Below are 144,179 nucleotides of genomic sequence, written 5' to 3'. Positions count from 1 at the left end.
CCAGTCATGAGGTTCCCTACTGGCATAATTATCTGGCCCAAGTTTAGAAGCCACTGACATCAAGACAAAGCATCTAATTTAAAACCAAAAATGTCTAGCTGCTGAAAATGTCCAGCTAACCCTAACCTGTATCCATATCCCCAACTCCAAACCTAGCCCTAACCCTAACCTGTAACCCTATCCTCGACCTCAAACCTAGCCCTAACCCTAACCTGTAACCCTATCCTCGACCTCAAACCTAGCCCTAACCCTAACCTGTAACCCTATTCTCGACCTCAAACCTAGCCCTAACCCTAACCTGTAACCCTATTCTCGACCTCAAACCTAGCCCTAACCCTAACCTGTATCCATATCCCAACTCCAAACCTAGCCCTAACCCTAACCTGTAACCCTTTCCCTGACCCCAAACCTAGCCCTAACCCTAACCTGTAACCCTTTCCCTGACCCCAAACCTAGCCCTAACCCTAACCTGTAACCCTATCCCTGACCCCAAACCTAGCCCTAACCCTAACCTGTAACCCTATCCCCAACCCCAAACCTAGCCCTAACCCTAACCTGTAACCCTATCCCTGACCCCAAACCTAGCCCTAACCCTAACCTGTAACCCTATCCCCAACCCCAAACCTAGCCCTAACCCTAACCTGTATCCATATCCCAACTCCAAACCTAGCCCTAACCCTAACCTGTAACCCTTTCCCTGACCCCAAACCTAGCCCTAACCCTAACCTGTAACCCTATCCCTGACCCCAAACCTAGCCCTAACCCTAACCTGTAACCCTATCCCCAACCCCAAACCTAACCCTAACCCTAACCTGTAACCCTATCCCTGACCCCAAACCTAGCCCTAACCCTAACCTGTAACCCTATCCCTGACCCCAAACCTAGCCCTAACCCTAACCTTAACTAATCTAAGTTAGCACACCACAAACTTAAAACAAACACAACATAAGAATAAATCACAACCTATAAACTCCACTAAATAAAAAAAAATCATAACTTAAAAAATCCATGAAAAATAATCACTGATAACAGAATAACAAGTTGGTTTTCCTCCCTATAACATCTACATTCAAATAATATCCAGTCTGCTGTGGTCATGGGTGTGATGCAGGGGCTTTGTACTGTGTACTGCTCTGTTCTGTTGTTTACTTGTTTTCCACATGGGCCTTCCAGTTTGGACTATAGCTTTGACTGAATTTTGCCTTTAAATAAAGCACAAAGCAATTTCTTTAAGCATGTGTTTTTAAAACAACAAATTACACATTTTATTCTTAAAATAAAATGCAGACAATTTATTTTGTAATTTTGAAATACTGCCCATCCTAACCCTAACCCTTACCTAAGCCTAAGCCTAACCCTTTATACTGTGATAAAGTTATAGGAGTCCATCTTCACAGAAACCTCAAGCAGTGTATAAACCTTCAGCCCTGGTCAAAGTGTCCAGTCAAACACCTAAACAAATACCCAACCTTCACAAACACCTAGCCTACACAAATACTCAGTCTACAAAAACACGCAGCCTACACAAACGCCCAGTCTACACAAATGCAGGTATGTATGTTCCCCTGGTCCTCTTATCTGCGGATCTGCCAGCTGGATTTGAATAGACTGGAACCACATGACTACTTCCGTCTTCAAATTATGCATCCTTGTGATTCCTTCACTGACCTTATGATCGTTAATTGTGTATTAGTGCTTGGCCAGCAGCCGGTAAACACAGCTCGAGGTCAGGGGTTCCATCAAAGCTGATGTTTTCATCCAGCTTTTATGAAGCTCTTAAGATGTTAGTGTAGTTCTGGAGTACAACTGGGCTGAGGAGACCTGCTTTTAGCCTGAAGTGTCAGCAGAATATAAATGTTAAGCATAAATGTATTCAGCAGCATAAAACCATGTTTGTGCTGTCCCTTTAAACCTGAGGACAGGTGGGTGCTTAGGAGCAGTGCTTTTACCTTTGACCTGTGCACCTGAGCTGGATTTCCTTTCCCAGCATGCCTTGCTCCACTAAGACAGGCGCAGCATAACATATAAAGATCTTTATGTGTGTGTGTGTGGTACAGTATATACCTGAATATACCTGCATAAACATTTTAAATGTTTATCTGAGCTAACCAGGCAGCTGACAAGATGCATTTGCAGAGGTGAGGCAGTGCTATTAATTTTATTCCTAATTTTATTCCTAATAAAATTAATATTAATATTTTCAATATTGTCATTTAAATCTTCAATATAAAATAAGCAATACAGTATCTTTGTCAATTCCATTGTCAGGTAAATGTTAACTAGTTCACTATCTTAAAGATCTTCAATCTAGTCCTCTAGGGTTAGGGTTAGTTTAGGCCCCTTCTAGCTAATGTTAGCTTCTCCACCACTGAAGTGATAATGCCTATAATTTGATAAAACAAAAAAATCTAGTTAATCTGTTCATCATTTTTAGAGACATAAATATCCTGTGATGCAAGCTCAAACATATATGGCTGGATGAAGAAGTGGTTCTCCTCTCACGGTTAGCTACAAACTGATTTTAACCCACTTATTTTGTGTAATCCCGTTGATCATCATGGTGCCTCACAGTAAACTAGCCAATCAAAGCAGTCCTCATCATTTATTTAAAAAACCCCAAAAAGGGGTTGTAAAAAAAAGAAAACACTTACTTGATGCTTTTATCCAAAGCAGCTTACAATTACAACTAAGCACAACTTGAGTTGTTGAGGGGTGGGGTTTGAACCAGCAACCTTTGGCTTGCAAGTTAAGTACCTTAACCACTGAGCTACCACTACTGGATGCTTTCAGATGTAAATAGGTTACATTCTTCTATAGAGTCACATTCTTCTATAGAGACATCAGAGAGCAATTTAAAAACACTGAATAAATGCATTCTAAGGCACCTTTAAACTCTCATGTGAACTAGGCTTCATTCTTCTCACAATTACTCTCTCAGTCCCAAGCTTTTATACTTTACCACACAAACTCTTATTCTTTGTTATAGGGGTGTGTGTGTGTGTGTGTGTGTGTGTGTGTGTGTGTGTGTGTGTGTGTGTGAGAGCGTGTGACACACACACAGAGAGGGGGAGGTACAGAAGTGCATACATGGGAGTTTAATGAGATATGATGAGTTTAATGAGTAGCAGTATGATGGTGTATAATGGCTTTAAAATGACAGTTTGATAGTGCTTGTGGGACACTATGATAATGTATACATGGCAGTTTGAGAGAGTGTGTGAAACAGTAAGATATTATGTGAAAGAGTTTTGTGAGAGAAATATGATACATGTGTGTATGATTTTTTGAAGTTTGTGAGAGGTCAGGTATAAATAACTCTCATTTATTCATGTTTGTAGGTATGACCGCTATGTATATATGTGTATATACATATATATATGTATATATATATATATATATATATATATATATATATATATGTTTTAATGACAAGCAGGAACACTGATTATTTGGGTGAAACCTCAGGAACAATTTGAAAGTGCAGCTGTAATAAGCTTATAAGAACCCTCACACAAACCCTAACCCAGTTGTAATAACTTTTTCAATTTTATCATGAAGATAAATGAAGTAACATAATATTTAATGCAAAGCTGCATGCAGTGAAATTTGTTGACTATATGAATATAGTATAAAAAGGACAAATCTGTCCATTAGTCCTTCCACAAATGTACGCCGAAATCTCAGTTTACTTTTTAAGGAAAGAGAACCAAGTGAATTATGAGAACTTGGAAAATGTAGGTCTCATATGAAGATCACGACTGATCCAGTTTAGATCATGTAGGGTTCATGTCTTTTTCAAATACAAACACAACATCCAACACCAGTAGTCAAAGCTAAACATTTGCCAACCGTTATCTCTTACTTCTTAACTTATTGTGCACTGTGTTCTATACAGGACTTTCAAGTAACTGAGCATCCTCTGACATAAATAGGCAGAAACATCATGGCATCTTACATATTCTTCTAATTAATTTTTGTTAAGGCCTAGCGAGAAAACTATGACTAGAAAAAGATCCATCACATTGAAGTCATGTAGCAATGTGATATTAAACATTCCTTGTTTACAATCTTATTTATTTATACCCATATTTCCAGTCTGGATCCTAAAGTGTCACTCTGTTAAAGTTTTATGTTCCCATGGGTTCTAGCACACACGATTCAACTTACAAGATTAACCAACACTCCTGTATCTTAAATAGCCGTGCTAGATCAGGAAATAACTACACTGTTTTGGACTGCGAAAGCCCATAACGCAGCATTGACTGTGCACAAAGATCAAACAGGACTAAAAAGAACAAAAATGACATTAACATTAATATACTAAATAAAATAACATTAACAAATCAGTCAATCAGTCTAAATCACAGAATAAGGCACGTAACATGTAACAGTGATTTAGGAGAACTTCTTTAAACTCCTCCTTCACAGAGCAGAAACATCACTGCACTTCCATCTGCAAACGTAACCCAAGACTGCATCTCTGAGGGCGAACACAAAATCCGAGCTGTGACGTGGGTGGCACAGAGGATGCGAGAGGCGAGGCTGTGAGGAATTGCTCGTTATTATCCATAGTAAGCAAAGACCAAAAGCACTGACGAAATAAAAAAAAAACAGTCTAGCTCTCTAGGTAACATCCTAACGTCCTGTGGAGCCTTGTAGCTCTGTAGTCTGCTCATGTGCAGTGCTACCTTTTGAGACCCGTGGGTTTAAATTGGGGCGAAAGGAAATAAGGAGCAGGGGAATATAATTAATAGATAGGTGATTGGGAGCGGGGCAGGTATGTGGTGTGATCCCTAGCAGGAGTGGGCATGTCCCTCTTGCTGGATGACCAGCCAACCGTAGCAGAACAACCCCTTCCCCAAAGAAGACCCCGCCAGCCTCCTAGAGCGACGTGGAGCAGGCTTCAGCGGCTATTCCCTGTGAAAGGAGGAGGTGAGGTCGGAGTTTAATACTTGGGAGGACCGTATCCAGCAATGCTCCTCCGGGTCGTACGCCTCCCAGTCCATGAGATACTGCAACTGTGTGCCTCTTCTCTGGGAATCGAGCAAAGTATGCACCTTGTAAGCTGGTCCTCCCTCTACCTCTAGGGTCCCAGAGGGATTACCTTCTTCCGCGAGGGGACCCTCTACCACAGGTTTCAGGGCCGATACGTGGAATGCCCAGGATGCCTGGCTGCTTCCAGGCAAACCTATCCTATAGGTTATGTCATTGATCTGGCTGGTTATTGTGTATGGACCCTCGTATTTGGCCACAAGTTTGCGTATAGAGCCTGCCCGGCCGTCCCTTGTAGCCACCCATACTTTCTGACCTAGCACATATTGCAAAGTGTCCCCACATCTCCTATCTGCCTTTCTCTTTAGGCTGTGCGTAATCGCTGGTGAGTCTCCTCCCAGACCTGCTCACTGCGTCGGCACCATGTTTCTACCGCCGGCTGGTTGGACGTAAGGGGGTTCCAGGGGTAGAGCGGTGGTTGGTTACCTTAGAACACATTCAAAAGGGGTTAGTCCCATCCCTGCATGGCGTAGAGAATTCTGTGTATACTCTGCCTAGGAGAGGTATGTGCTCCATGTCTCAGGATGCTGCTGACTATACAAACGCAGGAACTTGCACAGCTCCTGATTCACTCTTTCTACCTGACCGTAAGCCTGGGGGTGGTAACCAGATGTCAGGCTGACAGTGATGTTTAGCTTCCCAAGTAATTCTTTCCATACCCTTGACATAAACTGAGGCCCCCTGCCTGACACAATGTCCTCCAGTAAACCGAACTGCCTAAATACATGGTGGAAGAGCAGGTCCGCTGTCTCTAACGCTGTAGGTAAACCTTTCAAAGGAATGAACTGTACCATCTTTGAGAATCTATCTACTATTACCAGGATGACAGTGTTTTCCTGGGAGACAGGCAGGTCCGTAACGAAATCTACAGTGATGTGAGACCATGAGCGCAGAGGAATGGGTAGGGGAAGCAGTTTACCTGCAGGTGTGGATGGGGATTCACTGCCTCAAAATCCCATCTCAACATAGCCAAGAAGCAGGAAGGGGAGAGAACTGGGCTCCAGCATTGTGTTGCCGAGAGAGCGCGTCCGCCCTTATATTCTTCTCTCCCGGTCTGTAGGTGACGCGGGAAAACAAACCAAGAGAAGAAGAGTGACCACCGGGCCTGCCTGGAATTCCAGCTCTTGATGGTTTGGAGGCGCTCCAGGTTTTTATGGTTGGTGATCACCGTAAAGGGATGCCACACTCCCTTTCATCGCTAGAAGTCCGTGTTCCCAACCCCGTAATTCCTCACCGGCGGGCTTAGCTTCTTGGAAAAATAAGATATGGGCTTTAGCTGTCCTGACTTTCCCTGTTTTGGGGCAATACAGTGCTTACTCTCACATCCGACACGTCTACCTCCACCCTTCACTGGGTCCAGTTGCTGCAACACCGGAGTGGTAGAGAAGGCGATTTTAAGGTTTTTGAAGGACTTCTCCACCTCAGCAGTCAATCTAATCTGCTTGGCCTGTCCTCGAATCAGATTTCTGAGGGGCCTGGCCGGAGTGCTGAAGGACTTAATAAACCGTCTGTAAAAATTTGTGAACCCTAAGAAACGCTGTAATTCCCTACGCATCTGTGGTCATAGCCAGCCCATGCATCTACCTTGCATGTGTACACTGCCCTCCCGGATGACGTACCCTAAGAAACTCACCTCTCTGCGATGGATAGGCCTCAAACCCCCATCCCTCTTCTTAATGAAGAATACGCCAGCAGAGGCTGGAGAGGTGGAGGGACAAATGTAACCCTGTGCTACTGCCTCCTCGATGTATTGTTCTATCGTCCACTCCTCCTCCTTTGAGAGTGGATAAATTCTACACTTGGGTGGAACAGCTCCTTCCTTCAGAGTGATGGCACAGTCTTAGTCATGATGGGGGGGAAGCTGTATTGTCTTAGCGGAACTGAACGCCTCTGCAAGGTCTCTGTACTTCTGGGGAATGGTGAGGTGTTTGTCAGCGTCGGGGCTCTCTATTGACGTTGACCGGAGAGGTACAGCCTGCGTGGGAAGGCATTGCCTGTCGCAGGAGGGTGCCCACTCAAGGATGTGATTCTCGGTCCACAGCAGGTGAGGGTTCTGTAAACGTAACCATGGTAAACGTAACCATGGTAAACCTAACGTAAGGGGGTGAGAAAGAGAGGAAAGGAGATAAAAGGAAATGTGCTTTATGTGCTCGTCGTTTGTTTCAAGGAGGACACGAGGAGTGATATGAGTGATGTACCCTGAACCCACAGGTCCTCCGTCAAGCGCTTGCACTCTTAAAGGAGAAGGCTGGAAAATCGCTTTTATCCCCAACTTTCTTGCGAAGTACCAGTCCATCACATTCCACGCTGCTCTGGAGTCGACAAGTGTTGCGGCAGAAACAAGACGGCCCTTCTGCGATACCTTGACCGGTATTTTAAACATCAAGAGGGCTGGGGAGCAACTCACCTCGCCGTACTTCCTCCGCTCCCCGGCCATGCCCAATTGCATAGGTTCCTCGGGAGCCTCATCATTTCCCGTCGACTGGGTTCCGTCCCAATACGGAAAACCTTAGTGGAGATGACAGCGTTGCTCCTGCAGGAGGCGGTTGTAAGTGATGGCAAGACGAACGACTTCGTTCAGCATAGCTGCCTCCTGCTAATTCTGCCTGCAGCTCTGCCTTCAGGCTGCCTAGGAACACATCCGCTAGCCGGGTTGCTCCAGTGTGATCCTGCTGCGAGCGTCCGGAACTCCATGGCGTATTCTAGTGTGGAACTTGGTCCATACCTTAGGTGCAGCAAGGCTTGCCTGCAGAGTCTCCTCTGATGGGGATGATAGAACATGGCTTTTAGTTCTTGCATGAAACCACGATAGTTGTTCACCAGCATGGAGGAACTGGCCACTAGAGCGGTTCCCCAGGCATGGGCCTTCCCGGTGAGTCTGGAGATCACTAACGAAACCTTGGCCAAGCACACCAGGTTGATACCCAAAAATAAGTTCACATTGTACCATGAACCCCTTGCAGCTTTCTGGGTCTCCCCTGTAAGCCTCTGGGGTGGTGATTAAACACCTTATCCCTTCAGGGACAGGTGGAGTAGCAGGAGAGGCCGCTCAACTCTCAGGGCTCGTGGTACGATTATTTATGCATTGCCCGAGACTCTGCACTAAAGAGCCAATCTCGCCGAGCTCCTGCTTCTGCTGTTCCGGTGCCATCTGAACAGTAAGCAGGTGTGTCCAGTCAGGGCTACTAGCATCTTAAAACCCTGGCATCTTAAATCCTAGCTTCTTACTCCCATGTCACACTATTCCAGAGTGACACTATTCAGCTTTTCCACCAAGGCACATTCACAGGCCTGAACAGGGTGAGGTGTCAGAAGTGAGTGAAATAAAGTACCTGAACAGAGGCACAACAGAGCTGTAGATCTGCTCCCTAATTATTCCCAATTATAGAGGTAAAGGTGAAGACTGAGGTAATGATAAAGGTAATGATAGCGGTAATGACATGTAAAGATAGAGGTAATGACAGAGGTAAAGCTTGAGGTAAAGGTGAAGACTGAGGTAATGATAGCAGTAATGATAGAGGTAATGATAGAGGCTCATGGATATGAGAGTCACTGTGCTGAGACCATTTGGCGCTGATCAGGGGGAGAAGAACTCACCCAGACACAGGAGTTTCCATGCTTCTTGTAAACATCCCTCATAAATACAATCTACACATAGTTACAGTGGTGTAATAGCTATTGATCAGTACCATGTGTGAAATAGATGGCTGCATTTTATACACAATAGCACTAGAGGGCTTACTGTCCTAAATCATAATTCTCTACTGCATACATTTATCACAGAAATTATATGAAATGAAGCATAGACCAAGAATTACAAAACTGTATTTGCCCTTATAATGGCATGTCAATATTGTATTAATTAAGCCATTCTGCTGCAGTTATGATCAAAAGTGAACAGTTCGCTCTCTTCCTTTTTTAGTTCTGTCATCGGAGCTAATCTGCCCTCTAGTGGACAATCCTATACTATCGACATCAAGATTGAGGCAGCAGGCAACACACAAAAATGACAATTTTATTTTAAAAAGAAATTATTTGAAAGGGATGACAGTCACTTAAGTACATATATTCACCATCCATGTTCTTTGTGTGTAATTGAGGCAGTTTTGCTTGAGTATTAGAGGTCCCCAAGCTCTAACCAAGCTGAAGACAGATCACACCTTTTCTTTGAGATACTTTCCACAATTCCAGCTGTATATACACACACAGATGTCTGGTGCTTCAAATGGGCAAACAAGGAGTCACGTAAAAAAAAAAAAAAAAAAAAAAAAAAAAAACCCACACAAGACCAAAACAAAAACAAGGACTTACAAAATAAAGACAAATGATGCAGTCTGTTTTCCACCATGAAAACAGACAGACAGCGTTATATGTAGAAACCCACATGCAGAGAGGCAGGAGGCTCACCAGACCTTATTACACCAAGTCCTTCACTGTCAAACTAGGATGAGTCTCAGCAGGAACGAAAGGTTTGTGCTGCATTAGGATGGTCCAGACGGTCTCCTGCTGGACCTGCAGTCCAGTTGGTTCTGGTTCTGTAGAGATCGTAGCAGCAGCAGCAGCAGAGTGTGCCATCAGTCCAGCACAACTCCTTCCGGAAGCTCCACCACCACCGGTGCACACTCCTCCAGATCCACGTCGAAATCCCAGCGGAATTTCTTGGTCAGGTGCACTTTGAACTTCTCGGCTTTTTTGCGAAGAGTCGAGTCCACACCAGGCCCACAAGCAAACTGAAAGAAGTCCTGAAAAGGACAGCAGTGAAGTGAAAAGTGAAAAGATGAGATCATAAATGTGACTGAACACATCTTCACAAAGACACACTTCATTACGCTGCAAAAAACACACCAAAGAGTCAAGCCATTATTAAACTACAAATATCATAAAATTCATATCAAAGAGGAGAAAAAACTTTGACATGAGTAGCTGCTCCATATTAAGTTAGCCCAAACTAGTTACACCATAATTATGAACAGTTCACACATTTCAGGAACATTAGGTTATGTTTCTTTTTTGTGGTATCTGCACACTGGATCTTCTACCCAAACCCAGAGGCTCTACCTGCAACGTGGACGTAAGGAAGTTGTTCTGAGACACAATATCCACAAAGAAGTCTGGCGGGATCTCTCCGAGCTGGTGGTACAGCACACTGATGAGTCCCAGGTAGAGATCCTTCCTCTCCTGCATGGCCTCCTCGCTACGGCAAAGCACAGCCAGAAGCTCCTTCCAGTGTTCAAACGCTTCGTACACGTTCCCAATGAGGAAACACACAAAGGCAAACTGCAGCTCCCCTAAAGGACAGAGACAGAAATTTGCCATAACAAGATACTTGCATTAGCATAAATGATAGATATTCTGTTTGTGTGCACATCAAAGATTGACCAAATAAAACTAGGCTGTGTTAATAAACCTGCTGCATTCTTATACACCGTTACTGGCTACCAGGCTATTATTATCAGCTGAATGCAGGGATTAACACAAACATAAAGCGACTGCCTGAAGCCTGACCCAGTACGTTGAGCGGCTGTTCCTTATGGTGCTTCTCCAGCAGACAGTTCAGGGTGTAGCTGAGGTCCAGACTGCACTGGGTGATCTGGGCTGGTGTGGCGCCAGCCGGGAACATCTGCCTTGGAATGTGGGAGAAACGCAGCTCCGTCCCTTCCCTCGGCTTCATCCGTGGCAACCTTTCCAGTCCCTCCCTCATGCTCTGGCACTGCACATCGTTGCGAGGTAGATTCTGCTCTAGCCGATCCTTAGTGTAGGGCAGCTGGAGCTCAGGAACTACGTCGCTGAAGGCACACACCCTCCCGCTGAGAGGCTGCAGAGCGGAGACCACCTCAGGCTGGAGCTTGTCCGTCAGAGACACCCATTTCCTGAGAGTGTCATAAGGATACGGCCCCAGGTAGGGATCCAGCTCAGGAAGACCAGCCTTCACCCGAGAAACCTCATCGGGGGTTTGAGAGGCCGAGAAGTCCAAGTCCTCCTCTGTTGCGTCCCAGTGGGCCAGAACAATCTCCCGGGGCTTCAGGCAGAGGAAAAGGCCTTTTCTGGGTCCAATCTCTCCACCGCTGCTCTTAATGTTAGCAGCGCTGCAGTGGAGGAAGTGAATCCCAGGGGGAATCATTTTGACCCCACGGAAACGGGGTCCCACCTGCCAGATCTTGTAGTCTATACCCAACTCTGTCCCTTCCGGCACACCAAGCAGGATCAAGATGGCACCCTCTTCAAATAATCCTAGTGCCACCTCAGGGTCCATATCTATTCCTGCCATTTCTGGTGAAACATGCACATTCAAGCATTTATTAAGCCTGTTTCACAAAGCAGAGCATTGCAACAGTATACTAGATTCTTACATGACAAACTGTAGCACGATCCAAAATTTCTTCATGAAAAGTCTTGGGTGTTTCGGGTACACCTAGATGAGCCCGTTTCGTCGACTGTTTGTCAAAATAATATATGTGGGGTCGTAGAGTAGCGTCTGCCTGTACGCCAATATGTTTTTATGGACAGTCAACATCTCAGCATAAGAAATTCTAGCTAGCTAACAGAGTAACAAGCCCTAAAGCTATATGATAAAGGTGGGAAAAGTGAACAAATTGATTACACAAAATTTCGAACGAATTATGCAAAGTATAAACGCAATCCAAATAACAATAAAATATTAATACCACTACTTACCAAAATAATTCGTAGGCACAAGGCTGAAGCGTCACGTTTGCAGTTTATAAACGCAATATTACCGTAAACTTCCGGTTTAAAGTGTCATGCGCAGGAATTAAACACCAGGAAACTCTCCGTGTAGTGGGTTTTGTCTCTAAAAAGACCTGTTAGCAGTAAATAATAATGCATATCGATTAGTTTCATATAAATTACATATAAAGTGTGTAATATAAACTACTTGCATCAGTTCTGCTGGGTAGCTGGGTAGGTTCGATTTTTTTTTTAGGGTAGATGTTTTAGCGTATGCAAACCTAGCAAATCGGAGCCCAAAAGAAACTATTATAGCTAACCTACGTTGCTTCGGTTTCTGTATTGTATAATACTTTAACACAAATTCAAAATAGTAAACTTATCTCAGATCGAAATGATCGATTTAGAAAAGTAAACAGGTAATACTTTCTTTGTATCGCTCTTTTTAGAAGACTCTTATAGTAGAAAGGCGGATTGTAGCTAGCTTCGTTGGAATAAGACTTTTATTGTAAAAAGTGATTGTAGCTGTCTTCACTGTGTTTGTCAGGGTCACTTCCGTTTGCTCGCAGTAGCTGCTACACGACAAGAAAGTGCTCCTCTACTCTGAGTAAACTTAGAGATTTATTTTTCTTTTTCGTGCAGGCCTTTGACAAGTGCATCGATTTTTGCGAGAATACTGTAACAGCAATGGGTTTTCGAAAGAAGAACAAAAGTCCGCCGGTTTTGAGCCACGAGTTTGTGATCCAGAATCATGCGGATATGGTTTCGTGTGTGGCCATGATAATCCTGCTGGGGCTGATGTTCGAGGTACGGAAACATGAATAATGTTTACACGGAAATATTAATAATGTTTAATGTCTAAACATGTAATATCTGATGTTCGAGGTACGGAAACATGAATAATGTTTACACGGAAATATTAATAATGTTTAATGTCTAAACATGTAATATCTGATGTTTGAGGTATGGAAACATGACTAATGTGTGAGGAAACTATAGTTTACACGGACAAATGTCTGTTTGAGGTAACTAATGTTTGCACGGAAACGTAATATCTGATGTATGATTATATAGAAACATGTCTAATGTTTGAGGTATGATTACACGGAAACATGTCTAATGTTTGAGGTATGATTACACGGAAACGTCTAATGTTTGAGGTATGATTACACGGAAACGTCTAATGTTTGAGGTATGATTACACGGAAACATGTCTAATGTTTGAGGTATGATTACACGGAAACATGTCTAATGTTTGAGGTATGATTACACGGAAACATGTCTAATGTTTGAGGTATGATTACACGGAAACATGTCTAATGTTTGAGGTATGATTACACGGAAACATGTCTAATGTTTGAGGTATGATTACACGGAAACATGTCTAATGTTTGAGGTATGATTACACGGAAACATGTCTAATGTTTGAGGTATGATTACACGGAAACATGTCTAATGTTTGAGGTATGATTACACGGAAACATGTCTAATGTTTGAGGTATGATTACACGGAAACATGTCTGGAATAGCGGATACCATTTTAAACTGCACGACAGTATCAGGACACGGATGTGTAAATTTATTTTGACACGGAAATCTGATGGATCACAGAGATGCTAACGCTAGCAACATTAACAGTTAGCATTTCATTAGCCGGAGGTAATTGGCCTAGCTCTAGGTAGCACTATTTAATTAATTAAACTTTGTAGTGTTGGAACTGTATCTAGTTAGTGAGCAATAACATTTGTCACGTTTGTAGCGTTAAAAACTTGTTAGCCATGCTGCCTTAACCGCTGCTTGTGTTTACTTGGCTAGCTGAGCTACCTAACAAAACACCCAGCTAGTAATTAGCTATGCAACACCCACAGGATGAAATACCCCACCAGTGTGATGAGACAGGTGAAATTGAAGCAGATCTGCTTCATTATTTTGGAGGAAAATATTATGATCAGTTTGCAGCGACTGTGCTGAATAGTTATCTCTTGTGTATGTGTTTTAATATAAACAGGTGTGACTACGTTATCTCAAAATATATACGCTGCCTGTATTTCAGCTTGTGTTCTGTGACTGTACTGGAACCTTCTGGTTAGTGGTGGTACTTATCTTGATTATCTTGATTACAGGTCACAGCAAAGTTTGCCATAATGTTCATCACTGTCCAGTATAACGTTACACAAACATCAGGTATGTTCTTTACCGGTAACATGTTTTAGTACTTATAGCTCCTTAAGCTGGGTGATGTGTGTGTAAATGTAATATTTCACATTATTAATCACTTTTTTTGCATTTCCGTTCATTCTTCAGAAGACAAGTCAGAACCTGTGAACTTTTATCACTATGGTCCCAAGGACATTGCAACAGTCTTCTTCTATATGCTCATTGCCATAATACTTCATGCCTTGATCCAGGAGTACATCCTTGATGTAAGTAAAGTTCATGTTCTTGAGGAGAAACCATGTGGAAGGTTTGTTTCTGGGCTGAGGTTTACAGTACTTCAGGGTTTCTCTACTCATGTTCGCAATGTCTGATAGTGCATGTTAGGGTTAGTGCATACTAACCCTAGTGCATACTAGAAGCTCCTGTTCTATTGCGCCTTTACAGGGTGTCCATCCCTGAGGTATGTATCTGGTCACATTGTTTCAGCTTCTCCCTGTGTGTAGGGACTGAATCTCGTTTCTATAACAAATTAGGCAAATCTTTGTCTAAACTGCAGGTGATTTCATGTGAGGTGTTCTGTTTACACCCCCTCCAAACACAAACACAGTTTTTTCCAAAAGCTGAGTCTCAACTGATGTAGGCTGAGTTTATTGAAGCTTGGAATATATCGCTGCATTCCAGGCATAAGTCGAACCACAGGAAACACGTGTGATCACACCGTTCCACTCACACACCTCCACATGTCCTGTCCTTCAGCTCATAAGAACTTTACCTTGTTGTTGTTATTATTGTTGATGATGATGATGATGATGATGTTGTTATTCCGTTGTCCATTGTTGTTGTTTATTTATATTACCATAGAACATTTCTGTGTGAAATCTGTGGCAGTAACTTTGGTCCCACTTCTTTCAGAAAATCAATCGCCGCCTGCACTTGTCCAAGACGAAGCACAGTAAGTTTAACGAGTCGGGCCAACTGGCTGTGTTCTACCTGCTCTCCTTCACCTGGGGCTGCAGCATTCTTACTGCGGTGAGGAACCGCTACTGTCTACGGTCTCTGGGCAAATATCCATGCCTTCTGTATGTGGGATGGACTGAGTGTGTGAGTGAGAGATTGTTTGTTTTGTTTAGGAGGATTTTGTGACAAATCCCATGTTCCTGTGGGAAGGCTACCCTCATAACCACATGGCGTAAGTGCTGCCACCTAGTGTTTGGTTTTATTTTTGCTCACTGTCTTTGAAAAGCTTGATGTGTTGACAGTTAGTTTCTAATCATGTAGGAATGGCTGCGGTTGTCCTGTGCGCCCTCACCAACGCAAACATGCAGTGTAATTCTGTGATTTGCTGTTTGACCTCTATAGCACTGTAGTGGCAGCCATTTATACGGCAATACAGGCTGAGACGGGGAGCCGCTGGGCAGATGTCTGGCCATCCCTTTCCCTGCCTCAAGACATCATACTGAATATATCCTGTCTTTTAAAATGTCCAGTCTTTGTGCCTATATCAATAACAGTCATTTTTCTGAAAAATGAACAAAGTAGATGATTTTTAAGAGTAAATAATATGACCTAGTGACCAGTGCAGTTAAAACCTGTAGGAATCACTGAATGGGGAAGGCTTAGAGTTGGGGTTACCTAAACCCTAACACTGAATGGGGAAGGCTTAGAGTTGGGGTTACCTAAACCCTAACACTGAATGGGGAAGGTTTAGAGTTGGGGTTACCTAAACCCTAACACTGAATGGGGGAGGCTTAGAGTTGGGGTTACCTAAACCCTAACACTGAATGGGGATGGCTTAGAGTTGGGGTTACCTAAACCCTAACACTGAATGGGGAAGGCTTAGAGTTGGGGTTACCTAAACCCTAACACTGAATGGGGAAGGCTTAGAGTTGGGGTTACCTAAACCCTAACACTGAATGGGGATGGCTTAGAGTTGGGGTTACCTAAACCCTAACACTGAATGGGGAAGGCTTAGAGTTGGGGTTACCTAAACCCTAACACTGAATGGGGAAGGCTTAGAGTTGGGGTTACCTAAACCCTAACACTGAATGGGGAAGGCTTAGAGTTGGGGTTACCTAAACCCTAACACTGAATGGGGATGACTGCCCCATTTCTGGCCACTAGGTGTTTTTGTGAGTAACAAAGCAAGTTAAGGTCATGTCAACACTTATTTACCACTAAATGGCATTTAATGTAACACATGGAAATATTAGCTGTCATAGCTTTAATACTGTAGTTATTTTATTCGTCATTTTCATTTTGCTTACGATAAATGAGAGGTATTGTTTTACCCTGTGTCTCAGATTTCAGGTGAAGTTCTTCTATGTCTGTCAAATGGCCTACTGGCTCCATGCCCTTCCAGAGTTATATTTTCAGAAAGTCCGAAAGGTAAGCAAGATCACCTTTTATGTTAGGGTCAGAGTTGATATTTTAATATGCACAGGCATAAATAATGTAAACAAAGGCGTCTATGATGAAATATTTATTTATTTATAAATATAGGAAACAAACTGATATTGATGATTGTTTCATTTGCTATTAATTTATTTCTAGGAAGATATTCCTCGCCAGCTCTACTACATTTGCCTTTACATTTTCCACATCACTGGTGCCTATGTTCTCAAGTAAGTGGTCCACCGTCTAGTTTGCTTTAACGTAGTGAGTGTTCAGTGGAAACAGTAGATACATTTAAGTGTGGTTTGATTGAGAAGTGTGTTGTGCTTTCTGACTGGGTCTGTGTGTGTGTGCGCGTGTGCGTGCGCGTTTGTGCGTTCCTCAGTCTCCACCGTCTGGGCCTACTGCTGCTCGTCCCTCACTACCTGGTGGAGCTGCTGTTCCACGCATCGCGTCTCTTCTACTTCAGCAATGAAAACAAACAGAAAGGGTAACGCACCCCCAAGACACTTCAGTAGTGACAGCGCTTCAGTAGTGCAGGCAGTTCACTAGTGATGGCTGTGTGATGTTCTGGTAAAGCTCATCATGTGATGGAAGCATGCAGTTGATGACTTGACCGCGCTTGGCCACAGATATCAGACTTGGCACAGTTGTGGTTGTTTCTGATTATTAACTTTATTAAATTTCTCTATTTTAAATGTTCTCATTAATAAGGGTAGGATATTTTTCTATATGTATAAACTTCTTTTCAGTTTGGTAACTTTGATGCAGAGTGAAATAAATAAATGCAGTAGTTTCTTCCCTGTGTAGTAGTGTAGCCAAACAATCCAAATCCAAACAAGACATACAACGGAAGAAGTCATTACATTTTCAAAAATAGCTTTGTAGAACTGTATGAAACATTTGCTGATGGCTTTATAGATCTATATGAGGAGCTGTTTGTGATGGCTAGGTTTAGGGTAGGGTTTAGGGTTAGAGTTAGAGTTTAAGGTTCAGATTTAGCGTTAGGTTGGAAGTTGCTGGTCACTTGTACAATGCATAGCTTCTTAAGCTGTCTCAAGAAATTCATGCTCTTGTGTGTTTTCTTTGTTACCGCTCTGCTATGATAAAAGCCTGTTTCCTGTTTTTTGTTACCGCTCCCCTCAGGTTCACACTGTGGGCTCTCCTTTTTGTCTTCACCCGCCTCCTGACCCTAACGCTCTCTGTGTTGACGTTTGGGTTTGGGCTCTCCCGTACGGACAAGCAGGGATTTTCTTTGGCCGAGGGAAACTTCAACGTGCTCACTGTTAGGTAATGTATGCCTGCTGTCCTCTACTGAGAAGATAAATGCTTTTTCACTGGTCAAGTTGAAGTATCTGGTTTTAGTGGTATTGCTGAATGGCTGTGCCCTGTTCTCAGGCTACAGTAAGGTTTAGTGGTATTGCTGAATGGCTGTGCCCTGTTCTCAGGCTACAGTAGGGTTTAGTGGTATTGCTGAATGGCTATGCCCTGTTCTCAGGCTACAGTAGGGTTTAGTGGTATTGCAGAATGGCTGTGCCCTGTTCTCAGGCTACAGTAGGGTTTTAGTGGTATTGCTGAATGGCTGTGCCCTGTTCTCAGGCTACAGTAGGGTTTTAGTGGTATTGCTGAATGGCTGTGCCCTGTTCTCAGGCTACAGTAAGGTTTAGTGGTATTGCTGAATGGCTGTGCCCTGTTCTCAGGCTACAGTAAGGTTTAGTGGTATTGCAGAATGGCTATGCCCTTTTCTCAGGCTACAGTAAGGTTTAGTGGTATTGCTGAATGGCTGTGCCCTGTTCTCAGGCTACAGTAAGGTTTAGTGGTATTGCTGAATGGCTGTGCCCTGTTCTCAGGCTACAGTAGGGTTTAGTGGTATTGCTGAATGGCTGTGCCCTGTTCTCAGGCTACAGTAGGGTTTAGTGGTATTGCTGAATGGCTGTGCCCTGTTCTCAGGCTACAGTAGGGTTTAGTGGTATTGCTGAATGGCTGTGCCCTGTTCTCAGGCTACAGTAGGGTTTAACTTAATAACTTCAGTCACTTTCTTTTTTTTTGTTTGTTTGTTTTTGTTTGTTTTTGAGAACTGCATTTAGAAGAAGGATTTTTGTGGGTTTTTATCTCCATACTGCTTTATAGAAGGTTTATAAAAGGACTTTTCTGTGTGTCTTACTGGGCCTGTTATTTCAGGCACTTCATAGTAAACACCAGCAACACAGATTACTGGAGAAAGTAGTTTATTACCACGCACAAACAGAGAGAACAGCAGTTTGGGAATGAACACATTAGGGCAGAAATGAACTAACATTGTTTTTCTGTGTGCACCTGTGTGTGTGTGTGTGTGTGTACGTGATTCCAACGTGCTCAGGATGACTTGTCTGTCAGCCATTTGTCTGACTCAGGCCTGGATGATGTGGAAGTTCATCAACTTCCAGCTGAAGAAGTGGCGTGAACAGACGCAGCTCCAGGCCAGTAAGAAGAAGGCCGTCAGTCCAAAGAGCAGAGCAAGCAAGAAGGACTCCTCTCGGGGTGAGGCCAGACGTCTGGGAGACTGAATTACCTGCCTGTGATTTTTGGTTATAGATAATATTTTCAGTTAATTAGAACAAAATCTTTGTTTAGTTTTGGTTTGTTTGTTTCCTGTTTCTTATACTTTAGGTGGTTCTGCCAATGGAGTAATGAAACCAGAAGACAAAACATCACCACGGGCCCGAAAACCTAAAGCATCGTAGAGGGAGGGTGTTCTGGAAGTCTGACTCTCTCTTTCTCTCTCTTAACTCCAGCTGTAGAAAAGAAAAAAGGCTCACTTATTGTCTCATGACAGAATCACTGAATTACACAGACACCTTAACTGAAACACATCGGACTGAGTGAGCATCTTTTCATTGTATTGTTTTGCCCAGGGGTGAAATGTAGTTACCACCAGTAATCATCAGTGGAGTCTCTCACGTGCTCTCTCTCTCTCTCTCTCTCTCTCTCTCTCTCTCTCTCTCTCTCTCTCTCTCTCTCTCTCTCTCTCTCTCTCTCTCTCTCTCTCTCTCTCTCTCTCTCTCTCAGCATCATTCACTGTGTCTCTGATGAAACACGCTGTGTGGATAGAGGCTTTTTAAAGTGCCCTTTTTGTTATTTTTTTATTTAACTTGGCCCCCCTCACCACGCAGCTGTTTGAAGCGTAAAGTTCAGTTGGAGAATGGGAGAGAGAGGAGCTCGTAAACTGAAGCGTTACAGGAGGGATGGAACTTTCCTCATTCTGTCAGGGCTTATCTTCCTTTTTAATGACCTCAGCTGTGTAACATAGAATGTTTTATTTTTGTAAAGAAGGGCAAAAATCATCTCATAAGTGATGATGTCCATGATTACAGAAGCACTCTGCTACACTTGGGCTTGTTCTTCACAACAGTGGTTTTAACAGATGTTGCAGATATGAGCTCCCCTGCTGTCTTGGAGAACATGCACATATCTATGTGAATAGGAAGGGTTAGACAAGTATAGCGTTAAGAGTTATTGTCCATGTTGTCTTACTTGGACTGTGGTCTCCAAAAATCATGGTAGTGTTAAGGCATACCAGACTCGTACAGAATGAGAGCCCCCATTCTGCAGAGGTCTTTGTGCTGTGAATGACCAGGAAGAGGGGCTTCCTGTGGCCAATATCAGCCATCACCTGTACTGTAACCTGGTTATTTGGTACGTTATAAGCCTGAGAAATATGTTTTCTTTTTTTTGTTTGTTTTTTTGCTGAGCCATTTTGTTTTGTATAGGTATTACCAGTCTGGGACAGTGGTAGAAAAGCTTTTTGTTCATGAAGTTATTTTGTTTTGGCTTTTTTTTGGGGGGGGGATTCTGGAAACTGTGGATCTTAAGGTGTAAGGGGGAGTTCTGAAGCTTTGAATCACTAAAAGCTGCATAAGGAATTGGTGTGTGTTGGGGGTCAGGGTTAGTCTAGCCTGCTCTACCTCCGGGCTTTCAGAGTGGGAGTTTGAGCTACAGTACTTTTGCCTTTTAGATTAAATGCCCCCGTTCTGCCAAGATGGGCCCTCAGCATGGCCTGACCTGCTTTGGAAGTGTGTGGGGTTGATTCAGATGATACAATCTTTAATCCAAGTGTCCTTATGGTAGCATCAGCGTACGCTATGGCTGGCTGAGTTCTTGATCACACACTGTCTCTTCATTTGAAAGGTTTTTGCTTTGTTCAGTGTGAATGTCATAGTGTGTAATCTTTACTAATGCCTTTTCTCTTCAGCGTGTAGTGCTGGTGCCGGAGACTGCACATGCTAGGGTCAGGGTTATCCTTATCTCTACGGTTAGGCTTTAACTCTAGGTTATGTGGTTAAAGGAAACTCTGTAAAGGCCGTGGATGCCAGTTTTGTACCAAATCATTGTGTGTGTGAGAGGTGAGCGTCTGTGTGTGTAGTTTCCCCTTCGTTCTGTGCAGTTTTTCCTCTGCGTGTAAACACATGCACTTCGGCCTGATACTGTACAGGAATTAATGCCAAATGGTGTGAAGCGGCACTCCTGCCATCTCTCCCCGATCACCTCACATTGTTCACACATCAAATGCTAAAATCTTATTCAGAAAGCTAAGTTCATCTAAAGCGTTTTGACGCTGCGTTGATGTGGGCGCTTTACACATGTGGGTCCCCAACCCCGAAAGTGCTTTTTTTCCTTCTTCCATTTTAAATAGCGTGTTTGGTGTACTACACATGGAGATCAGACAGTGGCTATTGAATGTTCAGAGTTCTGTTTCCTTGTCCAGATTTTGTTTTGTTTTTTGCCATTTTTCCTTTAAAAAAATGTTAATACTATTAATGGCAGGTTTGAGGTTGGGTTAGATTAAAAAATTTTTTTTAACGCAGACCATGTTAAAATGAGCTGTGTGTGTGTGTGTGAGATGTTGACTCTTTCCCTTGTGTTGAGTAATAGTAGCTTCACATCTGTATCTGTCACTGGTGGATGAAATAAAGGTTTCTGGGGGGGGTGGAAATCTCCAAACATATTGTGACATTTTTTTCAAACCCAAAAATGAACCTGTTTTTTGCTGGTTAAATCAGCGGCCCCGGTGAGATGTGTCTGAGGGGCTACACACTTGAATCTGTGTGAATTAGCTTTGTCTGATTCTTGGTGATGGGACACATTTGTTTTATTATAATTGTAAATTGGGCTCTCAGTACAACAAAATGTGGTTGGCTGGTTGTTTGCTTATTTGCATGATACTACAATATCCTGAAAGCATATTACAGACATTTTGGTATTTTCAAGTGAAGTGCTCCTTACCTTTTAGAGCAGGATGGTCACTCTCCTCTTCCAGATCAGGACAGAGAAGGGCCATCCATGGATGTGACGTCTTCATGAAACCAGTGTCCGGACAGACTGGCTAGTAAGCGTGTGTTAGAGTTGTGTTCCTCTTCAGTCTCAACATGGCAACAGCAGTCAGAACGTTCTCTCCGTTTTATTTATGATTTTACTCTCCACCTCTCGCAGTCTGATGGCGAACACCAGTGTTTATGTGAATATACTGGGACACTGATTTCTTGTTAGATTTTTAAACTATTTTTATAGAGTTGAAACAACTGTAGAAAGATTAACGTTATTTGGCACGCTATTTTTTTATGCTTCATTTTATGAGTTTTATTTTTCTACTCTGCTAGAGAGCTTTCTGTCCTGGAGGGGCGTGTCCTGAGCGAGTTGGCATCCCTAATCAGTTGGGTATGAGAGGGAGGGGCATGGTTAGATTGTCAGGAGGACTTTAGGGTGTGTTATGGAACAGAAGTAATGGAGAAATCCTTCAGTATCTACTGGCAGGTAATAAAGCTTTTGTTGATTTAACTTAATGTGCATTTATGTTGTCGTCTGTTTTGTGGTCATTAGTCAAAAAAGTCAAAATCGGTGTATTATTTTATTCCTGTCTGTTTTACCCCTCACCCTCTCTGCTCCTTATGTTTTTATTCCTCGATTTGTTTGTTCATCATTATTATGCAACAGGTGCTAAAATGTGATTTTGGTGTGACTTAACAGGGTTAACCTTGACCCTGACCCTTAACCCTGGCCCTGGATATGTCATGGTTTAATTGTTGTATATGAGACTCTTTGCCTGTAGTTGTCAAACTTGCAGAATACTTCAGTTTACCCGTAAGAAATGTGCGTGTATGTGGAACATCTCAGAACAAAGAGCACTGATCTGGGTTCAGTTGCTGTTCTCTAGGATTATATTGATTAGAGCGTGAAAGTGAAAATAACTAACCCCAGGATCAGATGTCTGAAAGGTTTGAGCAATGTTGAAACACATGGATAAAATAGATGCACCAAAGCTTTCTCAAGATGTTACAAGTTGACAAACCTTAAATTATTTCACTCTGCTTTTGCATATGCACTGTTCTTTTTCAGATGCTTGTCTACATGTTGAAATGTATTGCTTTTATATAAAAAAAAGTTATTAATCTATGTATTTATGCAAATCTTTGTGATTTGGTTGGTTTATTTTTCGATTAAACCTTTTGCTTAACTGTAGTGTGGCTGTACTTTCCACTGGACAGAGAGATTAAAGAACAAACAGTTAATGTTCTACTTCACTACTTCATCACAGCTGTTGTATCCAGTTTGCTGGTATCTTACTGTTCGAGGGCATTGCAGTTTTGAGAAGGCCACAGTGATCCACTAGATGGCGACATTGAGCATTTTAAACGGCTTTACCGTGTCCAGCTGCTGCATTAATGAATCATTAGATCTCCAGGCCTGTGTGCACAGACTGACTGAGATATCAGCAGAGAGAGAGTGGTGAATGTCCTGGGTGGGAGGTGTGACCACCTTCTCCCTGTTTGCTTTCTTGCAGACACCCTGGTCACTGGGTCTAAGAACAGGTGTTGTAGTTATTAGTTATACTTTACTACAGTGTGTAATTGTCAACTCAACCATATTTCTGACGGTCGCCGCACCCATGCGACCAGTGGGCTTCATGCCAATGTGTCAATGGACTCAGTAAAGAGTGTGATGTTAACTTCACGTGTCACAAAAATGAGACTCAAATTTATGCTCACTGTCTAGAGAAAAAAGTCGTCCTTTTTCAGTCTTCTTGCTCTGATTTCTTCAGCTACAACCAGTGAGAATAAATCTGGCTTTGAATGGTGTGGATTACGCTCAATTTCCATATAAATGAGCTTCATTAATAAGGGAACACGCTCAAATTTAAAGGGGCTCATTTTCAATTCTGTGTTTAATAAGATGTCTAATTTCTAGTGGTGGAGAGTAATAGCTCACAATTAACAAGACCAAAATAATCGCTATGAGTGGGGGGTCAAACGGCAGGCCAGTAATCGCCACCTATGGCAGTTGTGCGCCCTCTGCCCCACCCTACACCTCTTTACCCTCTGCCCACGCCTCTCTGCCCCACCCTACACCTCTTTACCCTCTGCCCACGCCTCTCTGCCCCACCCTACACCTCTTTACCCTCTGCCCACGCCTCTCTGCCCCACCCTACACCTCTTTACCCTCTGCCCACGCCTCTCTGCCCCACCCTACACCTCTTTACCCTCTGCCCACGCCTCTCTGCCCCACCCTACACCTCTTTACCCTCTGCCCACGCCTCTCTGCCCTACCCTAAGCCTCTTTACCCTCTGCCCACGACTCTCTGCCCCACCCTACGCCTCTTTACCCTCTGCCCACGCCTCTCTGCCCCCCCTACACCTCTTTACCCTCTGCCCACGCCTCTCTGCCCCACCCTACGCCTCTTTACCCTCTGCCCACGCCTCTCTGCCCCACCCTACACCTCTTTACCCTCTGCTCATACCTCTCTGCCCCACCCTACACCTCTTTACCCTCTGCTCATACCTCTCTGCCCTACCCTATGCCTCTTTACCTCCTGCTCACTATTCTTTGCCCCACCCTACACTCTCTTACCCCATTTTGCTCCTTATGCTCTCAAGCCTTTTCTCCCTTTCACCTCCCTGCTTTGGGCTCCTGCTCTGTACACAGTTAACTCTAACCCTGTACGTAACCCTAACCCCGTAGTTAACCAACCATAACTCTATATTTAAGCCTGACTCTGTAGTTACCCTTATAAAACACATTCAAGGTTCTTTTTGAATTAAGACAAACTAACAAAGAGATTTTCATCCAAAAGGTTTTGTCTAAGCCAAAGGCATTGGTCAGTATTACTGTAATTATTACAGTAATAAACAATGAACAAACTGCAGAGTAGTTGTAGGTATCCTGCACTTTAGTGCTATAGGTTCATATAATTTGGCCAGATCCAGTTAACCTGTACTGCCCGTACCCTGAAATATCTTTAAAACTTATCTTTGTCCAAGAATGGGCAGGCAGGACTCATTATGAAGTTATAGTTGGTAAGAGCACAGAGTGATACCAGGCTGGAGGAGAGATTTATTCAGGGTGTGGCTCAACACAAGATATCGGCAGAAGATAAACTTATTGTGGGATGTGAAAGCAGGAATGTTTTTAATTAGTACCTGTCATAAAAGATCAAATGATGGGGATGTTGGTCAGGGGTGATCTAACTGCATCTAGTCTGACATTGGGATTACATAGTGATAAAGTAGGGTTAGGGTTCAAACAGCTGTTTGGAGTATAGCTGTGAAGTGAAAGTGGGTTTAACTGAAGTACCAAAGTCAAATATTTCTCTGTTTACTCTATCATTCAAATACTCACACGTTCACAGGAACTTAATGCAAGGCATGGGATGTTAGAATCAACAAGCACCCTCTCTACTCACTCTCCTTTTTTCTATAATTATATGATACAGTACAATACTGCTGATTAATTCTGCAGTAGGCACCATGTGGACAGTGTGTGCATGTTGCCTGGGGACAGTGAGTTACCCAATAGGCTGACTCTCAGTAGGGTCAGAAAAACAGAGTAGGTGCTGAAAAACAGAGAGAAGGGGAGGAGGAGAAAAAGCATGACAGAGAGAAACAGTAGAGCAGAGAATCCAGGGCATGACACTCCAGAGCTGCTTCAGATTCGTCACTCCTCACTGCCCCCACGTGTGTGTGTGTGTATTTACTTAAATGTTATTGCTAAGGTGGTCATTGATGCGTATCTAGGTAGTCATGGTAGTGCACTCAAGCTCAGCATCTCCTACTTCCCTGTGTGCAGTGCCAAATTGCAGCTCTAAGAATTCCCTGTGTGCAGTGACATATTGCAGCTCTAAGAATTCCCTGTGTGTAGTGCCGTATTGCAGCTCTAAGACTTCCCTGTGTGCAGTGCTGTAGTGCAGATCTGCCTGTATGGGAGGATGAGTTAGAAAATGGTAGTCAAACACAAGTGTTTGTTCAATCCTAGCCAGTACAGTAGGTTAGAGTTCAATATACCATTAAACTAGAATGCTGTTGAAATACAGATCAATGCTGAAGTGCAAAACATATATTAGCTCTATAACAGACAACAATCTGTGCAATAAACAAAAGTACTAGAGTTTCAGTTAGTCAACATAGGAACAAGATCAGTGGTCATTTAAATATTCCAGAAATGGATGGGTCTTCAGTCTGTGTTTGAAGACTACATGGGACTCTTCTGTCCGGACAGCCAGTGGAAGTTCGTTCCAGAGTTCCTGAAACTGTGAGGTCAGCGTAAGAGCTGGCAGTTCCTGGGAACAGAAGCTAGGTTTTACTGGGGTTGAGCTTCAAGCGGTGGGCTGTCATCCATGATGCAATGCCAGTCAAGTATGCTGAGATACATCTGTAAACCTGTATGTTGGAGCATGGGCAAGATAGAAATAGGTGTCATCAGCATTGCAGTGGTAGGAGAAGTCATGAGAAGATATCATATCACCAAAAGAATGACTATACAAGAGAAGAGAAGAGGGCCTAATCCTCAGCCCTGGGGGACACCGGTGAAGAGTCTACATGTTACCTGATAGGACCGTCCCTCCAGATAGGACTGAAACCATTTTCATGCAGGGCCAGTCACACCAAGGCTGGAGAAAACAGATTGGAGAATGGCAGCTTTGGCAGCATGAAGTTTTTCCGTCACTGCTATGAGGGCTGTTTCTGTTGAATGTTCCGGTTTGTAGCCAGACTGATTGGGATCATGAAGCTGGTTCTGGGTGAGGAAAAGAGATAATTGATTGGAAACTGCTTGTTCAAGGGAGGAAAGAGAGAAGTGATACCAGTCTGTAATTGGTTATGACAAGTATGGTCTTCTTTAAGATTGGTACCACCCTGGCATTTTTGAATGCAGTTAGTACATGTCCAGAGATTAAGGAGTTGATGTTGACAGATGAAAGGAAGCAGATAACTTGAGATTGTTTGGAGCAGAGTGGCAGGAATGAGATCCAGTGGACATGTAGTCAGATTGCTGGAAGTCAGGAGTTGAAGGATTTTGTCTGAAGAGAGAGGAGAAACAGAAGCCAGATTTTTGGATGTAGGGGAATGAACACTGGAGGGGAGAGTGGGAGCAGTGGAAAAGGACTGGCGGATTGCTGCAACCTTCTCCTCAAAGAAGGTGATGAAAACCTCAGGAGTAAGAGATGAGGGAGGAGGGGAAGGGGGAAGGTTAAGGAGATAAAAAGATACAGAAGAGCTTGCATGGATCAGATCCTGATGATTCAAATTGTCCTCTGTAGTAGGATGACTTTGCAGATGTTACTTCGAGTTAGAACTTGGAAAGGAGAGACTGGTATGAGCTGAGGTCTGATTCTAGGTGAGCTTTCCTCCACCACCTCTGCAGTCTTTAGTTCTCTCCTGTGGTAATGCAGTGTTTCTGTTAGCCAGGGGCAGGTGGGAAAGATCTAGCAGCTGTAGAGGAGAGAGGGCACAGAATATTAATTGATGAGGAGATTGTAGAAATGAATGTATTAGTAACTGAATCCAGAGAGAAAGAAGACAGAGAGTCAGGCTGAGGAAAGGTGGACAAAATAGTAGAAGTAAGGGAGGAGGGAGTGATGGAGTGCAGATGGTGATGCAAGGAGGAAGAACACATAAGGGAGGTATGGAGGGAGAAAGAAGGATAGAAAGTGATGGTCTGAGAGGTGGAGGTGGAAATCAGGTCCAGAACATTGCCCGCTCTGTGAGTCGTTGGTTGAGGGTGAGATCCAATGACAACAGCAGAAGGATGCAGGAGGAATGTAACTTGTCTGATGGAAGGTTGAAGTCACCAAGGAGAATGAGTGAGTTTCCTTCAATGGGGAATTGACTCAAGAGGGTGTCAAGCTCATCAATGAAATTATCTAGGGAACCTGGAAGGTGGTAGGTGACAATGATATTTGGTGGGGAATTGGAACAGAATCTAAGGAAAATGTAATTAAACTCAGAGCCTACCTTAACCAACCACAGGATGATCCCAGAGAAAAACCACAGATACACAAAAACAAAGAAGAACAGAAACATAACACTAAGAACCTCAGCCCTGTGAAGGTTAGTTTCAGCTGCTGTTTACATCAGGTTAAGTATCATTCCCTCTCTACACTCTATTGATTTAATAGTGTTAGTAGCACTAATGCCGATATTTCTGACTACACTGTAATGATTCTTTATTGTTATTAGTTGTACTTATCCAGTGCATATAGTACCTTTCTCATACCCAATGATGTTTTATATCCAATCAACACACTACTGAGAAGTAGATACTCTGAACCAGAAACCCCAGCCCCCTGGGGGACAGAGCACTATGCATCACTGGTCATGCAGACACACACACACACACACACACACACACACACACACACATCAGGACAAAGCACCATCCATCACTGGTCATGCAGACGCATAGTAATTCACACACACATCAGGACCAATTGACCTAACCTCCATGTTTTGGACGATGGGAGGAAACCCACGAAGTCACAGGGAAAACATGGAAACTCCACCCAGATATAGACACAAACCCGAGACCCTAGTGCTGACACGCAAATGTGCTAAATCACGGTGCTGCTATAGTATTTATAACACTAATCCCAATAATTAATCTCTATTATTATTATTATTTTTATTATTATTAATTATATTTATATAGTGCTTTAGGACACTTTACAGGATGCTTTACAGGCAGAAATCATACAGAAACCTGCATTTAATCTTCAACCATTTCTAGCTAGCACTAAATACACTAAGTACACATTTGTGATTTCTATTCACTAAATACTGTAGGGCAATACTGCTGCAGAAAACAATATCCATTATATATGACAATGTAAATGGTCAGAGAGAAACTGCTCATGGTCCACAGAGAGATCTTGTTCTCGCAGGAAAAGCTCTGACACACCCCTCCTCTTCAGGACCAATACTGCATTTTGTGTCCTAGTTTGGAAATAAATAAAGTGGCAAAACACTTCTGGCTGTTTTCCTTTTTTCAGCACTTTAATTTAAAATTAATATAGTGCAACTCAGTCTTAAAGTCTTGGACATTTGGACATTCTTACACACCTGATTCCACCCTAATGTGTCTAAGTCAAACCCTCCCTGGAACAGGCACATTAGCACAATACACACATGGTAAACATTTACTGTCATGTTTAATGTACAATTTAATATGAACTGTTTGTGAATATTTAAACAAATCCCATACATATATATGAAATGCACATAATGGGTGTGGTTATGCAAATAGGGGCGGGGGGGGGGGCAGGTGTCTTAATGAGGGCATCTACTGTTCTCAGAGGAAGTTATCACCATGACAACAGTGGCACATTTTCTCTTCCTGCCTCCCTCACTCCCCAACCCTCTCTCTCTCCCCATCCCTCCATCTTTCTCCCAATCCCTTCTCTCTCTCATTCTTCCCTCTCTTTTATCCTTCCTTTTCTCTCCATCTCTCTATCGGTCACAGCTGTCTCTCGCTGTTTCTCTCCTGTTACTCCCTTTCTCCATCTACACTGATAACAAGATCAATAAAGCGCTACTGAATGTACTAGACCAGATCATGTGTGCTCAACATTATAAATTAAATGCTTCAGTGTGTTCAAGATTGAGATTAGGGTTGAGTTAGGGTGGGATTAGGGTTGAGTTAGGGTTGAGTTAGGGTTGGATTAGGGTTGTGTTAGGGTTGGATTAGGGTTGTGTTAGGGTGGGATTAGGGTTGAGTTAGGGTTGGATTAGGGTTGAGTTAGGGTTGAGTTAGGGTTGAGTTAGGGTGGGATTAGGGTTGAGTTAGGGTGGGATTAGGGTTGAGTTAGGGTTGAGTTAGGGTTGAGTTAGGGTGGGATTAGGGTTGAGTTAGGGTTATGGTTAGGTTAAGTTAGGAATAGCATTACACTATTAGTCTTTCCTCCAGCTTTGATTGTTCTCTCACTTTTTCTTCAGCAGGCATTCTGTCTATCCACCCATACTTAATTGTTTTTGGCTCTCTCCATCCATGAACCCCAAACCCCAAAATTTCACTGGTTGTTTTCCCAGTTCTCACACTTACACTCTCTTCACTCCTTATCTTTCTCTCACTTCTCCATTCTTACTTGTTCTTTCAGATTTATTTTCTCCCTCTCTTCCTCTCTCTGTCTGTCTGTCTCTCTCTCTCTCTCTCTCTCACTGGGGTGTTTGAAGGCAGACTTGGCTCACCTTGTTGGCTCTATCAAGCCGTGTGTGTGTGTGTGTGTGTGTGTGTGTGTGTGCTGGTTAATTACACCACTACAGGTGGAGAGGGAAGGAGGGAGTCACGAGGGGGCGGCAGAGGGTGTCTGAAACATCTTCCTTCATTACTTTCCCCAGTACTGTGTCAAACAGAGAGGTTTTTTGTGTGTGTGTGTGTATGGGCACACCTGCACTTGCATACGTGTGTGTGTGTGTGTACATGCTGGTAAATGTGTGGATGGATGGCTGGCATGCAACTGATGGAAATAAAAGTCAACACACATACACACACAAAAGGACGTCCAGCTGCAGAAACAGTGCTGTGGGGTCACAGTTAGTAGTGATTTCTATTCCTGATCCATCAGTGTCTAACTGCATTCTCTTTGCACCAGATTGTCTCAGTGCCTCGTTTCTCTTTCTTCTCCTTATCTTTTCCCTCTCTCACTCTCTTGCTCTCTCTTGCTCTCTCGCTCTCTCTCTCTCTCTCTGAGTTGAGTATCTTTTTGTCTTCTCTTTTTCTCACTGCTGTGCGTAGCTTCTCTCTCCCTCTCTCTCCCTCCCTCTCTCTCTCCCTCTCTCTAACTCTCTCTCCCTCTCTCTCTCTCCCTCTCTCTCCCTCTCTCTAACTCTCTCCCTCTCTCTTTCTGTGGTGTGGCTGTGTTCACCTGCATGGAGTAGTTTTCCACTCTCCTGTGGTAGCAGCTCCAGGATTCTGATACCTGCTCTGAATATTAAACAGTATCTGTACCCTCTTCTCTACCTCTCCTCCTTTCCCCTCCTCCTCTTTGTCCATCGCTCTATCCATTCATCTCTTGTTCATCGCATTGTCTCAATACCAGTATTGTTCCTTCACTCATTCATTTACCTCTCATCACTTCTCACTGCTGGTCACATTTATAATCAATTACATATTGATGGTAGAAATGCCATTTACAGTTTGTATGATTGTTCATATTGTTTGTCAGTTCAATAAAACAAAAGATATCCATAACCCTCATCTAGATTCTGTCCACTGTGAAGGTGTCTTCTCCACACATACTACCATGAGACTCTGTTTCACATAATCATGCACAAGTGTGTGTTGCAACCATTATTATCCAGGTCTCTGCTCCAACCAAGCTCCTAAAGATCAGCCACCACACAGTGCATAGATCCAACCCTGCATCTTTACAGCAATATAGGGAACTAGATCTCCAGGAGCAGAGCTGGGCAGACAGACGTAACCAGAAATCACTTTTAAACTAGGATGTAATACATGCTTCCCGCTCACACGTGCTGAAAGCTTTATTGGCAAGATTGACAAAATTCCATTGTGAAAAGACACAATCTAATTAGGATACTAATGATTACAATAAAGGGAATGACTGAATAAGTGTCCAGTGTAATATTGGGATATAATCAGAATTATTGAATAAGCATTCATTATAATAATCTGGTAACAGGCTCATCACAGCAATGACAAAAGCAATAATTATAATGTGGTAACAATATTGCTAATTATTTTTACATTTTTTTGAATAACTTTACTCTGTAAGGGTTTATTCTTTTTGTCTCATATGCTAAAGTACAATTTGTTGATATATATCTACTTACATCCTAAAATCTAGATGATTGTCCTAAGGTTTCACAAAACCTACAACGGAAGTCTTCAATGTGTTTTGACTCCGATAAAAATGATCTTGAGAAACAAAAAATCACTGCAGACAGTGAGTTACTCTGTCTACAATAAAACACCCACAGCAGTTTCAGATATGCTCAGAAATGTTACTTTTACAGTTAACATTTTATTGTTGTTTAACCAAATTCCTCACCTTGGTTCTTGTTTCTCTATTTGTGTAAAACAGGTATTGGTTTGTTTTGCAGAATGTCATTTTAATTAAGTGCTATCTGCTTTTTCTTCTGTATATTGATATATCTGATATGTCTGATATATCTAATAGGTTTGATATATCTGATATGTGTGATATATCTGATATATCTTATCAGGTCTGATATATCTGATAGTTCCTTTTTTCTCACAGATATGCAGACAATTAGGAAGCAGACCTCCAAAGCAGGTCATGTTTTTGCTCAGAACTTTGTTTCTCAAAATTTGTATCATATCCTGTTTGTTTGTTGTTGCTTTTCGTGTATGTTCCCACATTTGAAAGTCACACAGATTTTTACTTTCATACTGTGTCCATAGTTCTCAGGCTTCACTTCAGCAAAAGTGCTTTTACAAACCATTTTACTCAAAATAAAATGCTGATCAGTAATCATTTTTCTTTTAATTTTCTGTCCTTTAAACATTCATATAATAACAACAAGTATTTTCTTGTTTTATTTTGTGTAATATATATTTCACACATTCCATAAAACACTTTAATTTCTATCTCTCCATCCCTTTCCCTTTATGGTTCCTAATTCAGTTTGCTTTTATTTTACAGGCCCTCTCTTTCTCTCTCCTCTTTTGTTTAGTTCTTTCTTTCTTCATTTTCTCTGGTGATTCACAGCCCCCCTCTCTCTGTGTATTCCTTCTTCCCCTTTCTCCAGTGCTTTGGCCCAACACTATAGCACTGTGCCAGTGTCTGCCTACAGTCACCATGGCAACGAATTTGGTGCCATCCGCTCTGGTGCTGGCGGCTGGATGAAGGGGCCAGGGCACCTGCAGTGTCCAGCCTGGGACACAGTCTAACCCTGACAGTACCAGCAGTGCCCAGCCTGGGACACAGTCTACTCTGGCAGTACCAGCAGTGCCCAGCCTGGGACACAGTCTAACCCTGACAGTACCAGCAGTGCCCAGCCTGGGACACAGTCTAACCCTGACAGTACCAGCAGTGTCTAGCCTGGGACACAGTCTACTCTGGCAGTACCAGCAGTGCCCAGCCTGGGACACAGTCTAACCCTGACAGTACCAGCAGTGCCCAGCCTGGGACACAGTCTAACCCTGACAGTACCAGCAGTGCCCAGCCTGGGACACAGTCTAACCCTGACAGTACCAGCAGTGCCCAGCCTGAGACACAGTCTACTCTGGCAGTACCAGCAGTGCCCAGCCTGGGACACAGTCTACTCTGGCAGTACCAGCAGTGCCTAGCCTGGGACACAGTCTAACCCTGACAGTACCAGCAGTGCCCAGCCTGGGACACAGTCTACTCTGGCAGTACCAGCAGTGCCCAGCCTGGGACACAGTCTACTCTGGCAGTACCAGCAGTGCCCAGCCTGGGACACAGTCTACTCTGGCAGTACCAGCAGTGCCTAGCCTGGGACACAGTCTACTCTGGCAGTACCAGCAGTGCCTAGCCTGGGACACAGTCTAACCCTGACAGTACCAGCAGTGCCCAGCCTGGGACACAGTCTAACCCTGACAGTACCAGCAGTGCCCAGCCTGGGACACAGTCTAACCCTGACAGTACCAGCAGTGCCCAGCCTGGGACACAGTCTAACCCTGACAGTACCAGCAGTGCCCAGCCTGGGACACAGTCTAACCCTGACAGTACCAGCAGTGCCCAGCCTGGGACACAGTCTAACCCTGACAGTACCAGCAGTGCCCAGCCTGGGACACAGTCTAACCCTGACAGTACCAGCAGTGCCCAGCCTGGGACACAGTCTAACCCTGACAGTACCAGCAGTGCCCAGCCTGGGACACAGTCTAACCCTGACAGTACCAGCAGTGCCCAGCCTGGGACACAGTCTAACCCTGACAGTACCAGCAGTGCCCAGCCTGGGACACAGTCTACTCTGGCAGTACCAGCAGTGCCTAGCCTGGGACACAGTCTACTCTGGCAGTACCAGCAGTGCCTAGCCTGAGACACAGTCTAACCTTGACAGTACAAGCAGTGTCCAGCCTGAGATAGAGTGCACCCTGCCAGCCTGGCTTACAGTCTGACCCTGGCCTCCACACCCATATGGAGCTCGCATATGGGCCTGCTGCCCTGACTAGCACACCCTCAGTCCAACACAAAGCTAAGTCCCACTTTTCTATGAAAAAATGTCTCTTTCACAAACTTATATAGTCCACTGTGCTGTGGTCCTATCTATACTGTAGAGCCTGTTGTGAGGAAATTTCTAATTTCTAATCATTTCATTACAAATTGAAAATTCAGAATTCCCACCTGATTTCATAATTCCCTCATTTTAGCATTAAAAATACTGTCCTCATGATATTTAAGTATTTTTTTTTGGAAATTGGATATTTAAAATCAGACCTGATGACTTGTTGGTTTTGAGATGATTCGGTCATAAATATTTTTACCCACTTCTGAAAAGCTCTTTAATTGATCTTGAATAAACACAGAGTGAATCAGTTATTTTTCTTGGTGTTTCAAACAAACAGAGTGAATCAGTTATTTTCTTATTGTCACATTGGCTGCTACCCAGCCAGTCTCATATCCCTGTCAATCACCGTCCTCGGCCACGCCCTTGCTCTGTCACAGAATGTGAAGCCAGAAGAAAGGAGCGCAGAGAGTGAGGTTTCCAGCCAAGGCTCTTAGCCTCCAGAGCACCGTGATAGGTCAGCGGCAACAGATGTTGGCTGACCAAGGTCAGGAGCTTCACCACCTTCTCTCCAGCCTGGATTAACTGTCCAGCGATGTGCAGGCTCTCTCACTGGTTCCTTGGCAGTGGCTGGGGGCCCGTATCCTCCTCTTCAGGATCTCCGTCCTACCACATCACTACACCTGAGGTTTATGGCAGATACCTGGAGAACTGCGAGGCTTTCAGTGTGAGCTGTATTTTGTCTAGCAGCCCCTTATGCCTGATCATGCCAAGGTGGGATCTGTTATTAGTACATTCACGGGGAGAGTTTTCACTCAAGCAGGGCTCCCACTCAGTGGTGGACTATACCTTGGAGCTCTACACTCTGGCTGCTGCTACTTGATGGAATGAAGAGTCATTGGTGGACATGATTTGTGGAGGGCCTGCCAGGGGACCTCCAGGCAGAGCTAGCCTGTAGGGAGATGGCTGTTACCCTGGACACAGTTGTGGACCATGCTGTTCTCTATGAACAACTCCGGGAGAAGAAACATCTCACCCTTCATAACCACCTCACATGTCCACCACACCAGCATGTAAACCATCATCCCAGGCTGAGCCCATGCAACTGGGAGGCACCTACCTGTCCCCCAGTGAGAAAAGGCAATATGCATGGCGGTGCCTTAGCCTTTACTGTGGAAGTTCAGATCACGAGCTCCTTGCCTGCACTATTTGCCTGTACCTACAAGAGAGGCAAAGAAACCCAACTGCGAGGTGAGCAGCGTCCCTTCTGCTTTGTTCACTTTCGCCTGTTTCAGCTCCTGGTGGACTCTTGATCAGGAGGTGGTTCAACACCTGGATCTGTAGCGGTGGAGAACCTTATCAACCAGGGGGAGGTTTGCACATGTCAACAACATATGCCAGGTCCTCTGCACTTTGAGTCCATCAATTGAGAGCACTTTTATAGCCCTCAAGGAGGCCCCAGTCCTACAATATCCGGATCCCTCTGAATCCTTCACTGTGGAGGTAGACACCTATCTAATATAGGTGTGGGAGCAGTACTGTCCCAGCATTTTAGATCTAGCCCCAAACTCAAGCTGGTGGCCTATTATTCCAAGAAACTGTCCCTTACAGAGCAGAACTACGGCATAGGGGACAGAGCTGTTGGCCATAAAACTGGATTTTGAGGAATAGAAACAATGGCTGGAGAAATGTTTAAATTGACGTAACAGTGAATTGTTAACTACAATTGACTGACTTCATATCACCACTGGACCTCAGGTCAGGCAGCTGAGAGATGAAAATCATTTCAATTTCAATTTCTATTCACTGTATACGCTCTGTGGACTTTAAGTGCAATCAGTGAAATTATACAATTTAAACCACAGTGTTAACCCAGTGTTTAGACACAGACTTGGCCAACCCAGTGTTTTCATTTACATTTACAGCAGTTAGCAGATGCTCTTAACCACAGTGCTTTGTCATAGAATACATCCTAGCCAGTACAGTAGGTTAGAGTCCAAGATACCAATGAACTAGAATACTGTTGAAATACAGGGATCAATGCTGATGCTTAGAAGTGCAAAATGCATATAAGTCTATAACAGACATCAATCAGTGTAACAAACAATAAGTACTAGAGTTTCAGTTAGTCAAAAAGGGGCAGAAGTGTTTAGACACACATTTGACCAACCTGGAGATTAGATACAGAGGCCACTTCACTGTGTTCTAGAGCCAAGAATGTTGTTCAATGCAACTCAGCTTTCCATATAATTTTCCAATCACAAATTTCTTGAATGTTTTGTCCAGTACACCAAAGTACTTGTAATAACCCATAGCTGAGTCCAGTCACTGTAAGCTCCCCACATGTTAGCCATACCACTGTAGCACTGAGCTCTCAGGTAATAGATATCAAACTCAAGACTCACTATTAGAGGCTTTAAGGGCAAAACGAGCCATTGTTCGTTAGATCAGTCAGATCAGTTAGATCAGTCCAACTGCTTTGTACACAAGATCTTTGTCAACATATCTTACCACCACTGCAACCTACTCGTGCCTGCTAATGTCTTGTGTTTCATCTGCAATGAGGGAAAAAAAACATCAGCTTCATGCACTTGCTAGGTAATGTGGTTTTTAACTTGACTGGACATAACGGCAATCAGTTTATTCTGGTGTTTGCTGTGAATATAGCTATATGATCTCTCGTGTGAAAAGCTGGCCGAGTACGGGGTTGTCAGTAGCTCTTAATTCCATCAACTCTTAAAAAAAGAAAAAAAAGAAAAAAATAAAAAAAAAATCCATAATTTTCTGCCTCATGCATTTCATTGTGACCACAAAGGACAATGCACGCACGGCAACAAAAGAGCAAAGTATCTTCACATACTGTCTGTTTTCAGCAGCTTTCTTTGCATGTTCACAGCAGATCTGAGAGCCAATTTTTCCAGTTTTATGTGACTGTTAATGTTCTTTCATCTTTAACACTGCAGAAATGTGTGCACCACTCTTCTGGTGTTCTTTGAATCTTTTGATAGCTTTTTTCCGGTTGCCAAGTCCAGTCGTTTGAAACATAATGACTTGCTCTTCCAAATGTACAACAGAGAAAAAAACAAAAAGCCCGATCCACTGCAGGGCTATATTGGAGCCAGTCATAAATTTCATACCATTCTTTTTTAAACTTTCTACCATCTTTTACTAGAAATGATGTTAATGTTTGATATGGCCCACTCACAATAAAGTTCATACAATTTAGTCGTCAAGTGTATCAGGTTGTTTAGCCATTTCTGGCCATTGACCAATGCACCTTCACCATATAACTAATTTCTAGAGAGAAACATTACAAGCACTGCCAATCTGCAGAATGTTATCACTACCCGGTGGCCCCTAGCATTGTGGAGGTCAGTCTCTATTTAAAGTAGACAGTTTTGACAAATGTTAATATTCCATAATTAAAGCAAGTTGACGGGCATCCCTCCGTATATATTCTCACTGATCCTGTATGTACATTAACTGTATATAGATCCCACACCACTTCTTAAAGTCTGTTCCTCTTCAACACACTCTCACTTTGAAAACTGCCAAATTCAAATAACCTCTTGGAATCAAATAACCTCTTTGAATCTTTTCAGTTGGCTTTTCACTCTCATCAGAGTACAGAATCCATCACTGATTAAGCACCTAAAACTCATCTCTGATAATGACATATTTAGAAGATATTTCCAAGATAATATCACTCACCACTGTTCCATATAACTTTCACAGAGGTCACTCACACTACAAGAATTGACATTCATTGCTGAGAATTTCAGATGTTTGAAAATATTGATGGGTCTGCGACAGTTCACAGAGTGGGAACATCACATTTACATTTACATTTATGGCATTTAGCAGATGCTCTTATTCAGAGCAACTTACAAAAGTGCTTTGTCATTTCCTTATAGAATACATCCTAGCCAGTACAGTAGGTTAGTGTCCAAGATACCAATGAACTAGAATTCTGTAGAAATTCAGGGATCAATGCTGATGCCTAGATGTGCAAAATATATATAAGCTCCATCTTAGACAATGATAAGTGCAATAAACAATAAGTACTAGAGTTTCTTAGTCAATGTCAGTGTAATAAACAATACTCTACAATAAATACAAGTTTCAGTTAGTCAATATAGGAGCAAGGCCAGTGGTCATATAAATATTTCATGAATAAATGGGTCTTCAGTCTGGCAAGGGACTCTGCTGTCCGGACAGCAAGAGGAAGTTCATTCCACCATCTAGGAGGCAGGACAGAGAATAGTCTCGATGCTTGTCTTCCATGAGACTTGAAGCATGGTATTTAAGCAGAGATGCACTTGAGGTTCAAAGTACTTGAGGTATGGATCGGGCTTTGAACTTTGACATCATATAAGGAGGGGCTGGCCCATTTTTGGTTTTCTAGGCAAGTATCAAGGTTTGAAATCAGCTACTGGAAGCCAATGAAGGCAGTGCAGCAGTGGAGTGACGTGTGAACTTCAGTAGCTTGAGGACCAGTTGTGCTGCTGCATTCTGGACAAGTTGTAGAGATCTGATGGCTGGAAGACCAGCAAGTAGCAAGCTAATGTACAAGCACCTAGGCAGCTTCCTGTGAGAGATGATACAAAGGAAACATCTGCAAGACCAGGTCGGATGTGAAACATGATTTGAAAAGGAGAACTGGTTGTCCAAATTATGCTCAGGCTACAAGCAGCTTCAGATGGTGATACCAGGGAGATACTGAAGAAAAATGTGAGGTCATGATAAGGGCTGGGAGTTCCTGGGAACAGAAGCTAGGTTTTACTGGGGTTGAGTTTCAAGTGGTGGGCTGTCATCCATGACGCAATGCCAGTCAAGTATGCTGAGATACATCTGTAAACCTGCGTGTCGGACAGTAGGAAAGAAAGAAATGGGCGTCATCAGCATTGCAATGGTAGGAGAAGCCATGAGCCAAGATATTACATCACCAAAACAATGACTATACAAGAGAAGAGAGGAGGGCCTAATCCTGAGCCCTGAGGGACACCGGTGGAGAGTCTACATGGATTGGATGTGGATTCTCTCCATGTTACCTGATATTACCATCCCTCCAGATAGGACTGAATCCATCTCCATGCAAAGCCAGTCACATGCAAAGCCAGGCTGGGGAGAACAGAGAGGAGAATGTTGTCACATCTCAGAACCATTCAAGCTACTCAAGCATCGTCATGGGCACAGGAAGTGATTTGTTCCCAATGTGGTGGATTTTATTGCCAACCCCAAAACTTTGTGTGACAGCAAACCAGTGCACAAATCATGCAGTGTGCACCTGGTTTTACACTAACCCTCTCCACTAATGCTGAACTCTCAGCATCCTTCTTAAACCCACACTTTCTGTTCAGCCACACCTTAGTTCTGTTTCCTGAACATTAGTTTTGTTTCAACCTTCTTCATTACATTATATATTTCAACCTAGTTCTGTTTTCAACCTTCTTCGTTATATTGCCCAGCTCTATGCGTCTCTTAACTTTCATGATGTTGAAATTCATTTTTTCATTACGTCACATGTTGATACTCACTCAGTTCTCCCCTGATGACCTACTCACTTACAGTAGGAAATCTGCACATCTCTGGCCTCATTCCGCTGTCTCACAGGCTTCCAGTTACAACATGTCTCCAAAATAATATTTACAGTTGGCATCTTTTTTGTCACTCTAACCAAACTCTGGAATACGTTACCTCAACACCTCCCAGTTTGTACCAGTCTTGCAGTTTCAGTGTTTAAACAGGCACAGAGTTTAAACAGCAGAGCAACTTGGCTTTGTGTTAATGAGCTCACCTGGATTGTTCTAACATGATTGTAGATCTGGTCTTAACTAAAAATAAAGTGATGTGTCTGAGCCTGGGGAAATCGAGATGATAATATACGTGTTTATTGGTAAAGAGCAATATCGAGAGCTCGCCTTCAAAGAAGAGAAAAAATTTCCAGTGTGAGCCAATTTTAAGAAGATCGAAACAAAGCTGGCTTGAACAAGCATGAATACATTAAAAACATCATTTCAGCCATTCAAACCATGTCAGTTGATGAAATGGTTTCAGTTTAGATAAACTAGACCCAGATGTTGAGTCTCGCGTGCTGATAATTTTGGTTGATTATCCCAGCTTGTCATCCTTGCTGAATTCATCTAGAATTACTAAGTTTCGTCCACAGTATAACAAGAGGGAATCGATCACCTTTGTTTCAGGCCGCCCGACCTTTCAAGCTTGCTTGAAAGTAATTCAGTGAATCTGTTGCCGCAGTAACGTTGAAAAGACGTTCGTTTAGATTCTACCATTACTTGGATTAATTCAGTTAAGAAATATGATTTTCAGCTGTTTGCTGGTAACTGTCCATGTGGTGCTGAATGAAGAAAGAAACTGAAAGAGATGACAAAGCCCCTCTTTGAGGTCTAACCTTTTTGCAGGAAAATCAGAGTGAGAAGGAAGTTCTGCTGATCTAGGTATTTAAAACACCTGCCTGCCATGTGCTTTTAGACACACCCTCTTTCTACCATTTGACACTAGCTTGCTCTATGCATTGCTGATGGTGCTGCCACCTGCTGGATTGGGATGGTACCTACAATAGCCTACCACCACCTGATATTAATATTAATTTCTACACATGAGAATAGCAATATCTACATACATGCAATAATTTAGAAATTTGAACCATGCATATATATTTGTTCTACATTTTGTAAATAGATTCTGCAATTGTGGCCTTCTAAAAGTCATTAATTAGAGGTGAGCGTATTTGTGTCTATGTGTTTCTCCTAGTTCCTGATTCCCTCCTTCTGAAAGCCAAAGTTATTGATGCCAGTTTCCCCTAGACACTAAAGTTTGTGCACACACAATGTCCATATGACCAGTCTGACATTAAAAGCTGATGCTAACTGCAATGTCCAACGAAACATTTTTCCCCAGAGTGGATCCTGGGCCAGTAGAGAGGTTTTATTGGCCACTTTTATATTTTTACGGGCCCAGGAAACTGTCAATTTATTAATAATATATACTTGCACAAGTTGTAGTGAACATTATGTAGTTGTAGGAAATCCTATGAGAAATGCCTTACAGTAGCCTAAGCCTAACACCTTAGAATTGTCTAAACCTTAGTATTACAGCAGTCGAGTTTTTGCAGTGCCTCACCACCTCCTACCACTGCCCACCATATGACGGTGGTGACAGTGTACATGGCTGTTTGGTTTTGTTGCACATGGTCTATGTTTTGGTTCTTTGCCACAACTCCCTCAGCTGGTGCGTGTTGTGCCTCATTCGTCCCACCACATGGGGGTTATGGTGAACCTTTTATAAGCTGTTTGTGTTTCTTTGACTGTCAGTCATTATTGGCACGTTGGCTTTTTTGTTCCAGTTAGCGCATTATAATGTATGGTTTCATTTTCTGTTTATTTCATTAAACTCTTCAGTTGAAGACTTGCATTTGAGTCCCTTATTTTCCATATGTTCTATGTGACACAAGGAAAGAAAAACAAATCGAAAGTATGGATCAGTTTCTTAGCATCCTGCAGATGGAGTTGTGGTCTCATGTTGTATTGCTTAAATGATAAACTGCATATGCAGTTTAGCAGTTAAATCAGTATATAGACATGACATTCAAACTTATAACACTTATGCAGTCAGGTTGAAATATTTGATTTTCCTTGATGAAATTGAAGAAAAAAATGTCAGATACTTTTGTGGACAGCACATTGTTAAATGTCAGAGTGCATCACTTTTTTTATTGTAACTTTCAAAACATAATTTAATTTTATGCATTTTTGACTGCTCTGCATAAAAAGCAAACCAAAACAAGTCATTTCTGTTTTACATCCTACTGTAAATATTTCTCACCAGTATACTGTATGCTGTCGAGGAATAAACCATTTAAAGCAGGCATCAAGTCATCAGCATCAGCTGAGAAGAGACTTTGTCTTGAAGCTGCATTAGCACCATTGACATTAGTGTCCAGAGGACATGTTTGGCAGTTGTTGTGAAGATTGTTAGATTTAGGAAGTGGTAGATGGGTTAAAATATTTGAAACTGTTGGCATGTGTTATGAACAAGGAGCAACAGATAAATGAAAAGGTATATTGTAATTGATCTGATTATTTACCAAAATCACAGTAATAATGAGAGCGAGGATCAAAACTAGAGTAGACAGATTACTGAACCAAGGATCTAACCCCAACAAGCACAAAGTGAAAAAAAAATTTGTCCAGGTCAAAAACCAGCAAAAACAATCAGGCAAACACACCCAACAAGAGAAAAACAGAGTTGTTACCATAAACCTCAGCAGAACCCTTCATGTACACTACAGCAAGGTGGTAATACATCACAAAGGACACAAACTTATATAGGCAGGGGATAATTGATTACAGGTGTGATCAGTAATCTGGTGATTGTATGAGTGTGTCATGATCAGGTGATGCTTCTTTGATTATGTTCTCAGGATTCTGGGAGTTGTACTTTAGTTCATGAGTATGCAAGAAGGGCTGTGTGACAAATACTTCCATTTATTTCCAAGATCCTGGAAAAAGATGTAGCTCAGCAGCTGAACTCATACTTGAATCAGAACCAGATAGATAAAGTATTTCACACAGGGTTTAGGCCTCATCCTAGTACAGAGACAGAGCTGATTAAAGTAGTTAATGACCTGTTGTTGGCTTCTAACTAGGGTTTTATCTTTTTTCCTGAAAGTGCTTGTTCTGAATTTGACATCATAGCTCACAACATTTTACTAGATAGACTCAAAAATGTCTATTAGGGGATTAGGGGAATAGCACTTTCCTGGTTTCAATTTTATCTAGCCAGTCGCTACCAGTTTGTCAACATAAATGCAGACCTTTCAGCATACAACAAGGTTAGCTATGGTGTCCCACAAGGATCTGTTCTGCCCCTTTTTCTTTATATATGCTACCTCTAGGTGACATTATATATATCATCTTAGCATTATTGTGGAATGCATAAAGGACGTCCAACACTGAGATGTTGAGGAATTTTCTCTCACTTAATCCTGAAAAACAGAAGTGCTTCTATTAAACCCAGAAACAGCTAGGCCCTCACTCTCTAATTACTTAATGAACCTCAATGGTCTCCCACTCACTTTTTCTTCAAAAGTCCTAGATCTTGGAGTCATTATGGATCCTATGGAATAAACCTCCTGTAAATGGTCAAGGTTCAGACACAGTTTCAATATTTAAGGCTAGGCTGAAAACCTGTATAGTCAGGCATTTTATTAACTACTTCCCATCTTAGGTAAAGGTGTAAATATGGGGGTCCGTGGGCATTGAGAGTTGTGGTAAACTGGGATGTTATCAATGCTGTCAATTCACCTCTCTTTTGTCACTCAAGTTTGTTGACTGAGAGTGGTGGAGTGTTGATGTTCCAGGGTGCCCTCATCCCTGTGTTTCCTTCTGGCTCTTTCTTTTTATCTGTGCTGCTATAGCTAGATCTGCTGGAGTCCATCACTGCACATTATAGTTCCCTAATTTACACACCCTTGTACCTGGACATGCCTAATCTAGTCTCTCTTTCTGCCGAGGTCCACCTACACCTGATGTCATGTTGTTACTGAGCCTCGTCTCAGCTGCCATGGCTCCTCCCACCACCCCCTGATGTCCCGTGCTGTAGCCCACAATACCTCCACCCCAGCCAACTACTTCTCTGTTGCCCTTCACAGATGTTCTCATGGAAGATGGGGTTTCAGACACACGCACACTGTCGAAACCAGACTAGGACTTGAAGAAAACCGAAATAGATATCGATTGCTTATATATTTTTATTATTTTGTCTCTCACTACTTATTTGACTCTGTATTGTTTATATTGTTACTATTGTGGTGTCCGTTGTTGGCCAGAGGAGGATGCCCCCCCCCTTCAAGTCTTGGTTCCTCTTAAGGTTTCTTCCTCATGCTCTAGGGAGTTTTTCCTTGCCACTGTCGCCCTTGGCTTGCTCACTGGGGGCTTGGACTCAAACATTTGTAAAGCTGCTTTGTGACAACTCCCATAGATATCTACTATTGCTCTGAAAAGGACGCACACATGGAATATAATAAAATTTGGATAACGGTTTGTACGATTGTGTACACACCAACCAGAAATCTGTATTTTGTCTAACACCAGAACATTTTTAAACTGGCTCTGCTGCTAACATATGTCAGAATGCTATGCTTCAGTGCCAAAATGTGTGCACATCATTGTGATATCATCTTAGTTTACAAACTTTGAAAGAGTCTATTTGTGAGATAGTGAGGCTACATCCAATGTTGCATATACTAAATAGAATGTTAAAATAGTACTCAAGGGATGGTCAGTGAGAAGAAGATGTAACTGATAATGGCTTGCCTCTACACTACGGGTTTTGTGCTTCAATCCACCAATGAACATTCTTCTAATTATGTCTCTCGAAGGTGAATATGGCCATTTTTGTGTTTTTTGTACACAAGTAAACAACATAAATGGTTATTATTAACATTGATTATCTTAATGGTCAGTAGTCTTATTATTTGACTACAGTTAGACAGCATGTTCACTGGGTAGCACTCTAAGACCACAACTGGTCTTAAATTTTGACTCCAATAACTGCTTATAGATAACTGCTTCTATGTACTTATTAAACCAAATTAACAGTATGAACATAGCATGCCACATTGTATAATTAGCATACAATTGTGGAAGAACATGTTATGCTGACACAATAATATGGATTATACATGTTAGCTAGCTCTCAGTTAGGAGGACATCTAAAGTCACTTGTTAAACGTGACCATGCTGACGGGTTTAACAAAACATGTCTTGGTATATCATCAAAACTTAATCTATCCATATTAATAACATTAAATCTCACTCTCAATCACTATCCAATTTTCAGCATTTTATAAATTAACACTTAATGGACACACTAACAGAGGAGATCTTGAACACATTGTCTTTGAACTTCACGACTTCCATTTTCATGTTAAGCTAAAGTTATTATTCTTGACATGAGCTCAGCACCTGGAACAAACCACTGACAGGTGCAGCAGAACAGTCCAATCAATACTGGCCTTTTTAACAGTTAGTGTGTCCCATACACTAACCGGTGCATTGTATCACTCCTATACACCAGTACGTCATATCACTCCCAATGTGAAGTTCACTGGATCACTAATGACAAACATCTTAAATAATGATTTTATGGTCATATGTATTCAGAACACAGGGTATTAAAAATATATAATTCTACTCTTATTACTCTCGTATCACTGCCTTAAACTGGTCCATCATATCACTGCCATACACTGATCCATTGTCTTAATGCCATACACCAGTCCATCGTTTCACTCCTATACGCCGGTCCATTATATCACTCCCATACACCAGTCCGTCATATTTCAGGACCAATCTAGACTGGGTTGTAACAATCCAGGTAGCCAGCTAACCTGGGTGGAAAAGTGTTTCGCTAGCTAGCTAGCTGACCCACTAGCTAGCTGACATGAAAAAACAGATCGCTTGGTTAATAACATTCTGAACATTGACCTTTGTGATTTCAAAAAAGAAAAATAAGGATGAAGGAATACGGTTCTCACTAGTAGCCAGCTTTATTGACTGGTGCAATTTCTATACTTTAACATCTCTGGCATAATTGTATAATATCTGCAGTTCACTTTTTGTATGTGTAATAATTCCCTCCCCCAATAACCCATGTGTACATTCATTTATTCAATAACCCCTGTGTACATTTATTTATCCATTTACCCTTGTGTACATTTATTTATCCTTATAGTTTTATATCATATAAGTGAGCATGCTCACCCTAACAGCACAAGACTAAGAAGAGTAGAATTATATATTTTAATGCCCTGTGCTCTGAATACATATGACCATAAAATCATTAAGATGTTTGTCATTAGCGATCCAGTGAACTTCACATTGGATTTTACAGTCTGCTTTAATGGTTTAAACAGAATAATAACATGCAATAAACAGAGCAATAATGATGCACTAACACGTGTATATATAAGATGTGTTTTCATCAAAGCTTCTTTATCATATAGTTTTATACTGGTGATACATTAATGACATTTTAAAAACTTCACATGAATCAAATCTAATGCACTTTACTGTATGAAGTCATATAATGATGCACTACCGTTTGTACCTTTAATATGTTTCAAACAAAGGGGGGAAATAGCACAATGTGTTTTGTCACATTATTAACTGTATTGGCAAATAACATGACTATGTTTGGATGTGTGGTGAATCCAATAATATGCATTTTTGTAATTATATATATATCTCCATACACACACACACACAGAGTATATGTACAATGGGTTGTTAAACGAACGACACACACCGTGTGTGCAGGTCATTGTTTGCTTTCAGGGTGCCTATCAGGTTAACAGGACTATAAATAAATACCGTGGCATGTTGCACTCATGTCATCGTGCCAGCTGTCTACATTGGACTACAAGTTGCACCTCCTGTGCATACATGTATATGTAGTCCATTGTCACGAGGCCCACGTTGAAAAGTGTTGCCGGTTAAGACAGAAGTGACTTCATTACCCAGAAATCCTCACCGTCGGCTACAAGCGGGCTGACCACTCTCGGGGAGTGTTTCCCATTTAAACAAACACAGTACCGAAGATGGCGGAGAGAGAATTGTTAAAAAATAAATAAATAAAAAGGAAGCACAATAATATTAATAATAATTAAGACGAATAAGACGAAAGAAAAAAAACCCGTAGAAGAAGTAGAAGAAATATATGCTGTCCTCGGGATAGTAATAAATAGGTAAGTTAGGTGCGCTACTTTTTTAGTGAACCTTTGTCTTATGCGATCCGCCAGTTAGTATCACGCGCGGCAACATTGTGCTGGTGTTGATATCACGGAAACGCTCGCGCTTCGCTCGCAGACGTTCTTGGTGACTTGCACGCGAAACAGCCTTTACGCCGCACGTGCTGGTTTATTTGGACGGTAAGCCAGTTTCAGTCCCATGTAATGCTCTGAGAGATTTAAGTTCGCTTGCTTCAAGTGTACCCAATCGTTTAATTGTTTCTGGTTTTTGGTTATATTGTTGTGTTTCTGAAATTGTTAAAGTTTTAGGCGAGGTACTGGTAACTTATTAAACGGCACGCATCACACGCAAATAAAGGATGTCCAAGGCAAGACAAGGCAAACCGTTTTTGTCCAAGTTTCACCGTTAATCTTAACGGGTTGCGACTTATTCCGTAGATTTCAAATATTCTACATGTTGCGTTTATTGTAGAGGTTGTAGCAGCGATTGGCGAAGACTAATTTTAAATGTCCCCAATTCAGTTCACACAGTCAGCTAGCTAGACAGATTCTGTTTTCCTGTACATACATTTTTTCCCGTATGCCATTCGCTGCACATGCCAGAGAGACCATAAACACAGATGCACGATTAGGCAAATCTTAGTTTCTGTACATGTCGTTGGGGCTATCCAAATAAAAATGCTTTTGCCGACAACGAAGATTGTGGTTCGAAACGGAACCGGGGTCGTTTAGATTTAATGTTCCAAAATCATGTTTCTGTTTTAAATACTTACAAGTAATTTGTAATGCAAGTATTATACAAATGCAAAATCTCTTAGACTTTTTTGATGGACTAGTTTTACGCGCTGTATTGGATGGAGTATTATGTGATGTGGGAGGGTATACGAGAGCACGCTGTCCAACCAGGTGTCATTGGGCATAAATATTACAGCAACAATCTGGATACGGCCAGGGGCGTCCACGATAATCGAAATTACACAAGCCAGGTGTTCGCTACACACGCGAACTTATTTTTATAACATACATTTAGGAATCATTCTACTTATATGGGAACACATCTCACATAGAAAGGTTTGACAGAAGAGTAGCAAAATGCCTTCTAAACAAGTGCTAATAAATTAGTCATCTACGTTCATCTAAGATTTGTTGTAAACCAGCAAAAAGTTACTTGTCAGCTGTATATACTTGGTGTTGAATGCATATCAAGAAATATCAGTTTTCCAGAATTGTCTGTGTTAAAAAACCTTAACGGGCAGATATAGACACTGTCACCATGTTTTGTTCTGACGACTCTGTACAGTCGAGGTAAGTGTAGTGAAAAGCACATAACGGTGTTTCTGTGCTGTATGCAACACACTGTATTTCATTTGTATGACCAGACTTGCTTGTGCTTGTTTATTATTGTTGATTTATAAATTGAAACATTATATTTGTTTGTTTAAAAGAAACTTAGCTTCTATGGTTATATATAGCACAAATATAATAGGAATAGCTAGCTAACCAGCCTTAACTAGCCTTCTGCTTTGTGGCAACTGCAGATGCCCATTTCGGAAACATAAATAAGTTTAACCAAGAACTCAGTCTGATCACACAGACTGGCTTCAGTATATGGAGCACAACTATGTGCTACTGTGTTTCCAGCTCCTGTTTGGTCCTGGGTAATGTGAGGTGGCAAATCAAATTGCATTGCTCATTTGTAAATTTTGATGATTTCCATCCAGTTATTCCACAGTTATAAAACCTATTGTCCTTCTTGGCCAGAATTTTTGGTTGGTTGTTATATGCAGGTAAGGTCTAGACTGGGATGGGCAATTTTATATGCAAACGGACAGTGTGATTGCTTGTCTTATTCCAACCCAGCAGGAGCTTACCTTTTTAATCAGTTGAGACCAATTGAGACCAGTTGTGACCCAACTGAGACCAGTTGAGACCAAATGATTAAATAGGTGGAATCAGGTGCAGCTATTGCTTGGCAGTTCCATCCCTGTGGTGGATGAGATGTATGTTGTGGCAATAGAACAATCTGAATGAAGAGCCTCCAAACACTGCCTCCTGCAGGCAGTGACAGAGATTGTTTCTCTGCAGAACATTAGTTATCTTTGTCAACAATCTCTCTGAGGTTAAGGACAGATATTAATGAAGTGTTAACCACTCACTCCTTGCATTTCCACTTTATTAGTGAGCTGCCTAACACTTGTCTGAATGTGGAAGGAGTAAACAATCTCAGCTTTATTTAACACAGTGTTCATGTTAAACTGCTTGCTGCTTGACCTGCACGAAGAACTGCAGCAACTGGGGAAGTTTATAGAAGAGCCTTATTGGTCTTACTGGAGCCTTTGAGCATGATGATAAATGCAATATCACAGACCTCTGTCATACTACTGATAGATTCTACTGAAAGAGCATCCCTTTCTTGACAGATTTTACAGATATATAGGTCTTGAGTTCTCTCTTACCACTTTTTCAACCTCAGTGCTGGTGCCAGTGCCACCGACAAACATGGTTCCCAGGATGAAGTAAATTTTACGAGAACTTTACAAAACTGGGCTGCCCTTCCACTGGCTGGAGAACTGGATGATTACATATCTGATGGTCATACCTCAGTCTGGAAACAGAAGTCAACAGATGACATCAAAACAATATTGATCGCATTGTTTGCTTGCAAGTTTTAGTTCTTGCTTTGAGAGCATATAGTCAATAAATAATTATTTTAGCATCTCAACCTGACATAGAGGAATTGTCATAGAGGACAAGTATGTGTAAGATGATGAGCGCTATGTGTATTTTTATGTTGTGATTGTTTATAGCTGTTAGGTGGCAGATAAAATATCAGATTATATGAACTGTAGAGAAGTGATGGAAAATGAAGACTGAATAACTTTACAAGTGACGGCAAGACCACACCCTTGCACCACCTGTGTCACAGGTTCATTGGCTCCAGACCTTCAGGTTTTATGGCACCAGACTGGCACTAACTTTGGTGGTTGAGAACCAGTCCTTTGGTGGTAGAAAAAGCACAGATTAGTTAAAAGTTCTGACATTGGCACAGCCACCATGTAGGTGGAAAAGTGTCTGAGGACAGCAGGATAAGGAGAGATATGAGCAGTGACTCATGGGTTTAGAGAGATTCCGAAGAGAACACCATGTATGGTACGTTCCCTGGTCTTGTCCATTCTCTGCCTCTCACTTTCAACACCTTACCTGGCCTACCTGGGTCCACTGGATACTTGCTATTACATTATCTCCATGCTTTCTAAAAGAATGGCTGAAACAGAGATCACTGACCCAGAAATGGGGCTCCAGCAGACACTGGAGCACTGGAGAAAAGATGATGAGAAACATGTGGAGATACTGTTCGCTGCTGTCCATAAGGGCTTTACACTAGATGGAGCAAAAAGCCAGCCTGTTCAGTTTGGCTGACAAGCCTTGAGTTTCAACCGGAACAACATTTTAGCTTTGACTCTACAATGCAACACAGGAGGCACGTACCCTTAATTGTAAATATGTAATAATGTAAGTAGGATTAATTGCTACATGTAAACTGTTAGATGAACAAATCCATGGAAAAAGTAGTTTTTCCTTAAAGATGCGTTAAATATATTTGAAAGAAGAAAGAGCCCCTTAGGTCCCCCTAGCGACTTACAGAGGGCATCTAACCACTGGTGAACTGGGTGGCCGGACACCGCCACACTGCCTTGCCTGTGACAAACCACGTGAGGCTCGATGGCATGACCGAGGTGACAGTGATGGATGGTGTCTGCCAAACAAAGAGGGGGGAGATGAAGGCAGCAAGGAGGTGCTGACTGGCTCATGCGCAGGAGCACATGGTGGCTGGGAGCTGAAGGCAGTTAGGGCAAACTACGCAGAGGAGAAGAGTGAAAACATGGAACGATTACCTGCTTTTGGAAGGACAGTTAGTTTTCTCTCATTACATTTTCTGTTTGCTATTTAATTACATCTCTTGCCATAATTGTCTCTGTCTCACCTACTCGCCTTTTATGTTTTATTGTTGTACATCAGTTGATGTTTTCTTCACTCCTGCCTTCATTTTTCTCTCTCTTGTCTTCTGCTCTTTGACCCATGGCCTCTCTCTGGATGCTCTCCGTTCTCTCTCTTGTCTTCTGCTCTTTGACCCATGGCCTCTCTCTGGATGCCCTCCGTTCTCTCTCTTGGTGGGGCTCGGGCCAAGTGCCACGTTTGGTACCACGTTTTGTCCTTTTCACTGGCGAACATGGCCTCCTCTCGAACATGTCAGCATATATTATAGATAAATGAATCTTTCTGCACATTTTCATTCCACCTCAAAACATTGAAAGAAGGAGAGGATTCCTCCAGTCACTCTTTTTTATTGTAGTTGTCAATGCTTTACCTCCCTTTTGTCGTTTAAAGAAAGCTGGATACCTTCTACTGTACTGTATTGTACAAAAAGGCAAGCAATCTGGAGATGGGGTCTCTTTGTGCTCATTTGAAGACCCGAATGAAAGATAATGAATTGAATAACAAATGTAGTCATTTTAAACATGGTGTAAGCCACCCAAACATGATGGGTTTGTGTATGACTTTATATACAGTTCAGATCTCCCACAACATTCCTTACAAGCCCTGCTTCGTTAACCCAGGCTGCTATGACTGAACTGCTACTGCTGTGTTTGAACAGCACATATCTGAAGAATGTGTCAGGCTTGTAACACAGATCTAGCCAGTCCTAACTGCAGTTACAAAAGCTTTGATTACAGACACCATGCCTCATGTTTGCAGGAGCACTGACTTTTCTTCATATGTCACCTTTGCAGGCAGTGGCATATTGCTGGTATTGGGGAAAATCAATCAAGTGAATTATAACTGATGACTAACTTAGAAGACTGGGCTAGTGCTGAAGCTGAGTTAGGGGTGGGTTAGAGCACGGTGGTGCTGAGTTAGGGGTGGGTTAGAGCACGGTGGTGCTGAGTTAGGGGTGGGTTAGAGCACGGTGGTGCTGAGTTAGGGGTGGGTTAGAGCACGGTGGTGCTGAGTTAGGGGTGGGTTAGAGCACGGTGGTGCTGAGTTAGGGTGAGTTAGAGCACGGTGGTGCTGAGTTAGGGGTGGGTTAGAGCACGGTGGTGCTGAGTTAGGGGTGGGTTAGAGCACGGTGGTGCTGAGTTAGGGGTGGGTTAGAGCACGGTGGTGCTGAGTTAGGGGTGGGTTAGAGCACGGTGGTGCTGAGTTAGGGGTGGGTTAGAGCACGGTGGTGCTGAGTTAGGGGTGGGTTAGAGCACGGTGGTGCTGAGTTAGGGGTGGGCTAGAGCACGGTGGTGCTGAGTTAGGGGTGGGTTAGAGCACGGTGGTGCTGAGTTAGGGGTGGGCTAGAGCACGGTGGTGCTGAGTTAGGGGTGGGTTAGAGCACGGTGGTGCTGAGTTAGGGGTGGGTTAGAGCACGGTGGTGCTGAGTTAGGGGGGGGTTAGAGCACGGTGGTGCTGAGTTAGGGGTGGGCTAGAGCACGGTGGTGCTGAGTTAGGGGTGGGTTAGAGCACGGTGGTGCTGAGTTAGGGGTGGGTTAGAGCACGGTGGTGCTGAGTTAGGGGTGGGCTAGAGCACGGTGGTGCTGAGTTAGGGGTGGGCTAGAGCACCATGGCCTCTCTCTGGATGCCCTCCGTTCTCTCTCTTGGTGGGGCTCGGGCCAAGTGCCACGTTTGGTACCACGTTTTGTCCTTTTCACTGGCGAACATGGCCTCCTCTCGAACATGTCAGCATATATTATAGATAAATGAATCTTTCTGCACATTTTCATTCCACCTCAAAACATTGAAAGAAGGAGAGGATTCCTCCAGTCACTCTTTTTTATTGTAGTTGTCAATGCTTTACCTCCCTTTTGTCGTTTAAAGAAAGCTGGATACCTTCTACTGTACTGTATTGTACAAAAAGGCAAGCAATCTGGAGATGGGGTCTCTTTGTGCTCATTTGAAGACCCGAATGAAAGATAATGAATTGAATAACAAATGTAGTCATTTTAAACATGGTGTAAGCCACCCAAACATGATGGGTTTGTGTATGACTTTATATACAGTTCAGATCTCCCACAACATTCCTTACAAGCCCTGCTTCGTTAACCCAGGCTGCTATGACTGAACTGCTACTGCTGTGTTTGAACAGCACATATCTGAAGAATGTGTCAGGCTTGTAACACAGATCTAGCCAGTCCTAACTGCAGTTACAAAAGCTTTGATTACAGACACCATGCCTCATGTTTGCAGGAGCACTGACTTTTCTTCATATGTCACCTTTGCAGGCAGTGGCATATTGCTGGTATTGGGGAAAATCAATCAAGTGAATTATAAATGATGACTAACTTAGAAGACTGGGCTAGTGCTGAAGCTGAGTTAGGGGTGGGTTAGAGCACGGTGGTGCTGAGTTAGGGGTGGGTTAGAGCACGGTGGTGCTGAGTTAGGGGTGGGTTAGAGCACGGTGGTGCTGAGTTAGGGGTGGGTTAGAGCACGGTGGTGCTGAGTTAGGGGTGGGTTAGAGCACGGTGGTGCTGAGTTAGGGGTGAGTTAGAGCACGGTGGTGCTGAGTTAGGGGTGGGTTAGAGCACGGTGGTGCTGAGTTAGGGGTGGGCTAGAGCACGGTGGTGCTGAGTTAGGGGTGGGTTAGAGCACGGTGGTGCTGAGTTAGGGGTGGGTTAGAGCACGGTGGTGCTGAGTTAGGGGTGGGCTAGAGCACGGTGGTGCTGAGTTAGGGGTGGGCTAGAGCACGGTGGTGCTGAGTTAGGGGTGGGCTAGAGCACGGTGGTGCTGAGTTAGGGGTGGGCTAGAGCACGGTGGTGCTGAGTTAGGGGTGGGTTAGAGCACGGTGGTGCTGAGTTAGGGGTGGGTTAGAGCACGGTGGTGCTGAGTTAGGGGTGGGTTAGAGCACGGTGGTGCTGAGTTAGGGGTGGGTTAGAGCACGGTGGTGCTGAGTTAGGGGTGGGTTAGAGCACGGTGGTGCTGAGTTAGGAGTAAGTTTTTTGAATTCCTGTGCTTTTTTGTTTACTTGTCTGTTTGTGGGTCTGTGTTGTATTAAATTCACATTGTGACACACATGTCAGATTAATTTAGGTATTCAGAGCCAGACATTTGTGAAATGGTTTCCAGATGGAACTTGTTTCATTTGCTCTTGTTACGTTTATTCTTGTCTTACATTTACTCTTGTGTTACTCATGTGTTACATTTACTCTGATTTGATATGGAAGTAATGATAAGCTTTTGAGTGTCACCAGTTTGTTTTCTTTATTATTCAGGTATGACTTCCACAGCTTCTTATGCCTTCAGGCATCTGAGGAAGCTCCTTCAAGTGGTGTTTATTAATATTAATGAAATAAACATGACAGCCTAATGTGAATACACTCCAATTAGCCATTTGACGTTGATAATAAGACTCACTAGTTTTTAGATTTTTGCTGTTTGTTGTTATTTGGGCAAAGGTCTAAAAAAATCTTAATGTTGGTGTCAGTATGACCAAAAGGTTAGTATAGGTGAACAAAGACAACTGTCTCCTGCTTTTCACCCTGCTGTGGTGAATCCTTCTGAAATTCTGGGAGTGTGTTGCATCCAGCTGTTACTGGTTGTGTGAAGCACCGTTGCCATGGTAACACACTCCTGCATGCTGGCTCAAGGTCATTCGTTCCCGTAATGCTGTGAATCTGGGTGTGCTCAATACACTACACACACAGCCAGGACAGGAGACAGGCAGGCTGTTGGGTGAAGAGATATGAAGACAGAGTGAGAGAGAGAGAGAGAGAGAGAGAGAGAGAGAGAGAGACAGTGTGTGAGAGGAGGAAAAGGGGAAAAAGAAAGACAAATGGAAAGAACGATATAAAATTGACATCAAAGTGAACTCTATTCCTGAGCAGTCCATGAGGGATTACTGTTATAACTCTATTCCTGAGCAGTCCATGAGGGATTACTGTTATAACTCTATTCCTGAGCAGTCCATGAGGGATTACTCTGTTATAACTCTATTCCTGAGCAGTCCATGAGGGATTACTCTATTATAACTCTATTCCTGAGCATTCCATGAGGGATTGCTCTGTGCTCTGGGCTTCTGTGTCTGCTGAACCAGTGTAGGTTGCTCTCGGTCTGCTGAACCTCATAGCACCTGGGAGGGGGTCTACCTACTTTACTGATGGAGTTTTTTTCTGTCAGTTACATGGCGGAGGGTCTTTGGAGCTCCAAAGTGTTGCATTCCAGGGAGGAAAGCATCGTTCTGATTTCATTTGCTCTTACATTGAAAAGAAAGTTAAGGATTTTTACCATTTTTATCCATTCTCTCTGTCTCTGTCTCTCTCTCTCTCTCTCTCTCTCTCTCTCTCTCTTGCGCTAAGAACTTTAGCAGTAAATGTTCCCAGATGTGGCTTCAACTCTGTCTGAACTCTTCTGCTGTTGTAAGAGCACATCAGGCTGCTGGCCCCCTCTGCTACCACTCATGTGTCGACAAGTTTTGAGGCGCTGACTACAATGTTTTAAAGGTGCCATCTACCATAGCATTAACCTCAGAGCTTGCTTTTCATTTGTTGCTGCAATTCTCTAAATTTATTATAGCTTATTATAATGTGGCATTTTATACATTTCTTCTGGAGAGAAACTGAACAGCAAATTATAGTGCTGCTGTCTTAATAATTTTTTTTGTTGCTACCCTTTACATTGTAGGATACAGTTAACAGATTAATGGGTAAGTCAGAATATAGTATAACAGCTTCAGAACACAAAGTGCTCAGGTTGTTGGAAACATACATGGTGGGTGGTTGAATTGCAAGTTTGTGGCAGTGTTTCAGGACAGAGGCTCTCACACAGTGTGTTACATCTGCGGGCTGATGGAATGGTCAGGCCCCATAGGACTGTGCAGACTGTGCTCTCCTTAACTCAACATGCAGGTGCATGATTAGTGACTGAGAGTAGGAATCATCTCGCTACTTCCAAGGTATCTGCTGTCTACCATGTGTTTGTGTCCTCGGAGAGGCTCATCTGAGATTGTGGGTGGCATGTCGCTGAACAGTTATTTGACACCCGAACCCCTACGCAGTATCATGGCTGTTGACACAACAGATATTTGGAAGTATCAGTTTTGACATTTGAGCTTTATTGTTCAACTCATGCATAGCAGGGTAAGTTTCCCCTCTAGGACCACACAGGGCAGCTTGAGCTAAGGCACAGTGGGGATTAACCTCATGGATTGCTATAAATAAATACTTCTCTTTGAGTGTAAAGAAAACTGGAAACCTGATGTCCATGGAAAGATAGAACAACTGCATTAATAATTCACAGAACGTCTGACCTTCCTACCTGGGACGCACTGGGGCTGTGAAGTGGCACTTGTGTCTGGACAGCAGAAGTTCTCAAACATGAGCATGAAGATCTCAGGAAGCAGAGGTGTTGAGCTGGACGGAGTTGAAATTATTTTAAATGGAGTTTTTGTATTCCCACTTGTTTTGTGTAGTCTTGGTCATTGTCCCCACCTTTTTTGAATTTGTTTTTTTTAATTAAAAATGTTTAATGGTTTTCCTACTAATCATTGCATATGCTGGAGTGACAGGTTTCTGGTTAATTATATTCTGGATTGCTAGGCTGCTCGATTATTAGGTTGCCAGATTGCTGTTGGCATCCTTTTCCCATGAACACTTGAGGAAGACAATTAGATGGGAGATGGAGGATGTTCCCACTCCTAAAGCTTTGCTGGTTTTCCTAACTTTGTTTTCGCCAAAGACCCTCCCTCTTTGCTTCCTGCCTGGCTTTAGCACAGAAGATAAAGGCATTTCTGACCTTTTATTTCCTTCTTATTAACATGCTTCTGCAGTATTTGTCCAGAGTGCTTAGCAACACTTTTTCTATCAAACACAGATCTTCACAGGACAACATGTCAGTGTTAGGAATATCATCAGGCTAAAGCCCTGGTTAAAACAGAACAAAAGACAGTGTTAGTGGGCAGTGGTAGCTCAGTGGTTAAGGTACTTAACTTGCAATTGGAAGTTTGACAGTTCAAGCCACACCACTGCCAAGTTGCCACTGTTGGGCCCCTGAGCAAGACCCTTAACCCTCAATTGCCCAGGTTATACTCAGTCATAATTGTAAGTTGCTTTGGATAAAAGCATCAGCCGTAAAAAAATGCAAAGATTACTTTTGTCCATATTTAAATGCTCAATGACTTGGTGAAGAGGTAAACGTTCATTCTTTATTTGAAGACAAACATTTCAGCTGTATGGATTGCCAGGGGAAGGACACTCCACCACCTGGGAGCCAGCGCAGAGTCTTGATGCATCTTTTCTTTGCGCCTTGAGGGATGGTGGTTCAAGTCACTCTGTATTAGTGGCTCAAAGGCAGCGTGGTGCAGAATGGACTTTGATTAGTGCTTTTAGGTACGTGACAGCTGAGCCAGTTTTAACTTGAATTTGAAGTGAGCTGACACAGGGAGCTAGTGAAGGGAATGCAGCATGGGATGGATATGGGAGAGCTTTGGTATGAACTTTGGGAGGTTGAAAACAAGCCATGAAGCTGCATTCTGGATCAGTTCCAGTAGTTTGATGGCATTGCCAGGAATGAATGCAGTCTCGAGATGACAAAGGACCGAGTGAGATACAAGCGGAAACCTGAGCGTTGGAAGATGGAAAGGAGAAAATCAGTTGAGTATAACCAGCACAGATGTGTAATGAGAAACCATGTAAGGATGTGGCCTCACTAAGAGAGCAGGGATACAGGGAGAACAGAAGAGGTCCAAGCACTGAGCCTTGTGGGACACCGGTAGAGAGCCAATGTGGATCCCGTCCATGTCTCTTGATGTGACCATCTCTCAAGGTTTGAAGCAAGCCATCTCCAAGCTGTGCAGTACTCCCACATCTTGTGGGGCTAGAGAAGAGGAACTTGTGGTGGACTTTGTCAAAGGCTGCTGAGAGATCAAGAAGCATCTGTGACAGCTCGGCCGATCGAGCATCCTGTAGCTTCTCAGGAATTGCTACAAGTTCGATTGTTAAAATAGTTATATAAGTTTGTTTGGACTATTTTATTTGATGGTTTTAATGTGTGCAATATGTATAATAATAAATTTTTTTCAAGATCGTGTTCACTCTTATTTGGTTGTGATGCAGAAATGTGCTAACAACACCACTCGGTGGAATTAGATCTTACTTTTTGTCCGTCAGTGCACTCACAAGCCTATTTTCAGCTTAATTCTCTATGATTGCTGTGCAGGATATCCAACAACCAAGCAGCTGGGCAAGAAGACTTCCTTTAGACTAGTGGTTGAAGCGTGGGGATGGTGGGGGATGGTTGAAGCGCAGGGATGGTGGGGGTTGGTTCCAGCTGGTTGTAGGTGTAATTGGTTAAGGTAAACTGTTCTTCACCAGGCAATTAACTCTGTTACAGGTGCAGTAGAAGTAGAAGTTGGAACCCCTGGTCGCCCCTCAGCAGCTCCTAAGAGCTTGGGCTCAGTGCTCTGGATCTCCAAAGCTTGATAACATAAGATTAGGGAGCTCTGGATCTGGTTCTTTACTGCCCTTCTCAATTATTGTTTGTTTATTAGTAGTCCTGTTAGTAGTCCTGCATGGAATTCTAATGCGATTATATGAAAACTAAACATTAACACTCCTTTCTTTTTGCCTTAATGCAGTGGCATTCCCATCGTATTGTAATTTGCTTTCATTTCTAAGCATATTTACAAACTGTGCAAGTATATTTACAAACTGTGCAAGCAGGAATCTCAGAATCAGGCTCCAGTACTCATGGTACAACATCCAGCCAAACATCCCAGTGATGAGAGATTATGTGGAATTTTGCAAACACACACACACGCACACACAGACAGACAGACACACACAGACACTGACAGAAAGACAGGCTGGACATGCATTTACTGCCTGGACTTCTGAGGAAATTGGTGCATAGTAGCCAGTGAACTAAAACTGTGTTTAGTGTGTAAATGTGATTGTTTTTTAAGCGGTCTCTCTCTCTTCCTCTCTCTGCTTTTCTATCGCACAGTGGAGCTGATTCCTCTGTAATCAATGATTCATTTAACTCCTCCCTTTTCAGTGCAGGATGTGTATGCATATGGGGGGTTGAGGGGGCTGAGTGCAGTGGAGAGGATATTGATTAACGACTAGGATTGTGTTCACTGAGCATTTCTCATACATAATGACAATACAATGCAGATAAATGTAGATTGGGATCGTGCAGTCTTTTCTCAAGGGAATTGTTTGTTTTTTGGCTTCACCCCTCCCTAACACTGCCTGTCGCAGTCTCTCCCTCCCTCCCTCTCTCTCTCTCTCTCTCTTTCTCTCTCTCTTGCTCTCGCTCTGTCTGTCTGTCCCCAACACTCTCTTCTCTCTCTCTGTCTGTCTGTCTCTCCCCATCGCTCATTTTTTTTATAAACATACATCCGTCTGTCCCCAAAACGGTCTCTCTGTCTCTCCCCATCGCTCATTTTTTATAAACATGGAGAATAAACAGATTTAAACACCAAAGTAAAGAGATACAGTTCTGACACCATTTTTGGCCATTTGCCAAATGAATTGCTGCAAAAGATGAGTGAAGAAAAATATATGACATGAGAAAGGGTTCATGGGGGGGGGGGGTTGAGAAAAGCAGGCGAAACAGAAAGACTAGCTGCAGAGCTTTGTCATCTAATTTGCAAGTAGGGTAAAGTTCGCCTGTAGCCGTTGCCGTGCTCTGATTGGCTGTAGAAAGGTGAAATTAAAACCACGGTAAACTTTTGACCCCGCAGGAGGAGGGAGGGGCGAAGCTGAAACGCCCATCTGTGGCCTTGCGCTACACACTGCTACACACTGCTCTCATCCTCCAGTGTCAGGGTGGTGTGCAGCACTGTATGAAGAGAGAGAGTGCCAGAGAAAGAGGAGCAAATGGAAGAAAGGAGTGAGGGGCTGAGATGTGCAGGAAGATATAGAGAGGGGATGGGAGGAGACTAGTAGAGAGATGGAGAAACAGAGGCAGGCTGAGGAGGAAAGAAGGATTTTTTTTGAAGAGGAACATTTTTTTTTCCCCCCAACAAGTTGCCATAATTACTTGCTCTCCTGTAGAGGAAAAAAAGAGTGAGAGAAAAGGAGTCTTGGGGAAAGAATAAACACACAAAGCAGATCCATAAATTAAGTCTCGTCCCCATGTACTGGAGTGTGCCATTTCGTTTGTGATCAAACATGATGAGCCAATGCACAGATTGTCAATTTACCGGAACCCTGTCCCTTTGACTCCCCCTCTGACGTTTTTATTCTCTCCTCTATGACTGCTCCTGCTAGGCAGTGAGGAAGGGAGAGAGAAAGAGGAGGAGAGAGAGGGAGAGAGTTATATAGAGATAGGGAAGTGGAGAGAGGGAGGAAAAGAGGTAGAGACAGCACATGAAAGTCCTCTATTATTTGCATAATGTCACAGTCTTGCTTCTAGACAGCTCTGTCTGGGCTTCGTTATCGGCCCCCATCAGCTCACTGTCAACACACACAGTACCATTACGGTAAATAGGGGGAAAGAATTGGTTGGCTGAATACAGTTTGCAGTGAGACGGTCTTAAAAGCTTTGTAGAGTCATCGGAGGCCAAGGTCGTTCTTGCTGCTGCATTTTTGGAGTGTTGAATGAGCAAGGACAACAGTGGATGTAAATGTGGGTACATGAGGAAATGGTGAACCAGGCTTGGTGATAGAATATACCCAGTGCTGATGGAAAGCCCTAACCCTAATATACCCAGTGCTGATGGAAAGCCCTAACCCTAATATACCCAGTGCTGATGGAAGCCCTAACCCTAATATACCCAGTGCTGATGGAAAGCCCTAATCCTAATATACCCAGTGCTGATGGAAAGCCCTAACCCTAATATACCCAGTGCTGATGGAAGCCCTAACCGTAATATACCCAGTGCTGATGGAAAACCCTAACCGTAATATACCCACTGCTGATGGAAAGCCCTAACCCTAATATACCCAGTGCTGATGGAAAGCCCTAACCCTAATATACCCAGTGCTGATGGAAGCCCTAACCCTAATATACCCAGTGCTGATGGAAAGCCCTAACCCTAATATACCCAGTGCTGATGGAAAGCCCTAACCCTAATATACCCAGTGCTGATGGAAAGCCCTAACCCTAATATACCCAGTGCTGATGGAAAGCCCTAACCCTAATATACCCAGTGCTGATGGAAAGCCCTAACCCTAATATACCCAGTGCTGATGGAAAGCCCTAACCCTAATATACCCAGTGCTGATGGAAAGCCCTAACCCTAATATACCCAGTGCTGATGGAAAGCCCTAACCCTAATATACCCAGTGCTGATGGAAGCCCTAACCCTAATATACCCAGTGCTGATGGAAAGCCCTAATCCTAATATACCCAGTGCTGATGGAAAGCCCTAACCCTAATATACCCAGTGCTGATGGAAGCCCTAACCGTAATATACCCAGTGCTGATGGAAAACCCTAACCGTAATATACCCACTGCTGATGGAAAGCCCTAACCCTAATATACCCAGTGCTGATGGAAAGCCCTAACCCTAATATACCCAGTGCTGATGGAAGCCCTAACCCTAATATACCCAGTGCTGATGGAAAGCCCTAACCCTAATATACCCAGTGCTGATGGAAAGCCCTAACCCTAATATACCCAGTGCTGATGGAAAGCCCTAACCCTAATATACCCAGTGCTGATGGAAAGCCCTAACCCTAATATACCCAGTGCTGATGGAAAGCCCTAACCCTAATATACCCAGTGCTGATGGAAAGCCCTAACCCTAATATACCCAGTGCTGATGGAAAGCCCTAACCCTAATATACCCAGTGCTGATGGAAAGCCCTAACCCTAATATACCCAGTGCTGATGGAAAGCCCTAACCCTAATATACCCAGTGCTGATGGAAAGCCCTAACCCTAATATACCCAGTGCTGATGGAAAGCCCTAACCCTAATATACCCAGTGCTGATGGAAAGCCCTAACCCTAATATACCCAGTGCTGATGGAAAGCCCTAACCCTAATATACCCAGTGCTGATGGAAAGCCCTAACCCTAATATACCCAGTGCTGATGGAAAGCCCTAACCCTAATATACCCAGTGCTGATGGAAGCCCTAACCCTAATATACCCAGTGCTGATGGAAGCCCTAACCCTAATATACCCAGTGCTGATGGAAAGCCCTAACCCTAATATACCCAGTGCTGATGGAAGCCCTAACCCTAATATACCCAGTGCTGATGGAAGCCCTAACCCTAATATACCCAGTGCTGATGGAAAGCCCTAACCCTAATATACCCAGTGCTGATGGAAAGCCCTAACCCTAATATACCCAGTGCTGATGGAAAGCCCTAACCCTAATATACCCAGTGCTGATGGAAAGCCCTAACCCTAATATACCCAGTGCTGATGGAAAGCCCTAACCCTAATATACCCAGTGCTGGTGGAAAGCCCTAACCCTAATATACCCAGTGCTGATGGAAAGCCCTAACCCTAATATACCCAGTGCTGATGGAAAGCCCTAACCCTAATATACCCAGTGCTGATGGAAGCCCTAACCCTAATATACCCAGTGCTGATGGAAAGCCCTAACCCTAATATACCCAGTGCTGATGGAAAGCCCTAACCCTAATATACCCAGTGCTGATGGAAAGCCCTAACCCTAATATACCCAGTGCTGATGGAAGCCCTAACCCTAATATACCCAGTGCTGATGGAAAGCCCTAATCCTAATATACCCAGTGCTGATGGAAAGCCCTAACCCTAATATACCCAGTGCTGATGGAAGCCCTAACCCTAATATACCCAGTGCTGATGGAAAGCCCTAACCCTAATATACCCAGTGCTGATGGAAAGCCCTAACCCTAATATACCCAGTGCTGATGGAAAGCCCTAACCCTAATATACCCAGTGCTGATGGAAAGCCCTAACCCTAATATACCCAGTGCTGATGGAAAGTCCTAACCCTAATATACCCAGTGCTGATGGAAAGCCCTAACCCTAATATACCCAGTGCTGATGGAAAGCCCTAACCCTAATATACCCAGTGCTGATGGAAAGCCCTAACCCTAATATACCCAGTGCTGATGGAAAGCCCTAACCCTAATATACCCAGTGCTGATGGAAAGCCCTAACCCTAATATACCCAGTGCTGATGGAAAGCCCTAACCCTAATATACCCAGTGCTGATGGAAAGCCCTAACCCTAATATACCCAGTGCTGATGGAAAGCCCTAACCCTAATATACCCAGTGCTGATGGAAGCCCTAACCCTAATATACCCAGTGCTGATGGAAGCCCTAACCCTAATATACCCAGTGCTGATGGAAAACCCTAACCCTAATATACCCAGTGCTGGTAGAAATCCCTAAACTTGACCCTATTGTACCCCATGCTGCTTTCTTTCCAACTTATAGCCGTCAGTCCAGCAGGTGCCAATGGTGTTTTCACCTTCTTATACAAACCAGTGCCCAACCCACAAAAACTACCATCTGTGGTCACTGGGAGCACGAGGAGAATCTCAAAGTAGAGTTTTAAAGGAAATAGTGAAATGAACAGGAATAACCTATGGTTCGTTCTTTCTTTCTTTCTTTCTCTCTCTCTCTCTCTCTCTCCTTCCCTTTCTTCCTCATTCCCCTCTCTCTCCCTTCTTCTTTCCCTCCCTCCATCCCCCTCTGTCTGTTTTATTTCTCTTTCCTCTCGGCCAGTCTTGTGGTGTATAGCATAAACCATAAGACAGTGGAAATACATGGATTCCACATCAGTTTCTGTGGCCAAACATTTTTCTTCTCCAACCCAATTACTTTACCCTGAACAGACAAGGCCATTAGATAGCAGCAGTTCTGGCCCCCAGCGAGAGAAGTGCAAGTCAGACACTCAGAAAAGAAAACCAGACACGGGAGATAATACAGCCCTGTCTGTCATGGAATATGAACATATACTACCAAATGTGTGCAGTTCCACTGGAATAATGAATTCTGAGATGGACAGTTGTAATGAAGTTAATCTTCGGTAGGACTTGATTTATTAAGACAATCAAAGCAATTAATGTCCTTTAAGTTAAACTTTTATGTTTACATCTTTTATTGTACTCACGTAAGCAGTGTTTATTGGTTGGGGTTGCGTGTGTAAGAGAAGTAAAGAAATAGAACGAACAACAGAGTGCGTAATGGAAGGGACAGAGAGTGGAAAAAAGAGGGAGGGACAGAGAGTGAAGGAGAGAAAGAGGTACAGAGACAGAGGGTGTGGAGTGTGAGAGAGGGTGGAGTATGAGAGGGTGGAGTGTGAGTGTTGCCATGCAGTTTTCTGTCATTCCACTCTGTGCCTTTGTGTGCAGGAATGATGGATGATGGTCAGTGAGGAAATGTGATTTGGATGCTCCACAAGGACCGTATGTGTGTGTGCGCGCGTGTGTGTGTGTGTGTGTGTGTGTGTGTGTGTGTGTGTGTGTGTGTGTGTGTGTATGCAGGCGTCCATGCACACATAAGCACCGTGAATGCTCATGTTGGTGTGAGAGCGTGTGTGTGTGTATTCTTTTAATACTGTGAATGTGATTTGAATACTTCAGCAGGTGTGGGTGTGTGTATGTGTATGTATGTGTGTGTGGGTGTGTGAGATTGATGTACGGTGGTTTACCACTCTGTTGTGCTTTTCTCAGTTCCTACCACCTTATTTTCTTTGTATTGTATGGTATTTTTCTCATCTCTTTTGAAGTGATAGTATGAGGTAACAGTGTGAGGATTATGGGAAAAGTATGTAGATTATGGAGACAGTGTGAGGACTGTGGGAACAGTATGAGGATTGTGGGAACAATGTGAGGATTGTGGAAACAGTGTACCCAGAATCCTTTCTGTTATTTCTGTGTCTATAGAATATTGGCAGGTATTCATGGGTAACCAAAATAGCTGTGTGTGTGTGTGTGTGTGTGTGTGTGTGTGTGTGTGTGTGTGTGTGTGTGTGTGTGTGTGATGAACTCATTGAACCCTCTTTTTGTCTGTGTGTATGTATTCTCATCTGTTCTACTGGAGGTCTCTTTAATGCTGTCTTAAAATAGAACTGATTTACTCTGGCCAAATCTCTCTCTCCCCCTGCATTTCTGTCTCAGTGTCACTCTCTCTGTTGATCTCTCCGTCTGCCCCTCTGACTATTTCACTCTTTTCTCTCTCTTTCTTGCTGTATCTCTCTCTCTCTCTCTCTCTCTTGCTGTCTCTCTCTCTCTCTTGCTGTATCTCTCTCTCTCTCTTGCTGTATCATTCTCTCGCTGTATCTCTCTCTCTCTCTCACTGTATCTCTCTCTCTCTTGCTGTATCTCTCTCTCTTTCTTGCTGTATCTCTCTCTCTCTCTCACTCTGCCTTTCACTTTTGCTCCTCTATTTTCTCATCCTGCCACCTGCACTTCTTTATGGAGTGATTCAAATGATAAATCCCAGTTATTGATGTGTTTACATGTGCATGTGCGTGTATGTCTGCATGCATTTGTGTGTGTGTGTGTGTGTGTGTGTGTGTGTGTGTGAGAGAGAGTAGCATTTGACTGGCTCTCTGTTTCTCTCCATACGGCCTGGTGCTCTGTTACTCTAGGAGAACAGCTAATGAGATGAGGGCAACACATTCTGCAGCTCCTGCCATAGGGTGCCTAGCAAGATGATGATTCAACCATTAATATTAGTCTGGTGGATAAATACCATTAACAGAGGTTTAGGTTCATGATGGAAAAGGTTTTTGAGAAGTTATGGTGATTTTGCACTGCTAACTCTACTGAGGAGAAATGGGGAGGTTTGTCTGAAGTGTCCTGTATTTTGGAGGATGGAGGATCTGGGCAGAGTCCTGTGGTTAGCTGGATGATGCAAGCTGAGGTCAGTTACTCTACACAAGGTGTTCCCAGCATCCTGCTTTGCTGCTAATTCCAATGGTAACATTTTCAGTCAGTGTTTCCTGAAGTCCCTTAATAGCTAAGTAATGTTATATATTCGAATGATTTGCTGCTTGCTAATAAATGTGGATGCACCGATAACTGTTTGACCACAGTTCCTGACAATCCTGTGTTCGTGGGGGATGGGCATGGAAAATCTTACCCAGTAGAAAAATACTCACATGAAACAGATGTGTTCTTTGATATGTTAGAGGAGGTTACAGGTTTCCCTGAGCTTTCCATTCTGGAGATGGTGTCTGTACATGTGTGTGGGTAATTAACAATGTAGATGTGTTACTGCAGGTTGTTCTCTCATGTTGCCCATTCATCTCATGTCTCTTCCTCTTGAGGTGCCTCTTTTGCTGAAGTCCTCTTCTGCTGTTTGTCCATCACTACTATGTCCGGTTGGTTAGCCATTACCGTCTGTCTGTATCTGGAAGTCCCACAGGACTGGTCATTCTCCACCACCTTTGGTGTTGTATCTCAGTTCCAGCCCGTACTCGGCACAGATGTTTCTGTACACTATACCAGCCACTTGGTTATGGCGTTCCATGTACGCTCTGCCTGCTAGCATCTTGCATCCCCACTGTTATGTGCTGGATTGTTTCAGGGGCATCTGCACAGACTGCATCTGTGGTCCTGCCCGGTGTGGTAGATCCCAGTCTCTACTGATCTCATGTTTAGTGCTTGTTCCTGTGCTGCCATGATTAGTGCCTCTGTGCTGTCTTTCACTCCAAACTTTTCCAGCCATCAGTAAGATTTCTCCATATCAGCCACTTTCACTATCTGCTGGTGGTACTTAACATGCAGAGGTTTTTCCTCTTATGATGGTTCCTGTTCCTCCTCGCTTCCATCCTCCTCGGGTTTTTGCTGTCTGAGGTACTCACTAAGCACTTGGGGCTGTCATCCTGGATCTTGGCTGTTTCATCCTGGATAGTGGCTCTGACGCTAACTAGTCCTTGGCCCCCTTCCTTCTGCTTGGTGTACAGTCACAGAGTGCTGGATTTGGGGTGAAGCCCTCTGTGCATTGTGAGAAGTTTCCTTGTCTTGATGTCAGTGGCTTCTTTCTCCTCTTTAGACCATCTTATTATGCTATCGGGGAACCTGATGACTGGCAGGGTGCAGGTTTTCTTGTTTTTCCCATTCAGCTGACTACTCAGGACTTTTCTCACTTTTTGTAGGTATTTGGCTGTAGCTGTTTTCCTTGTGGCCTCTTCATGATTCCCATTTGCGTGTAGGATTCCAAGGTACAAGGGGTTCCAAGGGACGTTATACAGTCTCAAGCATTCCAGGATCCATGTGTGGGGCATTGAATCATACTTCAGTCAATCCAGGTGGTGCTCAGGTTGGTCTGTCTGGTCTTACAGTCTCGAGTGACTGTTTTATCCACCAATAGCTGGTATTTGGCTCCTCTGGTGTTCTTGCCAATGCCCTTCTGGGCTCCACTCCTGTTGAGCAACGTGCTTACTCATCTTAGCCACAATGGTGCCCGACACCTTTTCTTGCTTGAGGCCTTTTCTTGGGCTGCTAGTGTGACGGTTACTGGATCCTGTTCAGGGAGATTGCTGTGGTCAGTTCTCAGGTTTTCTAACCATATAAAATCCCATGTGCCTTTCCAGTATTGTTCAGTGTCTGGCTTTGGTGGATCTGCTCTTATGCTGTTGATCTGCCCCTGTACACGGCTCATGGGAGAACATACTGTTTATTCTCTTGGCTTCTGCTTCACATGTTTATCTCTTCAGGTGGGCAGCCAGAGCTGTTAATCTTTACTTGGCAGTTTTCAAGGCTTTATGCACAGTTCCCACATCCTCTGCATATACCCCCTCACATTGGGGCTGTTTGTGTAGTAGCATTCCAACAGTCCTTTGTCCTCCACTCTTGTCCATGAGGGTCTTGTATTTGTTCCAGTAGCCCACTTTTTATCAGACTGTCCTGGTCCCTCAGCATCTGATGCAGACCTCGTTGACCCAGGTGCTGTCTGAGCCAGTGTGATTCTCTTATTCTCATCTCTCATTATTAATGAGGTAGATGGTGTTGAGGACCTTAACTAAGGGACCTAAAGGAACCAATTTTAACTTCATTTTCAACCCTTAAGTGCAACTACAATTTTAAGATCATATTAGAACGATTTGTACTTGTTCACTTTAACACTAGTTATTGTAACGCGTGGTGGCCCGAGTGTCATAGGGCGAGGGGCAGGAAGTACAGACTCCAGCGACTGGGACGTACATTTATTGACATATAAGCATAAGACAATAATGGCCCTCACAAGAATTACACACGATGAATATGAACATGAAATGGTTAACATTAAACACGGGCAGTAAACACAAATACGATTAACATCAACAAAGGGAACATTACATCAAGACATTTACGACGTTACATCCACAATGACCAACACTCTACACATTTCGACATGGGTTTAAATACATATAGACAAACAAGGTGCAGGTGTGGCCACAAACAGATCCTCCCACTACACGTGGCTGGCCAAACCACATGACACGCAGGAGGCGAGCGTTCTGTGAGTTATCTGAAATTGTACATATAGCAGAATGACCATTCAGGATTGAAGTGGGCGGAGAGATTCATTCAAATCCAGGCTCATTTCCATCATTTAGGTTCCATTTGAGCTCATCTAATACAGAAGAAAATGTAAAAGACAAAAAAGCAAAAAACAAAAAAAAAAAAAAAAAACCATTTATTTTATGTGTATTTGGATGCTGGAGATTCATTTTGAGTCATGCTACATTTCCTGATTAACAAGCGTCTTGTCAAATAAAGTGAACAATTTAGGGCATATACATGAAACTACTCAAGAGCTACACAATATTTTCCACTAGGTGCCCTAGACACCTCCAAAGTGCCAAAGAACCTCTATAAATACACACAGAGTCATCAGTTGCTATCCATTGAGTGAGCAAGATTTTTTTTGCTAAAACATCACAAAGTTCGACAACTTACTATTAGTTTCATTGCTATTATGCTAAAAGGGTATGATGGTGAAAATACTGTAATACTGTAAGTGCTCTAATAGTGTAAAAAGAAACTATGCTTTCTTTAATGCACAATCATTTTCATTTATGATTTATAGCAGAAATATGAATTTTTCCAGCAGTGAATGGAAACATCCAGTGATTTGCGATACAAACATCTTAGTCCATGCTAGAAGCCAATAAACCATCTCTCAGCTTCCAGCTCATAACTGCATCCAACTAACTCCACATAAACTTCAGCTAAAGTCAGCCTCTTCCTTTCCATGATGTCCAAAAGTATTGGCGATCAAATTATTCACTAAAAACATCCATAACTGCATTAGTTTCGCCAAACCGTGTCGCACACATGCGCTACACTTTATCTGATTACAACACACAAGCATTGTGTTGCTGTACGCATGGCTCTCACTCACATAGTGGGTAACCATATAAGGCAAGTGTCTACATTTTCATCTAAGTGACCTCCATTATTTGAAACAGCTGTGAATCATGCCGATTGCACCTGGAAAACAATTGTGAAGTAATTTGATAGCCTAGTTTCTCCTTCCCCCATAACACCTTGGTACCCATAGGGGTGAACGAGTGTCACTCAAAGAAAGTATCGCTTTATGGCTCAATAGCAACCATGGAATTTAAGAGAGGATGGTCTTATCATTCTATTCAGGAACACCGTTACATGAGTAATATGCATATTTTGTGTTAGGTTACAAAAGAAAGGAACGCTTGTTTTTGTACAAATATATGATCAAGCAAATAAAGAGCTTTACTTGCATTCTATAATCTATATGTCCTTTTGAACATCAGTCAACTTGCGTCCTTTGCCCTCTACTACAACTGACTGGTGTGCTCGCTTATTTAAACGTGCAGCAAACCCTGTCATGTGACATCCTGAGCTAAGTTTATTACAAACCAGGAGTGGCCGTAATATTTGTAATATGATTGCAAATTTTGTCCTCCCCCACACATTCTATACTCCTTATATATTTCTCTTATATTCTCCCCATTGACATATATTTATATTCCTCATGTTTATTACACTCTTATTCCTGCACTCTGTTCTGTGATTGGACAATGATACTGTTTGCACTCTTCTGTAATGGCACTATGCTACTGTTTGCAGTTCTGGTAGATGCTGGCTGCATTTCGCTGCATCTATCTATGAATCTGTCTGACTAAGGCAGTCCTTCATCGGCCTCCTTCGGACTCCAGGGCATCTGGGAGAAGGAGTGAGATAAAAATATTTTTATATACACACTGTATTCTGTTCTCTTCTTTCACTGTATAATGTTGTTCTCAATGCGTACTGTTCCGCTCTCTCATTCTGTTCTCTTGTGTACTTTAGGGAGCAGGACAGCTCAGCTCAGCTCAACTCTGAGGAGTTGCTAGGCCTCCATTACTCCACTTTCCAATACAATTCTTCCTGGTTGCGTGCACACATGCCACTCATGCATGTGCACACACAAGCATACACACAGTTTCTCAGAGGTTGTTTTTATACTGTTACCTCTTTTAGGCTTGTGATTTCAGGCTGAGTGCATCCAGATTCTACAAAAACACAGTTCCTGCTTCACCCTCTTATGTTTGTATGATTATTAGTTATTATGGCTTTTTATTTAAAAAATCACACAAACCCAATGCAAGCAACTCTCAGAGACATCTGCCTCCTTTTTCCAATCATCCCCATGTTTTATAGCTCTGAAGTTCTCCAATAGACACCAGTAGACTGAAATGTTGTAGGAAGGTTCTGGAACATTCTTTATGGACTTCTAATTTATCACTTCTGTTAAATGCCAAAGTTATGTAGCCAACTACAATGCCAGGGTCATGGAGCCAACTACAATAATGTGCTAATTACTATACTAAGTGTTCCAGTGGATGAATTGGTGATTCAATAAATAATGGCTTAGCAGGAAAAAAATAAATGAGCCTGACTTTTTCTTCATTATATATGGTTTGTATTAGTGACTTTTTTCTTTTTTTTTTTTTAACCGGCGTGTTTTTCTTTAGAGAGATTTTTATCTGGGTGTATTTATTAAGGAGTATTATAGCAGGGTGTATTTTTAGGAAGTATTTATCAGGGTGTAGTGTCTGTTCAGTATCTCCTCTCTTTACCTGCCCTGTTTACCTGCTCTCTGTTCACCTGTCCTCTGTTCACCTTACCTTTGTTTTGACTGAATTGCATTGATTGTCTCATGGCAGACTTGTCCATGGCAGCATCAACATACCGTAAGGGTCGAGCTTGATTGCCTTATCACTGACATGTTTCTGGCTAACAAGAAGAACTAAGTGCTTTAATCATAATATATTTAAAGGCAAAATCAACCAAATTTAAAGTTTTACTTTCTGTGACTGTTTGCAGCACTGCAGCAGGCTGCTGGTGGAGTTGATCAGCAGGGCTGTAGCAGGACCCTCAGTGATCAGCAGGGCTGTAGCAGGACCCTCAGTGATCAGCAGGGCTGTAGCAGGACCCTCAGTGATCAGCAGGGCTGTAGCAGGACCCTCAGTGATCAGCAGGGCTTTAGCAGGACTCTCCTAAGCTACAAGATGTCTTTGATCAAAAAATGGGAAATGAATGATACTTTTTCCATAATGCTTAACTGCCACAAAGATGGTCCCATAGAAGAGTGCTATTTTATTTACTAGGTTCCAGTTTTTCTTTTTAGACAGTTGTTTTTCTGTGAATTAAACCTCAGCCTTCACAAGCTTTCCACAGTAAACTGATATTTCACATGGAGAGTATACACACGTTAATATCTTAACGCAATACGCCTCCTCCATGGGACTGAGCAGCAAAATATTTACAACACAGCTGCATTTAAGGAAAACATGAAAACCGGAATAAAAGGCAGTTGGGCTCAACAGTGAGCCAACCAAATTACCAATAGAATCATTGATCCATGGACATTGGCATATGGCCAGGAATCAGATTTCCTGACATTTCTATTTAGCCTACCTGATTTTGATGCCGGGACATTTAGTACCACTATTAATATTACCATCATTATTAAAATTAATCACACATGTAATTAAACCAAAAAACTAAACAAATTATATTATTACATTTTATTTTAATCTCACTTAACAAATATGTCTAAAGCAGACGGAGTCTCTTTCCCTCTCTCTTTCTCTCTCTTCCATCACTTTCCTCCCTTTGTGGCAGGTTATTAGCAGGCGGGTGTCTTCATCAGTCCCTGAGAAGGCTTTACATAATTTGTCATTTTTAATTTTCTTTTACTGTATTCCTTTTGTAGTATCACACCTAAACATAAAATTATTCTTCAGGCTAAGCCGAGCTCACACTTTAGCAGGGAAGCTAGATAATGCTAGCAAAATAAGCTGCATGTCAGTTAAACAGCACTGGCTACTGTAAGATCTGAGTCTTTATTAGTGAACAATGTCATCGATTTCTCGTTGAGTTTATATATTAAGTTATAATTTCTATTAAACCTAAAACAGTAATGCTACAGCCTTATATTCTACCTCATTTACAAATATGGATGAGTTAAACTGAGCTGTCATTAGCTAGCTAGCTGGCTGGCGAATCGGCTACCTATCTTAAACACTACTACAGGGTTAAACACTACTACAGCAGAGCTGCTTGTTAACCTAAAGTAACATGCATTTCATTGCATTATAGGACAATAGTGTCCATTCAAACCATACTCAAAACTGACCAGTTCTAAGTATTCACCTTGGATTTTTGAGTGTACTCAAATTAACGACACTGCGTACTACATGCTCCAAAACAGTAGTCTAGCTTTGAGATTACAAGTGAGTACACAAGCACCTGGACAGCAAAAGAAAGGGCCAAATTCTTTGTATGTTACAAAGGAGAAATCTGCAAGACTAGGTCAGATTTGAAACATGAGCAACTTGTCCAAAGTTCTGCCCAGGCTACGGGCATCTTCAGATTTCAGATTCTGAGGATGAAAGCCCTACATCTGACGAGGGAGGAGGAGTGGATCTGGAGCTCTGCTTCTCCTTACGACTAAACAACAGGAAGTCACATAGGAGAACCCACTTCCTGTTGCAGTCCTGTTATGGTGCACACATCAGTGGAGCATGATTAAAGGAACTGTGTTTGTGTGTGTGTGTGTGTTTGTTTGTGTTTGCGCTTTTTTGTGTGTTTGTATGGGTGGATGTGTGTACGTGTGCACGTGTGCTTGCGTTGGCGTGTGCGTGTGTTTAAAATGCACTCCAAATTTTTGGATATGATGTTGTTGCTTTACAACAACAGAGGAACTAAATCTCCAGACCAAACTGTGCCATTATTGGACATTAGAATGCATTATGGATCATGACAGATTTACATTTCCATTTATATTTACGGCAGACGCTCTTATCCAGAGTGACTTAGAAAATTGCTTTGTCATTTACTCATATAATACATCATATTCAGTGCAAGAGGTTAGAGTAAAATGTACCAATGATCTAGAATACTGTAGAAATACAGGGATCACTGCTGATGCCTAGAAGTACAAAATACATAAGGTCTATCTTAAACAATAAGTGTAATAAACAATAAGTACTAGTTTGTTAGACAACATCAGTGTAATAAACAATACCTTACAATAAGTACTAAATTAGTTAGTCAATATAGGAGCACGGTCAGTTGTCATTTAAATATTCCATGAATAGATGGGTCTTCAGTCTGCGTTTGAAGACTGCAAGGAACTCTGCTGTCCAGACAGCAAGTGGAAGTTGATTCCACCATCTGGGGGCCAGGACAGAAAATAGTCTCGACACTTGTCCTCCATGTGACTTGAAGCATGGTATTTCAAGCTGAGCTGTACTTGAGATTCGAAGTACTCGAGTTATGGATTGGGCTTTGACCACTGACCTCATGTATGTAGGGGCTGGTCCATTTTTCGCTTTGTAGGCAAGCATCAAGATTTTAAATCTGATGTGTGCAGCTACTGGAAGCCAATGAAGGGAGCGCAGCAGTGGAGTGACGTGTGTGAACTTCGGAAGGTTGAGGACCATTCATGCTGCTACATTCTGGACAAGTTGTATAGGTTTGATGGCTCTTAGAGGAATACCAGCAAGTAGTGAGTTGCAATAGTCTAGCTTTGAGCTCACAAGAGACTGCACAAGCACCTGGGTAGCTTCCTGTGAGAGAAAGGGCCAAATCCTTCATATGTTAAAAAGGAGAAATCTGGAAGACCGATGAGTAGAGCAGTAGATCTTCCCTGGCCTGTAACCCACAAGCACATTCAGAACCCTGCTTCTGCCCCATCATTTTGCTCCACCCACAAGACTGGTGGTGGACTGTTTTTTTTTCTCTGAGCCTTTTTTCCTGAGTGGTCTTCATTTGCTTTTGGACATTTATCTCCATACTTGAAAGTCCATTTCGCATACTCCTTCTCTTCTTCTCTTTGTTTGTCTTTCTGTCCTTTTCTGGCTGGTGTCTGACTACTTTGTATATGCCTGTGGTCTTCACTCTTGTTTTTCTTTAACTTCTGGATTTTGCTGAAGTCACCAAGAGCATCCATCCCTGTGTGTGTATGTGTGTGTGCTTGTGAACATATGAATGTGTGTGTGTGTGCGTGCACATAAGTGTATTTGAGTATGTACATGTGCATGAATGCTTGTATTTGTGTGCGTGCATATATGTGCCTACATGTGTTTTGCGTGTGTGTGCATGCTTTTGCATGTGTGCGTGTGTGTGTGCGCACAAGCAGGGCAGTGGTAGCTCACTGGTTAAGGTACTTGGCTAGTAATCCAAAGGTTGCTGTTTCAAATCCCACCACAGCCAGGTTGTTGTTGTTGGGCCCCTGAGCAAGGCCCTTAACTCTCAGTTGCTCAGGTTGTGTTTAGTCAGAATTGTAAGTGGCAGGTAAATGTAAAATGTGGGAAGATCACCTCAATTTAGTTATTGTGTTGATATGAGGAATCACTGTGCGACACAGATACACTTTTATTCATGGGGTGGAGCTCATGACGATGTATATTAATGTCCTCTCAAACTTCTGTAATAATAACAGGAATCCCATCAGGACTGAACCACTCTATCTCCTTCACTCAATACATACACATCCAGCCTGCACATGACACAGCTGGGATTCAAACCCAAATGCTGCCAACATCCAACAACATGCACGTTACAATCCTGCATGTTCTGTTTGTTGATATCTTTTTACATTGGCTTGTATTTTATAAGTGCCCACATTGACAGTGTGTCAACAAGTAGGTTTTTCACCAGGTTTTTCTCAGAAGATTATTAGAGCAACTGTGGAAACGCAATAAAGCCAGGCTGATTTTTTTATCTTGGTAAGTGTTTATTTCAAACACATTGGCAGCATTTGCAGCTGTAAGAACAGTCTTTGCTTAGAGAAGAAACGAAGTGGACTGTTCTGGGTTTTTACTCAGTTTAATGGTAAAAGTTTTCTTTTTGTCGCAAGCCATGCTCAAGTCACCTTCATATATTACCAAAACTAGAACACTGGTGATGCACATCATACACATAAATTACATGAATCACAATCTGGAGATCATTTGCAGGGTTTTTTTTTTTGTATTTTCTTAACATTTATCATGTCTGTGTAACTAGGATACTTGCATCAAAAATTGAGATACATTTTTTTGCTCACTTTGATCATGTCACATGTAATAAATATCATGGGGAGAGGTTTGCCATTTTCCAGGTTGATGTTTGATTATACTACTCTGACTACATGAAGATGTAGCATTGAAACCTTTTTAAATGAGCTTTCTGAAGTACTAGGGCAGGGTTAGGGTTAGCCTTAAATTATCTTTCTTTAGTACTAGGGCAGGGTTAGGGTTAGCCTTAAATGATCTTTCTTTAGTACTAGGGCAGGGTTAGGGTTAGGATTAAATGAGCTTTCTGAAGTACTAGGGCAGGATTAGGGTTAGGATTAAATGAGTTTTCTGAAGTACTAGGGCAAGATTAGGGTTAGGATTAAATGAGTTTTCTGAAGTACTAGGGCAGGGTTAGGATTAGGCTTAAATGAGCTTTCTGAAGTACTAGGGCAAGATTAGGGTTAGGATTAAATGAGCTTTCTGAAGTACTAGGGCAGGATTAGGGTTAGGATTAAATGAGCTTTCTGAAGTACTAGCGCAAGATTAGGGTTAGGATTAAATGAGCTTTCTGAAGTACTAGCGCAAGATTAGGGTTAGGCTTAAATGAGCTTTCTGAAGTACTAGCGCAAGATTAGGGTTAGGCTTAAATGAGCTTTCTGAAGTACTAGCGCAAGATTAGGGTTAGGCTTAAATGATCTTTCTGAAGTACTAGCGCAAGATTAGGGTTAGGCTTAAATGAGCTTTCTGAAGTACTAGCGCAAGATTAGGGTTAGGCTTAAATGGGCTTTCTGAAGTACTAGCGCAAGATTAGGGTTAGGCTTAAATGGGCTTTCTGAAGTACTAGGGATCCGTTTCTTTTTGTTTCTATGTGTGCTTATATGGCTTCCAGTGCAAAGAAGGTGAGTTGCCATCTTCCCCGCTCTGTGCACTAACATGGCCCATGGTTCAGTGGTAAGGGTGTGTGGAATGGATCATTGAGAGACCTTCATGGGGGGAGACTCTTGGGTCTGAGGTCACTTGCTGAGCCAAATGTAAGCAGAGGCACTTCATGTGAGAAAGCAAAGACCATGCTAGTGCAATAACCGTTGTAGTACAATAGCCATTCTAGTACAAAAACCATTATTTTTCTTGATTAAATGTTAACATAGATGTGTTTTGTTGTACTGAAATATACAAAATAATGTATTAAAAAAATGATTCTCTGTATTCTTAGGTGCAGTTTGTAAATTCTTCCCCATGTAACCAGATTGACAGATCTATGTGTTTGCACAGATCTATGTGTTTGTGTGTGTAATCACATCAAATGAACAACTTTATTAATAAATCTGAACAATTGCCCTCCTGTGTCCTATCATTAACCCCCTGTGTTTAACCCTCCATCGTTAACCCCTGTTTAACCCTCCATGTTTTAACTCCCTGTGTTTATCTCTGTTTTTCTATCTCTGAAACCTCTTGGCATTTTTTCTGTTCTTGTGTATTTTCTTAAATTCACTTTAGAGATTAGTAATCTTAGAGGGAGTGAGAGGAAATGTGACTAATAATGTGACTTTATATTAGATATCAAGACTCATAGAATATCAAAATATCAAGCTTCATGTGTGCAGGTGAGAAATGAACATTACAACAACTATAATCAAAATATGATTCGAAGTGTCAGCAGTACAGGACAGTATTCGTCTATATTATACTGTCTTAATTTCACACAACAAAATTAACAAACGTACTAATGGACAGTCAATTTTATCAAAGTCATGACTATTGTATTACAATTATGACATGACTATTGTATTACAACAAATTTAAAAGTGACTACATATCTAAGTCCACTATTATTTTTAAAAAATAACATTTAGCAATTGATTTACTTTGTATTGCTTTTCATCAAAGGAATCAACACCCTCAGGCGTTGCAACTTCAACAGCTGTAAACCTTTTGCATTTTAACTAGTTACATGTTGATTGAACTAGGAAGGAAATGTTTATCCTTAGTGACTTCATGATTGTTTATTGGTTAGTTTCAGGCAAATTGATACACATTCACCAATCACACATGGTTATTAGATGGAGAAGACCTGAGTGACACACAAACACACAAATCACATGACTTGTATGTTAATGACATGTATGTTAACCTATATCTCTAACCTCTCATAGGCTCTTAACTCTTACTATCAACAAAATTGAAGGGGCAGATTCTACAGATTCAGGAAATATTTTAACCATATTTGTATGCTGCATTATTGCAAACATATTAATAAAAACATTGAGAAACATGGAAGCAGATGATTGCAACAGCACTAACATGTTGATTTCACTTCCTGTGTTGTCATTAAGATTAATGATTAATGCCATTGGCTGTTCAGCTGTAAGATATTAATAATGAACATTTGGTGTTAAACAGAAGTGCTTATTATTATTCTCTCCTTCTTTATCTCTGTCTCTCTGCCTGTCTCCCACCCCTTATCTGTTTCTCTGTCCCTGTAGCGAAGGACGGCGCTTGCTGTTCAGGCTTCTGGGTGAGAGTTGGACATACCCCCTGCTGTGGAGGACTGGAGAACTTTTTCTCCGCTCCGTCACAAGGTTGGCTTTTCCTCATCTAATGCACTGGTTGGCACGGCAACGGCCAGGCAGAAGAGCAGTTTAAAAAAAAAACATCCTGCGTTTTGTCTGTGAGGGGTTGTGCATGGCAGTAATATGAGAACTGGCACAATAATACATCAGAATCCAAGCTGCTGTAGGCGATGGTTCATGGAATTCTATGTTCCCTCTGATGTGGAGACCAGAACAACCACACCAGTCAGCAAAGTACCGCTCTGGAGTGAATGTGATGGCAGTCATTTGCATCTGTACCTGCTGTAGATGTTTTAAGACAGTGGTACAGGCAGAGGATGATGTGGACGAGCAGAAAGGATGAGGGAGATGGAGAAAAAAAGGATGGGAGACACGGAGAGAGGGAGCATGAGAGAGTGAGAACGAGAGAGGGAGAGCAGGAGACACAGGTAGGGTAGAGTGAGAGAGAGATGGAGGGAAGGGTAAATATGAATAGGAAGGGATGTTCCTTTCAGGGAGGCAATTGCAGAAAACCTGTCTTGGTGTGGACACCGAAACAAATCATTAATCCATCTTCTCATTTAGAGTGATGGAGAGGTCGAGTGGTGGAATGGAGGAGAGGTGGACTGATGGAGTGGTGGAGTAGTGGAGAGGTGGATTGATGGAGTGGTGGAGTCATGTGGAGGTTCACATGGGTCAGAGGGAGGCACTCTGCATGGCGGTGTGCTTAGATTGATGTCTCTTCTCCTCTTTTACACTTGTCTGTATTTCATTTAGTTCATTTCATCTGATTTGCATCTTAATTCAGTTAATGAAACGCTGAATTGCAGTGCTGCAGTAGGTGCTTGTGGTTATGTCTGCTATAGAGATCATGTGCCATGCTACTGATTTTTTGGGGAGGCAGGTCACTCCCTGCATAAGCTGTCTATGAAGGATTTCTTTGCTTTTGTGTGTAGGAGAAAATTTCAGCACTGCCAGATACATGGGATCAGTCACATCCTCAGGGGTGTGTGTGTGTGTGTGTGTGTGTGTGTGTGTGTGTGTGTGTGTGTGTGTGTGTGTATATATATATATATATATATATATATATATATATATATATAAAGTAAACTCAGTGGGTTGAGTACTGACTTCAGTACAGGAGGTTGGGGGTTTGAATCCTGACCAGGGTGTCTCTAATGTGGTCCCTTAGGTGAGGTCCTTAACACTGTCTACCTTAACAATTTGAGAGTTTTAAACAAGAGAGTAACACTGGCTCAGACAGCACCCGGATCAACAAGGTCTGTGTCAGATGCTGAGGGACCAGGACAGTCTGATGAAAAGTGGGCTACTGGAACAAATATAAGATGTTCATGGACAAGAGTGGAGGACTGTTGGAATGCTACAACTGAAGCAATCCCAGTGCGAAAGGATATGAGATGCTTCGAAACCCAACATCTAGATTAAGACTGAAGCAAATAGTATATCAGTGTTCCAACATCTGCAAGCAGCAACTGCTGTTACAACTTGAGATTGATGATGTACAACACAAATGCTATGGCAAGGGGGAACCAGGACAACATGTCACCAAGGCACCAGAGCTACTTTCCTGAGATTGGTCACCAGTCCAAGCAGACTACCAAGACCAAGTGAAGTACCTGAAGATGTGCTGGAAGCATTGTGAACAATCTCTACTGTGAATCTACTGGTCCATGCCTACACAGCTCCCTGGCATAAAGCCAATTACATTCCATGAATGCCTTGGCTGAGGACTAGAGATCAACAAGGTGATGGAAAGGGAGAGCCAAAATGACAGGTCAGAGGGGAGATATCATTATCATCCCCACACCTTGAAACTGGGAACTAAGACCCAGTGAAGCCATGCACCAAGATCAGTAGCAGAGGTGCTGACCTGAGATTGACTATCATGGCTAAACTGGGCACCAGTCATAGTAGACTACCAGAACCAAATGAAATACCTGAAAGGCTGCTGGAAGATGTGAATGCAGAACTACAGATGACCATCACTGAGACCAAACAGATAGTGGTACTTGAAATGGTTGGCTACAAGATGAACATTGACAAGGAGCATTATTCTCCATGGAGAATGAGGTTGGAGGCCCAGATAAAGGCCACACAGAGAGAAGTCAGCCAGCTATCAGAAATGCATAAAGGCGTGATGAAGGTACCTGACAAGTACAACAAGCTGTCCATACCTGACGTCTTGGAAACTGATGAGCAAAGATTTCAGGCAGGTAGCAAGAGCTGATAGAGATACACATGAGAAATAGAAGCATGGAGAATTAAGGATGTTCTCCTATGAGCCGTCCAAAGTGTACTCTCAGTGACAGGGTAACAGAATGAGAATAGACCCACCAAAGCCGGAGAGTGAGCAATACTGGAAAAGCATATGGAAGAAGGAACCATCACAACAACAATGTCCAGTGGTTATTGAACTTGAGAGCTGACCACAACAACCTTCCTGAACAGGATCCTGTAATCATCACGGTAGCATACATCCAAAAAAAGGGTGTCAAGTATGAAGAGCTGTACAGATCCAGGCCCTGACATGGGCCACACCTACTGGATGAAGAAGCTGACTGAACGCCATGAACACCTGGTAGCACAAATGAACCAGCTGCTAACAGATGGAACCCACCCAGAACTGAAGGTCAGACAGTCCTGATCCTGATGGACTCCAGAAACGGGCAGTTCCATCCAACTACTGGCTGATAACCTGCCTCTGTACAACATGGAAGATCCTGTCAGGCATCGCTGTGGCTAAGATGAGTAAGCACATGACTCAATACATGAGCAGGGCCCAGAAAGGCATTGGCAAGAACACCAGAGGAGCCAAGCACCAGCTACTGGTGGATAATCAATCACTCGAGACAGTAAGACCAGACCAGCCAACTTCTGCACTGCCTGAATTGACTACAAGAAAACCTATGATTCAGTGCCCCACACATGGATCCTGGAATGCTTGAGGCTGTATAACATCAACGGACTCTAAGAGCCTCCATCGAGCACTCAGTGGAGCTGTGGAAGACGACCCTGGAGGCGAACCTCAGACCAACAGCACGAGTCACCATCAAGGATTTACCAAGGAGATGCCCTGTTATCACTAAGTGTGGCTAAGGATACCGGCTATGGAATGGAGCAACCATCAGCCACCTCTTCTGCATGGATGACATCATGCCGCAGGCCAGAAGTGATCGATACATCAACTCACTAGTCCATATCAGCAGGATATACAGCAGTGACATCGGAATATCATTTGGACTTGATAAGAATGGTAGGATGCTTGCAAGGAGATGTAAGGAAGCTAGAACTCATAGCATCGCACTGCCGGGAAGGTAACATGACAGATGTTGAGGGCAGCTACAAGGACCTTGGAATCCCAGACAAAAATGGGAATCATGAAGAGGCCACAAGGAAAGCAGCTACAGGCAAATACCTACAAGTGAAAAGAGTGAAAAGACTGCCCGGAAGAGGGACAGTGGGGAATTTACATATATTCTGTGTAAAAGTATTCAATCCCTTCAATTGTTAGATTAATTGAGATTACAAATTACTCATGCATGGATTATGAAGTGATGGTGTCTTCACACCATCAGCCTCCATCAAGGGGTGGCAGCCATGAGCCTGTTTGTTTACATTGTTAGTTCATTGTTACTACATTGTCTGTTTTGGTTTATTGCCATGCCCCACACAGGTGGTGTGCTTCTTACTTCATTGTCTATACCACACCTGTGTGTTATGCCTTATTTAAGCCATTTCTATTTTTGTGCCCATTGTCAGTCATTTATGTTACATTGATTTATTTTGTTCTAATTAGTGCACTTTGGTTTCATTTTCGCTCATTTCATTGTATACTTCAGTTGGATACTTGTGTTTTCTTTCTCCTTTTTCCTGTATGTTCTTTGCCTGTGACAGGTTGTTCTAATATTTTAATTGTGAATGCAAATTTGCTTTTAAACTAAATTCTCAAATTCGTAATTATTTGTAATCAAAAATGTATAATGCGGCTTGCATAAATATTATACTCCTTCACACTAGTACTTTTGCTGCAGTAATGACACTCTTTGAAAGTTTTACCTTGCACACTGTTTGAAAGTATTTTCGCCTGTTCCTGGCAGATTTTCAGGGTGGTTTTGCGACGCTTGTGTGCTGCGATTTTCAAACAGTGCCACGGGATTTTGACTGGATTGAGATCTGGAACCTGGAATTTAGAACCTTCATGTTTTTGTTGTTCAGTCACTCCTGTGTTACTTTTGCCTTCTGCTTAGGATCACTGTCCTGCAGAAGGATTAGTAATTTTAATTTTTAATCTGTTTTAATAATTTCATATCTGGAGATCCACAACCTGTGTTTCCATGTGAAGGACTGATGCTGACTTGGGTCAGAGTTATCTCTGTGCTATCAGAGATGTTATCAGTGCAGTAATATCACAGGTTATGAGTGTTATGCTTGCCTTGTGTTTCACCTGCAACTTCATCAGACAAGAGTTCCTGAATTAGCTAACATAATCTGAAACAGCGGTGTGTATTTAGCTAACCCTCTTTTAAATAGCAGTGACAGCAGTGTGTGTTAAGTAATGTCCTCTAAAGCAGCACTGTGTGTTAAGTAATTCCCTCTCAAACAGTAGTGGTGTTAAGTAGTGTCCTCTGAAGACGTATTGTGTGTTTAGTAAATTGAGTGTAGGATTCTGACTCACTGTCTGTGAAGTGTCAGTCAGTATTGACTGACCAAACGGTGGGAGCAAGTGCGTGCCACTTGACTACAAGCACACAAGTGCGCGCACACACACACACACACACACACGCACACACACAAACAAACAAACAAACAAACAAACAAAAAAAACAAAAAACCAAACACATGCAGAATCTTACCAGCAAACAGGCTCAACCCAATCACCCACGCAGTCACTCAAAATATAGACAACGCCAACAGGATCAGACAGGAACCCCAAACTGCTTGTATGTCTCCATTTGTGTCAGTCAAACCAGAATGGTTTCATAAGTATGACCTGTGTGAACTCATCTTGCTTGTGTAACTCGTGCTGCTTCCCTCCGTCTCTCCTCCTTCTCTCTTTCTTGAAGTGCTTACATACTACCGTACACTCAAACACTGTCATACAATTAAAAGTTGAATTTAAATCCTGCAATCTCTGGAAATGATTCCTTGCTCCAGAATTGTATCTCTGTGCCCATGAGAGTCACATTTCAAAGTTCAAAGAGGTTTTATTGTCATTTCAAAAAACGAGACAGTGTTCCTCCAGGACCGTGGTGCAACACAAAACAACAGTGCAACAGACAACATGCTACACAAGTCACATTTCTTGACCCTGGTGGGAGAGTCTTACTGTCTGGCCTGTGCCCAACCCCATCAGACCATCTTATCTGTGGTTGGTGTTTCCTGGCAACCACTATGGCTTGGAGGGTCTACAACTGCCCTCTTGATTCACTCTTGATTCTTGTACAGTAGGGATTGCTGTGATGTGTGTGTGTGTGTGTGTTCTGACTGATCACGTGCAATGCTCTGATGTTGGTGTACTGATATTGGTATAATGCCTTATTTGATCAAAATGTATTTGATAAGTGCTTGCTCTGCATCAGAGAAGCCCACGTACTAAATGACAGGGAAAACCTGGATTACTTGTTTCTGACTGAACCATGGCAATGAAATATGGAATTTATCCACCTGACCAACTGCGTCTTACACATTGTTCATTTATTTGAACTCTGGACTGTGGAGGTCTCACTGTGGTTTGGCAAAACCGGTTTTCTTGGCAGTTAGTGAGTATACACTATTTATTTATTTATTTTTACTACTTTTCACCTACACTTGACAGGTTCATCAACTAAACCCTTTTTATTGTGGTTTGTTTTGGGGGGTTTTTTACCTCCATTTACCTCCATTCAGTACATTATTAATATTAAAATTATCAAAGTGATATTACTTGGTGATTTTAATCTCCATATTAATGATGTCACAAAATTTCTTAATATAACTGAATCTTTTCATTTGAAGCAACAGGTCACATGGGGGTCATACTTTGGACTTATTTTTTTGTTTGGGATTAGATATTGATCATATCTGCTGTGAGGACATTTTGCAGTGATTTATAAATGTATTTCATCTGTATTAACTGTTGAGTCTATCTGTCCTAAAAGTGCATTGTATTCACATATTATTGCAGTGTTTGGGTTGATCAGTTTTTAGCACATTTTTGTTAGGATTTTAATACAAATCTTAACAATGCTGAGCTTTTAATGCAGTCTTTCAATGTTAAGAACCTGAAAAAGGGGGCTGCTTTAAAAAATTTAAGACCAGCAGCATTTATGATACTTTTCTGTGGATAATGGATGCTGTTTGTTACGGTGCTATTTTTTGTAATGCTTTAGGTGCAGTCAGATTTCTATCATGTTGTATTTGTGATGCCTGTGAACCTCTTATGGCTTCTTTCTGAAACCTTTTCCAGCCTAACAGACTGGGGAAATGGTCGTATGATTCTCTCATTTTTGAAGAGTTAGAGCCAAAACAAGAATGAGAGCTGGAAGACAATTAAGTATGACTGTTAAAAGTTCTCTAATAATGTATTTGAACAACGCCAGTCTGGGTTTGGAATTATCCACAGTGCTGAAACTTGGTCAGCGTCATAAATGATCTAATGGTAGCAGCTCACTCTGGAATGTTGAATGAACTTGTTCTTCTGGACCTTTCTGCCACTTTCAACCAAGTATTTCATAACACCTTTCTAGACTTGATAATTTAGCATCACTGAAAGCACTTGTGTGGTTTAAATCATATCTCACTGATAGACAGCAGTTTGTATCTATAATCAGGTTTAAGTCAGATCTGTCAAATATTTCACATGGTGTTCCACAGGGTTCAGTCCTTGGCCCGCTACTCTTTATTATCTACATGCAGGCAATGTTATCAGAAAGCACAGTTCCACTCTTTTGTGCACTATACGCAAATTTACATGAACACTGAGCCTTCAAACACGCTGCCATTTCCTGCCTTAGTTGATCACCTGGCTGACAGTCTGGGATGGCTGAGACTGCATTAATTACTGCTAGGCTGGTCCATTGCAATGCTGACACCAGACCATGGGAACATATAACTCCCACACTCCAATACCTACACTGGTTTCCCGTTCAGTTCAATATAAACTCCTTCTTCTTTAATGTTTCTTTAATGTCTTTAATGTTTTACATGGTCTGGCACTTTCATACCATTCTACCATCCTTCACTCGTACTTATTTGTGAATACTCCGGTCTTCCCGTACTCGTTCACTCTGTCCCTTACTCTAGGCTCCACGCCACAGGAGATGGGGCTGTTAGCGTAGCAGGTCCTAAACTGTGAAGGACAGTCATTGACATGCTTGTACGTCTCTCCCTGCTTTTAAAAAGCAGCTGTAAACTTGCCTCTTTCATCTTACATTCTGAATTGAGTAATTATTGCAGCTCTGTGACAGGTGTGTGATTAAGAGACTCTTTATCTATTAATTTTAATTGGTACTATTTTAATGCTGTGTTAATCAATTTAACTCTATTCTTATTCAAATCATGTTTTTGTTTGTTAAATATTTTTTTCTTTTTCATATTGTCATTTTTGCTATTTTATTGTATTTACAGGGACCTTGAGTATCTTCAAATGTATTTATAAATAACATGCTATTATTATTATTATTATTATTAACACGTACAATAATGACAGCTGTTTTGAGGTATAAAAAGTATATAGTGGAATGACAATAAGTTAGAAATTAAAATATATGAAGTAAAGGTGAGATGCAGTAGTTTGCTTTAAATCCATCAACAATCTTGAATCCAAATTCCAGTCCTGGATTTTGTAATCACTAGTACTTAGTTTATAAAAACAGAACAAGAGAATTAAAATAACAAGCTTCAGTTTGTCACGGTTGGTCCCTCCCAGCTTCTATGGTCCATGGTGTCCCTGTCTTGTGTGTTTTGGTTCTATCCTGTATTTTCATTTTCTCCGCCCCTCGTTTGGTTTTCCACACCTGTTCCTCGTTTCAAATCTTGATTAAATTCCTGTATTTAAACACCGTCTTGTTCCCTTTGTCCTTGCTGTTCACTGAATGTCTGTATGGATGTGTTTGAAAGCCCGTACCCGTAAGTTTGTACTCCGTGACTCCCCGTCTGTATGGTTATCCCAGCCTCCACGTTTCTTAGCCTCTGTTAGAGGCTGCTTCCCCCGTTTGCCTTCGTGTGTTTGTTTCTTTGTTGTCGTGCATTCTCAGAATCTCTGTGTGGTCTCTGTGACCCTGAACTACCCTAACGACTCTGAATCTGGATTTACCCCTAATAAATCTCGCTCTTCTCCACCCGTGTGTCCGCCTCCACACCACTCACCGTTACAGTTTCATTACTGTGGATTTTCTACCCTCCCTTTACACCAAGAGGTCAGGAGCACTGATCTTTTTTCTATTTCATTTATTGTTTTAATAATATAGGAGTACATTTCAGTGAATTTGAATGTATTATTCATAAAATTGAGTATTCATAAAATTATTACATGCAATAAATAATACTAGGTCATTCTTACATAGGCCCACTGTAAATAGCACTATACTTTCAGAAGATCTAGTGATTTACACTGATATTATTTCCAAGCCTTGTTATTTAATCATCAAGTTACAAAGATACACTTTCTTTATCCTTTCTCTCTGTCTCTCCCACTGCAATCTCTGTATCTCACTGAAATCTCTCTGTCTTTCTCTCTCAGTGAAATGACTCTCAGAGTAATCAGTCTCTGTCACTGTAATGTCTGTTTGTCTCTCACAGACAAACAGACATTACAGTGAGAGAGACAGAGAGATTACAATCTTTGTCTGTCTGACTTATCTCTCACTACAATTTCTGTGCATTCTCTTTTTAACAGTATTCTTTCATTTTTCTCTTACATTTCTTTTTTCTTTCCTCTTCATTCTCTCATTCTTGTTTTCTTTCATGCTCACTCTCTCTTTCTTTCTCCTTCCTGTCATTCATTTACATGTTCTCGCTTCTGTTTCTCCCCTGTGCTTCCTGACAGTGCTTTGTGCTTGAAAACAGCTGCATAGTGGCTCTCAAGCACACAAACGTTAGCGGTTAGAGCTGCTGCACCTAGAGACCCCCCCCCCCCCCATCCTAAATCATTCTTGTTAATTTTCTCCATAAACAAGCAACACTTTTGCCTCAGCTACTAGCCCACTGGTCTTGGTATTTCTGTAAATACAGTGGTAGTGTTGTCCATTCACCCACCAAATAAAACCAGTGGGCTTAATAAATGGCACTTTTGGGTGACCAGTGCTTGTGAATTCCTGTCTGAAATTGTCACAAGCATGACTTGTGCAACGACACTGAGCACAGATGTGAACTGAGATGTATTCGTGTTTCTGGTGCGAGTTCCAGTGAAGTAGCTCTGTTTAATCTGTCTTGCTTTGATTCGTTCAGTACTAAATCAATGCCTTTTCTCTCATTTTTCAGGATGTGAAGCAGAACAAAGCATGAGCTTTTTGTTTAACCACTGCTGAAGAGGTAAGAGTGCTGTGTGTGTGTGTGTGTGTGTGTGTGTGTGTGTGTGTGTGTGTGTGCGTGTTTGTATCTGCGCATGCATGCACGCACATGCTCTTGAGAAGCTGCGTTTTTCCCTGACCTAGTATAACAAATGTGTCGAGTGTAGCTATTGTGTCTAGTGTAGCTATTGTCAACAGTGTGATCGGTGTCACCAATGTGACCTGTGACCTCTTTCTATCTCCCGCCCTCCTTCTTGCTATTTGCATAATGAAATGACACTCCTGGTCTCGCTCCCCCTACGCTTTGCTTTCTTTGTCACTCTTTCTTCCTGTTTCTCATTTCTTCTTCTCTCGCTCGCTCTCACTCTCTCTCTCTCTCTCTCTATCAGGACTTGGAGTAGCTTTATTTGTCATGACTGTAGTGAGTACCATATTACAGAAGCAATTCAAAAAAAGCAGTGGTAATTTCAAAATAAGTGACAACAAAGATAAGATTTGGAAAATCTCTCTCTCTCTCTCTCTCTCTCTCTCTCTCTCTCTCTCTCTCTCTCTCTCTCTCTCTCTCTCTCTCTCTCTCTCTCTCTCTCTCTCTCTCTCTCTCTCTCTCTCTCTCTCTCTCTCTCTCTCTCTCTCTCTCTCTCTCGTGTGTGTGGGGGGGGGGGTTGAAAATAAAGTTACATGACTTAGTAACGAGTTAGTGAAAGGGTTAGGCTTAGAGTTACAGTGAAAGCCAGTTAGGATTACAAGAGAATTATTGTGTTGTGTAGTGGAAGGATGGGGTTATGACAGGTGAGCATAAAGAGAGGAAAAATCAAGGAATGATTCAGTATAGAATGAAAATACTCTCTTCCTGTTAAAGTATCTTAAGAGTAGTTTCCTGGCCTAACAGATATGTCTGATGATTTCAATCACTGAACACTTGAAACCTTCTCCTCTCTTTACAGGCTGAGGACTCTTCAGTCTCACCAGAGGCTGATGTTAGATAAGTTTAAATAAAAGCATCCCTCCATAGTTCTTTTCAATAACAGGGGTTAGCTTGTTGGCAAAAGCACTCTATGAATAGAGTTAGCATGTTAGCGAAAGCACTATGAATAGACAGGAGTTAGCATGTTAACATTAGGTTAGCTGAGCAGTGCATCGTGGTGACAGAAACTCAGCATGCTCCCTTGGGCCTTTTCTGCACTTTTATTTCCCATTATTTTCCTTTTTTTTCTTCTCCCTGCAACCATTTTATCCCTCTGAGAAGAGTTAAGATTCGTGTTCAGGCAAAACAAAACCACGCAAAGAGCTTCTACATATTTGTAACTGTTTATCTTTCCTTAGGTAGCTTTAATTTCAAACTGCTATTATTTTTTTCATTGTTACGAGTAGTAAAAGTACTGTTTGTTACTACTACTACTACTACTGCTGCTACTACTACTATTAATAATAATGATGTGAAAAAATAAGTTTGACATTAAAACCTCCTGTCTTAAGAGCTGATTTGCCGAACATGGCAAATCAGTTTTGTGAAAGACAAATTAGATGCATTCTTAAAATTAGATGTCGTACTGACATTATGTACACAGTGCAATAATTCTGTTGCTTTGCTCTTGGACTCCTCTGTTTAACAGCAGCATAAAATCTGCCTAGTGGGTATATTAACTCTAACCCTAACCTAGTAGGTACATTAACTCTAACCCTAGTGGGTACATTAACTCTAACCCTAACCTAGTGGGTACATTAATTCTAACCCTAGTGAGTACATGAACTCTAATTCTAAGGGGTATATTAACTTCACCCCTAACCCTACTGGGTACATTAACTGTAACCCTAACCCTAGTGAGTACCTTGACTCTAACTCTAACCCTAGTGGGTTAACTATTTTCATGGGACACCCCAACCCTATTCTCCCTTGGCATATCCCAGAGTTTTATCCCTCTTCCACTACCACTCAGCTTCCCTGCCTCCCTGCCTCCCTGCTTCAACTGCCTTCTTGCTGCACTGCCTCCGTACCTCCCTGCTTAACAGCCTCACTGTCTCCTTGCTTTACTGCCTGACAGCCTCAGTGCCCCTAAATGAAACTGCTTTTCCCTGCTTGGCCTGTTAAAAACTAGAATGGAGGTCATCCATTTCCCTGAGGCAATATTCTCTTGTACTGTCTCTCACACCACTTGTTTAGAGAAAATCATTTGTTTCATGTAAAGAAGACGTCACTTCTCCTGTCTTTACTGTTTTCTAAAGCCACAACCTCTGTGCAACCTTTCTCGTGTGTCTCCTTTGCTGTGTGAGTTGAGACTGAAGCTGAAAAAAATGAGGAACAAGAGAAGGAACGTGTAAACTCTAGAGTGAAGCTATAGGGACTCTTGAGTAAGCACTGGCAAGAATTGCAAGTGGTGTCTCACTATTAAGCATGTCTGTGTTTAGAAGTGTGAGAGCTCTCTCATTATTCTAACCCTAACCCTATTCAGCATGCATGTGTTGCTGTTACCTCATGCACCATTAACATTTATGGCATTTGGCAGAAAATCTTATTCAGAGTGAATTACAAAAGTGCTTTGTCATTTACTCATTGAATATATCCTAGGCAGTACAGTAGGTTAGAGTCCAAGATACCATTGAACTAGAATGCTGTTGAAATACAGGGATCACTGCTGATATCTAGAAGTGCAAAACGCATATTGGCTATATAACAGACAACAATCAGTGCAAAAACAATGAGTATTAGAGTTTTAGTCAAAATAGGAGCAGGATCAGTGGTCATTTAAATATTCCACAAATGGGTGGGTCTTCAGCCTGCGTTTGAAGACTGTAAGGGACTCTGCTGTCCAGACAGCCAGTGGAAGTTCATTCCACCATCTAGGAGCCAGGACAGAGAATAGTCTCCATGCTTATCTCCATGAGACTCGAAACATGGTATTTCAAGTCGAGCCGTACTTGAGGTTCGAAGTACTCGAGGTACGGATCGGGCTTTGACCATTCACATGTATCGAAGGGCTAGTCTATTTTTGGCTTTGTTGGTGAACATCAAGATTTTAAATCTGATGTGGGTGGTTACTGGAAGCCAAAGAAGGGAGTGCAGCAGTGGAGTGACATGTGTAAACTTCAGAAGATTGAAGACCAGTCACACTGCTGCATTCTGGATAAGTTGTAGAGGTTTGATGGCTGGAAGACCAGCAAATAGCAAGTTGCAGTAATCAAGCTTTGAGATAACAAGAGATTCTACAAGCACCTGGGCAGCTTCCTCTGAGAGATGATACAAAGGAAAAAGTTCTGCAAGACCAGGTCAGATTTGAAACATGATTTGAGAATGAGAACTGGTTGTGCAAATTATGCCCAGGCTACAAGCAGTTTCAGATGGTGATACCAGGGAGTTCCCAAAGAAAACTGAGGTCATAGTAAGGGCTGGGAGTTCCTGGGAACAGAAGCTAGGTTTTATTGGGGTTGAGCTTCAAGTGGTGGGCTGACATCCGTGACACAATGTCAGTCAAGTATGCTGAGATACTGTAAATCTGTGTCAGAGGGTGGGAAAGAAATAAATAATTATGTGTTATCAGCATTGCAGAGATAGGAGAAGCCATGAGAAGATGATACTTCATCAAGAGAATGAGTATACCAGAGAAGAGAAAAGGGCCTAACACTGAGCCCTGGGAGACACAGGTGGAGAGTCTACATGGATTGGATATGGATCCTCTCCATATTACCTGATAGGACTGAAACCCTCTCCATGCAGGGCCAGTCACACCAAGGCTGGAGAGAACAGAAAGGAGAATGTTGTGGTTTACTGAGTCAAAGGCTGCTGAAATGGCTAAAAGAATAAAGACAGATGACAGTTTGGCATCTTAGGCAGCATGAAGCTTCTCCATTACTGCTATGAGGGCTGTTTCTGTTGAATGTGTTGGTTTGTAGTCAGACTGATTGGCATCATGGAGCTGGTTCTGCGTGAGGAAAAGAGATAATTGATTGTAAAATGCTTGTTTAAGAACTTTTGAGAGGAAAGAGATAAGTGATACCAGTCTGTAATTGATTATGTTGGAGTTGTTGAGTGTGGCCTTCTTGAGGATTGGCGGTTTCGTCCAGAGGATAAGGAGTTGTTGATGATGACAGAGATGAAAGGAAACAGATCTCTTGAGATTGTCTGGAACAGAGTGGAAGGAATGGGATCCAGTGGACATGTAGTCGGATTGCTGGACATCCAGAGTTTAAGAATTTTGTGTGAGGAGAGAGAATAAAAAGAAGCCAGGGTGTTGGATTAGGGGAATGAACACTGGTTGGAGGATTGGGAAACCCAGCACCATTTTAGTGTTAGGGTTTAGGTTAGGTTTTGGGTTACAGTTAGCTTTTGGGTTACACTGGGTTATGGTTAGGGTTTTGGTTAGGGTTTAGGTTAGGTTTTGGGTTACACAGTCTGAAGAAAACTGTCAATGTGATGGTTTTAAAAATCTAGCAATGCAATATTTGCATATGATGATGCATGATATGTAGATATGTTACATTATTCTGGTCTAAGACTATGCAGTGAAGGAGCATGAAGAAGAAAAGTGAAAAGGGTAGCTGTGGTTAAACAGTGATATTTTCTGCTCATAGCATGAGTATTGAAACTCATTATAGCAACGAGTGGAGCATCTCTCTTGTTCATACTTTCCTTGCAAATATGAGTCATGAGTACTTTTATTTATGGAACTGTAGAATAATAATTATTGCTCTGCTGGAGTTACTCCACCCCAGGCATCCAGAAGAGTAGAGTTGGGAAGAATATAGGAAAACACTTCTCTGCTAGGATAAGAAAGGCTTTGGTCTGTCCATGTGTTCAAAAGCAACAAGGAGACATACATAAATATATAGTAAGCCACAGTGAGAAAGACAATCAGACAGAGACACAGAGAGACTTAGACAGATGGACAAAAACAGAGAGAGAGGGAGAGAGAGAGAGACCGACAAAGTGATGGACAGACTTACAGATAGATTGAAAGACACGCAAAAGCTCTCTGTAATTCTCAGAAACTCTCCTGTCTTTTGGACCATTTCCACATGCACTTCTAGAGCACTGCTTACCTCTCAATTGCATCACCCACATCAATAGCTCTGCTACGCCCATCGCACCTCTCATCCCCTCCACCCACCCCCACCCACAGCACTACTCAGGTAGAAGATGTGGAATGATGGACTATTTTTTTACCAAGCAGTTTCTTTGGCATCCGTTTTGTCTGTGTGTGTGCGCGCACGCACACAAGTATACTAGGAACACCTGAAGCTTGTGAAGCATATAATACAGCCTAATCTAAGATGCATGTGTTTAGAACATAACAGACCCACACCTTTGTTGTATAGTAAAACTAGACACTAGAGCTAATGCTAACTAGTGCTAACCCTATTATAGATCTGTAGTATGCATTGCATAATTAATGTGAAATACAGTTTGCACTGCATACATACAGAGTACATTGCATACATTTATTGTTCACTTTTTTAGTAACACCTCCCTTGTTCTTACACTCACCAGCCCCTATTTAAAACACTTTATAAACACTTGCATTATACCTTGCAAGTGTAATGTGTATGAATGTGGTATGAATACCGCAATAAATTGGCAATTAATGTTGATAAAATTCATTGGTTCACCATCCTGATTACCAGGGAATGTATAATTATTTTTTATTAGAAGTTAATTAACAAGTGTCATCACAAGTTCTGCAATGTCATTGATCATCAACCCACAATTAGAAGTTTATTTTTTATTTATTATTGTTACTAACCCTAACCCTAGTTTAATATTTTTGTTGTTTTATAGTAATGCACTGAATTAAAAATTGAGGTTTAAAAATTGAGGTTTAATAATGACCATGAAGTATTGGTCATTATCATAGTGCTATCACAAAACAAAATTAACCAAACAAGATTTGTGGTGAACCAAATGTGATTAAAACAACAAAAACAAATAAACCAGAATATTATTAAAGCAATCTATAGGGACAAGGGAGATTAGGACTGATTACCTAGCAAACAAGAAAAAAGTTGGTTATGGTTACCTAATGGAATTACCTAATGTAATTACAATCTAATCTATTTCTGAGGTACAAAAATGATAGTAACCTGACTGGTGTCAACTATTGAGTATATGAAATGTGGCCTTACACTTCAATGAGTTTGACCAGGTCAGAACAGGCACATGGGTTGGGAGGGCGCCATTAGACTGTAGGGACTACTAGCCTGCGTACCGCATCATGGAGCTGATGAGCACCAAAATGTCTCCCAATTCATTAGACTTGGTTTTCTAACCTGCCTCAGTCAGAGAACTGGTGCACTGGCATTGTAGGCCCTCTCCTCAGGCAATGGCATAACTGCGGTCTTAGGTTCTGTGTTCTACTCTTGTCTTTGCTGAAGATACTGGAACCGATTAATCACTGGCCACATGACAAAAACTTAGTCTCTATCAGCAACAAAAAAATGGGTTTGCTTGATCAAAAATGTAGGTCACAGAGAGTGCGACGAAATAAGTGACACACACTAAAGGAGAAGACAAACAAACTTGGATCTAAGAAAAATAAAATGAAAGTGTATTCCACTCTTCTTAGAGAGAAGCTATTAACTTATTTTCACACAGAAGATTAATTCTCAGTTTCTTCCCACTTTCCTTAGAAACTTTCTTCCACCACTCCATCTTTTTATCAGCCCAGCTTGACCTCAAACTCAAGCTTCAGCCTGGGCTAATTGATACCTGTAACATGGGCTCGAACCCAGGTCAAATGGGTGATGGCACCAACAGCTTACTGGGTGAGCAACCATGCTCTAATGATGGTGGGCTCGTGTGCAGAACAGTTAGTTCGTAGAACCGGTAAAACAAGAAAAAGGGGCACAAATACCCGCTAGACTGCAGCAGCTGTAGAACTACCTGCGTGCATATCGCCCTTCAAAGGAATGGAGGACAACAAAAGTAGAGGGGAAAAAACTAAACACCACGCCAAGTGTGGGGAAAAGGGAGAACCAAGGACGTGGCGTGGTGTTTAGGGAAGAATGGCAGCCCAGATGCCCTGGGGGAAAACCAAACAAACTTCCCAAACAAAACCAGAAAACAGGGAGGAACTGTAATGGCTAAGGGGAGCTTTTGGAGAGAGACAGATTTGAGGGGGGAAAACTGGAGAGGGGAGGGGACGTGTAAAAACACGGGACACCCTCACAGCACAGAGGGCTCACAGACCTCAATACCTAAAGTTACTGGCTAGGAGCTTTGCTCAGAACTTTGGCAAAGTCCCAGCACTGAGTGACTGGGTCACTGGGCTTATATAGGTGTAGCCCAGCTGTTGGGCGTTAAGCCTGATTAGTGGTGTGCCTGACTCGAGGCCTCTCTCTGGTGGCTGGAGGGGGCCTCAGCCTGGCACCGACCCTTATAGTGCCAACCTGCTCTTGGATTTAAAAGCTGAATGTGTTGATTGTAAAGTGACCTTGGGTTCCTTGAAAGGTGCTGTATAAATCCAACTTCAATCATTTATTAATTAAGCATTAAAGAGTAGCACACACCTGTTCAGGTTTCACACATATTAACATCCTTTATCTTAATAATGGGGAGGAAATTCCTTTTCAAGGCATTTTCAGGAGGCTCAGCATGCCAGCATGGATGACAGTGTTGGCGCATGTGCCAAGTGCCACCAGCGCTGAAATCATCACATAACTGGTTTTGTTGTCCTGTGGAGACATTAAAAGACCTGGAACTCACAGCATCAGGTTTATGATGTCCCTTTATGTCCTAATATATTTCTGTTGTTTGGTTTATGATATGTTTACTGGAGTATGTAGTTCATACAAGTGTATAGTCTGAGATTTAAGCCTAAAGAAGTGGACATGGAAAAGACACAAGATCCAAGAAGGCAGTAATAATTCCCACCAATTTTGTTTTCCAATGATGCACACAAAAGCTATTTGAGTACTTAATAACACCCCCTTGTGGGCAATCGTAAGTCTGCTGGACATGAGTGAATGAGTTCTCTGCCAGATCCTGGGATTCACAACTAAAGAATAGTGTTTCTACCCAAGTGGATAATGTTTGAGACAAAAGGTGTGTATAACCCTTTATGACCTCTTTTGTCTGTCTTTTTGTCCAGCTGCTGATATGTACATAAGATGAGCGGCGTGACGGACAACTCCATGGAGTCACTGTGCTCCGACCGCAAACGCAAGCTGTCCACGTGCGACACACCAGGTTTGGGGTAAGATGGGACCAAACCAACCCTGCTCATAGTTGTGGATATGAAGTTTGAAGTTGGAAGTTGGGTATGCAAAGTATGAGGTTGAGGTACAGGAAGCAGATTGTTTCCTTACAAGGGGCATAACAGCCATATGTGCTCCTGCAGGTGTGACAAACGGCGAAGAGAGCAGGAGAGTAAGTATATCGAGGAGCTGGCTGAACTGATTTCAGCCAACCTCAGTGACATTGACAGCTTTAACGTCAAGCCGGACAAGTGTGCAATTCTCAAGGAGACAGTGCGCCAGATTCGACAGATTAAAGAGCAAGGTAGGCTTTTATTGCTGTTAGTGTTCCCTTTACCATACCATCACTCACACACACACACACACACACTAACTTTGGTATAGGAGGTGTCTCCAGTGTTATCTCTCAATCAATGCTACACACCTACCTCACGATCAATGAGATTTCAGAACAAAGTCACACTGGCTCAGACATTACCCAGGCCAACAATCAGATGCGTGAGAGTGGAGAATAGATACTGTCCTGAGATTGGGCAGCAGTCCAAGCAGACTACCAAGACCAAGTGAAGTACCTGAAGATGTGAATGAAGCATATGAGCAATCTGATCCATGTCTACACAGCTCCCTGGCATAAAGCCAATTACACTCCAGGAACGCCTTGGCCAAGGACTCTTACTGGTAGGGGTATTACTCACTATGTTATACCAACCGTTGTTCCGAGGCAGATTGATCTTGTTATTCCTGGGATTTGTTCCCTTCCAAGCCTCTAGTAGAAGGATGAGTAAGTATGTGTGTTGGTGCACAAGACCCAGGCTATCAATACCCATGTTCTACCAGTCAGAGACCCTGCTGGCATAGAAAGCTGGTCACAGGAGGAAATAGAAGCCACTGACATCAAGACAAGGAAACTGAGACTGTACACTAAGTGGAGGAGGAGCGCTGAGGACTAGTGAGCATCAGAGCCGCTATCCAGAATGAAACAACCAAGATCCAGGAGTGCTTACTGAGTACCTCAGACAGCAGAAACCCAAAGAGGAAGGGAATGAGGAGGAGATGGACCCATCTTGTAAGGATAAACGCCTGCATGTTATGTACCACTGGCAAATCATGGAAGTGACTGAAATGATAAAAGTCTTACACATGGCTGGAAAAGGCTGGCTTGAAAGACAACATGGCAGCACGGGAACAAGCTCTGAATACAAGATCAGTACTGGCTGGTCTACCACACCAGGCAGAACCTCAAATGCAGGCTGTGCAAAGATGCCCCTGAGACAATCCAGCACATAACAGCAGGATGCAAGATCTTAGCAGGCAGCGCGTACCTGAAACAGCATAACCAAGTGGCTGGTATATGCTACAGAAACATCTGTACTGAGTACAGGCTGGAAGTGTCATGGTCAAAGTGGGATACACCCCCAAGGGTGGAGGAGAAAGACTGTGCTAAGATCCCATGGGACTTCCAGATACAGACTGACAAAATGGTAATGGCTAACCAGCAGGACAGTAGTGTTGGACAAACAGCAGAAGAGGATCTTAATGATAGGGTTCAGCAATCCCAAGTGATCGCAACATCAGGAACAAGGAGCACAAAAAGCTCACAAAATACCAAGGGCTGAAAGAAGAGCGGAGGGTGAAGACAACTGTAGTTCTCATGGTAATCAGAGCACTAGGGGCTGTGACTCACAAAATGGGAGAATGGCTCCAGCAGATCCCAGGAACGACATCCAAGATCTCCATCCAGAAGTGTGCAGTCCTGGGAACAGCTAAGGTACTACACAGGATGGTAAAAGACCTGAGCTTGAATGACAAAGACTGTCCAGGGGAGGGCGGTTGGGAAATATATATGCACAGCCATAACATTAATTCCACTGTCAGGTGATATTGATTATCTCATTACATTGGTTCCTTGTCAACAGGTGTGATAGGTTAGGCTGTAAGTGAACAGTTAGTTCTTGGAATTGATGTGTTGAAAGCAGGAAATATTGGCCAGCATAAGGATCTGAGCAACAAGGGCTACTGTGAACATTGTTGCAGAGCAAGTACACCCGTTCTTTGTGAATGGTATTCCCTAACAGTAGTGGCTTCTTACATCAGGATAATGATGCAAAATTTATGCACACTGCAAAAATTGTTCAGGAATGGTTTGAGGAACATGATGAAGAGTTCAAAGTTTTTATTTGGCCTCCAAATTCCCCAGATCTTAGTCCAGTCTAAGATCTACATCTGGGGCATGTGTTGGAACAACAAGTCTGATAATTGAAGGCCCCATCTTGCAAATTACAGGACATACAGCATCTGCATGTACATGTGCTGCATGTACATGCAGAATAACTGACCAGCTGGGATGACCCCCATGTAGTGAAGATTCCTTATTGTTTAATACTGCCAGACCATGTTGACATTTTTGGCTGTAGAGATATGTCTGTCTTTTTTGCAGAGCCTGTATTTAGTGATGGCTGTTAGGATGCAGTGACTGTTTAGCTACAGTATTCTTAAAATAAATTACAGTTGCAGTGATTCCCTTTGCCATTGAATCTTCCGTGCACTTTGCCACCTTCCACCTTAATCAGACAAGGCTAGCCATTGCCTTTTAGGATGCGTGTGAATCAGTTCTGTTTTGGTTGTTGCTGTAGATGTAATGATTCACATTTCTCAGAGCAGATGATTAGCCAAAGCCCATGTCCATGCATGTGGTGTTGATCATGTATCACATTAACAACTTTAATATCATTTATGCCTCTTTGCAGTTTATGGTACATTATGGTTCTTAACATTCATCTTTACACAGCAAAAACCTAAGTATTGAATTAACACCAATAATGTTCAGCTATCTCTTAGTTAATTCATTTGTGTTCAGGTAGACACAACAGTGCAAACACTATAGGTGTTGCTTTACTACTATAGGTTTTGCCAATAAAAATTCATGTCTAAATATCAAGGTTTATTGTTATTTTTTGGCTCTGAAAATAAAAATGAATGGATAATAATACATTTTTAAGTTTATAGTATGGTAATTATATTTAAAATAATTGGAAACAGTTCTAGAGAAGTGCATCTCTGCATGTCTTGTGTTTGACAGTGCAGATCGTCTGTTGTTTGCAAGGAAAAGCATTGAGTTGGTTTGGTGAGATGGTAGACATCATCTCATGCAATTTAGCATGACAGTTTCATAGCATTTGAACATGATAAACTGAGAGCTAATGAACTGATGATGGAATTTCATTTATCCTTCATTTATTCTGAGTAAGGAAGTTAAAACTATCCAAATACAAATACCAAAGATCTATGCAGACATCTGGAGACATCTAAGTGTATGTACACTTAGTGATCATTGTATTATGTTCAGCTACTTCACAGTTGTACCTAATAGGTTGCCACACATTTCACAGTCAATAATTAGTTGCCATCCACTACTACTGATGCCACTATTGTACTCTTAAGTGAACTGACTTTCAACTTGAGTCCTGTACTCTGTGTATGTTGTCCTGGATGCTTTTCATATACATTTATACTGTAATTGACCTTGCAGATACTGTTTATGCATAAATTTATATTTAGGACAAATTCCTCTTTTAGGAATAAATATCCAGACATCCAGACTCCTTTTTTCTTTATCAGGTCATTTAGGAAAGAGGACCCTGAAAATATGCCAAAATTGTGCAGAGAACACATGTATCCTGCAGACTGAGCTAGATAATAGCTGAAAGTGAGATACACATGTATCATACAGATGGCACTAGATAGTAGGTGAAGGTGATGTACACTTGTATAAACACATATTTCTACAGTGTATACAAGTTATATTTTATTTATATAGTAAATATAGCCAAGGCTGACATTGTCATAGTCACCAGTGAAGAGCCACACCCCTCTGGATGGAACCAGACACTGAACTGAAACATTATAGTATATAGAGTGAAAACATTAAATTAATTACTTTAAAACTAATGCAAAATTTGTGGCATGTCGCCTATGGGCACTATTAATGTCTTCCGTTATCGGTTTACTTGTTCGCTGCTGGTCACACGATTGTCCACATGGCTGTGTGATGCTAGAATAGGAAACATCTCACATTCCTCCACCCTAACCCTAGAATAGGAAACATCTCACATTCCTCCACCCTAACCCTAGAATAGGAAACATCTCACGTTCCCCCACCCTAACCCTAGAATAGGAAATATGTCACAATCCTCTATCCTAACCCTAGAATAGGAAACATCTCACTTTCCTCCACTGTAACCCTAGAATAGAAAACATCTCACGTTCCTCCATCCTAACACTACAATAGGAAACATCTCAAGTTCCTCCACCCTAATACTAGAATAAGAAACCTCTCACATTCCTCCACCCTAACCCTAGAATAGGAAACCTTTTGCATTCCTCCACCCTAACCCTAGAATAGGAAACATCTCACATTCCTCTATCCTAACCCTAGAATAGGAAACATCTCACATTCCTCCACCATAACCATAGAATAGGAAACATCTCACATTCCTCCACCCTAACCCTAGAATAGGAAACCTTTTGCATTCCTCCACCCTAACCCTAGAATAGGAAACCTCTCACATTCCTCCACCCTAACGCTAGAATAGGAAAGCTCTCACATTCCTCCACCCTAACCCTAGAATAGGAAATATCTCACATTCCTTCACCTTAACCATAGAATAGGATACATCTCATGTTCCTTCTCCCTAACCCTAGAATAGGAAACATCTCACTTTCTTTCACCTTAACCTTGGAATAGAAAACATCTCACGTTCCTCCGCCCTAACACTAGAATAAGAAACCGCTCAGTCTTCCACATTCCTCTATCCTAACCCTAGAATATGAAATATCTCACATTCCTCTATCCTAACACTAGAATAGGAAACATTTCACATTCCTCCACCCTGACCCTAGAATAGGAAACATCTCACATTCCTCCACCCTAAACTTAGAATAGAAAGCATCTCACATTCCTCTACCCTAACCCTAGAATAGGACACATCTCACGTTCCTCCACCCTAACCTTAGAATAGAAAACATCTCACATTCCTCCACCCTAACCTTAGAATAGGAAACCTCTCACATTCCTCCACCCTAACCCTAGAATAGTAAACCTCTCACATTCCTCTATCCTAACCCTAGAATGGAAAACATCTCACATTCCTCCACCTTAACCCTAGAATAGGAAACATCTCACGTTCCTCCACACTAACCCTAGTATAGGAAACATCTCACATTCCTCCACCCTAACCTTAGAATAGAAAACTCCTCATATTCCTCCACCCTAACGCTAGAATAGGAAACATCTCACATTCCTCCACCCTAACCCTAGAATAGGAAATATCTCACATTCCTCCACCTTAACCATAGAATAGGATACATCTCATGTTCCTTCTCCCTAACCCTAGACTAGGAAACATCTCACTTTCTTTCACCTTAACCTTGGAATAGAAAACATCTCATGTTCCTCCACCCTAACACTAGAATAAGAAACCGCTCACAGTCTTCCACATTCCTCTATCCTAACCCTAGAATATGAAACATCTCACATTCCTCCACCCTAACCCTAGAATAGTAAACCTCTCACATTCCTCTATCCAAACCCTAGAATAGGAAACATCTCACATTCCTCCACCCTAACCTTAGAATAGAAAACATCTCACATTCCTCCACCCTAACCCTAGAATAGGAAACCTCTCACATTCCTCCACCTTAACCCTAGAATAGGAAACATCTGACGTTCCTCCACCCTAACCCTAGTATAGGAAACATCTCACATTCCTCCACCCTAACCTTAGAATAGAAAACTCCTCACATTCCTCCACCCTAACACTAGAAAAAGAAACTCCTCACATTCCTCCACCCTAACGCTAGAATAGGAAACATGTCACATTCCTCCAGCCTAACCCTAGAATAGGAAACATCTCAAATTCCTCCACCTTACCCATAGAATAGGATACAGCTCACGTTCTTCCACCCTAACCCTAGAATAGGAAATATGTGACAATCCTCTATCCTAACCCTAGAATAGGAAACATCTCACTTTCCTTCACCTTAACCCTAGAATAGGAAACATCTCAAATTCCTCCACCTTAACCATAGAATAGGAAACATCTCACGTTCCTCCACCCTAACCTTAGAATAGGAAACATCTTATGTTCCTCCACCCTAACACTAGAATAGGAAATATGTGACAATCCTCTATCCTAACCCTAGAATAGGAAACATCTCCCTTTCCTCCACCGTAAACATAAAATAGAAAACATCTCATGTTCCTCCACCCTAACACTAGAATAGGAAACATCTCAAGTTCCTGCACCCTAACACTAGAATAAGAAACCTATCACATTCCTCTATCCTAACCCTAGAATGGGAAACATCTCACATTCCTCCACCTTAACCCTAGGATAGGAAAGATATCACGTTCCTCCACCCTAACACTAGAATAGGAAATATCTCACGTTCTTCCACCCTAACACTAGAATAGGAAATATCTCACGTTCCTTCACCTTAACACTAGAATCACATCACGTTCCTCTACTATAACCCTGAAACAAGAGGGTGAAAGTCATTTCCCAGCCCGCAGACCACCATAAGCCTCCATTTCATCTCACTATAGGTATCAATTCTTCTCACATGCAGCTGGTGCAGTTTTATGATTTCGTTAATATAATAGAAATTCTTCCTGGAACATGTCTAAAGTAAGGCAGACTTCTCCCTTGCTCAGTAGTGGATGTAAAATATAAGTATTTATTTTGTTTCCACTTTCCTCATTGTCTTACAGTTTTATTATCTGACTTTTATGTTCTGAGTCTGGCACGACGACAAGCCAGAGCTTTAAGAAATGAGACAAGGGAGAGTGAGACCTAGAGGTTCATAGTGAGGGCAAAAAAAAAGGTGAACGAGAGGAGAGAAATGAGAAAAAAATGGAGAGAAGCGGAGAGAGAGAAATGGAAAAAAGAAGACAAGAGAGACAGCTGGGCAGAAAAAGAGGGAGAGAGTACTAAGTAGGTGAAGCGGGAGTGGGGTAAGGGAAGGAGGGAGCGAGGGAAAGAAGGAGGCGGAGAGAAAGCGGGAGAGGAAGAAGCTAAACCTTCTCAAGCGGCACAGCTGTCTCTGACTTTGTGGGGACAGGTTGCCATAGTTACAGGAAGTGAATAATGAAGTGGCACTCTTTCTCTGTCCTTGTTTCTTAATCTCTCACTCCCTCACTTTCTCTCACACGCTCACTGTATTTGTCTCTCACTCTCACACTCTCCGTATCTCTTTAATTCTCTCTTTCTCTCTCTGTCCTTCACTCTCTCTCTTGCAACGTTACTGTTCCAGTCTTAACATCCTGCTTTCATTTTTGTTCATTTCTCATTCTGTCAGTCTCCGTGTTTTACCTCCAGTAAATAAATGCAGCTTATGATATCCAGACCTTGCTAAACCAGAAGGTCTCTCTCACTCCTTTCCCCATTTCCCTCTCTCCCTTTATCTCTCTTTCTGCATTTTTTCCATTTTGTTCGCTCTCTCTTTGTCTGTCTGTCTGTCTGTCTGTCTGTCTCTCCCTCTCCCTCCTGCCTGCCAGTGATAGTCAAACTACTAGTTTTGTAGACCCACCTCCAGGGAGCTCATCAAATGGAATCGTTCCTCTAACTCTGATTGGCTCGGTTCTGCTTTAACGCCGTCTCCTCTCTGCTTCTCCCCCTGAATACAAAAGCAGCAGATTAGGCAGTTACCTGCAACGCCAGCCCACCTCTTCTACCTGCTGCCCAATAAGAGGCACTAAGATTTGGCATAGTAATGTGCGTTGTGTGTAGAGTGCAACTGGATCTTGCGTCCCCCTAGTGGTCATAATCGTTTATGTTAAAGATTTGGTTTCTGTGTGTGTGGAATATTATCAGGTCACCCAACATCCTGTTTTTGTGTTGTTATATATTTTTCCAAACGATCCAGTTAATTAAAGGGTTATGTTTGCAAGTAGATATTTAGTTTGATCGTATGTTTACTGAATAGGATAGTCATGCGTCATATCTGTAAACATTCACAATTCCACCAAACCAGTAAATCAATGTGCTATGCAGTGGCCTATATGTCAATTTCTCTAACAGTCCAGATACAGCTTATGACTACCCCTAACCCACATACATGATGGCCTTTATAATAAGCTCACAAATTAGCTGTAATAGAGTAAAAAAAAGATAACACACAAATCTGGACTTTAAATAACCTGTTGCCTGTGTTTCTATCATGGGGAAATTTCTGTCCATGAGAGAGAATGTGCTTATGTGTGTATGTATGTGGTTTGTGGGAGAAGGACTAAGTGTGTGTATATGTGCGTATGTATGTGGCTTGTATGTATTGCTTGATTGGCTCCGTTACCTTTGTGTAAATGCGCAGGAAAGGCCACGTCCAGTGATGACGATGTTCAGAAGGCGGACGTGTCCTCGACAGGTCAGGGGGTCATCGACAAAGACCATCTGGGGCCACTGTTACTCCAGGTGAGCAAGAGGTCAAAGTGCATTAAGAGTTTTGATAAAGGAGAGACATCAAAGTTGCATTAAAACTCAAAAAGAGACTTAGTAGTGCGTTTCTTGCTTAACTCCCACATATGGATTTTGTCCAGGAATGTGACCAGCAAAGTGCACATGTTTAAATAGCAGAATGTATTCAGTGTTCTGTTTGTTAGATCGTTTAAGTTGTTTATTTTTTAATCATTTATTTTTTGGGGATTGATAGAAGTCCAGGTCTTTGGGGAAGCTGCAGTAAGATAACAGTAAATGCTGTCTAAGAGGAATATTAGAGGAATATTAGAAGAATATTGCAGAAATATTGGAGGAATGTATTCCTGACTCCATGTCTCACGGTTCTGTAGGCCCTGGATGGCTTCCTGTTTGTGGTGAACCGAGAGGGCAGTGTTGTTTTTGTGTCAGACAACGTCACACAGTATCTGCAGTACAAGCAGGAGGAACTGATTAACACGAGTGTGTACAACATTCTCCATGCAGAGGACAGGGAGGAGTTTCACAAGAACCTACCAAGGAACAATGGTTAGTCTCACACACACACGCATACTTGTAACACACAAGCACATGTAACACACATACACACACTTGACACACCCACCCACCGTGAAAGCTATGCCACACAGGTCACCATTTTGTTGACGAGTAGCTATATATTGCATCTGTGCCTTTAGCCATCACAGAGAATTGGTTTTGATTTGATAAACACTCACGGAAATTTTCAACACTCCTCCAGGAACACATGGCCTTGTGTGTATACATAGAAAACATGCACTCTGTATGCTCCCACCCACACACACACATACTCACTGATCCAACCTCATTAGGTGGAGCAGAGCTGTATGCCTGGGGTGGGCGGGGGGGATGGTGATTGCTCCACACATCTTCAACAGGCCTGTGTTTCATTCAGATCCCACTGTAGTTATCAGGAAGTCTAGCACCACTAAATAATGTGGACTCTTCTGGAGTGTTTGCACATGCCTGCATATGCGTGTGTATTGAGATATCGAGATGGCACAGTGCACAGCTGAACGTGACTCAGGTTTGAGTCTTACTGAAACTGCATACTGGCCCCTCCTTCTTGCTAATCCAAACCCTTTTGGAAATTGTCAGTCTTTGTTGCATTTGGTGCTCTATTAGCCAGCCTGAATAACAAGCAGGAAAAAGTAGGCACAGTTTTTTATATGTACATTATTAAGGTTAGGAAAGAAGGCGGAGCAGGATTGGTTAGCATGGTAAGGAAATGCCACACTCATGGATCTATACATGCATCTGCCTCTCTCAGTCTGTCTTACTGTCTCTGTGTGTGCTAGTTGTAAAAAAAAAAAAATAGAGAGAAATTCCAGATTTAATCAGGACTTCTACCTGTCCCATTTCACATTCGCAATCCTGATATGCACCTCACCACTGGATAGCTGCTGCAACAGTGTGTCTAACCCTGGTGGGTCTTACCCTGGTGGGTCTAACCCTAGAGTGACTAACCATGGTGGGTCTAACTCTGGTGGGTCTAACCCTGGTGAGCCTAACCCTAGAGTGTCTAACCCTTGTGTGTCTAACCCTAGTGCAGCAGTGATGTGTGTAAATCTAGTTCTGTAATCCTTAATAAACATCGCTTAAACATTTAAAGCATATGCACTTATACACATACTGCTTGCATGTATATATGAAACTCAATTCATACAAATGTATATATGAAACCCCATTTATATAACCCCATTTATATAACCCCATTTCACCATGCTTGTCCTCCACCCCTACTGTCTTAACCCCAAGCTTCTCCTCAACCCCCCAGTAAATGGCGTTTCATGGGCAGCTGAGGTCCCTCGCCAGAAGAGTCACACCTTCAACTGCCGTATGCTGGTGAAGTTTGTTGCTGAAGAGGCCGGTGGGAGCCCGCGCTATGAGACCATGCAGTGTTTTGCCCTCACGCAGCCCAAGGCCATGATAGAAGAGGGAGACGGTATGGCCACACTATGATTTCCTTGGGCATCATTTCCAGACAGCCACAAGGGGGCATTTCTTTGGGTACCATTTCTGTAGTAATAAGTCTTATGTTGAGCACAGGGTGTTTTCACCCTAGAGCTTTTTTTTTGACCCAAGACTACTTACTGTAAGAGTTCAATATGTTTAGTCAAGTGTGAAAGTTGGTTTCAAATGGTCTGATCTCTGCTCCACCTGAAATCGTTGGACTGGAGTTCACTTCAAATGAACTCTGGTGCAGTCTGCTATACGTATGCTGTACGTACCCTGCCCTCAGTGCAGTGTGTGGGTTGGCACGTTGCATCCTTTTATTGTGTGACTAAATCAACGTCACTTCTGTTACATGGCCCCGATTGGTGGCAAAACAGACAGGGCTGTAACAGTCCTAAGAGGAAATATGTGTGTGTATGAGGCATGTGTAAAATAGCCAAGGCTGAGACCAACACCAGTAACCTCTGCGTTTATCAATTTACTTGCACCAATAAAATCAGTGGCGAGAGCATATAGTTCAAAGCATAAGAACAATTCTAGTGAGTTGACCATAAAGTACGGGTGGACGCTGTGGACGATGACAAAGAGACAAAAATAATAAAACAGCTTCCCTGCCACCTGCATGCCTTTCCTGGTCAACACTGCAATGAAGTGGCACCCGCCCCTAGTCTACCACATCTATACATTGAAATCACCTGTAACCATGTTACCTGACTTTTCCACACCAACAGATAGGGGAAACATAAAAGCAATCTCGTAAGTAAACTAAACAGTATTGTTCGTACACTGTCACAAGACTTTAGTAATAACTCAAAGCATGCCCCGAATCAGCTCCGCCCCGCATACTTTTGCAGGAGATCCGCCTTTAAAGCAGTAGTCCTGCGTCCATCTCGGCCCACAAGGCGTCTTATTGGTTTACCTGTAACAGGGAAAAGCAACCAATATAAAGCACACCAACGTGCACACCTGGCATGTAACACTTCCCTTTTCGAATTTTGTGAAAGGACTGCAGAGTATTTGATATAAATGGTTTTAACTGTAGTGTTTTCTGAACATTAATGATTAAAAGTAATATGTTCAAATGTACATATCCATTCACTCACACACATGATGACCCAGTTAACACAATGTGGGGAACAGGTTATTTGCCTTCTAGTGAGAGAATTAAAGGAAACATAATCACTTCTTAGCACTGTTCACTGGCATTGACTCGCGACCAGTGATATATTAATCCATTCTTTAAAAAAGTATATTGCTTCCTGTTTGGCCATGAAGTAAAAGAGGTTCAGGGTTCAGTTAAGGAGAAAGAGCAGAGAAACCTGACAGAAACAGAGCCAGAGAGGAGAAAGAGTGACTAAACAATAACGCACTCGCCTTCTCTACATCCATGAAGTTAACCACTCTGTGGCTTTAACATAATGAAACTAACTACATGAAAAACAAAAAATGATTGTTTGTAGATAGCCTTTTATAAGGTGGATTGGAAAATTTGAATAAGAAGAGAATAAGCTAACTTGACTGTCATATATATATATATTTTTGGCTAGACAGAAGAACCATGTTGTAATTATCATCAGACTGCATTGGTTTTAAGCAGAGGTCACCGGAAGAGAGACTCATGGTATAGGTAGTCACTCGGCTCACTTACTGCCTGGTGTGTGTGTGTATAAAACACATTATATAAATATATTATCATTATATACGTATATTAGTATATTATATAGATATAGTGAGTATGTCATCTCATTAAGAGACATGCTGTATAGCATATATACATCACCCAAACTACTGAACCACAGCTCTACAGTGGTCTTTGTTTAAATAACTTTGGATTGTTACTGATATCGGGAGACATTCAAATGCAAGGTGTCAGTATCATTCCAACTCTAAAAATAATGAAGTTAAACAGACAAAGGTAGTACCGAATATTTTGCAAACCTGCACACAGAAAAGTAACATATGGAAGTGTGCAACTGATTTATGTTGTGGAGTTCTTCTGTTTGAAAGCATCCAGCGATAGTGAGCCCCTAACCCCAAATGAGCCCAGGATCTATCTTGGGTATTTGAAGAGTGTCTGGTTATAATAGGGTTATGTGGTTTGTGTGTATGTCTTTGGTTATAAAGGGGTTATGTGATGTGTGTGTGTGTGTGTGTGTGTGTGTGTGTGTGTGTGTGTGTGTGTGTGTGTGTGTGTGTGTGTGTGTGTGTGTTCTAAGACCTGCAGTCGTGTATGATCTGCGTTGCACGACGTGTGACTGCTGTGGAGAGGACAGAGAGCTTCAACACCAGACATGAGCTCTCAGGTTAACCACACACACAGTGCAACATATCAAAACATGCGATCCCACGTTAGGGTTAGAGTTTGGGTTAGTTGGGGTTATGGTTACGGTTAGGGTTTCCACTGTTATTATGCTTGTACTCTTCAATTAAAGTACATAGTGCACCCTTAATCAGGTAGCCACAATATTTCTCCCAAAGACAATAATAATTTACTACATATCCTCAATTTAGCTATAACATTTTAAATGACAATTTTATTAAGTAAATCTGTACAATTTCCCGTTGCTGGTATAATTGAATAGCAGTGACTTTTCCAGTCGGTTTTGGCCTTTTTCCTCTGATCTCTTCAGCAGGTTATGAAAGCAAATAGTTTTACTGTGAAATGACAATATGATCTGTGATTTTCTGATTAGGTCACTGAAGAGGTTTTCCAACTGAAAATGTCCCATTGTTTGTGTAATTAAATCCCATCTGTGGTTCTTCTTTACATATTTATTAATGCTGTATAGAAGCTGTAGATCACAGACTCACACCAAGGTTTCACTATAGCACATTGCAGTGAACCAAGTTTAGAACTACATTTAATTTAGACTTTAGTCTGTTTGATCAGGCTGGGATCAGATTAAGCCAGCATTTGTTATACTTAATAATCTCTAATGAAAACAATTTGAATAGCATTCTTCCCCATAATAGTAATAGCAACAATAACAATGGAAACAATGAAAGAAAGGCTTATTCTTCATATGTTGCATTATATTATGATGTAAATTTCAATACAATCATTGAAATTTATATATCATTATATATCATTGTTATCATTGCATTATATATTACAATTTCATAATCAGCCTAGTAATTGAACATAAACTCCTTCCACCTGCTTTTACATTGGATCTGCCTAAGCCCTCATTCAGCCTGTACATTCATTGAAACTTTTTGTTGTTGTTCAAATAGGTAAGTTGATTCAGATAGACCAGAATTCCCTGCGCGCTTCCATGCGTCCTGGCTGGGAGGACCTCCTGAGACGTTGTATTCAGATGTTTCTGCAGCACAGCGATGGGCAACCCTGGTCCCATAAACGCCACTACCATGAGGGTACGTGCAATGCAGCCAGTATTCCTCCCCCAGAGTCATATCAGTCCTGAATCTGATCTCTCCTGCTCTATGCCTCACTAGCCTTCCTCCAGGGTCATGCGGAGACACCCGTGTACAGATTTTCATTGTCTGATGGCACCCCGGTCACAGCACAAACCAAAAGCAAACTTTACCGCAACCCACTGACCAATGAACCACAAGGATTTGTATCAACCCACCTGCTGCAGAGGTGAAGACTCACTCATACACTCCCAAACCCTGTAAAAATAGCAGACATACACTACAGAGGTGTAGACTCACTCAAACACTCCCAGATCCTGTAAAAAAAAACAGCATTTTGTTCATATTTTTAATTTTTGATATTTTTACTTATTACCTTTACACTAATAATTGCATTGCATAATGCATTGTCGGAAATCTATATATGTATGTTATTTATATGTAGTTATATATATGTATGTGTACATGTCTATGTATGTAACAAGGTATAAATGTTTGCTACATTTGAACATATTGATCCATCACAAAAGAACAATAATAAGAGTTCTTCTTGCATATTTACAGAGAGCCCAATGGTTGTCGTGCTAACCAAAGTGGAGGCATGATGCAAGCTGGCATGAGACAGCAGGCTATGAGTGGTGTCAACCCCAATGCCCAAATGAACATGGGTCCGAGTGGAGGCATGGGCATGGCTAACATGGGAGGAATGGGCATGAACCGGGGTTATGACATGGGTCCCATGGGTCACATGGGTGGTGGATCAATGTATGGGGGCAGTGGAGCCAACATGGGCAACCGAATGATGCAGATGAACCAGATGAATCAGATGAATCCAATGAACCAGATGAGTCAGATGAATCAGATAAATCAGATAAACCAAATGAACCAGATGAATACAATGAATCAAATGAGTCAAATGAACCAAATGAATCAAATAAACCACATGAATCAAATAAATCCAATGCATCATTCCAGTCCTGGGATGCAGCATCCACACCACCACCAGCAGCCGCCGTTTCAGGCCAGCGGTAGCTACGGACTTGGCGGTATGAACAGCCCTTCCCAGGGAAGTCCTGGCATTAATGGACCCCAGCAGGGCCTCCTCATGTCTCCCCGCAACAGAGGGAGTCCCAAAATGTCCTCCAGCCAGTTCTCTCCAGGTGAGTGAGGAACAGAGGCATTCACTTGTAAATGAGAGCCTTGCTGGTATGATTTCGTTGGCTTAGGATTGTATATCAGTATTTTGTTCACGTCTGCTCTCCGTGATGGAGGTTTCTCTGTAACGTAATATTGTGTGTGTCTGTGTGTGTGTATATCAGGCATGCACTCCCCTATGGGTCCAGGCAGTGTGGGTGGAGGAGCTGGTGGAGGAGGTAACGGCTCCTTTTCTAGCAGCTCTCTCAATGCTCTCCAGGCCATTAGTGAAGGTGTGGGCACACCGCTCCCCTCTAGCCTGACCTCCCCACCCCCAGCCCACAAACCCGACAGCTCCCCCAGCATGCACTCCTCCTCACAGCCCAACCAGCCCAAACCTGGACATGCTGACTCCAAGAGCCCAGCAGGAGTCTTCGGTATTGGAAGTGGAGACCATCACCCCCTGCATCTCCAGCAGCACCATGGTCACACCCATCAGGCCGAGGGCAGTGGCATGGACCGTCCCGACAGTCAGGCTGCTGGAGCTGGAAAACATCACGGGGAGGGAAGCAGCGAGGCAGGAGCGGCGCCCTCTGAGCCTTCCAGGAGGGTTCCAGATGGCAAGGGCCACAAAAAGCTTCTGCAGCTTCTCACCTCACCTACTGAGGAACTGGGGCTAGGAGTGGGAAGCGCACCCCCTGGACCTCCCACAGCCACCAGTGTGTCAATGGCCTCTGAAGGCAAAGAATCTGCCTGTGTCACGAGTCCGTCCTCGAATAGTGTGTCCTCTTCCACCAATCAGAACCAAGTTCATGGAACAGCGGGCGTGTCTGGAGCTCTAGGCTCCTCCCACTACACAGCATCCCTGCAAGAGAAGCACAAGATCCTTCACAAGCTGCTCCAGAATGGGAACACACCTGATGAAGTGGCAAAAATCACTGCAGAGGCAACTGGCAAGGTGACCCTGGGCCAGGAGACAGGTACTGGGGTAGGAGAGGTAGGTCCAGCCAGTGCGGGTGTGGGAGGTGCCACAGCAGGAGCTCCACCTGAGGCCAAGCAGGAGCAGCATAGCCCCAAGGAGAAGAAAACCCACGCTCTGCTCCACTACCTCCTCAACAAGGATGACTCTAAAGAGCCTGCCGATGGCAAGCCAAAACCTGAAGATGTGGAGAGTAAAAGGGTAGCTGGAGGAAACATTGGCACCCCCCTCAACAGAGTAGCCCACGACAACATGGAGAACAAGATCAAGGCTGAGCCTCCTGATGAGGTGAGAACTTTACACACTGTTTGAAAGAATGCTGGAGTTGGAAACCAATGAACATAGTACAGTTTCATCTATATAATATTCTTGATCATTGATAACAAAGTTGAATAATATTTTTTAATATATTTCAAAACCTCTGATGAAAAGCTCCTAGACTACACCAGATGGTATAACCTAAAGTAAAGCCCTTAATTTTGCATTCATCTTGTATATCTGCCAATATTTTTCATATAGTAGTTTTTCATATGTTCACATAACTGTTAAGTGTATTATGGTATGGGAGCAGGGTTTGTGTTTTTACTGCAGCTGGACACCATCCTGGGAGGCCTGAGAAGCTCTGGCGCAGACATCCCAGAGCAGGGAGATGTAGGGGGTGTGTCTGACGTAGAGAGTAAGGCGCACTCCTTCGATGACGATGGTAAAACAATTCTACTGCTAAATAGAGTGGAATGGAATTTGCTAAGTAGTTACCCTGCGATTATTTTAATCAAGTCTACAGTTTTTAGATTTTAGAGGCTGCCACAGTGCCCGACATTATGTCTGACATCACGCCTGACATCACATCCAACACCATGATCGAATTTGCACACTGCATTTGATTCTTATAGGTGGCTATGAGATAATTAATCCTAACCCTAACCCTAGGCTGCTATGAGATAATTAACCCTAACCCTAACCCTAGGCTGCTATGAGATAATTAACCCTAACCCTAACCCTAGGCTGCTATGAGATAATTAACCCTAACCCTAGGCTGCTATGAGATAATTAATCCTAACCCTAACCCTAGGCTGCTATGAGATAATTAACCCTAACCCTAACCCTAGGCTGCTATGAGATAATTTACCCTAACCCTAACCCTAGGCTGCTATGAGATAATTAACCCTAACCCTAACCCTAGGCTGCTATGAGATAATTAATCCTAACCCTAACCCTAGGCTGCTATGAGATAATTAACCCTAACCCTAACCCTAGGCTGCTATGAGATAATTAACCCTAACCCTAACCCTAACCCTAGGCTGCTATGAGATAATTAACCCTAACCCTAACCCTAGGCTGCTATGAGATAATTAATCCTAACCCTAACCCTAGGCTGCTATGAGATAATTAACCCTAACCCTAACCCTAACCCTAGGCTCCTATGAGATAAATGAAATGGCTGATGAACCAGTCCTCTTCCTTATCTCCCAGGAACGAGCAGCCCTGGAATGGGGCCGGGGCCACGGGCATCCTTCCACAGGGCTATGCCAGTGGATGCCAAGCCGTCTGGTGGCGTGGGGCTCTCCACCCGGCGCAGTGCCCCCTGTCCTATACCCATAAAACAGGAGAGCCTGGATGGCCAGCGCACGATGGCAGGTCCTGACAGTTACCATGGGAACATGGGTATGTGGATGCAGAGTACTGCAGCAACAAATCAAGCTTGTCTGTTTCTGCTCCTCTTTGCCTGTCGGATGGTGGATAGATTTTGGGGTCAGTTTGGTCCTTTTGGCTGATCAGGAGTAAGGACGTACGTGGTGCTTAGAAAATCTTGGATTGTCATCGAAAGCTGTGCTTTGTGAGACGTACCTGGAGAGATTTAAAGTCTAATACATTAAAACATTAGAAAACCAATCAACATACTGGTTTTATTTGTCCTCCTCAGGAATTATGAGCAGAGGAATGGGGGTTCCAGAGCGATCTCCCATGGGTGGGCCGGGGGAATGGGGCATGTCTTGTTCCAGTGCCAGCCCCGTGGGTGCTGCCACACACACCTCCACGATCCGCCCTGGCATGGACGCCTACAGCTCTAAAGGCGTGATGGTCAACAGGTCTAACGCTGGTCCTGCGACCAGGTCCATGTTGCAGCAGCAACTAATGGACATGGGTATGTGTGCTCAGACAGGAAACAAAGTTTTGATGATATCAGGGTTAGATGGGACACAGCAAAGTGTTAAACCAGAGGCTTTTAGTTCCCAACTTTAAAATAAATGTCCTGTAGTCACCCAACTCCCAACCTCAAAATACTTAAATGTCCTGTAGTTAACAAAACAGTTCATTTATATGATGGGAAACTTTATCATTGCCGCTGACCTCTCGGTGTAAAGGGACACCTATGTGTATAAAGATTTTAAAAAGACCACCAAGTCTTAACTATATATGTATTTAAATCCCTTCAGGTTCCACTGATATGAGTATGGTCATGGGTCCATTTGTCCAACAGCAGTGTCCAGACAGTCAATCTCCCTCTTGGCCAGACAATGTTGTGGGAATAGACAACAACAGGTCATTTACCTTCCTGCCTGACATTACAGTATGCGTCCACTGATGATACCAACTGACACTGCTAGGTTTCCTCTAATTGGATATATGTATGTTAAGGATGTAATAATATTGAAAATAATAATACAATTTATTTATATAGTGCTGCTTTAAAACTAAGGTTTTTGTAAAGTGCTTTGCAGAAACACAACTTCCAAAAATACTGATAAGTGTGAGAAAATGATGGGGTGCATGTGCGTATATATGCGTGTGTGTGTGTGTGTGTGTGTGTGTGTGTGCTCTCTAGGCGTCAATTTGGCAGTGCACTGGATGAGCTGCTACTACCGCCCTCCACGTCCGAGGGACAGAGTGATGAGCGTGCTTTGTTAGACCAGCTGGACTCACTGCTCAACAATACAGATGTCATGGCTCTAGAGGAGATAGACCGCGCCCTTGGCATCCCCGAGCTCATCAACCAGGTCAGCCTATAGACACACGGCACCTGTGGACTATACGTAACGTGGAACTAGTTATTATAGTTATAGTCAAGTGTCTTTCAGATGCTACTCGATGAACCATTAAAGAATCACAATATGGCAGATTCTCTCTATGTGCACCTCTATTCATTCCTCCTCCCTTCTTCTCCTCTCTCTCTCGCGTTCTCTCTCGCCCCTACCTTATCTTTCTCTCATTTTATTCTTCACTCTGTTTTTCTCCCTGTCTCGTTTTCCCCCTCTAATCAGGGCCAGGGTGGAGAGCTTCCACCAGAGCCTTTCCCAGGGCAGGATGTCTCCATGGTGATGGAGCAGAAGCCCATGTATCCACAGGGTTACCATGCCCCTCCACCATCCATGTCCTTCCCCTCCGGCTATGGGGGCAACCCCATGCAGGGTCAACCCCCGCCTGGAGGCTACAACCCAATGCTCACCCAGCAGGGCAGTTTTCCCGGGATGGGGGCCATGGGTCCAGTGGGGGGTGTTGGACAGCCCCGTGCTGGAATGATGAGACCCAGGATGATGGGCGCAACAAAGCCCACCAGACTGCAGCTGCAACAGAGGCTCCAGGGTCAACAGGTGAAGCACAGAAACATACACAGTATTTTGTTCTTGCTGTACATGCACCATAAGGGATGTTCACAGGTTATGGAAAATACGAACTGACATTTCTGACAGTATTTCTGAAAATCTTAAACAAACAAACAAAAAACCAGTTTTATCAATTTAGTTAAATAGTTAGACTACATGGTAAAGTTAGACTACCTGCTATCTGTTAGACTACATGGTAAAGTTAGACTACCTGCTATCTGTTAGACTACATGGTAAAGTTAGACTACCTGCTATCTGTTAGACTACATGGTAAAGTTAGACTACCTGCTATCTGTTAGACTACATGGTAAAGTTAGACTACCTGCTATCTGTTAGACTACATGGTAAAGTTAGACTACCTGCTATCTGTTAGACTACATGGTAAAGTTAGACTACCTGCTATCTGTTAGACTACATGGTAAATGTTATAACAGGCAGTAGTAACATTTGACAGCCTCACCAGGAAGCGGTGATTATGAATAAGGACTTTCAGCAGCAGCACATGGAGCATCCAGGGCAGGTGCCTGTTGGAGGAGGTGCAGCCTTGCCTGATCACAGTGCCACTGTTGTGTCTTGCCCAGTTTTTGAGCCAGTCTCGGCAGGGCATGGCCATGAAGATGGACAACCCTGGAGCAGGAAACCCTGGAGCAGGAAACCCTGGAATACGACCTGCTATACAGCCAGGAATGGGAGGACAGGTAAGCAATTTCCCCACCCCACCCTCCCACACACACGCACACACACACACACACGCACACACACACACACACATACACACACACGCACACACACACACGCACACACATACACACACGCACACACACATGCATCCACAAACACACACGCACACACACACACACACACACAAACACATGAGCATGCACACACACGTGTTTGTGTGTATGTGTTCGTGTGTGTGTGTGTGTGTGTGTGGATGTGGGTTTGTGTGTTGGTTGGTGTGTATTTGTGTGTGTGGGGGTGTGTGTGTGTGTGTGTGTGTGGGTGTGGGTGTGTGTGATTTCCTCACTCTGTATCTCTCTCTACAGCCTGGCTTTCTGAATGCTCAGATGCTGGCCCAGCGTAGTAGGGAGATGTTCACCATGCATATGCGCAGACACAGAGTGATGATGCTCATGCAACAGCAACAACAAGCAGCAGCTGGAGGCTTCAGCCCTCCGCCCAACGTTACCGCACCCACGGGCATGGATGGAGGCATGGGTGGAGGCATGGGTGGAGGCATGGGTGGAGGCATGGGTGGGCCTGCACAGCAGCAGTTCAGCTATGGGGGAAACTATGGTAAGGAAAGCCTAAGAGCTGTAACGGTTTAGTCCAAAACATAAAATATTGCCACTACTGAATGAGAGCTAATAGCCACCAAATAGAATTATGAAAATGACATCTTTTCAAGTTAGAATTATGCAAATTACAAATGTGATGATTGGTGGCTGCTAGTTTCTTATTAGATTGTATGAGCAAGCTGGTCATCAGGTTCCAAGCTGGCCTTATACGAGAATGGAGTAGTAGAGTTATCACAGCATTTTTCATCCAACAGTAGTAGTTGCTCAGAATGTCAGGTCATTTATAGTTGTCTTGTGAAATTGTCATTTTGCTTTTTCCACATTAGTGGTCTCTATAGATGCATATAGATTTTCAATACCATGTTATGTCATTTGATGTGTAAGGACTTGATGTGCATTTGTATACCTGCGTCTGTGCAGAGCTGCATCATGCAGCATAAATCTGTCTTACTCCACTGTCCATCCAAAGGCATGGGTCAGCACACAGACCCTTCATTTGCTCCAGCTGGAGGCAGTCCACCCACCGGCATGATGGGCACTCGCCTTGCACCACAGCAGAGCCCCATGATGCAGCACCCCCAGGGAGGGCTCATGTACCAGACACCAGACATGAAAGCATGGCCTCAGAGTGGAATAGGCCGCAACAGGTGAACAATTTCATCTATTCAAATTATTTTGAATCTATTCAATTTTAAGAGACTTCTGAGAAGCTAAGACATTGTTTCTACAGTTGCATGAGTTAGAATTCATTGCTGCTGGCCAAATTAAGTTGACAGTGATGCCACTTCTATGTGTCCATGAATTGGCTGTTGTTTGACTGTCTCATGTTAGTTTAACAGTTTAGCATGTCTGTTGTTTGACTGTCTCCTGTTAAACAGTTTACCATGTCTGTTGTTTGACTGTCTCATGTTAGTTTAACAGTTTAGCATGTCTGTTGTTTGACTGTCTCATGTTAGTTTAACAGTTTAGCATGTCTGTTGTTTGACTGTCTCCTGTTAAACAGTTTACCATGTCTGTTGTTTGACTGTCTCATGTTAGTTTAACAGTTTAGCATGTCTGTTGTTTGACTGTCTCATGTTAGTTTAATAGTTTTGCATGTCTGTTGTTTGACTGTCTCATGTTAGTTTAATAGTTTTGCATGTCTGTTGTTTGACTCGTGTTAGTTTAATAGTTTTGCATGTCTGTTGTTTGACTGTCTCATGTTAGTTTAATAGTTCTGCATGTCTGTTGTTTGACTGTCTCATGTTAGTTTAATAGTTTAGCATGTCTGTTGTTTGACTGTCTCGTGTTAGTTTAATAGTTTAGCATGTCTGTTGTTTGACTGTCTCATGTTAGTTTAATAGTTTAGCATGTCTGTTGTTTGACTGTCTCGTGTTAGTTTAATAGTTTAGCATGTCTGTTGTTTGACTCGTGTTAGTTTAATAGTTTAGCATGTCTGTTGTTTGACTGTCTCGTGTTAGTTTAATAGTTTAGCATGTCTGTTGTTTGACTGTCTCATGTTAGTTTAATAGTTTAGCATGTCTGTTGTTTGACTGTCATGTTAGTTTAATAGTTTAGCATGTCTGTTGTTTGACTGTCTCATGTTAGTTTAATAGTTTAGCATGTCTGTTGTTTGACTGTCTTGTGTTACTTTAATAGTTTTGCATGTCTGTTGTTTGACTGTCTCATGTTAGTTTAATAGTTTAGCATGTCTGTTGTTTGACTGTCTCATGTTAGTTTAATAGTTTAGCATGTCTGTTGTTTGACTGTCTCATGTTAGTTTAATAGTTTAGCATGTCTGTTGTTTGACTGTCTCATGTTAGTTTAATAGTTTAGCATGTCTGTTGTTTGACTGTCTCGTGTTACTTTAATAGTTTTGCATGTCTGTTGTTTGACTGTCTCATGTTAGTTTAATAGTTTAGCATGTCTGTTGTTTGACTGACTCGTGTTAGTTTAATAGTTTAGCATGTCTGTTGTTTGACTGTCTCGTGTTAGTTTAATAGTTTAGCATGTCTGTTGTTTGACTGTCTCGTGTTAGTTTAATAGTTTTGCATGTCTGTTGTGTCTCCAGTTCATATCTGCAGCAGGCATTTGGACAGCAAGGCTCTGGTGGGCAGTACGGGGCCATGATGATGAACGGAGGCTTAGGAGGCGGAGCCAGTGCCAACACTGGCCACATGGGCCAGATGAACATTGGCATGATGGGTAGGATGTCCATGGGCCCAGATCAGGTGAGCCAAACCATCATTTCATACTGCATAGTTTTACTGTATAATTTCTCTAATTTTTTGTCACCAGTGAAAAAGGTGGAGAATGTGCAGCAAAATTGGAAAAAAAAGCTTTACTAATGGTGCTTTGTGTTGTGTTTAGCAATGAGTGTTTCATGTTCATGGGAGAGGAATGAAACTGGTGTTAAATGTGTTTTAACCAGAACCCATGTTGTTACTCTCTGGCTTTGTTTTCACAGAAATACTGCTAAAAAGGAGGGCCAAGCACTTCAAACAAACTGGGGTTGCTCTCACTTCAAGGGAAATGGCCAGATCTGTCTCACATACACACACAAATACACAAAATAACTGCACATATAAAGCTCATACACAATGTGAGCACATGCCACACATGCCAACAAACTAGCATAAACAAAAGACTGAAATTGAGTGTATGATTAGTACCATAATCTTCAGAATTGTGCTCAGAGTTGCCCTGTTTATATGTGCAGTTAGTTTTTTTCTTTAATAATGTTGAATCCTGACACTTTGCTGCACTGGAATTGGAACAAAGCGTGATGATAAGAGGACAGTGAAAAAGGTTTGAAATAGTCCATGTTGAACACGCAAGACAAATTCTCCTTACCAGTTTTCTGAATGTATATCTTGTTGTGTTGACAGATTGGATGTAGAATCACAGTCTGTCTTGTTAAAGGTACTGCAAGATAAAGAACTATTCAGCTGGGATTGCACTTTAGTGGGAGAACGAAGCTGATTTACAGCAACAAGATTGATACAATATTTTTCTTGGTCATTCTAGCCTTACCGAAAGCATAATGTGTACAAAAGGGTCTTTTACAGTTCTAGATGTCCTCTCTGCAGAGAAGCAGCAATGATGGTTCAGAAGTGATTATGAAACTACATATGCAGATTTAAGCAATAATCTGACCCTCTGGATTTTTCACATGAGCAGGATACAGCTTCTTAGAGTAAAGGTACTGCAGTATTAGGAGTGATGTCATAAGCCCCCCCCCCCCCCCCCCCCGGTTTGTCTGTGAATAGGATTTGTAAATAAATTTCAAATGTACTATATCTGCTTTTTGTAGGTCACATACCATTTTTGCACAGATTGTCAAGCTTGGTATTTAAAATATGATTTTCCTATTGCACATTATAGGTCAATACAGCTTTTATTTTCAGTATTTCAAGGGGGGGGGGGTTGGGTGGTCATTGAGGTGAGATTATTATTATTATTATTATTATTATTATTATTATTACTACTACTACTACTACTACTACTACTACTACTACCAAGTTTTTTTTAACTTAATACCACTTTTTATTCTTTCAAAGAGCACTTTTTTTAATTATTATTTCTAGAGCAAACCACACAAATCTGTGGGGTTCCTATTGCTAAAGGTAGTATTATGAATCTCTTTAAAAAAAACCTCTACATTATTCCTTACAATGATGCATATTAAATTGTTAGTAAAGTTATATTCTTATATTTTTATTAAGCTGATTGGTGGCAGCAGCATTGAAAGTAGATAATGTAAACCTGTCGAATATGATTCACAATACAGGGACCTTTTTGGCTTTGGCTATGTTTTGTCATCTAGAGGTCCTGCACTACAGTTTGAATTTAAAATATAACAGTGTGACAGGAACTGTGGCACCATTGCCACTGTTTCTGATTGGCCTTTTGTTATTTTATGACTGAGTTTTACATCCCTTTTGTTTTTACTTATATATAAGTTTATACTTGTTTTTACTTATATATGTCTTATTTCACCATGTTTTATACTTCTTGTTTTCTGCCTTTGCTCATTTATGTTTACAGCTGTTTACAAATCTACCTTTAATCACTTGCGTAATCCAAAGATTTTTGTTGTCCAGTTTATGCTGGTTCAGTGCCACTGTTGACATACACTTTTCATTATGTAGTGTTGTGGAGGTCCTACACATCTGATTACGTAGTCGTGTGGAGGTCCTATACATCTGATTACGTAGTCATGTGGAGGTCCTATACATCTGATTACGTAGTCATGTGGAGGTCCTATACATCTGATTACGTAGTCATGTGGAGGTCCTACACATCTGATTACGTAGTCGTGTGGAGGTCCTATACATCTGATTACGTAGTCATGTGGAGGTCCTATACATCTGATTACGTAGTCATGTGGAGGTCCTATACATCTGATTACGTAGTCATGTGGAGGTCCTATACATCTGATTACGTAGTCATGTGGAGGTCCTATACATCTGATTACGTAGTCATGTGGCGGTCCTATACATCTGATTACGTAGTCATGTGGAGGTCCTATACATCTGATTACGTAGTCATGTGGAGGTCCTATACATCTGATTGCGTAGTCATGTGGCGGTCCTATACATCTGATTACGTAGTCATGTGGAGGTCCTATACATCTGATTACGTAGTCATGTGGAGGTCCTATACATCTGATTGCGTAGTCATGTGGAGGTCCTATACATCTGATTATGTAGTCATGTGGAGGTCCTATACATTTCATTACATAGTGTTGTGGCGGTCCTATACATCTGATTACGTAGTGGTGTGGAGGTCCTACGCACTCTTAATCACCTTCTTTGCAAAATGTGAAAAAAAAAAATTTGTTCTTTTTTGGCCAGTAGAAAATTATTGATGACATTTGAATTATGTTTTAATGAAGCTATTGAAAGATTTTATTTCAGATATTTTGTTACAGATGGATTATTGATATTCTGAATATTCGTTTAATTATTTTTTCCTTCTTTTAACCTGTTGAATTCTGAGGACTACTCTTCATTCCACTATAGCTTGCTCTTTTTTCTTCTTTTGTACGTAATTAATCAAAATCTAATTCCCACCAAGACCTATGTTGTTCTTCGAGAAGAAATGAAGAAATACCATTAGATAATATCCCTGTGCAATTTCTTTCAAAAAAGGAAAAATAAATAGATTTTAAAAAAGTGACAAAGTAAACATGCTTGTTATCTTGATCAGGATGTAAATCATTGGTGCATCTTGTTTCTCGGTGTTAATATTAATGTAAATACAAATTTCTATTTAAACATTTTAGGGTGTTGTGTGCTCATTTTAAAACAGCAACAGCTTTCTGAATTCAAACCTACCTTCCTTTGGTAGAGCCATACATAAAAAGGTTTTAGCATCTGACAAAATCAAGAGAAAGCTTGATTTTAACCTAACCCTAGCTTTATTTTACAAACATAATACAACACACAAAATTATTTACAACAGCAAAGCAAGGCAGGTTTATTTATATAACACATTTCATACACAAGGCTATTCAAGGGTGCTTTACAATTGCACGTATAAAGGACAGTTGATTTTAATTGTAATTACATTTTTCTTTCTTTAATTAATGAAAATAATTTTAAAATGTTACAAACATGCAATTCTATTTTGTCACATTTAGCTTGAATTCTATGCTCTACTAGCTGATCAGTATCCGTGTAAGAGACCTGCTGGGTGTAGACTCTTTAAGCATGTATGTAATGTATTCTGTGCCTAATCCATACATTTATTTATAGTCTAGACATAGTGATGTATAGTCCAGTAGTAACACTTTAAACACAGTTGTGTAACTAACTGCAAGCCAGTGTAGATTTTTAGAACTGGAGTAATGTGCTGTTATCTTTTGACCTAGTTAAAACTCTCATAGTAGCACTCTGAATAAGCTGTATCACCCACAGAACATAACCCCTACTGCTTCTCATGGAAGAGACAGTGCAAATGTATAAAAAGTGATCACAAAGGTAAGCGCGTGTCTGAAACCCATCCCGCAAAAGAACATCCATCAAAGGCAATGGAGAACTTAGTTGGTTGTGGCGGAGCTGTGGTGGGCTATAGCAGGGGGCATCAGGGGGTGGTGGCGGGGAGCCATGGCAGCTGAGACAGGTTGAGGTTAAGTAACATCATGACATCAGGTGTAGCTGTACCTCAGCAAAAAGAGAATAGATTATAATAATTATTAGGCATGTCCAGGTATGAGGGTGTGTAAATTAGGGAACATGTTCAAAGATGGACTCCGGCAGATCTAGATATGGCAGCATAGCTAAAACGATAGAGCCAGAAGAAAACACAGGCATGAGGGCACCCTGGAGCATCAGCACTTTGCCGCTCTCTGTCAGCAAATGTGAATGACAAATGAGATAACATCTCAGTTTACCATAACTCAATGCCCAGATCCCAGATTTACACCTTTACCTAAGATGAGAAGTAGTGCCTGACTGTACAGAGGTTTTCAGCCTAGCCTTAAACATTGAGACTGTGTCTAAGTTTCAAACATTTACCGGAAGGTTATTCCATAGTGTTGGAAGCTTTATAGGAAAAGGCTCTGCCCCCTGTGGTAGATTTTCTTATTCTTGGTACTAGTAAAGAGCCTGCACCTTTTGATCTAAGCAGACGTGGTGGGTCATAATGCACTAGAATTTTTCACTAAGCTACTCTGGGGCAAGACCATTCAGTGCTTTGTAGGTCATTAGAAGTATTTTATTATCAATACAAATTTAGCTTTTTACAGGTTTCCTGCAAATTATGAGTACTCAAACATTTAGTAAACCTAGCTTTAGATGAAAGGTACGGGCAGTGTTCTGAGTGTCACTTACTTTAATACTAATTAGGTTTTTTACTTACTTTAATACTAATTAGGTTTTTCTAAGACACGTTTTTCTTGGTTTTCTGTATTTCTGCTTAGCTTTGGGACACTGTCAATATGATAAATATGGTATATCATTAGCTCCGATGTGAATGTTACTGGTGTCCATAAAGGCCTAGTTAATTTCACATGTCGCAAAATAGAGTCACCTATAACCAGGGCTTTTTCAACAAGCTTAAATGTATTTTGCTGAGTGGGGCAAACCTGTTGGACATGCAAATGAGAGGTGTGGTGCTTCTATGAGCGAGACGAAGCTCTGCTTTTTCGCTGTAACGTCACCTATTGCCCCACTTCGAGGGCTTAGTACTAAAGTTAAAGGTTCATTAACTTCGCCTAAGGCATCCAGAGTTCGTACTTCTAATTCCTTGATATGTCTTACACTTTCTAAGGTCTGGGTGCGCACATCTAGTGCTAGAATAGTCTCTGTCAGACTAGTAATGAATCTACACTTCACAGATAAATCTATCTCTAATGAAGAAGAATAGCTAAAGAACAGAAGTAGTCAAAGAAAAATGTTAATGTTTTTAGGTAGTTCTTTTGATGAAGTTTTTGATGATAGCGTAGTCTTCGATGTCTAGTGAAAGTTGCTAATTTTCAGGTAGAATGTAGATAAGTCTGGAGGCCCAAAGTACTGCAGTTTGGTGATAGCCAGTTTTAGAAGATGTGTTTGAGCACATGAAGTTTGGTGTGTCTAGACCAAAATGTTGGTGCACAGGCCTCATGAGTTTTTCACAGGCTTCTTAAACAGAGGCTGATCTACACAGATCCTTAGAAGGTCTGAAACTTGGCATCCTTCCTCAGGCCAAGTCCTACATTAAAGCCATCACACAACACCGCTTTGACCTGCATGTGGTCCTTAGTCAGCCTGAGGCCTGTCAGCCTGGTGATTTTGTTTAGTTATAGGGAGTTGGCTGCTTTATTGGGCTGTAAACAACATAAGTAATATTGGGCTGTAAACTGGATAAAAATGGTTCAATCTGACGTCGCACCAGACCCTCTTGAGCAGGACCCTTTTAAACACTGTGCCAAGTTTGGTGGACCCGCAGCCTGTTTGGCTTTGTCAGGCCAGATAACCTAATGGGACATGTCTGTACTAGGCAGGCTGCATAGGTAATATCAGTCTTTTAAAAAGGGGCTAAAAATGGACCAATGTCAGATCCTATCACACCCTCTTGACCAGGATGTCCCAATGAATCACAGCACAAGGTTTGGTGGGCCTGGCAGCCTTTCTGGCTTTGTCACGCAACCTTAATCGACCAATGTCAGATCTGACCAATCTCAGATCTGACCACACCCTTTGACAAGGATGTCCTCATGACCTCTTTTGCCAGGATTGTTGGTCCTGGCATCATGTTTGGCTTTGGCAAGACAGAAACCCTAGTTAGCCAATTTCAGAACTGACCACACTATCTTGAACTGGACATGGTCATGAACCACTGTGCCAGGTTTGGTTGAACTGGTGGCCTGATTGGATTTTGCAGGCTAGAAAACCTAATTGGCCAATGTCAGATCTGACCAAAGTTAGTGGGCAGTGGTTAAGGTACTTGACTAGTAATCAGAAGGTTGGTAGTTCAAGCACCACCGCTACCGAGTTGCCACTGTTGGACCCATGAGCTAAGCCCTTAACCCTCAATTGCTGAAGTTATCATAATTTCTTTAGATAAAAGCTTCAGATAAATGCCTGTCTTTGGCAGGTGAGAATCCATAAATGGCCGATGTCAGGAACTTAGCACAACCTTTTGATAAGGACAGCCTCATAATATAATATGCCAGGTTTGGTCCTAGAAGCATGTTTGACTTTGGCAGGCCAAAATACCTAATGGGACACGTAGGTAATTGGCAGACTGCATAGATATTATTAGCCTTTAAAACAAATAAAAATGGTCCAATGTCAGATCTGACTAGTCCATCTTGACGAGGACATCTTCATTTAGCGGTCCTGACAGTCTAATTATCTTTGGTAGAAACCCTTATGAGACACATAGGTAATAAGCTGACTGAATAGGTAACATCAGCCTTTAACACAGGGCTAACAATGGAAGTGTCAGCTCTGACCAGTCCATCTTGACCAGGATATCCTTCTGACCCATTCTGTCAGGTTTGGTGGAACTGGGAGCTTCTTTGGCTGTGCCATTCCTTGATTAGTATAAGCTCTTCGTCCTGGCCGACAGCTCCAGTGGCTACACATATAACTTCAGCATGTATGAAGAGAAGGCATGGAAACCGTCTGGAATTGGCCTAAGTTTTGTGCTGTGATCCATCTGATTTGTATAACTTCTCTAGGTAGAGGATACACAGTTTATGTTGACAATTTTTACACCAATTCACTGCTCTTCCATCACCTGCGAGGAATTGGTTTTGGGGCATCTGTGAGACCAGGATAGGGTTCCCAAGAACATCAGCTAATGCCCTGCCAAGAAAAGTAGTCCATGGTGACATGCAATGGACCAGGGATGGCCCGTTGCTGTTCATAAAGTGGAGGGACACACGAGATGTCACAGTGTGCTCCACTGTCCACAAAGTGTGAAATCAGTGCAGCGTTGGATCAATCAAAGTGGCACTTGGTCCACCCAATGGATCCCTGTACCGGAGCCTGTGTGGGCATACAACAAGTTCATGCGAGGAGTTGACTTGTCTGATGCCCTCATAAAGTACTTACTTCTCTGTAACGCAGAAGACCAGGCGCTGGTATGTGCAGTTGTTTCTTCAGTTTATTGACATTGCGGTGATGAACAGCTTCATTATCCATAAGGAGATGGCACTGGCAAGACAGCAGAAGCCTTCAACCAGAAGCACTTCAGGTAGGTGTTGTGTTTGGAACTGGCTGGTGCTGGGCAGCCACAGGAATCCCTGCAGGCAGAAGCTGTGAGCGCCTGCTCATCGCTTCCTCATGTCCAGGAGCAGAGGCCACAGGGGTGCTTCCCTGTTCCAGTTTGTGAGGTATCCACTGACATGCAACAGAAAGCCTCACATGAGAGGAGGAAATGTGTGCACTGCAAGATGAGAACAATGTTCATGTGCTGATCTTGCAGTGTTCAACTCTGCATAGATGCAGAACAGATGTGCTTGCTTCATAGATCTGCATAGATGCATGATCAGAAGTGCACTTAGAGACATTACATATTTGTACAGATTTGTAAATACTTTGAGGTTGCTGTGTTTTATAAGTTTGCTGTGTTCTATTTTTGCCTCCTAAAATCCAACCCCTCATCCACATCATAGGAGGTGCTAACAGCACATTGCATGCATAGTGTTTGCAATTGTTCTGGCTAATGGGGGCACGTCTGTGGACATGTTAATAGCATTTATGAACTGTTTCCTCTACAAGACTTTGAAGTCCAGTGTAGTGCTGGAAAGGTTTTGTGTACATTTTTACATTTTGGGTTGGATATTCATTTCCTTGAAGACATGGACTCTGAAATGGACTTTATCACAATAGACAAAAAAATATTGCACACTCTTGATATACAGTGACCGATGACTTTTTTGGATTTGGGCAGTATGGAGATGCCTGATGACACCAAGTTGAAAATTCTGTGTAGCTCCTGAATACTTTATTGTATCTGCTCCCAATTTCACTTTATTTATTTATTTATTTATTTATTTATTTATTTTTACAAGACCCTGGGAAATCAAAAAATTTACTGAATGGCCGATTTTACATCCCCAGCATCCACATACACATTGGATAATGCCAAAATAAAAGGCATTTTTTGTTCTTTTTTAAAAACTTTTTTTTTCTGTGTTTCATGTTACCAATTGGAACTGAAATGATGGAAATAAAAGCCTGGAGGTAAATGAATGCCTTTTACCAAGTGTCTACTTTAATTTACATCCTGAAGGGTCTTTATGCTATATGTAAAACTTTAGATAACAAGTGTTAAGGTGTTAATGTATAAATAGTTTTAAAACTATCTTAAAATTTGAAATTAAGAATGAATTCTTATTTGTAAGTACCAGAAGACACTTGCAGAGGAGGGGGAGAGGAAGAAAAATGACAAAGAAATAACAAAATACAACAAACAAGAAGAGTTAACCATCAGAAGCTCCTTGAATGGAACAGAATTATTATAAAATATATATATATATATATATATATATATATATATATATATATATATATATAAAGGTATTATTAAAATTGTCTTTAAGTAAGCCCTTAATAGCAGTTACACATGCAGATGTATCCAGCCTTTGGGTGCAGCCGACTGAAGTGACAACAGGATTTACTGTGGGCTTTACTGTGATGTAAAGGGAGGATGTCTTACTTGTCCACAGAGACTGTCTGCAATAACTGACTTAAAAAGGGGCGTGAGTATACAAGAAGAGTTTCATAAAGATGTATAAGAGAGTGGGTGTTTCCCCTTTCACATTCACACATGCTATTGGTGATGGCAGGATGGATGGCTCAGAATAAGGCCTCCATGCTCTGCACTGCATTCACATACTATCTCTCTTGTGTTTTTATTGAGAAGACATAGTGTCTAGAATCCTGAGTGTATAGTCAAAAATACTGCAAAAAATATCCGGAGTTAATGACATTTGTATTATTTCAATCTAGACAAACTAAACAAAGAAGAATGACTCCAACCAAACCAGTCTCTATGGAGCAATCTGATTCAGGTCATTGTAGCAGCATGTTTAATGTAGTGTTTTTGTTTAAAAATTAAGAAATGATGAAAAAAATCACCATTTTGAATGTTTGGTTGGGAGGTTAGAAAGTTTGGAGCTCAGTTTTGGTGCTCAAAAGCTCAGAACTGGTCATATTGTGATTTTGCTCTGCAATTTACTTTTGAGGCTCTATCCATTTTTTTCAGATTGACTATGAATTCATATCACCGGAGATCTGACCAGCCCTGGTCTGGACAGGAACACAGTAGATCAGATTTTACCACTCATGGTAAGAAAAAAACTATTTTCATACACTGTACATTATTTTATATTTATAAGCCCATAGGCTTACTAAGTAGTGCTTCAGAATGGATTTCCATATATAGGCTTGTCCATAATAAAATTTATTATTATATTTATTATTATATATGTATAGAGTAGGATTCTAAGCTTTAGTAAAATGTTTTATAAGATAGCCTGGATCTTTAATATTAATATTAATATTACTCTACCTATAATTGTCAAGCTTTGTTTTCCATGTGTACAGGACATTTTGATCTAAATTTTAGAAACTAGCATAAATTATTTATTTGAGTTTAATTCATTACCATTTTTTTAAAAAAACCTACCATTTTACATAAAGCCTGCCGGTGGGTTCCTCTTTCAAAACTGCCTGTTTTCATATACTGTAGAATGTATATGGAAGTTTCTCTTCTTGAAAACATAAAATTAAAATGTAACACATTATGCACTGAAAAAGTAAGAGTATTAACAAGGACAAGGAGGTATACAGACATTACACTAGTGTTCACATCATCACTGGCTTCCGGGAATGTTCAGAACCAATTTTAAGATATTGGTAAAATTGTAAAAATTGGATAGGTCCTTACATTACTGATATGCAGGAACAATACAGGCTTATTAGACACCAGATTAGTGGAGTCTGACCTAACAGCAGTCGCTAGAAAAAGAACTATACATGGTGAGGTAGCCTTCAGCTGTTACCCTGCAGTCAGCGGAAATAAAATGAGCTACGCACAGACTTTCAAAAACTGAAAACATGTTCTCCTGTGCCTTTCAGATCACTTAAGCTGTTTTAGATCTCAGGGACAGTTTTGCACTGCTATTCTATAGCTTTGATTTGATGCCCTTTATATATACAGTTCATCATATTTATTTTGCTTGAATTTATATCTCTTTAACTGTTCATTGTATTTCTTTGATTTTAGTTCAACTTTAATGATGTCTTCCTTTTAATGCATTTTGCTCTTTTAATTCATTTTTTTACATTTTATTGTTTAATTTGTTTACTTTTAAAATAAACTATATTTCACTTGAATCAATTGTTTCCCCCCCCCCCCCCACCCCCATGAGACAGTGATGTGTGTGGACTCCTACGGGCTGGCACCCTTCCCTTGTGGAAGCACTGTGGCCCCCTCACGTGTTAGTGGTGCTGTAGAGGCACCGACCATAAAGATCCTTCAGCATCCCACAGGTGTGCTCCTTAGCAAATTACTATGAATGCTAAAGAGGGGAAAAAAAGAAAAAGCTAATTAAATGTATATTTGTAAGGTCTGGTGGTGGTACAGAGCCATCAGTCTTCTGCAGATGTGCTGATACTCTCTCAAGATTTTTAGTACTCTTTGTTGCTGGGGAAATCATAACCAAAACATCTTCATCCATGGTGTACAGTAATGGAAGCATCCAGTCTTCAGTTTCATGCCATATGTGTCCACAGCAAGTGCAAGCCACTGGCACTTTACGCCGATTCCCTTCTGTATGCGGAATGCCGGTCTGCATACCAGCGAGTCCCCTCGGCTGCCTGGCAACATCGGAGCTTATTATACAAACCAGGAGCTCTACTGGCAGCAGGTCTACTGGGAGTGGTACATGCAGACCTACTACTCTCACCTGTCCAGCCTGGAGCAATGGCATATGGCCTGCCACCAGAACCACCTGCAGAACATAGCCAAGCAGAATAGGACGACTCCACCACCGCAGCTGCGGAAGAGAAAGAGGAAGGCCTTCTCTGGAGATGAGGGATCATTCTCTCACTCCAGCTCAGAGTCGGAGGCACATGCTGATGAGGGCCAACCTCCCAGCAAAAGGCCACTCGAGAACCTTTTTGTTGAGGAGCCACTGGTGTGTGATGCAGTTGTTAATAAAGAAGGAGAAGTGTTCTTCTCCGACCAAATTCTAGGCCTGCTGGAGGGGATTCCTGGCATTCTGGATCTGGCTGCAGAGATGGGTTTCTCGGTCTGAAGTGCTGTGGACCCTGGACTGTAATTTTGTATATATTTTTCCCTGTTTTGTAATTGTTTTGTAAATTGTAAATCTCTGTTTTGTAAATTATTTTTTTTTGGTGTTGGAAGTTGTATTAAAGTTCATTTTTAATGTAATTGTTTTTCAGATCTTATTTATTTAGGAACGAGTCATAGTTCATTAAATATACTTTGTTTATTACCTTATTTAAAATATAGACACAACCCAATGACCTTGTTTGCAAAGTCTACATGTATATAGTAGTCCCCTAGTTTTACATCGGGTTTTACTTTTTCTGCTTTTTATCTTCTGAAAAAAGCCCAACCCCAGTCATATAGGTTTGCTTCTAACAGTACCATTAACATCACCCACTCTGGTGCACTAGTTTGAGTGTATTAGAACTAGTAGCACTGCTGAAGCATTACATGTATCTATAGCAAATATTCTGACCATAATGAAGTGATAGGTTGGTTAAAGCAAACTGAGTATGCAATACATGTTGCTTAGGTCACTTGCTCTAATTGTACACAACTGTAAATCTACACAACTGTACATTAGTTAAAGTCTACAGAGTGTCAGTGATGTGAAGTACAACTGAGAGTTCCCCTGTTGTATTCTTCCAACAGACATTTTCACAGTCAAGTTCTGCGTAAGTGGGGGAAAAATAATATGAGCTTCACATCAAAGAACAATTTAAACAAATGGACTGATGACTGTATGGCTTACCCAGTATAGCGAGAGTTCTATATACACTCCAATTAAGACTGACATTCTAGACTTGATCTCGTATTTACCGTTTCATCTATATTCTAATGTTAAAGAGCATAAAGCTAAAACAACAATACAATGTCATTGTCTAGTCCGTTATGAACTGCCAGTTATATGCATGCTAGACATGTTTATATGCAAATATTCAACGGCATGTTTAAGAACTGCACATCCTGATGAACAAAATGCAGAGCAAAAACACACAATTCAAAATACTCACCATTACTCACACAATACTCACCATTCAAGAACAGACACCTGTGCCAAAGTAGGGAAACACATAAGAATATTGATTGTGTAAAATTTAAAGAGGAAGTCGCACCGATAAAAGGCGCGTTAGTTATTGTGAGTTCCACAGCGGTGTGGTAGTCTATAAGCCTATAAAGGGAAGGAAACAGTGAAGTGCACAGAGTAAAGAGGTATCTTAGCACTTAACACATACTACTAGGGCTGTGTGAAATAGCCAGTAATTATTTAATTTGCATTAAAAATCAACAGAATAAAAAATGAAAATTATCTTTAGATGCAGCTCTAATTTGTTCTGATAGAAGGGATAGTATGCATAATTAGAAAAATATTTGAATCTTTTTTTTTACTGTAAAAGAAGGCTTGCATTTGAAAAGTTAATGTGGTGGCCTTTTATTATCTAGCTATAGACTGGGTATCAAAAATAACACATTACAACTGCTTAAACATCACAATTGGAAAGTGAGCTCAAAATAGCTCAGTTCGCCAGAAGCACCACTAAAACACACGGCTAGTTTCACACAATGTTTAGCATGACTAGCGACTAAACATTAATAAATAAATAAATAAATAAATAAATATCAAAAATATATATATATATATATATATATATATATATATATATATATATATATATATATATATATATATATATATATATATATATATATAAAAAAGCTGTATATGATCAATATTCAATTTTTATGTTAACTGTGTGTGTTACTATTAGGTTAGTAGTAATATCCTGTGATTTAGCCTACTATCTAGCAAGCTTTCAAATTGTTGGAACATAGCTTTTTAAGGTTTTTTGTTGTCGTCAGATTTAGAGGGAAGTTTTGGGTAATGTCTTATTAAAAGTAACGTCAAAGGTCGATGGACTCAAGCAGGTAACTGTATGTATGATTTACAGCAACACGTTCAGTGGAATATAGCCAAATGTCCATGTAGATATGGTAACGTGAGCTTCTTTAATGATCATTTAAGCTGTCTGTGTACTAACAAAAACTAAAAGAAGACGTGAGCATGTATTGTGCATTTTAATTAGACAGCATAGACCATTGACTACCACCAATTCTAAACTGTCAGTGTTTTAGTTAGCTGCGAAATGCCCCCATTTTGAAATTTGTATTTCTAATGTCACAAGAACACTTTATTTACATATCTCTACCTATTCAGCCTATAGAGGTTTAGCACACCCACTTAAATTGCCTTTCTCATGCATTTCAGCTCTGAGTACTTTTTGATTGAAGCACAATACAGGTCAGCTAATCATAAAGGAGCTCATTCCTCTTACATATGTCTTAAAGGTGCAGTAGCAACAGGTGCCTGTTTAATTCCGAACGATATATATATATAGAGGTTGGAAATTGGTTGTGTAAAAATGAATTGTGATTGTTAAGCCACACAGATGTAAGTGGACATCAAGGGAAAAAATAGTGTGGGTGCCAAGTATGGTGATTGTATCTTTAAAGCTGTAGGAAATGTTACTTTCAGAATGTTTGTGAGATTAAAAAAAAAAAAAAAAGATATAATTACTATCCATGGTGGAATTGAATGTGTTGCAGACAACATAGGCAGGGATTAGACTGAAAAATATCAGAGTATTCTTAGTGCCGTTTATTGCTGTTGTCAGAGGTTATGCAGCCATATCCTCCCTAGCAAGTATGACTTCTTCTTCTAACTGTTTGGCCACCTGCAGACACAAGTACCGTGTTGAGCAATACTTAATTACATCTACTCCAAATGCATATTTAATTGCATTGTTAGTATTTATGCAAAACAAGTGTTTGGATTGCCCTGCTCCATTGCAGACTTTCTCACTCTAGCAAATGCGGCTTCCACCTCCTCAATCAGTTGATCCGCATCATTTTCATAGGAAACATCATCATTAGTAAAAGATGTTTGAGGAACAATCTTAAAATTCACATCTGGATCTCGCATCTTTCTGTAAGAATCCAGTGTCAACTGCAACTATGAGGAGAAACAGTGTTAAGCAATATTTAATTACATCTACTTGAAATGCATAGTTCATAGCATTGTGAGAATTTGTGGAAAACAAGTGTTAGGATTGCTCTGCTCCACTGCAGACTTTCTCACTCTAGCAAAGATGGCTTCCACGTCCTCAATATATTTATCCCAGTCATTGTCATGGAAAATCTGAGTCTTTTCAGGAAACATCATGACATTCATATGTGGAGGTTCTGTCTTTTTGGAAGAGTCCAGTTCCACCTGTAGATATGAGTAGAAATATTGTTGACCAGTATTTAAATACATTTAATTGAAATATGACTTTAATTACATTTTGATACATTTGTAATTTATCATTTGTATTGGACTGGAAAGGAAACAAATACAATTTTTTATCGCATATCCATTATCACATAGCCTGCAGGCCTAATGATGTAAAAATGTGCCCCCAAATGTTCAACAGAAATAACAGGACCTGACACACTAAGGTACCGTAGACCCATTCAAATTGTGCTATTGGAACAATAAATTCCAATGCATTCAGTCATTTTAGCTAGTGTTGATTTTGATTCTCGCCACAATTATACTAATAATCAGCGTTACAACTCAGCATGCAAAGTCACCGAACAGTCGACTGTTAATTCTATAGTAAGGAGAATGTAAAACAAACAAACAAAAAACCCACCAACAGTATTTTTTTTCCTGTAACTGACAAAGATTACGTATGCTAAATGTATGTGTCCTAAATATATTCTAAATACATTTACATTAGTGGTTTTAATTAATTTCTCCAACATTTGTTGAAATGCATTTGTAATTTATATTCAGAGACATTTCAGTGTACTTAAGTACAAGCATTAAATTAGCATCACTGTTCACCATAGCTGTTTTTCCATTTTTTGTGGCTTTTGTCCCTTGCCTCAGTATGGCTTTAAATCATTTGTCTTGGTTCTACTTTACTTACTATGGCTGATTCAGTTGTCTGAGTAGTCAAGTCATTCTTCGTTAAATGGTTTGTTCTAGTATCTGTTTAAAAAGTAACAGAAAATGTCTTATTAGCATTGTATAGATACTTAGAACACTTCTACGTAGATCTCTCTCTCTCTCAGACACACACACAGTTCATCCAAGTGGTGGCTGTGGTCAGAACTTACCCTTAAAGAAGTCATCATCTGAGGTGGAGTTCCTTCTATTAACACCCTTCCGACAACAGCAAGTGAAGAATAGCACAAGTTGTGTGAATGTTCTGGCAGGGATCTGGGCTCGTGTCTTTTCATTTTTCTTTTTCCTATATTGACCAAATATCCCATGGTTTTCCTTTTCATACTTCTCAGAAGGAACAGGTTCCTTGCATCTTGGATTACAGTAGTAACTACTGGACTGACCCATAATAAATTTTGTTTTGAAAATCCAACTAACCGGCACTACTTGATAACAGAAGAGATCGTTTGGGTAAAACAGAAATGTGATCTGTAGACTAAAATTGGTTCACAGAAATTGCTCATTTGAAAAATCTGTTCTTTGACTACATCATAATTGCATAATTGATGCGGATGCATTATGACATCGCACGTCACGTCTGCAATAGTTTTAGATTTACACCAACTTTAAAGAGAAAATGATGATTAGCAAATGTAGTTGCTAGTGATTGTCTAGTGATTGCAAGCAACGACTATTCGTGCTCTGCATTCTTGCGTATTTATTTATGCTAGGCTGTACATAACGCAGCCTTAAAAACATGGGATAGAAATCCCCATGTAACACAATTCAGGTTCTGTCCAAATACATGGCTAGCTAGCAAGTTATTTTACAATCCCATTTAGCACATATATCGCCACGAATGTCCTGAACAAAACACGCTGTACCTAATCCCCATAAATGACATATCTCTCACTGAATAAAAACTTGTATGCTTCAACAGTATACAGTGGGAGAAATGGCGATCACCTTTAAAAGGATTTCTTACTGTAGGCCTATTATAAACAACATGGAGGAAATTAAAATAAAAATACTTCAGTTAGACCGTGGACACAGGCTGCTAATAAGTCAAGTAAATGAAACTGGATGGACTGCTTAATTATGTAACAACACAACATTTATGGTGACGAGGATGTTTCACACATACACTCTTAAGTGATGCTGACCTCAATATCCACATTTCACATTGTTACTGTACCACTGTAGATGAACCTAAACCTCACATTCTCGTCACGTTGATAAGCTTTTTGAAAGTTCCGCTCTGCACGTCTCTGAAAAGCAGGCGAGTTCATCTCCTGGAAACATAAAAGCATGACACTAATGTAAATCTTTCACTTTGTTCTTATATGCGAGTTGTCAATAATTCAAAATTCTTGTTAAAACTGTGGAACTCTGTTGCAGCTCACTCTCTCTGTTTTGCATTGCCAGATCGCTGAACAGGAGCATGTCCGGCTTTGACACACGTGCCCTGCGCTGACCAGTACCGCCAGCAACCACAACACGTGGAGACGTAATCCTCTTTAACTACTTGTCCTTCCTCCATGTATATACACTCAAAACTCCAGTTTAGAGTGGTCAATGGCACTTACGCCAGCACACTGTACCGGTTTGATCACCTGTAGTCAGAGATGCACGGACCCGTTGGTGCGTACGCGTAACTCGGAGCGGGTGCTGCTCTCCAAGGTTATGCTGCTGCTTACTGTCACTCTCTCACGAGCACAAGTCCTCGTCTACTTTAACAAGGCTAAGTCACTGATAATGTAATAACAAACATGTTTGACAAAATACTAGGTCATGGTTTGCAGTCTAAAGTCCTTCTGACTTGCTGAGAGTTAGCCTGATTTGATTTAGCTTGTTCTTAACCTTTGTTTAGTATGTTACATAAAAGCTCATGGAAATATTTCAGATGTAACATAAATGTACCTGACCATTTTCACTGAAAGAGACTGGTAGCTACAGGATTACATGAAGCTACAATCAGAATCGATTTCTAGTCACCGAGCATTATTGTTGTGAATAATTAGAATTTAAATTAATTCATATTTTGTTAATTATGTAAATAAGTTACAATCTTGGAAGATAGTTTGTATTCTGTTTCTATATGACAGTTATATATTTTTTTGTTTGTTTGTTTGTTTTCTTAGTGTAAATCATGATCTTATAGTTTGTTTTCTAAGTGTGTTTCCAAATTGCCTTTGACTGCTGTATGCCTAATTGCAGCATTTAACCCCTCATTTCGTCTCTAATTTTTGACATGTACTCTTGTCTTGCATAAGTGGAAAGTCGATCAGCCCCCGTTTAAAAATGGTGAGCTTTTACTGTCACGTTAATAACATCACGCACGCGCACACCTAATGCTTTGACTGTCCTGCACTTTAAATATCTTCTGCACATAATGGAGGGTGTGCATAGTTATCAGTTCCCTTCGTGCAAAAGGGTTGTCTTAGGTTACTGTAAAGTCTAACGCACATTTGGAATCCTTTCTTTTGCTGAGATGTTACTAGCTCACATGATACTCAAAAATGAGCACAATCATCGAAATGCGGACATCATTGGGTACAGGGGTGCCTAGCCATAGTCATGAATAACTGAATATAAAAGGCTGAACAATCTACTATAAGCAATTGCATATTTCATTAGGTTTTTTTTTTTTTAATAGGCTGTAGTAACTTCAGGAGCTCAGGCAGGGGAACATTAATATTTATGAGTGGCTATGCCACACCCACTGAAATAAAAGCTGAGGATGTCATTGCAGAGGTAGGAGAAGCCAGAGCAGAATATTACAGAATATTACATTATTACATTGCTTGAATAGTGGCTCTGTCTGCCCTGGGGGTATTATTGAAACCCAAAGGCTGAAAGGATGGGGAGAGAGAGAGAGAGAGAGCGAGCATGTGTGAACATATTCTTGTCACTGTACGGCTCCTCCCCCCAAACGTCTCCCCGTGTGTGTTTGCTTGTGTGTGTGTGTGTGTTCATCCGTGTGGCCACGCCCCCTTGTGTTTCACGCCTGCTCTTCGTTGTGTTGTTATTGTTTGCGTATATAAGTCCTTTGTGTAAACATTAACGTTGTCAGTGTTTGATCCCACGATAGCCTTAGTGCTACGTTGTCTTCCATGTCTCTAAATAAACATCGCTGTATGCATCACGGCTCCTCTTTTGTATCCTGCCAAGCCTCCCTGCGTTACAATTATGATCAAATTTGATAAAATACTAGGTCATAGTTTGCAGTCTGAAGTATTTTTGACCTGCTGAGAGTTAGCCTGATTTGATTTAGCCTGTTCCTAACCTTTGTTTAGTATGTTGCGTAAAAGCTCATGGAAATATTTCAGATGTAACATACATGTAATTGACCTAGTAGAGCAAAATTACAGAATTGTAAGGAAGAAGTGACGTTCTTGGGGCATATCATTAAGGGAAATACACACGGGCTGTCTCAAAACTGAGCACAAGCCATAATTTTGCTACCTAAACCATAGTGGCATACTCCCCTCTTACTGTTTTAGTCCCACACGCAGTACACCAAATACTGCAGGACCAAAGAGTGTCACACTTATCAGCCCAATGGTAGCTGAGATACCACACTACCCTCTTAGATATGCCTAATATAACTGTCAAAAGGTGTATAACACTGAACCCAGCTACACTCCTTCCTACGGAGGAGGATGGAGATCCACAAGACTGCACAGCAGTCTTAGCTTAAGTATGTACACCGCAGGTTGATCTCTTTGAAGAAGCCATAAGTAACCCAGACCTATGCCTCTATGTGGACGGGTCAGCAAGCAGGGACGACACAGGGGTCAATAGGGCGGCATACGCGGCAGTAACAGATCATGAAATACTTGAAACAGAAGTATTACCATCCTCCTATTCAGCGCAGGCTGCTGAACCAGTAGCACTGACGGAAGCATGCCAATTAGCTGCAGACAAAACTGTTAATGATTTTGGAGCCATATGGAAACATAGGCAATTCCGGACAAGCTCGGGTAAATATATTAGACATCACCATCTTGCTAGAAGCCATTTTGCTGCCAAAGACAATTGCAGTTGTTAAGTGTGCAGCTCACAGGACTACAGAAGACCAAATCAGCAAGGGGAATAATTTTGTAGATAGAGTAACAAAGGCAGCTGCAACTAACACCGCTGTGCAAGCAATACAGGAAACCGCTGCTACCCCGCATGCCACATTACGGGAGATTCAGTCAGGGGCTACCGCCACCGAACGCACCAGGTGGAGACAACTAGACTGCGCAGTGTACGATGGTGCTTGGACACACACACCTACGGGCAAACCTTGCCTAGCCAAATCATACATGCAGGGCCTAATCAGAATTGCTCATGGGCGTAGCCATATGAGCAAAGGGGGAATCGTGGACAGCATATTAAAGTTGCGCCAGAACTCACAATACTTACCCAAAACTTTTGTTCCAGCTGTCTTGTTTGTGCGCAGCACTCCCCAAAGGGAACCAAGCACGGTGGACAGGACCACACCAAGTCCTGTTAACAACCCACACTGCTGTCAAAATAGAAGGACGAGGAACCTGGGTACATCACACACACTGTAAGAAGGCTCCGACACCAGCCCCAACTCCAAGCAGCAGCACCCCAACAGACTAGGTCGGAACTGTGTTGAGTAGGGTGTTAAAGGCAAGGCCTACCCTTTCGACACTCGGAACCGTCAACCTCTCGCCTCTTGCTGATCCTGCCGACTACACCAATTTCTGTGGTGGAATTTTGAATAAACAGCAAGTCAGACGTGATTAAAAGAGTAATTTAATAAAGAAAATAAGGCATACAAAACACAGCTGTGTGAGAGCTAATGCTCTAAGCAAAAGTTCTAAAGGGGTAGACTGGCTCTGCTCCTTATACCTAAACTTCACATCCTGGAAGGGATGTCCTGTCATCCTGTATACCCATTTCCTGCTCCTTGTTGCACTAAGCACTTCTGCACATATCAGGATGCTCTGTTCCACCAGGACAGACACAGTTTGCTAGATCCTCTTTATCAGGATTAGTCGCACGACACATGCAAGATCACGAAGCAGCTGATTCAGCAGTCGTTTTGTTCACACAATATACAAAGACAGAATGTGCAGACTAAACTATTCATATAGGATTACATAGAGAAAGGATTAACATGATTATATATGAATCACATGATAATACATGATCGAATAATAATTTCCATTCACACTAGAAACAGACCTCCAGGCCCAAGAGGTCACACAGTCAGGCCCAGCAAAGTAGCTCTGGGCCTGGGCACACTTCATGCAGTTTGACCCTTTGAATAATACTACAACCAGACTTCCAGGCCCAATAGGTCACACAGTCGTGCCCAACAAAGTAGTGCTGGGCCAGGGCACACTTCATGCACTTTGTGCCTTTAAATAATACTACAACCAGATTTCCAAGCCCAAGAGGTCACACAGTCATGCCCAGCAAAGTAGCTCTGGGCCTGGGCACACTTCACGCAGTTTGACCCTTTGAATAATACTACAACCAGACTTCCAGGCCCAATAGGTCACACAGTCATACTCAGCAAGGTTGCGTTAAACCTGGGCACACTTCACGCAGTTTGACCCTTTAAATAAAACTAGAAACAGACTTCCAGGCCCAAGAGGTCACACAGTCATGCCCAGAAAAGTAGCTCTGGGCCTGGGCACACTTCACGCAGTTTGACCCTTTAGATAATACTACAACCAGACTTCCAGGCCCAAGAGGTCACACAGTCATGCCCAGCAAAGTAGCTCTGGGCCTGGGCACACTTGACGCAGTTTGACCCTTTAAATAATACTAAAACCAGACTTCCAGGCCCAAGAGGTCACACAGTCAGGCCCAGCAAAGTAGCTCTGGGCCTGGGCACACTTCACGCAGTTTGACCCTTTAGATAATACTACAACCAGACTTCCAGGCCCAAGAGGTCACACAGTCATGCCCAGCAAAGTAGCTCTGGGCCTGCGCACACTTCACGCAGTTTGACCCTTTGACCATTTTTGGCAGATTTCACCACGTTATTACGAACGTGGATACGTTATCTTAGAATTATAAGCAGTGTGAGATGTGAAGCTAAGTGAAGCACATGTGCAGAATTTCTAACAATAGCCTGTTTTGTATAGCCTGGCTAACTGACCAATCAGTGAAATGAAATGTGGTTGCTGAGCCTGTTGCAGCTGGGTCAATTTAATTTGATTTCATTGTGTTTAATTTTAAACTCAGCTGCGTGCCATGAGACACAAGTTTATCTGAGCATTTTTTGTTTTAATGCCGGCTTAACCTAGCCATGTTTTACAGTTATCTTGAAATAATTAAGGTTCATCGCTAGAGGGTGCTGTTCATCTTTTTTTTCTTTTTCTTTTTTGTATTATTGATCAGGAAAAAACTATAAAATAGATGAAGTGGACGTTTTCTATGTATCATATGGAATTTGAGTAGATGAGTGAATGTTACTATGTAAATGTATAAGAATTTGTGGATAAGATTATTATGAGATTATTTATAATCAAACGACTACACTGTACAACCACATCTTCCTTTTATTTACATATTATACAGATATTTACAGATATTTATATTTTACTTACAGAGCAGCTCCTCATTGGTTCGGCTCAGAAGCTTCTTTTCGATGTCCTCTTTCTCCAGGTACTCCTGCAGGTTAGGCATCTCCTCCGCCAACCGCCTGAGGGCAGAAGAGACGTGGTGTGACGCGTAGCCTGCTGTTAAAGGCTACAGATATAGTACATCTGTGAGGCTAACAGCGCTTATTATATGAAGCCTTATAGAGGTCATATGGAATGATCTCATTCGATCAACCCTAATGTAACCCTTACAAACTTTCATGAACTCATTTGAATAACACTACCATAGCCCTTAAGAATTTTCCTAAAATGTTTTAGGATGTTCTGAACAGAGTATCTCTTAAAGGTTAAATCCCTTGCAGGTCTTAGTCCTGCTCATCCCACATGCTGATGTGTGAGTGAAACAGTGCATAGGTGTAGAGACCTGGACTTGGCGAGATGCAGGCCTATCCTCTCAGTCTGGTGCTATTCTGTTACTAGAGGACCTGAACACGCTTCTCCAACAGCACGTTCTTCTGGGCCTGATGACAACACGCACACACATGCACCCGCACACACACGGGCACACATACAGACATACAGATACTGTTTAATTTCTTCACATCTGTAGATACACTAGCATAAGTTGATATATACGTTTATGAGTTTGATTATGAGCTGATTTCAACTTGACAGGTACAGAGTATATAGTATACATAGAGAGTGCATAGTTTTACCAGGTTGAGTGCTACAGATTCTTGTGATGAAAGGTGACAAACCCAGCGATATGAAGAAAACAAGTACTGGGTTAGTCCCTTAAAGGTTTAAAGGAGTCTCCCTTAAAGGTCTTAGTCCTGCTCATACCACATGCTGATGTGTGAGTGAAACAGTGCAGAGGTGTAGAGACCTGGACTTGGCGACATGCAGGTCTTTCCTGGCAATTAGTGCTGCATTCTGCTGCAGGAGAACCAGAACATGCTTCTCCCCACACACACACACGGGCACACATACAGGTGCGCACATATACACAGATACACATTCTGTTTAATTTCTTCACATCTGCAGACTAGAGTAAGCTGAGGGTATAGTGTTAAACCAGGTACTACATAAACAGTATATAGTATATATACAGAGGATATAGTGTTAAACCAGGAACTACATACAGAGTATATAGTATACATACAGAGTATATAGTTTTACCAAAAGATCATGCTGATCTTTGATCTCCTGGTTCTTCATCTCCAGCACCACTTTCAGACTCATAATGTCCTCCTCTATGGGCTGGCTTAACACACACACACACACACAAACGTGCACAAGCACACACACGCGCACACGCACACACACACGAATCATCACTACAGCCAGTACAATGGAAAGGTGGGAATGTGTACTGAATGTGTACTGACGTTATAAGTGAAAGGTGGAGGTACTGGTGGATGTGTACTGAGACTATAAGGGATCTCTACCTGCAGTGACAGTCTGAGCTTCTCAAGTTCTTCCTCCAGAGATTTCTTCTCCTGTTCACAGGCCATTTTCATATCTGCCAGAGCAAGTATCATTACTGCTGGATATATATATATATATATATATATATATATATATATATATATATATATATATATATATATATATATACAACACAGATTGTATATACTACATAATTACTACTGGATATATAAAATATAATATATATAGTACTATACATATATTAGTATCACTTTTATTGGAGCCTAAAGGCTAACATTCATTATTAGTTATGTTAGTATTATTGCATTTCCATAGTACTTACTCTTGATGGACCTGTTATGCTCCTCCTCCTCCTGCTGTTTCTGCAGGAGCTCTGTCTCCTCCTGCTGTTTGTGTTTCAGCATCTCCTGAAGAACCTGCAGCTCCGTCTGCTTCTGCAACCTCAACTCCTTCAGCTGCTCCAACAAACCGTTCTCCAACTCCTGCTTCTCACACCGCAAACACTCCAATCGGGCCACAGGCCCCACTACTGACACAGAACCACACACACACACACACACACACACACACACACAAAGAGAGACAAACAGAAAGACACATAGACATATGAAATTAGAAAGCCATATAGTGTAGAAATAGATTGATGTTATTCAGGGACCTCATTTATAAAACTTTGTGGATTCCAAAATGAAAGTGTGTGTATTCTGCACAAATAACAGGAAATGGCATATACCCCCCCAAAAATTAGATTTCTAAAGCCTCGAATATGAATTATTGGGAGATAGAGGCGACAGTGCAGCGCTAAAGACAAAAAAGGAATTTTTACCACAGGTATGAGTGGCAGCACCAGCAACCGCAGGTGTGAGTGGCATTATATTTACATTTACCCTCCACATCCTTTGTGTCTGTGTATTCGTCCTCGATGCGTCCAGCACACCATCTCCAGAAACGCCTCATTTTTCCTCTGTCCTCTTCAGTGTCTTTCCACAGACTGATCTGTAAAGGTGTTCATGGGATTCCCCTCACGTGTGACATTGGGCCACAGGACATATGGGGTTCTAAAGTTCCAAGAGTGTAGATGAGTTGTTTTTCTTTGAATTTCCTAATTTCATTGACTCTACCTCAACCTGGATTGATTAACCATGTACGGCTCACCGGAGACTGTGATACATATAACATCCCAAAGTGTACTTAATTCTGAGCAAAATCTAACTAGCCTCATTACTGCTGAACTATGAGGGGCCATTTAGGGAGAAATCAGGGAAACACTACTTGTACATACATATGAAACATTTTCACATAAATAGCCTACTACTTACATTTGTGTATAATAATTTAAACTTGCATATACACGCACTTGCCCACTCAATCCCTGGTGCGTAAACATAGAGTTGCACTATGCTTATGTTGGTATGGGGGTGTCTGTGTGTATATAACAATTTTCAGTGCGCCCGGAAGTCATTTCATTGTAATTTCAAGGCAGATATTTAACATGTGTACAGTGCGTATAATAGACAGAGGAAGACTGTTGAACTATTAATATTAGGACAGTTATTGACATTTGTGTAATAAGTAGTGCTTCTCTTAATGACAAATGTAACTGTTTTCCCATATAGAATTGTGTGCTTTATATTGTTTGGAAGAACTTTTTCTTCTCATTTAGAAATATGTGGACTAAGTGCTCAGATTGTCTTATTATTTATTATGCTCAGTCTTTCATTGCGTATAATTTTAAACTCAGCTGCGTGCCATAAGACACAAGTTAATCTGAGCCTTTTTTGTTCTAACGCCGACTTAACCTAGCCATGTTTTACAGTTATCTTGAAATAATTGAGGTTCATCGCTAGAGGGTGGTGTTCATCTTTTTTTCTTTTCTTTTTTTGTATTATTGTTTAGGGAAAAACTATAAAATAGATGAGGTGGACGTTTTCTATGTATCATATGGAATTTGAGTATATGAGTGAATGTTACTATGTAAATGTATAAGAATTTGTGGATAAAATTATTATGAGATTATTTATAATCAAACAACTACACTATACAACCACATCTTCCTTTTATTTACATATTATACAGATATTTACATTTTATTTACAGAGCAGCTCCTCATTGGTTCGGCTCAGAAGCTTCTTTTCGATGTCCTCTTTCTCCAGGTACTCCTGCAGATTAGGCATCTCCTCCGACAACCGCCTGAGGGCAGAAGAGACGTGGTGTGAATCGTAGCCTGCTGTTAAAAGCTACAGATATAGTACATCTGTGAGGTTAACAGAGGCTAACAACCCCTGAACAGACTTTCTACTCCCAAGGGGCCCAGAGATATTTACCAATAAAGTGCTACGCTCCAGACGGATGAGCGAGAAGCGCATGCGCAATTGCAACGAATTGGAGGAGGAAGTTTAAACAAACGCGCTGACTTTGAATACTCACATCTAGGCCGGGC

The 144,179-nt window shown here is 41.9% G+C and overlaps 3 protein-coding genes across 6 annotated transcripts; 2 read left to right on the top strand and 1 right to left on the bottom strand.

Moving 5' to 3' along the window:
• Positions 1–9,047: 9,047 nt before the first annotated feature.
• Positions 9,048–11,799, bottom strand: aar2 (AAR2 splicing factor). Of its 2 annotated transcripts, XM_027024510.2 has the most exons (5): positions 11,728–11,781; positions 11,403–11,531; positions 10,558–11,322; positions 10,111–10,340; positions 9,048–9,794 (listed from the first exon to the last, which is right to left on the bottom strand). In XM_027024510.2, exons 3-5 carry the CDS (start codon positions 11,318–11,320, stop codon positions 9,627–9,629), a joined length of 1,161 nt encoding a protein of 386 aa, XP_026880311.2. In that variant the 5' UTR covers positions 11,321–11,322; positions 11,403–11,531; positions 11,728–11,781; the 3' UTR covers positions 9,048–9,626. The 2 variants fall into 2 exon arrangements, with proteins under 2 accessions (XP_026880311.2, XP_026880310.2); XM_027024509.2 differs by lacking the exon at positions 11,403–11,531 and having other exon boundaries at positions 11,728–11,799.
• A 77-nt stretch (positions 11,800–11,876) lies between these two features.
• zgc:113278 (uncharacterized protein LOC541528 homolog) lies at positions 11,877–22,782 on the top strand. 3 transcript variants are annotated; one of them, XM_027024511.2, is made up of 12 exons: positions 11,877–11,973; positions 12,382–12,546; positions 13,863–13,923; positions 14,044–14,162; positions 14,809–14,925; positions 15,027–15,085; positions 16,197–16,281; positions 16,447–16,517; positions 16,673–16,777; positions 17,434–17,577; positions 18,647–18,807; positions 18,937–22,782. In XM_027024511.2, exons 2-12 carry the CDS (start codon positions 12,427–12,429, stop codon positions 19,008–19,010), a joined length of 1,116 nt encoding a protein of 371 aa, XP_026880312.1. In that variant the 5' UTR covers positions 11,877–11,973; positions 12,382–12,426; the 3' UTR covers positions 19,011–22,782. The 3 variants fall into 3 exon arrangements, with proteins under 3 accessions (XP_026880312.1, XP_026880313.1, XP_026880314.1); XM_027024512.2 differs by lacking the exon at positions 11,877–11,973 and adding an exon at positions 12,141–12,158; XM_027024513.2 differs by lacking the exon at positions 11,877–11,973 and having other exon boundaries at positions 12,303–12,546; positions 15,030–15,085.
• Positions 22,783–46,400: 23,618 nt separating this feature from the next.
• Positions 46,401–119,229, top strand: LOC113586422 (nuclear receptor coactivator 3). Its single transcript, XM_027024524.2, has 24 exons — positions 46,401–46,527; positions 77,405–77,500; positions 86,951–87,001; positions 95,058–95,162; positions 95,307–95,467; positions 103,531–103,631; positions 104,006–104,180; positions 105,448–105,615; positions 107,843–107,929; positions 108,861–109,001; positions 109,083–109,230; positions 109,566–110,161; positions 110,321–111,402; positions 111,706–111,817; positions 112,588–112,779; positions 113,039–113,260; positions 113,553–113,658; positions 113,942–114,113; positions 114,378–114,707; positions 115,301–115,417; positions 115,766–116,015; positions 116,487–116,664; positions 118,068–118,227; positions 118,464–119,229. Exons 4-24 carry the CDS (start codon positions 95,077–95,079, stop codon positions 118,473–118,475), a joined length of 4,596 nt encoding a protein of 1,531 aa, XP_026880325.2. The 5' UTR covers positions 46,401–46,527; positions 77,405–77,500; positions 86,951–87,001; positions 95,058–95,076; the 3' UTR covers positions 118,476–119,229.
• Positions 119,230–144,179: the final 24,950 nt, after the last annotated feature.

Source organism: Electrophorus electricus, chromosome 24, assembly GCF_013358815.1.
Source record: "Electrophorus electricus isolate fEleEle1 chromosome 24, fEleEle1.pri, whole genome shotgun sequence".
Taxonomy (NCBI): Eukaryota; Metazoa; Chordata; class Actinopteri; order Gymnotiformes; family Gymnotidae; genus Electrophorus; species Electrophorus electricus.
This window is presented reverse-complemented; position numbering and strand designations above follow the sequence as displayed.

What these genes read in the sequence shown, in the direction of transcription:
- aar2 (XM_027024509.2), bottom strand. Translation starts at nt 11,320, where the DNA reads ATGGCAGGAATAGATATGGACCCTGAGGTGGCACTAGGATTATTTGAA. An exon ending in ACAGCCGCTCAACGTACTGG is followed by an intron (nt 10,341 to 10,557) that starts GTCAGGCTTCAG and finishes TCTGTCCTTTAG; the next exon opens with GGGAGCTGCAGTTTGCCTTT. An exon ending in TCCTTACGTCCACGTTGCAG is followed by an intron (nt 9,795 to 10,110) that starts GTAGAGCCTCTG and finishes TGTCCTTTTCAG; the next exon opens with GACTTCTTTCAGTTTGCTTG.
- zgc:113278 (XM_027024511.2), top strand. Translation starts at nt 12,427, where the DNA reads ATGGGTTTTCGAAAGAAGAACAAAAGTCCGCCGGTTTTGAGCCACGAG. An exon ending in TTCAACGTGCTCACTGTTAG is followed by an intron (nt 17,578 to 18,646) that starts GTAATGTATGCC and finishes CAACGTGCTCAG; the next exon opens with GATGACTTGTCTGTCAGCCA. An exon ending in CAAGAAGGACTCCTCTCGGG is followed by an intron (nt 18,808 to 18,936) that starts GTGAGGCCAGAC and finishes CTTATACTTTAG; the next exon opens with GTGGTTCTGCCAATGGAGTA.
- LOC113586422 (XM_027024524.2), top strand. Translation starts at nt 95,077, where the DNA reads ATGAGCGGCGTGACGGACAACTCCATGGAGTCACTGTGCTCCGACCGC. An exon ending in GCACTCCTTCGATGACGATG is followed by an intron (nt 111,818 to 112,587) that starts GTAAAACAATTC and finishes CTTATCTCCCAG; the next exon opens with GAACGAGCAGCCCTGGAATG. An exon ending in CAGTTACCATGGGAACATGG is followed by an intron (nt 112,780 to 113,038) that starts GTATGTGGATGC and finishes TGTCCTCCTCAG; the next exon opens with GAATTATGAGCAGAGGAATG.